Source organism: Lampris incognitus, chromosome 8 (assembly GCF_029633865.1).
Source record: "Lampris incognitus isolate fLamInc1 chromosome 8, fLamInc1.hap2, whole genome shotgun sequence".
NCBI classification, from domain to species: Eukaryota; Metazoa; Chordata; class Actinopteri; order Lampriformes; family Lampridae; genus Lampris; species Lampris incognitus.
This window is the reverse complement of record NC_079218.1, coordinates 18360023-18504201: the sequence shown is the minus strand read 5'-3', so window position 1 is coordinate 18504201 and position 144179 is coordinate 18360023. Positions and strand designations below refer to the sequence as shown.

Here is a 144179-nt window from a genome sequence, read left to right as displayed (position 1 = left end):
ATATTGGTTAACAGATAAAGCGAGGTAGTGGGCGTCTGCAAGTATTCACATCCTAGAATATTGCACTGCAAAAAAAATATTATTTTCCTGAGAGATGGTATGAGCACAGCATATAAACTGTATAATTTCGACTAGGAAATGAGAATATGAATGGGCCTATAAATGAGAAAATAAGTCTACGAGAGGACAGAGCAGGGTAATCATTTTGAGCATTCAAGATCACAATGAGCGAGAGCTTTACAGTCACTATTAAACCTTAGCGCCCTGTGATTTAGTGTCTATGGAACAAAGGCATCGGGAGTATGAAACGGTGCCATTATTGAGATCTTTTCCTTAACTACCAATGAAAAAGGGAGCAACATGGGGACTCTTGCGAATTGCAGACCCATAATGCAGTTTGTTTCATTCATTACACTAGCTGTCTCTGGTACTCCGCTGAGAATTGTTTTAGTCTGAACCTTGACCCTCAGTCTTCAGTCCTAACCTCAACCCACACCTTAATCAAGGTTGATTTAATTGCCTAAACTCATCTCTGACCTCATTTTAAGTTGTTGTGCTTGCCAGGACGCACTGCTACTTGCACACACAGGAATTATGAATCTAAATAAAACATAAACAGAACCTTTCTCCACCCATCAACCCCTGTCCAATCCACCCACCCACAAACCCTCCACCCCCACTGTCAGCACCATCCATGGTCTCGCACCGAACACAGAGTATTATTTCACATAATGAAACACTATCTTGCTAGCACAATAGTCAATAATAGATAGTGCTTATAGACATATGTTATTGTGAGTGAGGTGGTGATAGCCTCTACTGTGAATATTTAACAGCTAGAAAAGGCCAATATAAAACATACCTAACCCTGGGGACAGGGATGTAGTGTAAGTGATGGCAAATGTCCAAACCTGATGGCTCTTTTGTGCTATAGCCCCAAATGGGCACTAGTCTGCATCAATCATATGCTATCAATATTTCAAATGAATCCAAATAGCAAGCAGAGATGCTCGCAAGTGTTTAAATGCCTGTCTGAGTCAAGTCTTGGATGGGGATTTATCTGCATCGTGTCAGGTCTGCCTGACTGATCAGCTTAAACCGCATCTATTTCTGTAAAATTCCCAGCCAGCTAATTGCTCCCTATTTAAAACAGAAAAACAAAGGTATATAGGAACTAAAACTAGATGTCTTAAAGGCATAACACTGAAAAACTAATAAACACAATGAATCTTAATATTACCAATGCCAACATGTTATTTCTGTTTTATGAATAGAACATATCAAGCACAAAGACCTGCTAGTTAGACAGATAATACGGGGGAACAAGTCTAACTTCTTACACTCTGGGTGTTCAAGTGGTTATATAACAAGCATAATGTAAACAATAGACTGCATGCATCGAGGGCCCATAACAACCTATTCAACCAATGACAACTGCAATGTAACGTGTCCAGCAACTGACCCCATTCCCGCTCCCACAAAACCCCATTAAGTGTGACTTTGTAAAATCAACAATCTGATATGTGTCCGTAACCTGAGGTGAAAATGTATCTAAAAAAAGACAGGGTAAAAATAAGGTAAACAAAGATGAGCCTATATTTAAGCCTCGTCTATTTTAAATACAAGTCCACATACTGTATCTATAAAGCAATGACCTAAATAGCACAGAGTATCTCATTTCTGATTGTGCATGTACAGTAACACTCAAGTTACTGCTAACGGACACTTATCACAGTGCTTTAAAATATTTGCCTTTAATTTTCAAATAAAAAGCAAAAACACTGACAACTGGCAAAATACTAGAATGGCTTAAAATCAAACTGGCTCAGCTTTACTTTATCACTTAATGCCCTGGAATTTGAAAATGGAATAATTTAGGCAATGTGACAGTCTCCCAATATGACATGCGGCTTGTAGTTGATTTGGCAGCACATTTCTTGAAGTAGGTCTTATTTTGAGTGTAAGGCATCTCAAAACTAGCCTAATATTACAGCATTAACATTAGACGCCACAAAAAGCTTCTGAAGTGTGCAACCACCTAACAGCTAAACTAACGAAAAACACAAAACCAGCAATCCGTCCACAGTAGCAGAGACTCTGTTAATCTGGCACACTAACACAAGTTTAGCAGCACGAGGTGCGACTAACCCAACTAGCTTGCTCCTACAGCTTAGGTTGAATCTATTTGAGGTCAGGTTGCAAATCAAGTCTCAAGTCTAGTTTTGTGTGACTTATAAGTGTGGTTCGTGTGGGAATCGTGAATTGCAGTCGTCTTCTCTGATGGTAAGTTTCTTTGTTTAGAGGGGAAGGCTATGCAGACTGACCTTCCATCCCCATCTTGATACAAAAGCTACTACCTATGTAGCCATGTATAGATAAACTGGGTTCGAGCCCTGGGGTAGTTCATCCTTGGGGGGTTGTCCCGGGTCATCGTCTGTGTGGAGTTTGCATGTTCTCCCCGTGTCTGCGTGGGTTTCCTCTGAGGGCTTCGGTTTCCTCCCACAGACATGTAGGTCAGGTGAATCGGTCACACTAAATTGTCACTAGATATGAATGTGTATGTGTATGTGTGTGTGTGTGTGTGTCGGCCTTGTGATGGCTTGGCAGCCTGTCCAGGGTGTCTCCCCGCCTGCCGCCCAATGACTGCTGGGATAGGCTCCAGCATCCCCGCGACCCTGAGAGCAGGATAAGCGGTTCGGATAATGGATGGATGGATGGATGGATATCCCTCCTTGGGCGAATAAAAAAGATGAAAATTTCAGTATATCTAACTTGCCTTGAATCTCTCACACCTTCACAATATCAAATTCTGAGCGCCTTCCGTCTCCTTATTATTTGTACCGAATGCATTGTTTTCGTGTGAAAACAAAACACCTTAGGTGCAAGTGGAGCAACATATCTTTGGACCCGACGCAACATGACGCAGCATTTTAGCTTGAGTGGCACTCACTTCTACTTTTTAACTTGCCCTCCCAGATATAGCATTTATACCTGCTGTTGTGTCTCAGGTGGGTAACAGCAGCAATCAAAAGACTCATTAGAACAAAACCTACGCGAGAGATCGAAATAAGTCAGTTGCAAAAGTCAGACAAACAATCGAGCTGGACTTATGGCGTGCGGTGTATGCTTGTGTGTGAGCAGACCTCCTGAGCGCACGTCTGAAAGGCGAGAAGAAAAGAAGCTCTGAACTCAGCGCTGTAAGGAAAGTGCAGCGATGCATCCTTTCTATGGTGAATTAGAAACAGAAGGCAACAGTTCACAAAGGCCTTCCCGGTATCTAATTTATTCATATGGAAAAGTGCGGAAGAGTAAACATCTTTTATGGAGAAACGGACAAATAAATATTAATTGTTTGAGAAATCAGCCAATCGCGCATGGTTAATTAAATATCAATGCGAGGCGTTTGGGTGTCAGATGGCGGTGCATACTAAACTAATACTGGCTGGTAAAAGTGAGCTTTCTGTCGCACCTGGACGTGGATACGAAGAGGGGGGAGGACACAAACGAGGACATAGGTCCATCTTAAATAGGGGGCTTTTAAATGTGTATTATCTGAAACAAATATTTAAGTTGCAGGGATTTATAGCTGCTCGAGGGGAGGTTTTTATGGTAAAATATTACCGTTTAATTGGTATTAGCGTGGAAAATATCCCCCCAAGCCCCAATGAAATTTAAAAAGAAAAAACAAATTATAATTGGGAATTACACTCAACTAAAACGGAGCGCCATTGGGTGAAACACCCCTTATGTAGCTTTAATTAATGACATTTTGCACTGTTGTACACATGAGGCATGCTAGATTAATGCAGCGAGAGTCTCACGGAAAACATTCACGTCTCGTGCACGCATCTTTCCATACTTGTTGGAATGCAAAACGTGATGCATTTACATGAGTGCATTTGTAGGGTCGGCAGTCTGAATACATGTCTGGACACAGTACGGAGATCATGCAATTAACAATAGATATTAAACAATAACTGTTCCACTCACATCAATGTTTACTTTATAATGGAAAGCTCATCATCTGAGATTTAAATGCATTGGCTGTTACACAATTCATCTCCAATAAGAAGAGATCAGCCATGCCCACGTGGCCAAGACATGGTTTCAGTACTTCAGCAACTATAAGCTAGCAAAAATACTGACTTTTTTTCTGTAAAAAAAACAAATTCACACTTTTTCATTACGTAGGTATGGGTGCTTGCTTTAGCAGAATACCAACTTTTCTTTATCAATTTTGTCCACCTGTGAGACTCAAGGAATTTCATGCAGGCACTGCAAGGAGAGATATCTCTGAACTTCAACCCTTTCCATCTCTCTTTTTCACACACACACACACACACACACACACACACACACACACACACACACACACACACACACATTTTGACCTTGCGCTCTGTCAGGGGATTTCTCCTTCCCCACCTGAATATGTCAAATCATTATATATTCATTTCAAAATGAAGTCCTTATACATGGTAAAAAAAAAAAACTGCAATACTGCAGTTTTGACAATATATGTTCATTATTAGTAAGCTTTTGCAAAACCTTGAATCATATGTAGAATCTGAAATGAAGTGCTAAATTTGTGAGTTGTTTCTTTATATTATTATTTTCATATAATTTACACCTGGTGTGGATAGCTGGGAGATTATGGTTTGTTCTTAACCTCAGACAGAATCAGGTCAACACCAGTAATAGCTGTGGTTCAAGGAGAGCCCCCCCTTGCACACGTTTGGCTGTGGGCATCGCGATCTAAACACTTTCCCTGCCCATTGCTACCTCAGTAAGGTAGGAAAAACGTCACAATTGATTATGCATTCTCATAGACATGGATAGAAATGATCTGCATGTCTCTGCTGTTATTTGCTTTAATTTTTTCTGATGCCTGCATAGATGCACAATAGTGAAATCTGAATATTTAATCTTCAAAAAAAAGTTAGATCAGTAACTATGATTGCATTTCTTTTTCTTTGGATTTTATAATTATTTATATTTGATAGAGCAGTACCATATGATTGTTACTTGTCCTTATCGTGAATCTGTTTGTAAATCCCTGAAGGAGTACAAGTTCGGTGGAACAGTAGCGCAGTGGTTAGCGCGGTCACCTCACAGCAAGAAGGTCCTGGGTTCAAGCCCCGAGATGGTCCAACCTTGGGGGTCATCCCGGGTTGTCCTCTGTGTGGAGTTTGCATGTTCTCCCTGTGTATGTGTGGGTTTTCTCCGGGGGCTCTGGTTTCCTCCCACAGTCCAAAGACATGCAGGTCAGGTGAATCGGCCGTACTGTGTGTGTGTGTGTGTGTGTGTGTGTGTGTGTGTGTGTGTGTGTGTGTGTGTGTGTGTAGGCCCTGTGATGGATTGGCGACCTGTCCAGGGTGTCTCCCCGCCTGCTGCCCAGTGACTGCTGGGATAGGCTCCAGCATCCCTGCGACCCCGGTTGGGATAAGCGGTATGGATAATGGATGGCTGGAGAACAAGTTCAACACAAATTTCACGTACTTTACATGCACAGAATAAAGTCAATACAACTAAAAGACAAATGGTAAACAAAATATAGTGTGCAGTAGTAATGTTGAGAAGGCACTCCACAAATATTGCAATAATGAAATAAGGACAACTGAAAGAAACCGCTTGAGACGGCCCCGCCCACTCTGCTTGTGGCTCCTTGTGTGTGTTTTCCCTCTTCCTGTGTAGGAGGCAGTCAGAGTGGCAGAGGTAGGTGTGTCAGGAGGATGAGCCACACCTGAATCAACGCCTCCTGATTATTATATAAGAGGGCTGGATATGTCAGTCCCCCCCCCCCGCCCAGCTAGCACTATACCACTGATACTACTGATCTACATAGCCCACTGTAAATGTGTGAATTGTTTACTATTAGTACTATTAGTTAAATACATGTGTTTTACTTGAATCTACAATTATTTGAGTGGTCTTCCTTGTTTTGTCTGGACTTTGAGCTGGTTCATGACAAAATGGGGGCTCGTCTTTCTTAAATGGACTCATTTAGTGGCTTTTTAGCCAAGTTTGTAGCGGTGGCAATTTCTATTGGACTTTGCTGGTCAGTATCACTTGCGAAGGTTTATTTTGTGCAACATTTGATCCTGAAATTATTCACTGGTGTAAATTGTTGTGGAAGCCGCACACAGGTATTTAGTTTTTGGTCTTGGGGGAAGAGCGAGCTTGGTCAGTCCCTGGTAGCTCATATTTTGGTGCAGTGCTGGTTCTGAATGAGTGGCCTTGATTTTTGGGGCTCTATTTCCCTGCTAGGTTTCAGGTAGTGGGTTCTGCTTAGGGAATCTGGTTTCAGCTATAATGTGGTGGTGAACGTGAGCGTTCCGCTTGGGAACACCTAGGTGGCTTCGGGGGGGGGGGTCGCTGGTTTCACCAGTTGCCAACCCACTGATTTAGAGTGTATAAGTACCCCCCCCCACACACACACACACACACACACATACAATCAACCACTCGAAGGCTAGGGTTGAGTTGCGTACTATTTGGTGAGGTAGGTTGGGGGATTGGACCCCAATTGTTTTGTTTGTTTTGTTTTGCCATTTTTAAGTTTGAACTTGTTGCACTGTTGATTGTCCTCTACTTATAAGTAAGTGGCTTTGAATATGGGCTCCGTTGTGGAGGATTTTATTCAGACTCCTTCAGTGGAGTTATTGGCTCAAGAGTAGGAAGGACCAATTATTAAAAATTGCTGAGCACTTTACTGAGGAGACTGATAAAAGTTTGAAAGAAAATGTAAAAAAGCTTTTGAAAATGTGTCTGTTGAAGATGTGGGTAATCATGTGTTTTCTCCTGCAGTGACCCCTGAGGCTTTAACGTTTGAATAGCAAAAGGAGATGTAAAACACTTAAATTGGTTCATGACAAAATAATACAGCATAAACAATTTGAAGCGATGGAATGAAAAATGAGCAGACAAAATTGGAACTGGAACGTTATAAAGTGAGGCTGATAAACGAGTAAAGGTCAAGTCGAGACAAATTTATTTGTAAAGCACATTTAAAAACAACCCACGTTGACCAAAGTGCTGTACAGACCAGAGCAGGAAGCTAAACTCCCAGGTGACATCCTCCTCTTCCTGAGACAGCCGTTCTCCATTTTGGCTGATGGCCAGTGGACTACAGAGGCCAAAATGCTGGTGCCTTCCATAGATGAGGCAGCTCTTCACATGGAGGTCTTGGGGGATAGGAACATCTGATTTGCTCACAGCACAAGGACGTTGGAGTGAGTGACTTTTGGATCAGTGTGGTTCCCCAAGCTCGATTCAAAAACATGAGAGCTATTGCAATGCTCCTACTCACAATTTTCCATTCCAGGCACATACGTGAGTCATTGTTTTCTTCAATGAACCCTATCAAGAAGCAGAAAAGAAACAGACTCTCCAGTGCAATCTTGGCCAGTGCCTCAGGCTTGCCACAACAGAATACAGGCCTGACATCAGAAGGATTGCCTCATCCCATCGCTTTCATTTATCTCACTGATTGGTGAATGAACATCCATTTATTTTTGTCCGTTTGTCCATAATTAATTATGGTTTTGGACTTATATTGTTTCAAGAGTGCAAATTTTTGTTCTTGTGTGACCCTCAACACAGGCTTTGAGAATCCCAAGCCTAAATTATTACTACTACTATTATTACTACTATTAATAATAATAATTAATAATGATAATAGCAGCAACAACAACATCTGCACATAAAACAACTTTTGCTGGTGCAATGGAAACACACCACCACCACCACCCCAGATGTTTTGGCCCTTGGCTTGACATGCATGGCATAATTTGGCCCTTGGGGAAAACTAACTGGGGAACTCTGGTCTAGGGGCTGCAACTGCAAAGGCGCGGTCACCCCTGAGCTTAAGTTTAGATTGCAGGACAGCCAGGAGTCCCAAGTCAGCTGACCTGAGTGACCTGGAGGTAGAATAGAGGGTTTGAAGGTCTGCCATATAGAAGGGGCCCACCCATTTAGGGCTTTGTAAACGAACAGGAGAACCTTAAAATCAATTCTGAACTGCACAGGCAGCCAGTGAAGAGAGACCCGCATAGGGGTAATATGGTCCCTCTTCCGGGTACCTGTCAGGAGCCTGGCTGCAGCATTCTGGACCAGTTGCAGACGAGACAGGACTGACTAACTAATCCCAATATACATGGAGTTGCAGTAGTCCAAGCAGAAGGATACCCAAGTGTGGATGACTTTGCCGAGATCTTTAAAAGAGGGGAATGGCTTGATTTTGGCAATAGTGCAAAGCTGAAAAAAAAACTGGCTTTCGCTACTGCATTAAGTTGCTTGTCAAACTTGAAGGCAGACTCAAATACAACATCAAGGTTCTTGACATGATGTTTGACAAGGGTGGACAGGTTGCCAAGACTGTTGGTAAACCCTTTAATGGAGTCAGGGGGTCAAATAGGACAACTTCAGATTTGCCTTCATTCAGCGTAAGGAAGTGTTGTGCCATCTAGCACTTCACGTCGTCAAGGCAGTTCAAGAGGCTGACTAGATTGGAATGGTGGTTTGGTTTCAGGGGGAGATAAAGCTGAGTGTCGTCAGCATAACAGTGGAAGGAAATGTTTTATTTTTGAATGATTTGGCTGACGGGAAGCATGTATATAGAGAAAAGAATGGGAATGGATGTTGTAATTATTTCACTTGTTTTGTAGGGCAACTACTTCAGGGTCCAAACTAGTCTCTGTGGCTGCTCCAATGCTAACTGGCAGTTTTTCATTCCTTCCTCAGTGCCTTGATGAGGATGTGTGGTGAATACTGCAAACACTGATGTTACTTCCTTAATTTCAGTTGTCAGACTTTGTATCCCTGACTGTTTGTTTTCCACCTGAAGCTTGTCATGGACTGTGCACACTGATTGGTTTACTTTTGCCCTGGAAGCTTCATATTCCTCTTCTGACTGAATTTCATGCAGTAGGGAGGTTGTCGGAAGGTTGGAGGGTTGCCCCTCCTCTCTCAATCGCAATTGAATTAACATCAGGTCAGCATCTACTGCGCCTTTAAGTAGTTGCACAACACGGGATCTATTTATACTCCTGGCTGGGAGGCCACATCTTTGTACTACTTTTGACAGACAATGCTATTGGCTCCTTGAGAAATCAAACAGTTTTTCCCCAGGTTGTTGCCGCTGTAGTCGGAAGGCAAAATACAAATCATCCCCTAACTCCGCCAGTCCAAAGGCGCTTTCAAGAGCCTCTAAGCACTTTCCTGGGGTAACGTCAGAGTCAGACAAGCGCACCGCTTTTATCACCTCTAATGCTGGTCCCCTTAAGCTTTCCATTATTCCTCTCCTTTTATCTTTGGGGGAGCCGTCATTCTCTTCAAGCATCAGGGAAGCTTGCTCCAACCAATGGTCGAATTGTTCCTCCCCTGCTGGAGTGCGCACAGTACCTGAAAAGATTTGCAGGCGGCAGTGTCCTCCACTCTCCATAGATGGATTTGCTGTTTTATCTAATAGTTCATGGCACGAAGGATGGACTCTGTGGAGGAGGGGGCTGGCTATGGTCCTGTGAATAAAACCTGCACATCATCCATAGACTTCCCTTCAGCTTGTGATAGAGCACTCACAGGAATTAAAGCAATAAAAAACAAAAAAAAATCTGACTGAAATATTTTTCTAAGGCCGTCATTTTTATTTTTTTTGTAATTCAATTTTTGTAATTGATTTTGAAATGGTTGGTGCATGACAAGTCAAATGAGACATTTCACTGGTGACACCACTAATAGAAATAACATGGCTATAAAATAAGAGATCTGCACTACAGCACAGCACTAGTCATGTCATGATCCAAACAAAAGGAAGCCACCCAGGCAAACAAAGAAAGGAATCATATTTCAGGAACATCAAACAATGTAATATAATCCCAGAAATGATCCCAGATTCGTCCCCCATTATGGTTTCTATCAGTCATCCCGATCAGCATGGATTCAGGCCAAGTCATACATTTTTAATTTATCCTAACACCAAACAAATGAGACTCTTGTCACTTATCAAGACAAATAAAAAATTCAGAATACTTTATTATACTTTATAAAAACAAAATTTACAGCACCAGCTTCTGGAGGGCTTATAGGCACTGTGGTGGCTTAAGGGGTTTGTTGTTTGGTCTGGGCATTTGGATTTGGCACTTGCATTTTCACATAATTTTGGACCATTATCATTACAATATTTATAAAAACACAACATGGGTTGTTGGTTTTCACAGTACACTCAGACGTTAGCGAGAAGAAATATGCTACCTGATGAAGTAAGCGCTATGTCCTGAAGTAATCCTTCTATTCAAGTAATACAAATTTTTCCTTATTCTGTATATAACCAAGTATCTATTTGTCCCTCTTTAAATAGAAATAAATCAAGATGAGACCAGATTTAAATTGCACTGTAACAGGAAATTTATTCCAGGGTCTGGTAGTACTATGCTACCTAAGTCCAAATAATTAACTAATGGACTGGAACATATCCTCCCTAAAAAAAAAAAAAAAGTCAACCCTTTATTTTTAGTAAACGCACAAAAAAATTTTTATCTTCTGCTGTAATTTGAAAGTTATGACTTATAAATGAAAAAGAATGACTGACATGAATGAGTGACCACACTGCGCCATACAAAACAACACTGGTAAAATAACTAATTAAAGACATAGTGAATGGATTTTAACTGCAATTTTCTCATTCTCCCATAGCCATTTGGCAATTTATCAGCATTTGGCTGCTTTCAAAGTTTGTGTTCAGTTGGACGTCTGTAGACGGTTCACTTTCCCAGTAGCCACTAGTCAGCTGACAGAGTTACTGTAGCGAGTCGATGCCTCTCTCTCTCTCTCTCTCTCTCTCTCTCTCTCTCTCTCTCTCTCTCTCTCATTCCTCTCGTATAATTATTTTCTCTGACAGTTAACATTTTTGAGACTGTCTTTTTGAGCTCATCATCTGTGACAGTTGGCTGACGGAGTTTCGCCCTGGTTCATTTCTGCAGTTAAGACGTCGGGAGATGCTTAGAACTCGTTTTCAGCCGTCATGAATTTATTTCATCTATGGCAGCAACACACGTCACAGCAGCCTTGAGAAACTCCTGCAGGCTAAAATGGACTAATGACACACAGTGCTGACTGACTGAAACACTCACAACAAACGGACATCAAACACCGACTAGCCTAGCAACATTAAGGCTACAAACAATTAGGGCTGTCAATCTTCCTCTGTAATCTCATTTGAATTTCATTCATTATTTTAATATTCAAATTATACTCAAATGTTTAATGCTTAAATTTAGCCTATTATAAAAGAGATACTAAACATTTAAACGTGTTTTTTTAGCTGTAAACTGAATGATATGACTGTACGGTGATGGAACACATCAATGCTAATGTTAATATTGACATTTATTACCAAATTTATAAAAAATTGGCATTTCATAGGTTAAACATGGCTCAACACGCCATCTACTGTTTCATATCAGCCCAGAACCTTGCAAGGCCAATGCTGATATAGAGCCAACCGGGTGGGACTTATCTACCTTATTACCAGTCTCCAAGCATCCAGCGATGACCAGGAAGCGAGTAGGTGTCAGTCGATGGCGTGGTCTATCCAAGGAGTGTGGAGCGTGGCCTGGCAGCTCTGGTTGGTTGGGAGTTCGGCTATCTAACGAGGCTGGAGGACTGTGAGCATGGGCTTGGTCGCTACCAGTGCTAGCCGGTCAAACTTCTCTGCCTCCACGTTGAAACATCTAATGCTAAAGCCTATAATGTCCACTGAGTTAGTGGAACATCGCCTTAAATCCATTCACTTTGCTAGCAAAAGACACTGCTCGGGCTAATATGCTAACATGAACACAGGATAGCGAATTCTGAGCGGACATCCCCGTTCAGCTGTCCACATCAATCTACTACTACTTTCGGCTGCTGCCGTTAGGGGTCGCCACAGCGGATCATCCATTCCATTTCTTCCTGTCCTCTGCATCTTCCTCTGTCACATCAGCCACCTGCATGTCCTCCCTCACCACATCCATAAACCTCCTCTTTGCCCTTCCTCTTTTCCTCTTCCCTGGCAGCACTATATTCAGCATCCTTCTCCCCAATATACCCAGCATCTCTCCTCCACACATGTCCAAGCCATCTCAATCTTACCTTTCTTGCTTTGTCTCCAAACCGTCCAACCTGAGCTGTCCCTCTAATATAATCATTCCTAGTCCAGTCCTTCCTCGTCACTCCCAATGGAAATCTTAGCATCTTCAACTCTGCCATCTCCAGCTCTGCCTCCTGTCTTTTCATCAGTGCCACTGTCTCCAAACCATATACCATAGCTGTTCTCACAACCATCTTGTACACATTCCCTTTAACTCTTGCTGATACCGTTCTGTCACAAATCACTCCTGATACTCTTCTCCACCCACTCCACCCTGCCTGCACTCTTTTCTTCACCTCCTCTGCACTCCCCGTTACTTTGGACAGTTGACCCCAAGTATTTAAACTCATACGCCTTCACCATCTCTACTCCTTGCATCCTCACCATTTCACTCTCCTCCCTCTCATTCATGCATAGGTATTCTGTCTTGCTCCTACTGACTTTCATTCCTCTTCTCTCCAGTGCATACATCCACCTCTCCAGCCTTTCCTCAACCTGCACCCTACTCTCACTACAAACCACAATGTCATCCGCAAACATCATAGTCCGCAGAGACTCCTGCCTGATCTCGTCCGTCAACCTGTCCGTCACCATTGCAAACAAGAAAGGGCTCAGAGCCGATCCTTGATGTAATCCCACCTCCACCGCCAAAAAGCAAGTTGTTTTCTATCCAAATAACAAACTGTACATTAGAAAACAGATAAAAGACTGCATTAACAGGAAAACAAATAGTATTTAAAACTCAGGACCACCTGGTGCTCAGTTCTGTGTAGAGGGAATTGAACCCTCAACTGAGAGTAGCCAGGAAACGACAGAAGAATTTTAGAAGAATTTTAATGGTTCCAATTTGAAGAGACTGTGGGTCTCTGAAGACTAGCACAAACTTGAAACTAGCTAGAAGTGGCTAATCCCTAGGGCTTAGTCATTTCAGTTGACCTGAAAACGGCCAATGATTTAAATGCAAGTATAAAAACCGGGGCTCCTGCTGTGCGTTGCAATTGATCACAGCCCGTAGCTCTTGTAGCAGTCACACTGGGAGGCACATAGGCTGCACAGAGGATTATATTCCCAAATTCTCTGGGCAGGTAAAAGGGTCTTAAGGATAAGCATAGTAGTTCAATGTCAGGGTTACATACCATTGCTCTTACTGTCAGTACCACTTATCGTTCACAAATACACAGATGCCACCACCTCTGCCTTTTCCCGAAGCTGCTGTTCTGTCTGCCCGGGTAAGGGAAAAACCTTTCACCTCAGCCAGAGAGCTGACAATGTCCAAGTGGAGCCAGGTCTCTGTAAACACTATAATGTCCGCTTCCTGGTACTCATAGCAGACCCTGGTGTTATTACGTAGCTCCACAATTTTATTTTGCAGTGATCTGAATGATCTGAACGAGGCTGATAGGCCGCAGGACAATTAAATACGTTAAAATACTTAAAAGATTAAAATAAAAGCCCTACAAACAACTCTGGGTCACTGCAGGTAGATCCTGGGTCACCAATAGAGCAGTGCCACCACTTTCAGAGGATATCCCCCCTGTTTGACACATTGGTGTGGGGTAACACTGAATTTGGCCAACTGTGAATTTGCCAGAGCTACAGTTACCTAAAGGCAAAGTGATGGGGCAGGGGGAGGTTTACCCTGTTGAGGCTAACATGTTAGCCATCAAGAATTGTACACATCCTGTAGCTAAAAAATAATGAATGCGTTTTCTCGGCATAGTGGAATACTACTACAGAAGTTTTTGTAAGAACTTCTCTTCAGTTGTGGCGCCCCCTTACAGTCCTTTTGAAGTCTAAAGTCAAGTTGACTTGGTCAGAAAAGGCCCAGTGTGCGTTTGAAAATGCTAAAGCTCTCCTATGTTCCTCTCCTGATTTGGCAGCAAGTATTTTACAATGCAGGTTGATGCCAGTCCTGTGGGGGCAGGAGCAGTTTACTGCAAGCTGATTGTGTGGGGGTGGAGAGGCCGGTTGGGTTCTTTTCAGAAAAGTTCAATTCATATTAGTTGAACTATTCTGTTTTTGAGAGAGGCCCTAGCATTAATTTGGGGATTACAGCATTTCAATGTATATTTTTGTTCTGGGACCCCTCTCGGAGTGTACACAGACCATAATCCCCTTACATTTTTGTGCTTTTTACAAAATACTAACCAACGCTTAATGATCTGGACATTATTTTTGCAGCCTTATCAGTTGGATATTCGCCATATAAAGGCACTGAAAATTTAACGGCTGACACCCTTTCGGCGCGTAACAGTTAATGTTGCCTATATTTGGGCCTTCTTTATCTGTCCTTGTTGGTCTGTCCTTCTCTCTCTTAAAATGCTCCTACAGGTACCAAGGTTATGGAGGGGGTGAGGAAGAGTACTTGGACGGATTGGTAAAAGGTATTTAGAATTTTGAATAGGCCAAAAGTAGAAGGTGATTGTTGTGATTTTGTCAGTCTTCCAATGCAGTAAAAATGATAAAGTGGCGTCCTGGTAGTGTAGTGGTCTAATCTTGTTACCTACCAACACGGGGATCGCGAGTTCGAATCCCTGTGTTACCTCCGGCCAGAGCCCTAGACAGAGAGTTACCTCAATGAGGGATCAAAACGCGAGAGGGTCACGTGGTTCATGTAGCCGCCGAATAGTTCCAAACGAAGCTTGGCGGGTCATTTAAATGAACTGCTTAGCCGCGATTTCTGGTAACTACTAACCAATATTTTTACATTTATATAGATATATTCCAACGTGTATTCTATGCGCACTGTTTGGAACTATCCGGGGCTCCCATGATCCGCCATTGCTGTTAAATAATTGGCCCATTGAAGTCTACGGAGCTGACGTAACTCTCTCTTTCTAGGGCTCTGCCTCCGGCTTGGTCGGGCGTCCCTACAGACACAATTGCCCGTGTCTGCGGGTGGGGAGCAGGATGTGGATATGCGTCCTGGTCGCATCGGGTCGCCTGTTCGGGGAGGGGGGACAGGGGGGAATAGCGTGATCCTCCCACACACTACGCCCCCCTGGTGAAACTCCTCACTGTCAGGTGAAAAGTAGTGGCTGGTGACTCCACATGTGTCGGAGGAGGCATGTAGTAGTCTGCAGCCCTCCCTGGTTAGGCAGAGGGGGTGGAGCAACGACTTGGATGGCTTGGAAGAGTGGGGTAATTGGACAGGTACAATTGGAGAGAAAGGGGGGGGTGATAAATGCAAGAGTTAAGCATTTTGGTACTGATTAGCTAATTGAAGAGTTTTGAAAATTTGTAGTATTGAATATTGTAATTTTTGAAATATTTTGAAAGAGTATCTGGCCCTGATGCAAGGGGGGACGACCCCTCCCACTTTGTTTGTGGTCCCGTGTGTGTGTTTTTCCTCTTCCTGTGCAGGAGGCAGTCAGAGTGGCAGAGGTGTGTCAGGCGGATGAGCCACAGCTGAATCAACTCCCCCTGATTATTATATAAGAGGGCTGGACAAGGGAACCGTACTAATCAAGACCACACCTATGTATGCCTTAACCAGCTAAATGATACAAATAGCCAATAATTGAAACTATAAGAATGTCAAAAAGTCTTGATGCATGCTCAATAATCCAGGTAAGCAAATCAAAGAAGGTTGGATCAGTTCAGCTGGATACACTGTACACTCTAACAAGATTCAAGATTTAGTTTATTGTCATTTTCACTATGTACCTGCGCACATACATAAAAACGAGATGCCTTAGCTCTAGCAACAGCGCAAACCCGTGCTGGTAAGATCGAGAGATCAGCCTGGAAAAGGGCTGGATGTACATAACTACATAACCTATGACAATCTGAGGACGAATGTCCTTGCCTGCCTAAATATTTGTGTCCTTAATATGTAGAATTGGCACATGGGAAGGACCATGTGTCGGCCCTGTGATGGCCTGGCGGTCTGTCCAGGGTGTCTCTCCGCCTGCCGCCCAATGACTGCTGGGATAGGCTCCAGCATCCCGTGACCCCGATTGGGATAAGCGGCTTGGATAATGGATGGATGGATGGATGGATGGATAGATGGATAGGTCAGTTCCCTCTCTCTCCTCCCAGCTAGCAATATACCACTACTACTACTGATCTACATATCCCACTGTAAATGTGTGTATAGTTTACTATTAGTTTTTTTTATTATTATTTCATAATTATCTGTGTGGTTTCCCTTGGTTTGTCTGGCCTTTAAGCTGGTTCATAACACCATGAACAACAGTATAGGACAGTAATGATGTATTTAAAATAGCAAGCTATAGTAGTGGTACAAGTGTGATGAAATGACCTAAAATGATGTAAAATGACCCAGGACAATACATGGATATCCTGATTTTGGAATACACCCATATTAGAAAAAATGACACAATGATATACTATTGTATACTACAAATGATAACAATAATAGATGGGTTTAGGCATGGATTTAAAAGCAGCTATGAATTTAACCCCGCCCCCCCCCCATTCCAACAGCAAGGTGCAAGAAAAGAGAGTTTGGTAGGAAAATGTTCTGTTGTGAATTGATCTAATGATGATGAGTTAGCTAGCATCCTGTGAGCTGAGGAGATGAGGCAGCAGATAAGTCACTATTAGGTGTGGTAACTATGACGGTGCTAAAAAAAAGAGTAATATATATATATTGAAAGGATAGCAGAAGCACTTGGCCCAAACTGGTAGCCAGGGTAGGGACCTGGAATGGCATAATATGGTTGAATTTCCAAGTTTTAGGTTAGTATTTGGGCTTCGCTGTCCTGCACAAGGAGTGGTGAAACCATTAAACAATGCCATTAAGGGGGGGGGGGCTTCTGTGCCTCTTAATCGCCTCACATACCTCATCCTCTCCAGAAGTCAGAGGAGAAGTTGGACTCCCTTGAGAGCCTCGCAAATGGGAATCAGCAGGTACATTATTCTCTCTGCATGTGGCAGCCTGAGGACAGCGGGTGAGTCAGCGTGTGGAACGAAGGTGGGGACTGGGGCCTCAGGTAAGGCTCTTCCCTTCCGCAAATTATCACAATAACTTCGCATGAAGCAATTTTGCAGGGTTAAATCATGCCGGCCCACCATGACAGCAGTGATACAGAAAACATGTAGATAAGGGCCTCCTGGCTGCTGAGTTGTTGCATTATAAATCCACCTGCTCTGCATTCTGCAGCATGGTGATGGGTAATTCTAAATGCCTGCAGGAAAGTTATCAGCTCTGATCTATGACGCTTTCTGTCTTGTAGGTTCAGCAGTCAGTCATTTCTCATTCAGTCAACCAATTAAGTCCATGGCCAGAGTATGTTATCAGTAAAGCGACAGAGAGTCTTTGTTCTTGTTTGTAGTGGAGCTTAATTTTCCACGATGGAGTTCTCTAATTCATGGCTTGAATCATTTCTCTTCGAATTGACGGAAAGACCACAAAAGACATGCTGAAGCCTTTGAACGCAAATACAACAATGCATTAAGTCTTTAAATTTATCTTATCCAGATTTTATTATCAGAATCAGAAGAAGAACAAAGTTCAGAAGTTCATTAATTCTCAGCCATGTAATTTCGGAGGTATAAAGGTGATTTCTAGTCTACGGCCCTGTATGGTTTTGGCAACGGTGATAGAGTGTAGGACTTGTGCACCACAGTTTGAGGAACCTTATACAAAATTAAAAAAACTTCAGCCCTTTGAACGCCCTCTCAAACTCAGTCAGTGTCAGTGACGTAATGCAGTCAGTGATTTGACTTTTGCTTGGATAATTTCAGCGTCTGGAACTAGGAAACCTTACACAATTTTTTCATCTCTGATTCACTGCTACTTTCTGTGATCCTAAACCACAGAGGAGGGCTCGGAGTCATGCTGCTGCTCGAGCTAAACGTTTTAATCAGCATGAAGTGGCATCGTAATGTGACTTTGGCTGGTTGAAGTCCCATGAATAATGTGATTTAGACCGCTAATGCTGGTTCACAGCCGACCAGCGCTTGGTCACATGGCTAAGCTAAATGAGCCGTGTTGTTCAACATGTGTAAGTAGAAGTACACGTTTAGGAACAGTGATAATAAACATGAATAACAGGGTCAGAGGATGATAACTTGTCAGACTATGATATCAGTCGTAATTCTAGCAAGATAAAGTTGGTGCCCCAATTTCTACATATTATATGTATGTTGTAAAGGATCAACTCAGGTTGCACAGTTTGGAGACAAAGCAAGCGAGATGAAATGGTTTGGACATGTGTGGAGGAGAGATATTGGGAGAAGGATGCTGAATATGGGGCTGCCAGGGAAGAGGAAAAGAGGAAGGCCAAAGAGGAGGTTTATGGATGTGGTGAGGGAGGACATGCAGGTAGGTGGTTGGTGTGAAAGAGGAAGATGCAGATGACAGGAAGAGATGGAAACAGAGGATCAGCAGGGATGACCCATAATGGGAGCTGCCAAAGGTAATATAGTAGTAGTAGTAGCTGTTGTAAAGGATCAGTAAGACCAAATATGAACTTGAACATGTACAGTAAACTCCACCACCGTACAGCAGAATTGGTCCGTACTTGTATTACTTTGGATTTGACTAGAAACAACTGTCAGGTTTTATTGCGGCCACATTTAATGAGAAGTTTAAGTGCTACAGCATTTTTTTTTATTTGTTTTGTTTTTACACAATGTCAGTATTTTCAGTGGGTAACAAAATGCATTTGCACAGATTAAAATATTGACTGAAGAAGTCAATTTTATCATATTTTCAGACACCCACAATATGCAGTTGCTTCTATAATTGTGCAGCCCACAATCACAGAGAAGAATCTTGATATCTCGGTGTCAGTTATTCATTCCAGTTTTATTACATGTCACTGTTCTTATGGAAGGATCGAGCATCTGACTGCACACTGTAATGGCTGCCTTGATCATCGTAAGTAAACGAAAGGTGGTTATCAAACAAGCGTCCAATCATCCTATATATGAAGGAGGCTAAAGGTATACCTCAGAAAAGTCGTTGTTTTTTTTTATCAGAAGAAAACTTTGAGAAATTTATGAATTAAGTGTGACACCCGAACGAGGGTCTTGTAATAGCTATATGGCACACAAGGCATGATGACATCTTTCATTAGACGTTCAAAAAACGTCCGTAAGGAAATTGCAGTTTGTGACTGTGACGGATGACAAACAATTTCTTTGTCAGAATGCATTACCCAGAAACCTTTTGAGGATAAACGCCTCAGACAAAACATTCTGCTGTTCGTTGGGCTCCTACCATTTAGCAGATAAACAAGAAGTACCTATCCATTAGCCAGATTAACAGATTGAGACACATACGCCGCATGGACAAAGACAACAAAAACTTCATCAATTCAACAGAGGTTACCTCAACATAAATTCAGGACGCGGTGGAGAAATTGCCCTCGAATGCCTTTTGATGCAGTCAGAGAAAACAAAACTGACAGAGAGGAGCCTCTGCAGGAAAAACAGCGGCAACGAGTTCAACGACATATTTCAAAATTATTCAAATCATATGTTCATTTGCACAGACTGGCTTTTGGATACATATCGGAAAGCTAAACAACACAAGGCAAAAAGAAAAACAAAGCATTTACAAAAGTGCAATATGTTGAAAATACAGAAGCAGAGCTTTTCAACATCTTTCAAAATGTAGTAAATTATAATTGCCATGCAATAGATTATATTATGCAATATTGCCATGTCAATAGATTATTCATCCATTCATTTATCTGGTGGTTGCATAACGTCTGCACCTCTTAATTGTCGGACACACCACCCAACTCAACATAGTCACTCGTCTCTTTGTTGGGAGTAGAAATTAATTTTAATCGAACCAATGTGGGACAAACTAACCCCACTTTAAAAACCTTGCCCTGTATCGTGAAATAACTTCAAATATGACATACTTTGATTAAAAACCCAAATCCCAAGTCTGTTTTTGATGACTTTACTTTGTGGCCTACATAATTTTACCCACTGCTCGTCGATTGTCCTCTGTGTATAGCTCAAGCTCCACGATCTTAGCTTTTACATCGAGCCTTTTTCGTTCTCCTGCACAGCCTCATGTATCAGTTATTTGAGCTTTAGGCTGAATCTGATGACACTGTGTACATAAAAAGGCTTACCAATAAAATCCTTCGGACAACATTTTTATGTCCACAAAGATGTGAGCTGACATTACTGGTCTCTAATGTAGAAATTGGTAGTGTTGCGATTTTCTGTGCAGTTCCTTTGATTTCCAAGAATAAATATTCATGAATAAACAATAACAACTATCTAAGTACCGAACTTGGGAAAGTGACATGATGGATGATATTATACTGTGAAATACTCGTTCTTTATGTTTTTGAACAAAAGTGGGACATATCCCCAATTGTCCATGATACAGCAGAATTAAACCTCCATCAAAACCTATTACTTTGACTGGTGTGTGTGTGTGTGTGTGTGTGTGTGTGTGTGTGTGTGTGTGTGTGTGTGTGTGTGTGTGTGTGTGTGTGTGTGTGTGTGTGTGTGTGCGCGTGCGCGCGCGCGCCCACACACACACAGGCCCGGCTCTAGACAACAGGAGGCCCTAGGCAAGATTTTCTTTGGGGGCCCTCCTTAGTTTGCCTGGAGCAAGAACTATGAAATAAAACTAAATTTGCACTAAATTGAACAAATTATACACACACACACACACACGCACACATACACATACATATATATATATATAACTTTGTTAAAAGAAACACTCAACGGTAGGGAAAGTGCTCAACAAATATATATATAGCGCCCCCCCCCCCCGGAAACCATCAGTGGTGTTGATAAAAGTGCTCAACAAATGAGGAGCGGAATATTAAGATAGATGTGGGGAAACAAACTTTAATACATAGCAGTACGTATTAAAGTTTTTTTCTTCTTCCTAATATCTATAAAACTTTGTTAAAAGAAACACTCAACGGTAGGGGAAGTGCTCAACAAATAAGGAGCAAAATAATCCAGTGAGTCAAGTAAATTCTTTATGAGACATTACAAGCCTGCCATAAGCAACCATCAGCTGTCAATCATTCATTGTCAGAGATTAACATCAAAAATCATTGTCAAAGATTGACAGCTGATGATAGCTTATGGCATGAAACAGGCTTGTACTGTCTCATAAAGAATTTACTTGACTCACTGGATTATTTATATATATATAAATATATATATATATAATTAATATGCCCATATATATAAAATCCAGCTGTTGTTTTTTGTTTTTCTTGCCCTTTTGTATGTGTTTAAGTGGGAGAGTACTGCTGGTGTTGTGTGTGGCTGCCGCTTCTCCTTTGCGTAGCCCCCCCCTTCCCATCCACCCCTGTATGTCTGTTATGTTTATCTGTTGTCTTGTTTCACCCCGTTTATTGTAAAGCGACTTTGAGTGTTAGAAAAGCACTATATAAGATTTGTTTATTATTATAATATATATATATATATACATATGTGTGTGCGTGCGTGTGTGTGTGTGTGTGTGTGTGTTTGATTATTTGTTTTATGAGGACAACATGACAACCCTTTACCACAATGTGGCAAGATCATTCCTGCAATCTATAAAACTGGCATACTCCTTGCATGACATTAATACACAAAACACGCATTTGTAGTAAACCTGCCTTCATTCAATAGATGTCCATGAAGAATTATGCCCCCAGACCTTAAATCAGAGGTCTCAGCAACATCCTCAGGGCACAAAATCTTTCTAAACTGTCAACTAAAAAGGAGGGTGATACAACTCTTGACGACAGGCGTGTTGGCAGAAAAACAACACTACAACCCAGCCAACACTCAACAGCAGTCATCCATCCATCCATTACCTGAACCGCTTATCCTGCTCTCAGGGTCGCGGGGATGCTGGAGCCTATCCTAGCAGTCGTTGGGAGGCAGGCGGGGAAACACCCTGGACAGGCCGCCAGGCCATCACAGGGTCGACACCCACACCCACACCTAGGGACAATTTAGTATGGCCAATTTGTAGGGAGGTTGGACTACCCCGGGGCTCGAACCCAGGACCTTCTTGCTGTGAGGCGGCTGTGTTAACCACTGCGCCACTGTGCTGCCGCAACAGAAGTCATACAATTTAAAATCTAAAATGACCAAAAAAGCTCCATCAACACATAGAAAAGTGAATAGTGTTGATGTGAGGCATGAATGAGGATTTACACCAACAACATGAAAGAAACCAAGGCCATGTTCAGACTGCCAGCCCAAATCTGCTTTTTTTTTTCTTTTGGGCATGTCCAGATTGTGTCCAGGTTGGTTTGCAAAAGTCTGGACAGCAAAAAACAAAACAAAACACATGAAATGTGATTTTTGCAAATCAGATCCAAAACATAATCAGTTCAAAAGCCCAGGAAACCCCCCCCTTCCTTGCATGACTGTGTAGTAGTATGATGTTGTTGCGCTGTATTATTAACAGGGCATGGTATATTTCGGAGGATGTTGTATGGGTTGAAACACAGGCTTTTATTCTGAAAGACATAAGTTAGCAGGTTTTTTTTGTTTTCAGTGTTCCTGTGTTCACTCAGCGTTGTTAATATGTGTTAGTATGTCCTTATAAAATGTTGTAAATACAAAACATAATCAGAGGTGGTTTTAAATGCAATTTCAATCGAATTTCTACAGATGCGGCTCATTTCGGACGCCCTGGCTGCCCAAATCGGGTTTCAAACTGTCTCTATCACTGTGCACCTCTCACTGCAAAGCCCGCCATGACTGCAGCACAACATCTCAATGTACACCAGCCTCCGCTGTCGCCGAGTTTGTCTGGTGTGACGGAAGAGTTCTGCACCGCGACTTGACAGTGCGACTGTTTGGAGGGTGAGATGATGGATCTCCCTTTTTTTTCTTTTTTTTTTTTTTTTTTGATGGATCTCCATTTCTCATGCTCCCACGTTGGTGAACTATGTCACTAGCGTCTGTAGCTAGTCACGCATACGTTGTTACCACAGCAACCCATGCAGATAAGTTGGTGATATCCGGACACACAAATCCAATCTGATCATTTGCAAATATTAGCGCGGACAGTCTGTCTTAAAGTTCTGCTTTGAGAAACAAATCTGATTTGCCTGCAGTCTGAACGAGGCCTAACATTTTATTACACTATTACACACAGATGTTGTCTGTAATTCCTCCCATAAGACGATTTATCAATTGTCGTGAGTGCACAAACAGAATATTTCCCAGTGCATGGAAAATAAGTTTCCAATGTCCTTTAAGTGGAACTGCCAGAATGACTGGAGGGATTTGATTATGCTTAATGGGCTCTCAATTACCCATGACAATATCCTGTAAATACCCAAATACAATATATGAGAAACACATAGCCAAATGTGACAAAATGAAAACAGCTTCCAGTTTGATGCTAGATTAGCTACGATGCTGTGGGCTCAGCAAGGGGCAGAACAGCAGCTACACAAAAGGTTGCATCCCTGCGAGTGTCTGATGATAAACGTCATATATCTGTCGTGACAAAATTAAATCCAAAACATAATTTATAACGTCTATGGCCAAAAATAAAACTGGGCGAAAGATAAGATGAAGAAAATAAAACGTTCCAAAACATGTTTGAAAAAAAAAACAAAATGGTGGAAACAGTCATCTTTAAAAACTTGGCAATTTGTGGTTTTCCCTGAAGCTGTAAAGCTTTTTTTGTATTTGACCGCGTGCGTGTGCGTGTGTGTGTGTGTGAGAGAGAGAGAGGGAGGGAGAGAGAGAAAGTACTTGTCATTTCCTCCTAATGATAATAATAGCACCATTACCAAAACAACCCACATCAAAATGCAGTGTGAACAAGTATTACATCCTGCTGTAAGTCATCTGATGTGGATTTCATTGTTCCTTGATGACTACACACACACACACACACACACACTGGACTTCAAAAAGCAAACATCTCTCACACAAAGAAACGCTAGCTGAGGTTCACCGCCTGTCAGCAGCAGCTTGATTGCTTCTCAACAGAACTGGCGAGTATTCACCGGTGAATTGCTAAAGTATGTATTTATCAGTTCCTTCAATTGCAATGAATCCATGACACATACCCGAATCCAACTTCTGCACTCTGTTTTCGTATTCTTGACTTTTCTTTTGGCAGCACCAACATGTCATACTTTTTTCTTTTTACCATCACATCATACTTTAGCAGCATAATGATTGATATGACAGTTGCTGCAGCACCTGCGCCAATCAAATCCATCCGCTGACAGGAGCTAGCCATTGACATGGTTGCCCCCTGGGTCAGACAGATGCTGATTGGCTTGACATGATTGAGGAGGGGCCGCTTGTACAGGGTCAGAGCCACTGATTGGCTTTATGTCTCCCAGCAACTTTCTTTATTAAAAAAAAAAAAAAAAGATTCACAGTGCGTATTCAGCATATAAAGCGGGAACATACATATATACACGCACACACACACACACACATATATTTATATATATATATGTATGAGTAGCTTTATTGACAGCTGATGATTGCTTATGGCATGAAACAGACTTGTACTGTCTCATAAAGGAATTTACTTGACTCACTGATTATATAAATGTGTTTGTGTATATTTATGTATGTATGTATGTATGTATGTATGTATGTATATGTATGTATGTATATATATATATATATATGAGTAGCTTTATTGACAGCTGATGATAGCTTATGGCATGGAACAGGCTTGTACCGTCTCATAAAGAATTTACTTGACTCACTGATTTTTATTTATATATATATATATATATATATATATAGAAATGCTTTCTGAATCCTGCAGCCACCATAAATGACATGAAAGAAACTGTGCACATAGATAGACTTAGAGATATAATCCTTTTCATGAAGTCATTTCAGTTTTTAAAGATGTTCATTGACATTTTTTGCCATTGATGTAAAAAATGTCATTCAAACAAACAGCTGTCATCTGCGAAACCATGACAATGAATGTGAAAGTATAATGTACACGTAAGAGTGTTTTAAATGATATGGACGTAAAAGAAAACAGGAATTTGAAATCAGCTGGTGAGATAAAGAATTTGTTTTTTTGCAGACAAGGTGATGAGAACAGTTCACATGATGCCTACCTGGGGGAAATCTAGGAAATAAACAGGTTGAGCCATATATCTTGGGGAAACTTGACTTATAGCCTTATTTTGTTGCCTTATTGTGGCAAAACCAAGTTCTTGGTTTTGGAAATTGTCTGCTAAATCATCAATGTTGAAGTGTTTTAGATGAGTCAGTCCATCACATTTCAGGAAATATGAGTGAAGATTTCAACCCACTAAGCTGTGAAAAAATATTCAAAATAAAACCAGTTGTCAACTGTGGTTTCCTTATTGACATCATTACTATGATTGAATTCTTAATAGCATCTCGTGAAAACTGTATTCTTTTTCTGCGGTTCTCCCACCTTGCTTTAAAAACCACTTAATAATACATATAGGAAATGAATCACTTGAAAATCTACAAGTGTGCATGATATCTGAAGAGGTATTCACTGATAACGGGGGCTTTATCTCAACATTTTATTCTCTGGTTGTAATGCCTGGCTGTTTTCTTCACTGCCTGGAAAGGAGAATTGGGATTCATCTCCGTTATTGGTTATAGGTTATCTATCTGTAGGAGTCCTAATTCAGCTTACCAGATGACTTTGTCCTCCGACTGTCTTCGAAGCTGATTTAGAATGCTTATTTTCTCTCAGGCAGATTTGTGCCTTGTAGTATGTACAGCAGTGAGTATTCAGGATCAGAAAACTCATTTAGATCACAGTCAATAAATCTGCCTCACAGACAACTTTATATTGCAACTGCCTGATTTAGAGTCCCGCTGTTTGATTGGATGCTTTGAAATCATTATACGGTGTAGAGCCGCTCACGCAGCTGTCTGTATGCAAGATTTATTACCGCTCAAAACACCTTTCAGTTTTAGCACACTGGCTAATGAGTTAGCTTGCCAGTTATACTTGTGCATTTGATATTTATCAACTTTGGCTCTCTTTGCAGTTGGATTAATCTAGACTAGTTTTTGTAATCAGAGCATGTCCTGATGCAAACTTTTCCCAACTTTTTCCCAACTTTGGCTCTCTTTGCAGTGGTTAGTTGGATTAATCTAGATTAGTTTTTGTAATCAGAGCATGTCCTGATGCTTTCCGTGCTACATTTTGTGGCTTCTTCCTGCCACATCAATGGGATTTAAGGTATTCGGTACAGAAGCATGAAGTCGAGTTTGCTAGTCAGTTTTATTGTACATAAGAGTGGATTATGACTCAGGCGGTGTAGTGACTGACAACCGGTAAATTGTGTGCACACTGGTTATAAATCATTAGATTTGCTAACTCAGACGGAAGTGTGACTGTTCCCTCATGTTCCCTCAACCCGATTTAATTGAACTTACCTCTCAACTTAGCCTAACCTACCTTAACCTGATTTAACCTCAACCTCTACCTAACCCTAACCTTAACCCAACACTTATGTTAAATTGATAGCTAACCTATTCGACAGATAACCTATAGGGCTGAGGCAACATAGGGCTGACCCAAAATGCCCAAACCAAGGCCATTACTATCCATCCATCCATTATTCATGCTGCTTATCCCGATCAGGGTCGTGGGATGCTGGAGCCTATCCCAGCAGTCATTGGGCGGCAGGCGGGGAAACACTCTGGACCAGCCGCCAGTCCATCAAAGAGCCAATACATTAACATGTAGAGACAATTTAGTATGGCTCATTCACCTGACCTACATGTCTTTGGACTGTGGGAGGAAACCGGAGCACCCGGAGGAAACCCACACAGACGAGGGGAAGAACATTCAAACTCCGTACAGAGGACGACCTGGGATGACCCCCAAGGTTGGACAGCCCCGGAGTTCAAACCCAGGACCTTCTTGCTGGGAGGTGACCGCGCTAACCACTGCGCCACCTTGCCGCCATTACTAGTCTGTTTTTTAAAATTACAACAGAGAGGATTAGCTGACTCATTTGCTCAACAGCTTGCATTAGATTTGCATAAATACGTGCTGGCTCCAGATATAACGCGTAACATTCTGTCACTCCCTATACGACATGTCCCTAAAGACGTTGATTTATTGCTCCCCTATATCCTAAGATGAAGAGAGCTATGTGGGAAGGTGTGTAGTCGGACACAAATGTAGCCCGGCGTTTGAAAGGCAAGCTCACACAAACTGTCTTGGCAAACTCTGAGGCAATTCTTATGATTAAAAATGCTGATAAGACTTTTATTTTCCAATTTACACTCAATAAATTGGCACAGAGTTCTGTTATGTCACAAAATAGCACAAGTGTTACACCCAATACTCATAATTATTTGGTACGTTTTTCTTGGGAAAAAAAAGTCTGGCAACTGAAGCATACTACTTGTACGTGGTCGCTCACTCTTATGTTGAATATACAATTCACGATTTTCTCATCAAAGCTTTGGATTTATTCAAATAGATCCTTGAAGAGATTGCATTGTAGATGGAATATATGCTTTTTCCAACTTTCTTAACTTACAATAGCTCAAAAATACTGGTCATGTTTCACTCCACTGTTTACAAACTTTGTACATGTAAATAAACATTTTGGAGCCCCAAAAAAATAAATGTAAAACATGTGTTGATTGTTAAGGCCAGAGTGCTCCGCGTACAATTATTTACACATCAGAATTAAATCTTTCATGGTACATTGCAGGTGGTGGATTTGTAACATGACCCTCCTTAATTCCTGTCCTACGATTACCGTGAGTGGTATTGTATTTTCTCTAACTAGACCTGTTGGACTCTGCCTCATTCATCTGGAGACCAGCTGAAATGCTTTGTGTTCATGTTCTGTCCATATTGTACTAGTTATTTATTTTTTGCTTTTTAAAATTTCTCCCCAATTATACCTGGCCAATTACCCCACTCTTCCAAGCTGCTCCACCCCCTCTGCCGATCTGGGGAGGTCTGCAGACTACCACATGCCTCCTCCAATACATGTGGAGTCGCTAGCCACTTCTTTTTCACCTGACAGTGAGGAGTTTCACCAGGGGGACATAGTGCGTGGGAGGATCACGCTATTCCCCCCAGTTCCCCCTCCCTCCCAAATAGGCGCCCTGGTTGACCAGAGGAGGCGCTAGTGCAGCGACCAGGACACATACCGACATCCAGCTTCCCTCCCGCAGACACAGCCAAATGTGTCTGTAGGGACGCCCAACCAAGCCGGAGGTAACACAGGGATTCGAACCGGGATCCCTGTGTTGCTAGGCAACGGAATAGACTGCTATGCTACCTGGATACCCCCTTTTTACTTATATAAGTTCAACCTTGCTTTAGGCTTTTCCTTATTAACAACCTTAACAAAAACATACATAATGCTTCCGTCATTGGTTTTGGTTAGTGGTCAGAGCAATTTCAAAATCCTCATAAAAAACAGACATGCTGATCTGTTCTTGATGCCGCAGTACTGAATCGCGTTTGGCGGGAATGCATCAGAATTGTTTGACGTGACTTAACATTTCTAATGTGGGGCTTGGGCCATTGGAAATGGCTCTGATACTTGCAGAGAGCCTCTTCTTCTATACAGCCTGTCCTTGTCTGCAGCTCAGTCTCAAAAGATTTCGATGTGGGAAAAAGTCAATGCAACAACCTCGCTAAACATAGGCAGTAGCGGGGGTACAACAGTGTTTCAACAAGGGGTGCTATGCTGCCTCCTCCAACAATACTCAAATCACTAAACCCTACTTAAACTCTACCAATAACAATCTCAGTCAAAACGGGGTTCCGACATGCTCGTGAAACCACAATGGATAGTAACTCATCAAATCTAGCAACTCATTCGAATAGCTATATTTCAGACTGTGGCTGTGATCGACTATGAAAATTATTGTTGATCTCTTTTTAGTCTGTATGATCAGAGTTTACGCGAGGCAAGGGCGGAAAAGCGTCCTTTGAAGAACTTTCAGATTATGTCATGTACACAATCCTTAAAGTGGATGAGTTTATTCCTCTAAACCAATTTCGCTATACTTGCACCTTCACCCCTTGCAGCTGAGCAATTTCACAAGAAAATGAGCCATAAGAGGAAAAATCATTAAGATCAGCAAAAGATTTATCAGGCAGAGAGAATGGCTCAGTGTACTGCTCAGTGATCAGAACAGCCAGCAGGCTCCACAGCAGCTCCTGTCCCTCACTATGTTTGCATAATTTTCTCTCTCTCTCTCTCTCTCTCTCTCTCTCCCCCCCCCCCTCTGTATCCACATGCTAGTGATGAAAGGGAGGGAGCAGTAAAATGATGTCTCCTAAGGTTAAATAGTGAAAAGGTAGGAAAGCAGTGAAATTGCTATTATTTCCCATGAGCCCGACGCTAAACCTTTCTCACACATTGAAGAAAGTGATTTCTGCTTTTACTGGTTATGTTGCATTTCTTTACTCGCCAATACTACAAGAGAATTTGATCTCATTTCTTTTCCCACTGTTTGAGCGTCCAGCCGTTCACCAAGGTGAGAGATGGGGGGGGGGGGGACTGGCGGTGGAGACTAAAGAGGAGACGGGAGGAACTTAGCAGCCGTGGTGTACATGGTTCTGGGTGATGTAAAGCCAGAAGAACCAGAAGCTCACAAAAGAAGCATGACAGACCTCAAACGGAGTTTAAAAACAGGCTTTTCATCTTGTTTTACATTTCTATGATGCTGTCTGATAGGAAATTGCTGTTTTTTTTTTTCTGTGAAAATTGCATACTCTAACAGAATTAAGTGCAGTGCAATTTCTCCATCACTGGTAGTAAAGAGGATTATCTTCGTCAATGGTGGTATAAAGCAAGGATAGAAATTGCCAAGGGGGGGTAACAGAGGCAAGAGAAAAGGATGCCAATTCCTGCACAGTTGCAGTAGAGATAACTGACAAGTTTTTCAGGAATATGTATGGCAAATGTGACCTTGGGCAGTGTGCATCCTCTTAGAAGGTTTAGTGTGAGCCAAGCCCTAGATAGGCTATTCACTCACAGCAATCTCTCTATTCATCTATACACGCCTGCATTTGCTCATCTTTCCATCTCAATGGATGTGTGAGAGAACTCCAGCTATATGACTGTCTAGGATAACAAATATACTGTACCACTTGAGGAGGCAGTAAGTAAAGTGAGATCCAAACCATAAAGACAGAGTAAAGGGTACTTTGGTGACATAATAACAGAAAGAAAAAAGGATTAAGCCATAGTCCAGCAAGAGAATTTCCATTTTCATTCTTGCAGTCTATCCTGTGTGGTTCATTTTGTTTGAGTGCTGCGATGGAGGTGGATGTGATAGCTGAGTGTAAAATGAGTGTGTACAATGGGATGAAGGTCTCAGCCCCAACGCTCCCAGGCCAGGGATATAGTTGGCAATAGCAGGAGTGGTGACGCAGGCACTGCTTGGCTTGCAGCTCCCTGCTGGCTCCCTCGAGGTCCTGATTCCACATTTGAGTCCTTTTCAGAATATGGCGGAATAACATTGAACTCGTGACTTTCTTTTTCCTCCTTCTCCTCTTCTTTACTCTCTTCCATCTGAAAAAAAAAGAAAGAAGGAAGGAAGAGAGGTTTATAGCTCCTGTAGGTGTTCACATAAATGTGGAGGTAAGGCCAAAATGTATATTCATTATGAAAATGTATCTTTGAATAGATTTCAGATGTATTTTATTATTTTATGTTTATTTTATTGTTTTATTTTATAATAATACAATATTTATCATATTATCTTAATAGTGTTTTGTAATATGTAGGCTCCAGCATCCCGCGACCCTGAGCGCAGGATAAAGCGGTTTGGACGATGGATGGATGGATATGTATGGTTTTGATTGTTTAGTTTAGATTTGAGAGCATGAACAAACACCTCCCGGAGTGAGGTTGAAGAAGGTCTCTAGTCTGTAATATCGTCAGGAGGACTCTGAGCTGCTTTGGGGATGAGGAAACCCATCTGACCTTCTAGACTCAGTGACAGCCACAGATGTATTTCCTAAACTACATTTGGACACATTTTTGATTACAGAATTATTAACGGTATCTGAAATGAATTAACCAGGACAGCCAGTTTTGGTGTGAAAGCTTAAAAAGTGTCCTCAAAGTAAGACTCTTATTTGTCGCCAATTTGAACCGCTACAGGAAATACTTCCTGATGTCATCAAATTTGGGTTTTTCTTATTTTTCTTATCTTGAGGCTAGTGTTGGACGAGAAGTTTACATTTCTTAAATTTGCAAGGTCACAGAAATAAAATCAGACAATGCTGTTTCGGGGTGGATTTTCCCTTTTAATATAAATAATCTAAACGACAAATACTTAAAGGGAAACCTTTATCACATATTCTTTAAACGTCTTTGCATTTTAATGGGCATCCGGGCAGCGTAGCGGTCTATTCTGTTGCCTACCAACACAGGGATCTTCGGTTCAAATCCCAGTGTTACCTCCGGCTTGGTTGGGCATCTCTACAGACACAATTGGCCGTGTCTGCCGGAGGGAAGCTGGATGTGGGTATGTGTCCTGGTCGCTGCAGTAGCGCCTCCTCTGGTCGGTCGGGGCGCCTGTTCGGGGGGGGAGGGGGAACTGGGGGGAATAGCGTGATCCTCCCACGTGCTACGTCCCCCCTGGTGCAACTCCCCACTGTCAGGTGAAAAGAAGCGGCTGGCAACTCTACATGTATCGGAGGAGACATGTGGTAGTCTGCAGCCCTCCCCGGATCGGCAGACGGGGTGGAGCAGTGACCGGGATGGCTCGAAAGAGTGGGGTAATTGGCCAGGTGCAATTGGGGAGAAATGGGGGTGGGGGTGTCTTTGCGTTTGTAAAGTGTGATGTTGTAATAACTTAAGGTACCACATGTGCTAGAACTCTGCTCTCAGTGTATTTTCTATACTGTTTTCTGAGAGGTTGAATTCTCCACATAGGAGCCCAAAACAAGGAGCTTCACAGTGCATACATTAAAGACCGTTTGATGGCCTAACCCAAACCATTGGATAGGACCTCAGAGTTGTATTTTTCTTCAAGTATATGTCTAAATAATGTAGCAACCTGTCTGCCATGTATTGACATCTTCCACCTTTTCACCTACCTGCTACTTTTGTGATGCCCAACGATCTGCTGGAAGCATTTTCCCAAGCTTTCATGATCAAAAATGACTTTGAGATTGCTTAAATCAAATCAAAAGCTTTACAATTCGTAGCATGGGAGCTAATTATCGTAATGGTGACTGTCACTTTTTATTTTTTGCTGGCATAACAATGTATTATCACAACTAATTTAACAGCGCTTTATAATAATGAAGAAATATTACCTGTAGAAGCTTTAATTAACAGTTGAAGCAATGTCTCAGTAATGAATATAAGATGCAGAAAGCAGCTTACCCATGTGAGAGTTTGTGTGCTGTGAAGGATCGGTGGATTGGAGAGGAGGAGAGGAGATAGGAATGGAGAGGATTAGGGTGGCGAGAGGGGATAGGGGACAGATGGGCGTGAATAAATGAATATTAACACAAGAGGGTTGATTCTAACACTGCAAAAACACCTACGGCTAATCCTCACCCACAATAACAGAAAAGGGGCAGAGGGGGAGGGAGGGAGGGAGAGAGAGTGAGCAAGGGAGAATGACTCGGGTTATGGGGAGATGCTGGGTCTCATTCAAAAGCCACAGTATTATGTAGGCTCTGACTCAGTTGGCTGTGTGCGCATTGAGGAGCATGTTTGCAGGGCCGGGCACTACTTTCAGTGAGATTTGGGGTGGCATCTATGACAACACAGTAATGAGTGTTAAGGAGGGCACAACACTCGGCGTTGACAATGCTGCCTTTGCCGATCCATTTTTTCTCCCCAATTGTATCCGGCCAATTACCCCACTCTTCCGAGCCATCTCGGTCACTGTGCCACCCACTCTGCCGATCCAGGGAGGGCTGCAGACTACCACATGCCTCCTCTGATACATGTGGAGTCACCAGCTGCTTCTTTTCACCTGACATGGAGGAGTTTCTCCAGGGGGACGTAGCGCGTTGGAGGATCACGCTTTTTACCCCCAGTTTCCCTGAACAGGCACCCCGACTGACCAAAGGAGGTGCTAGTGCAGCGACCTGGACACATACCCACATCCGGCTTCCCATCCGCAGACACCGCCAATTGTGTCTGTAGGGACGCCCGACCAAGCCAGAGGTAACATGGGGATTCGAGTCGGCGATCCCCGTGTTGGTAGGTAACGGAATAGACCGCCACGCCACCCGGACGCCCCCATCTGATGTGTGTTTAATAAAAGCGTACAGCAAGACAACGAAGAGTTCAAGAGTTCTTACACTGGTAAAGTCTTGGAGCGTGTCAACGCTGAAGTGAACCTTCTCCTGGTAGACCCGTGGGGAAGGCTGAGAGGCTGCCATAGGTGTGCTTTCCACAGGTGGAGGTGTAGAGCTTCCCATGGAGCTGATGGCATTGCCTGGCACGAAACAGCAGGAAACATCAACATTCAGTTCCCAGTCCCCATATTCATACTTAAAGACCCGTCAAAAAAAGCATCCCTTTTTTTGTAACCCCGTCTGGATTTAGCAACACGCCAAAGCTACACATTATTATGTAAAAACCTTACATGGCTGACATGAGTACGCTGACATCGAGCATGCTGCCCCTTCTACATCCACCCTGGTTAGGCAGCCGTTCAACAGCACGGTGCATTTGTCAGTTTTTCTTTTAAGATTATCTTTAGGAAATGTTAGTCTTCATAGCCAGACTAGTGAAGGTAGACGGGGAACACGGGGTTGAAGAATTCACGGGGGAGAGAAGTAAAATCTCTGAGCCGAATGTGAACCCAGAATGCTGTGGAGACCTAAACCTGCAAAAGTGGTATGTTTGGAAAAAGTCTGAGAGTCTGAACATCTGATGGTCTTATTCATCATTCAACTAGAGGAGACCGTCTTACTCCAAGGAAAAGTAGTTTTGGCCAAACTGCTTTTTCTGTCAGAGCCTTTCAGGATGAACAGCTTACCGCAACACATAAACTATCATCTACCTTTCCTTTTCCATAACGCCAAGGGCTGGGTTTATTAGAAATCAAACTTGTGAACACTAGAACAATGAGGTGTTTCGATGTTGTTTGCTGTCTCATTGTCATTATTATGCCTAGTGTATGAGCTGCTCCTGCTTATCATGCGCTATGTACATAATATCCGCACTTCACCAGGCCTACCATTGTGTTGTCATGCTATTTGTTTTTTGTGTGTCATAACAGCTCTTTCTTGTCTCTACGTAGTGCAGGCTCTGTTCGTATCTGCATATTTTCACCATTTTTTTTATCATTAATTGTACTTTCAGTGCTTTTATACTTAACACACAAACAGAGTAATATAGTGTACGCTGTTAAGTGCTGGGAGGATTGCCGTGACTTGTACATCAGGGAAACTAAACAGACGCTGGCCAATATGATGGCACAACACAGAAGAGCTAACACGTCAGGCCAGGACTCCACAGTCTACACCCATCTACAGGCCAGTGACCGCTCTTTCAAGGATGAGGATGTGCACATCCTTGATAGGGAGGAACGCCCGTTTGAATGGGGAGTCAAAGAGGCCATCTATGTTAAGAGGGAACGACCATCCCTGAACCGAGGGGGAGGACTAAGAGTACATCTGTCACCATCTTACAATGCTGTGATTGCAAACATTCTCCAATCTTCTGTGAATAGTACACATTTCCATTGTAACTCTAGTTAATGGTCATGGCAATTTGCATAGGAAACCCATCATTGTTTTCGGTTGTTATGCCACTGTATTGTTTGAGGGTGGGGACACCTGCAGTCAGTTGAGACGGAAGAGGTCACTCAGATGAATGACAAAACGTTTCTCAGTAAACGTATCCAGGTGAACTGATTTGACTTTCTGTGATGCAAGGTGGTTGCACGCTTGCTGCTCATTTGCAGCATGCTGTTCTGTCCTCCACACGGGATTGACTATTTACATTGCACACGTGCCTTCCTGAGCCCTCTTCTTCCCCTTTGCCCACATCAATGACTGCCGCACCCTTCCTCACACCTGTCCCCCCTTGTGTTATGATTGCACTGCTGTTCGACCTCTTCCCATTCCTGATCTTATCACCGACAGACATCATTACCCCCACCGTCACCACAACAAACACGTGAATCAGTCCAATCTCTGTCCCCTTTCTCAGTCCTCACAGCCTATCACAAACCAACATCACCTGAAACTGATTTTGCTCAACACTCATTCACTCAATAACAAAAGCCTTATTCTGAGTGAATTTATAGCTGATAGTAACCTTGATTTCCTCTGCTTCACTGAAATCTGCATAAACCCCTGGACTATTTCTCACTAAACCAGCCCACACCCACAGGATTCACATACAATGATAAACCTCATATTGAAGGGCAGGGAGGTGGTGTTGCTGCTGTTTACATGAAGGACATTAAAACAACCACCATTTCCATTCCTGCCGCTCATTGTTTTGAACATCTTGCTTTCAAACTCTCTAGTCCAACTCCGTTGGTCACTGTCGTTATCTGCCCCCCCCCCCCCCACAAGCCAAACTCCTTCTTTCTTTCTGAATTCTCTGATTTTCTGACCCAGCTACGTATGTTCCATCTCACCTTCCGTTCTCTTCCTGGGTGATTTTAATGTCCCCATTGATGACGCTGACTTTAAATCGGCCATAGAATTCCTGGAACTGCTACAATGCTTCAACTTCACACAACATAACTTCCCTACTCACAGCTGTTGTCACATCCTGGATTTGGAACGTCATCAAGATGGCACCATAGATGGTAGTTCGGTTCCGCGCTCTCTTGTACTTTTTCTGTTTTTGTTTATTTGCTTAGTTTCCGGTGCCCACTCACTAATCACATACAGCAGAAGAACTTTTAAGCCCCCAACTGTCCACTGAACAAACTGAACACACTTTTTACCAACTTTTTTTTTTTTGTCCCTGATATCCTCCACTTCAAACTCACCCAGCTCACAGTACCAGCCCCCATCTGCCAGTAGGTTTAAAAACTTCCTGACGACAGGAGGCAGCTAGTGAGACTGGGGAAAATCACATCCAGCACCCAGACAATCAGCACTGGCAACCCCCCCGGGGTTGTTTGCTCTCCCCTTCACTCTTCTCCCTCTACACAAATGACTGCACCTCAGGACACCCGTCTGTTAAACTCCTGAAGTTTGCGGACGACACGGCCATCATTGGCCTTATCCAGGGTGGTGATGAGTCTGCATATAGACGGGAGGCTGAACAGCTGGCCCTCTGGTGTAGCCATTAAAACCTGGAGCTAAACCCGCTCAAAACTGTGGAGATGACGTTGGGCTTCAGAAGGAGCCCCCCAGCACTGCTCCCTCACCATACTCAACAGCACAGTGTCTGCAGTGAAAACCTGCAGATTTCTAGGTTCCACAATCTCCTGGGACCTAAAGTGGGCATCCAACATAGACACAATCATCAAAAAGGCCCAGCAGAGGATGTACTTTGTCCGCCAGCTCAGGAAGTTAAACATGCCTCTGAACTGCTGATTCAGTTCTACACTGCAACAATCCAGTCTCTCCTCTGCACATCCATCCCTGTCTGGTTTGGATCAGCCACCAAACAGAACAAGGACAGACTACAACAGACAGTTAAGTCCGCAGAGACAATCATTGGTGCCAACCTGCCCTCCGTTCAGGACTTATACATCTCCAGAGTCAGGAAATGGGCAGGCAAGATTCAAGATTCAAGACTCAAGATTCTTTATGTCTCATTATACAAATACAAGAATGTAAAATTCTTGTGTTTCGGCTCATCAACACTGCAGCAACAATAGTAATAAAATAACAACAAAACAGAACAAAAAGCAGTAATAATAATACATAGTGTGCGGTGTATGTAAATTGCTGTGTGTGTGTGTGTAAACTGATTATCTGCTGAAGACCATAGGTCAGTACCAGTCAGTCCAGCACCAGGCTTAGTGTCTTCAATGTTCTTTGTTCAAAAGTCTGGTTGCTTGGTGGAAAAAGCTGTCCCGGAGCCTACTGAGCTGAGTTTTGAGGCTGCAGTACCATTTGCCTGATGGTAGCAGCTGGAACAGTCCATAGTTGGGGTGGCTGGGGTCTTTGATAATCGGATGGGCTGTGCTGACGCAACGTTCGTTGTATATGTCCTGGATGGGGGGAAACACGCATCCACTGATGTCCTGGGCCATCTGCACAACCCTACTACCACTACTACTTTTGGCTGCTCCTGTTGGGGGTCGCCACAACGAACATCCGTTTCCAATTCTCCCTGTCTTCTGCATTTTCCTCTGTCCCACCAGCCACCTGCATGTCCTCCCTCACCACATCCATAAACCTCCTCTTTGGCCTTCCTCTTTTCCTCTTCCCTGGCAGCTCCATATTCAGCATCCTTCTCCCAATATACCCAGCATCTCTCCTCCACACATGCCCAAGCCATCTCAATCTTGCCTCTCTTGCCTTGTCTCCAAACCGTCCAGCCTGAGCAGTCCCTCTAATATAATCGTTTGTAATCCTGTCCTTCTTCGTCACTCCCAATGAAAATCTTAGCATCTTCAACTCTGGCATCTCCAGCTCCGCCTCCTGTCTTTTCGTCAGTGCCACTGTCTCCAAACCATATAACATAGCTGGTCTCACAACCATCTTGTAAACCTTCCCTTTAACTCTTGCTGGTACCCTTCCATCACAAATCACTCCTGACACTCTTCTCCACCCAGTCCACCCTGCCTGCACGCTCTTCTTTACCTCTCTTCTGCATTCCCCATTACTTTGGACAGTTGACCCCAAGTATTTAAACTCATACGCCTTCGTCACCTCTACTCCATCCTCACCATTCCACTGTCCTCCCTCATATTCACGCATAGGTATTCCGTCTTGCTCCTACTGACTTTCATTCTTCTTCTCTCCAGGCTCTCCTCAACCTCCACCCTACTCTCATTACAGATCACAATGTCATCTGCAAACATCATAGTCCATGGAGACTCCTGCCTGATCTCATCCATCAACCTGCCCCTCACCACTGCAAACAAGAAAGGGCTCAGAACCGTTCCTTGATGTAATCCCACCTCCACCCTGAACCATCTGTCATTCCAACCACACACCCCACCATTGTCACACTTTCCTCATACATATCCAGCACCACTCCTACATAGTTCTCTGCAACTCCTGACTTCCTCATACAATACCACACCTCCTCTCTCGGCACCCTGTCATATGCTTTCTTTAAATCTACAAAGACACAATGCAACTCTTTCTGGCCTTCTCTATACTTCTCAATCAACATTCTCAAAGCAAACATCACATCTGTGGTGCTCTTTCGTGGCATGAAACCATACTGCTGTTCGCTGATAGTCACCTCTCCTCTTACCCTAGCTTCTATTACTCTTTCCCATATCTTCATGCTGTGGCTAATCAACTTTATACTTCTGTAGTTGCTACAGTTCTGCACATCGCCCTTGTTCTTGAAAATCGGTACCAGTATGCTTCTTCTCCACTCCTCAGGCATCATCTCACTTTCCAAGATTGTGTTAAACAATCTTGTTTTTTCCGCACAACCCTCTGCAGTGTTTTGCGGTTGTGGGCAGTACAGTTCCCTTGCCAGGCGGTGATGCATCCAGTCAGGATGGTCTCGGTTGTACCTCTGTAGAAGGCCCATAGAATATTGGGCCCCATGGCAAACCTCTTCAGTTGCCTGAGGTGAAAGAGGTGTTGCTGTGCCTTTTTCACCACATGGCTGGTGTGTTCATCCCAGGTGTGGTCCTCGGTAATGTGGACACTGAGGAACTTGAAGCTCTTGACCCTCTCTACAGCAGTGCCATGATGGTGATGGGGTCTAGCCCCCCCCCCTCTCTTACTGTAGTCCACAATCAGCTCCTTGGTTTTGTCGACGTTGACATAGAGGTTATTCTCCTGGCACCACTTTGTTAGATTGTTGACCTCTCTCCTATATGCTGTCTCGTCATCGTCGGTGATCAGGCCCATAACCGTCGTGTTGTCAGCAAACTTTATCACCAAGTTGGAGCTATGTGTGGCCACACAGTCATGGGTGTACAGGGATCAGAGGAGGGGACTCAGGATGCAGCCCTGAGGGGCTCCTCTGTTGTGGGGCAGAAGAGCAGAGGTATTGGAGCCCACCACCTGGTGTCGGCTCAACAGGAAGTTTAGGATCCAGCTGCACGGGCTGGGGTTGAGTCCTAAGTCACTGAGCTTGGTGTAGAGTCTAGAGGGGCTATGGCGTTGAATGCTGAGCTGTAGTCTACAAACAGCATTCTCACATAGGAGTTCCTTTTCTCCAGGTGGGTGAGGGCGGTATGGAGTGTAGTGGCTATTGCGTCATCAGTGGATTGATTTTGTCGGTATGCAAATTGGTGGGGGTCAAGGATGGGCAGTAACATGCTACAGATTAGTGCCTTAATAAGCTTCTCAAAACATTTACTCACTATGCGAGTGAGGCAACATCACTGTATACCCATCACACCCTGGTCACAACCTGCTCCAACTCCTCCCCTCTCATAGGTGCTACAAAGCACTGTACCCCAAAACAACCAGATATAAAAACAGTTTCTTTCCGCAGGCTGTCATTCAAATGAATGCTTAACATTGTCAAATAAATCCAACCATTTTGTATATACTGTACTGTACATTTATGTATACTGGTATGCTCTGTCATGTCCATCTACCTCAGGCATGTGTGTATGTAAATAACCTGTTAACATTGAACCTACATGGCCAATAAACTTGATTCTGATTCTGATTTGGTCTGCTCCACTGGTCTCACAATACATCAACTCTCCAGCCTCAACCTCAATATCTCTGACCACCTGGTAATCACTATGGACATTGACATACATCCCTATCCACATCCCAAAAGTCAAATGTATAATGTCCTTCAGAAATCTCAAATCTATCTCCCCCTCAGCTCTCTCTGCCTCTCTTGCCAATAAAATGTCTGCCTCCCCTCCCCCGCTGTCTGATAATCCCTCCAATCTAGTCAATTATTATAATGACACACTCTCCTCTTGTCGTGATCAGCTGGTTCCCATTAAAATCAAAATAGTCTCATTCACACACTCCGCCCCCTGCTATACTCCTGAACTCCATCAAATGAAATTCTGTAAGTGCCAGCTTGAAAGACTTTGCAAGAAAACTAGACTATCTTCAACGATACAAAGATGCTCTCATGACAGCCTGGTTCACCTACTTACTGCTCACATCTCATACACTCTGACTCCACCAACCACAAGGCTCTCTTTTCCACGATAAACATTCTCCACAAACCCAGTGACAATACCTCCAATTCCTTCAGAGTTAATAAGTGAAACTCTTTCCTTTCATTTTTCCAAACTAAAATTGACACCATCTACAGCAACCTGACCACCTCCCTTGCCCCCCCCCCCCCCCATTTACCACTCAACCCCTGTAAAAGTTCTCCCCTGTGTCCCAAATGGAGCTGTTCAACCTTACGGTGGGAATGAAAAGCTCCACTTGTCTTCTGGATGCCATCCTATCCAATGTTGTTAAGCACTGTCTCCCAGATATGTCCTCTCCCATCAAAGAAATCATTAAGTCCTCCTTCAGCTCTAGTTCAGTCCCCCATACACTTAAAGTGGCCGCTGTAGACTCCATTCCCAAAAAAAAACCTGGGCTCAACCCTGATATCATGAGCAATTCCCAGCCCATCTCCAATCTCCCCTTTCTGTCAAAAGTAGGAAAGAAAGAAAGCCACTTTATTCTGTCATTGTATTCTTACAACGAATTTGTTCTCGGCATTTAACCCATCCTATTGTATAGGAGCAGTGTGCAGCTGCAGCGCCCGGGGATCAACTCCAGTTCTTCTTTCCATTGCCTTGGTCAGGGGCAGAGGCAGGAGTATTAACCCTAACATGCATGTCTTTTTGATGGTGGGAGGAAACTTGAGCACCCAAAGGAAACCCATGCAGACACGGGGACAACATGCAAACTCTACATAGAAAGGACCTACACAGAAATGACCTGGGATGGCCCGGGGTTTGAACCCAGGACCATCTTGCTGTGAGGCAACAGTGCTAACCACTGGGCCACCGTGCCACCATGTATTGAAACGTGTTGTCGCCTCCCAACTCAAAGCTCACCTCATCTCCAAAGACCTGTTTGAACCATTTCAATCTGGTTTCTGCTCACAGCACAAAAACAGCCCTCCTTAAAGTCACCAATGACCTCCTCCTTGCCTCAGACTCTGGCCACCTCAGCGTTCTCATCCTCTTTGACCTCACTGCAGCTTTCGACACCATCAACCACACCATTCTTCGCTCCCGCTTTGAAACCTCCCTCAACATCATCGGTACTTGCCTTCTCCTGGCTAAAGTCATACATCACAAACAGACAACAGTTCATTAGCATCAACAACTGCACCTCTTTCACTGCTCCTCTGTCGCAAGGTGTCCCCCAGGGTTTGGTGCTTGGCCCTCTCCTGTTTATCTTTTACAAGCCCCCCCCCCCTTGGTAACATCATATGTTGTCATGGTCTCCCCTTCTACTGCTACACCGATGATGTCCAGTTCTACATCCCCACTAAATCCATCACCACTACTACTTACTCTTACTCCAGTCTGACCAACTGCCTCACTGAAATTAAATCATGGAGGCAAGCCAACTTCCTCAAACTAAATTGTGATAAATCTTACATGATCATCGGTCCCAAATCCCTTATCAAAACCACTCACAACTTCTGCCTCACCATTGGTAACTTCACCTTTTCTCCTTCTCCACACATCTGCAATCTTGGAATAATTTTTGACAGCAATCTCTCCTTTGAACACCACATCAATCATCACCAGAACTGCCTTTTTCCACCTAAAAACATAGCTCATCTCCACCCATCACTCTCCTTTTCTGCTGCTGAAACTTTGATTCATGCCTTCATCACAGTCCGAATTGACTACGGCAACAGCATTCTTTACAGCTCATCGTCCATAGTCCTGAACAAACTCCAGTACATCCAGAACTCTGCTCCTCACCTGCTCACCCACCCCTGCTCCCGTGACCACATCACCCCTGTCCTCCAGAACCTCCTTTGGCTCCCTGTACCACAACAGATCCAATTCAAAATCATTCTCCTCACTCACAAAGACCGCCATAACCAGGCCCCCACCAACCTCACCGACCTGCTCTACTACCATACTCCTTCCTTCCTGCAGCCTTCGCTCCTTCAATGCCAACCTCCTGTCTCCACCACACAGGACCAAGTACCGGACCTGGGGCCACACGGCATTCTCCATAGCTGCCCCCTCACTCTTGAACTCTCTCCCCAAACACTTCAGAGACTGCACCCATGTGTCCACGTTCAAATCATTTATCAAAACTCCCCTTTTCGTAATTTCTTTTAATGTGCGATTAATATTGTGTGTTCCATGTTTTTGGTGTGTTGCTTTTAGGTTTATTTTAACTTATGTAAAGCGTCTGAGTACCTAGTCTCATGATACCAGACAATTGGAGATCTCTGCCTACCAATGTCTAGGGACTTCTAAATGCAAGATAGTTACTACAACGGCAGCAAGAATGACCGCTAACAAACCTATGCCTACTGCTATGGAGATCTAGGACATACCTTACCATAAATGATGCTCTCCTCCCATCCCCCTCTGTAGCGAACCACTTTGTAACGCAGAGAGAGCTTCTTAAAACATTGAAAATGGATTACTGAGCAGCATTAGATTATTTGATTGTGTTTTAACCGATGAATATATTTCCCCTCCAACACAACAAACTTTGAAGGAGTTTTCTTTGGTGACTAAGAAATTATTTTTTTCTCCGTAATTGTACTTGGCCAGGCAGCATGGTGGTTTAGTGGTTAGCGTGGTCGTCTCACAGCAAGAAGGTCCTGGGTTCGAGCCCCAGGGTAATCTAACCTTGGGGGTCCTGGGTCGTCCTCTGTGTGGCGTTTGCATGTTCTCCCCCTGTCTGCGTGTGTTTCCTCCAGGTGCTCTGGTTTCCTCCCACAGTCTAAAGACATGTAAGGTCAGGTGAATCGGCCATACTAAATTGTCCCTAAGTGTGAATGTGTTGGCCCTGTCTGTGATGGTCTGGCAGCCTGTCCAGGGTGTCTCCCCACCTACTGCCCAATGACTGCTGGGATAGGCTCCAGCATCCCCACGACCCTGTGTGGGATAAGCGGTTTGGATAATGGATGGATGGATAGACTATGGCTGAGCCATCCTATAATGCACGTGTGGTCTGATATGTATGACAGTGTTCACAAGCACGTGACTTCTGCATGTCACTGCCCAAATATGAAGGGCCACCCTAAAGATTTTGGATTTGTTCTGCAATGCAGATTTTTTTAAACTCTCTAATTGTTTCCACCCAGTTTTAGTAAGGAAACCTGGGAGATTGTCCTCAGTCTCTAGTTGAGCGAAGCGCTTAGAGACTGACTTGTGAGTCTATTGAGTACCTTGAAAAATACTATATAAATAAAATGTATTATTAGAATGAATTATTATCCATCCATCCATTATCCAAGCCGCTTATCCCAATTGGGGTCGCGGGATGCTGGAGCCTATCCCAGCAGTCACTGGGTGGCGGGCAGGGAGACACCCTGGACAGGCCGCCAGTTCATCACAAGGCTGACACATTCACACCTAGGGACAATTTAGTATGACCAGTTCACCTGACCTACATGTCTTTGTCTACATGTCTACAGGTCTTGTACATGTCAGGCACAATTTATTGTTATTATTATTATTATTATTATTATCATTCTTATTATTATCATTATATGTATTATTATTATTATTATTATTAGTTGAAATGTCTTATTGCAGTGGCAGATTAAACTTTTTTCTTTGTTTAGAGGTTCCTCTTACTTGAATGTGCTACATTTTGTCTCAGTATTCACATTGCATTTTTGCAATACATGATAACTCATGTTATCTGGTTCATGTTTCCTACCAGATATGACCTATCTAATTTGACTATTGTATCAACTCAGAATCCAGAATGTGCTCAGTAAGATCATACAATTTAGAAGTGTCATTAAAATATTTCCTGATGAGTTTGTTGGCAAAAAGAAAAAAAACAACTATCCGCTCTTTCTTTATGATACATGAAAAATTGGCAACCAGCTCGATAAGTTGCTCAACATCAAAAAAAGCAATCTGCGGTTAAATGTGATGTATAATCACTTACAAAATGTTAATTGGCTTTGCAAAATTGATAAGGCACTTTGGATTTACGTAGTCAAACTCTCAGGTGAATTGTTTCAGTGCTGATAATTGTGAGCAATTGCCAATTTGTTGAATAATAGCAATAATATGACTGAATACACGATATATGCAGATAGGCAATATACGTAAGTATAAAGAAAAGAGCTAAGGGAATTAAAATATTTCACAGGTGTTACAGTTCTGAGAATATTAACCCTTTTTGATTGTCAAAACAAGCCTGCAAACCTGTGCTCTCATAGAATGTGAAAAATGAAGTGAGTTCACTCACGCAAACAGATATTGGTGCTGAACATGTGCAGGATGCGCTGACAGCCCTGCCACTCGTTCCCACTGCCTTCACAAGTGCACCACTGAGAAACCTCCATGCTGCTGTTGCTGACATAGTTGGGAGTCATTATGGTGCCTGGTTGAGAAAGAGGCATGAAGAATCCTTAGTGAGGCTACGACTGCACCCCTTTATATCATTGCTGAAACCTTTTAAAGCAATGCTTCCCTGTGAAAGAACACTTTCACTTTGCAGTACACAACTCTTTAGTTCATGAGGAATCAACCAACAATATTAGTCACCTTAAGGATCTACTCTCACCAACCCCCCCCCCCGAACCTTTAATACTTATTATTGCAAAGATGCAAAATCACCTCTCTCACCTGTCTCAGAGACAGAATAAAATAACATCACCTGGCTCCATTTAAAGATATGTAAGAGAATCATTTTAAACCGGCTGCCCAATCATGAATTCCCTTAGATTTATACAATCTAAAAAAAGAGAATATTCAAGAAAGGTGGGATATTTCAATAAGCAGCTTACTGATGACTAACAGTAAACTGTGCAAAGCAAATAACTGAAATGAAATGTAACAGCAGATCAGAATTCTCACTTTAGTTATTGTTAAACTTGAACCCTTTCTACAACTTCCACCACTTAAATCTTTCTTCCTCCAACTTACCTATGAGTCCAGTGTAGGCCTTGAGACACATAGCTTTGCTCTCCCGCATGCAGCCAGAGGAGGATACAGGGGAGGGTTGGCAGTTGTGCTGGAAATCAGCAAACCGAGATCTGACACGCACACACACACACACACACACACACACACACACACACACACACACACACACACACACACACACACACACACACACGTTGATTCAAACAGAAACATAAAGATGGAGGAAACAGTTTTTGATCTAGGTGTACACGGAGAAGGTTGGTTTAAAGCTGGGGTAGGTAGTTTTTTCATGGCGCCATTGGGCGAAAATGTCATCATAACCCTGCAGAATATTGTAATTCAAGTGGTTTGAGAGAAAAGTAGTCATTCATTCATTATCCAAGCCGCTTATCCTTATCAGGGTCGCGGGATGCTGGAGCCTATCCCATGTTCCCGTGTATTCAATTCAATTCAAAACTTTATCGCAGACTCAGAGTCCATAATGGTCAAAGACAAAATGGTTAAAAGACAAACCCTAGACAATACACAGAGTAAACACAAAATTTTTTTTAAAAAGTATGTATGTTCTTTATTCAGGCTTTAAAAAAAGAATGCCCGGTACAGAAGATTTTAGCCAATCATGGGTCAGTTCAGAGAGCGGGTGTTCCTATTGGCTGTTCTACAAGCGCAGACGCGCATGTATGCGTCATTTCGCGTCTGCCCTGTTGGTCTTGTGGTCGTAACCCTAACCCTAAAAATCAACAAGACCAACTCGAAATGGCTGCTACACATGAACAATATTAGTGTAACTAAGAGATTCGCTGAAAAAAATAAACTTTTTTTTACATGGATAGATCATCAATTACGATACAAGTTTCACGAGTCTTGCTGTGACATTTCCCGGTTGTACACAAGTGTACGGGGCTGACGCGGAGGTGATTTGGTGGGCGGGGCTTAGCGGAGTGATACGAGGCAGCGGAGAGCGAGGTGGAAGGACTTGCATTTGGAAAATTCAATGTTGCCTCCTGCAGCGTTAGGAACGAGACTTTTTAATGTCATTTTAACAATCATATTTTCCGTAATTAGGGTGCGGGAAAATGAAAACCACAGGGATCATTGGCACATGAAGAGGAATGATGACGAACGAGAGGGCGGTAGCTTTGTGAAAAGTTGATATTTCACTTTCCTGAAACACGTTTTCGTTTCGATTTCATACGCCTCCGAAGAGTTTCACAGATGTTAAGTGACAAATTACAGCCTACTTCCTTTTTGCAGTGGAATTTAAATTTAAAAATAATTCTTCTGTCACATATACAATACTAAAAAAGTAGAATTAACATCCAGGCTCTTTATTTATTTAATTTTTTTTTCAGTTTGCAATAATTTGTTTTCTGATCTGAAAATAATAGCCCGCATAGTGCTGGTGGCAGCGGAGCCCCTGCAGTTAACCTCAGAGCTAATCTTGAAGGTTGACTGCTTCTGAACTCCTGTGGAGAGAGGTATATGTGCTGAAATTGTTATATGTTCTAACAAAATTAATTATTGCTGGGGTGATTGAAATGAATATTTTACAAACCTAGTAGATGCACACTGTGACCAGGCATGCCACAGTATAATTACAATCACATCAAATCACAAATGTTCTATTTATTTTCTGAGTCCGAATAACACTGGGGGAGCTACAATGAGTCTGCTGGCCAAATGCAGAGGCACATTCACAAATTAGAATCGGCAGACTGTGGGATAAAAAACAGAGCCATTACAAGGCCTAGAATAACAGGAACAACCTACGGCCAATCATTAGCTCTTTATCATCAGTGTGGAATATTAAAAAACACATTTGCACATTAAGTATTCCTACTGCAGGCAACGTTTAATGATAATTTTGATATGGGTTTCTTACCAAGAACCACTCGAGGTAGTTTTCCCTCCCTAAGAACAATGTCACATAGTTTTAAATATTCTGAAAACTTTCTAAAGTCTTCCAACTTCCTTATTTACCATGGAAGCATTGTTGGGAATATCATTTTGCAATTCCAAAATGCAAACTCCATTAACGGTTCCTTCAAGATGAGAAAGACATAACTGAGAGAAACGGGACATTTATCCAAGATCAAATTTATCTACAAAATAACAAATCAAATTTAAAGGGTAATTTTTAATTTTAAACCTGGGCCCTATTTTTCCATCATTTGGGGTCTAAATCAGTTCTTCTTCATTCAGCTTTTTCCCTGTTTTTCAGGGGTCACCGGTTTCCATCAGGACCCTGTGAGGGCATAGCACCAATGCTGGCTGTTGTTAATGCGGGCCTCGACCAGCCCGGTATGGTCTTGTCAATCCGCATATTGATATGGCAAAATTTTACATCAGATGCCCTTCCTGACCCAACCACTAACCCTATAGATGGGGGCACAGGTAAAGCACTGGATGCCATCCCAGTGTTCAAGGACTTGCGCCCATGTCTGTCACCATCCGGACGCCCAACAGTAACAATGTTTATTAACAGCATTCTATCAACTTGGGAATCGTGTGTGAAAAACAATAAACAATTTACTTCCTTAGGGCCAAAACATTTTTGAGATTGGTCCAGCATTGAGTGAGAATGCTTCAGCCGGCAGCTGCAAAGTGGGCTGCAATGTAATCATTGTGGGCAATTGCGCCCGTCAAAATTCATCCACTACACATGCTTGTTTTTGCCATTGACATGCCCAGGCAGATTGTTATTCTATGTGTCTGACAACTTTGTGGAAAAGATCACTACAGAGATAGACGTCCAGGGGTGGGGAATCTTATGCAGAAAGGGCCGGTGTGGGTGCAGGTTTTTGTTCCAACCAAGCAGTTGCACACCTGATCCCACTAATGAACCAGTAGAGTCTTTGCTGAGGAACTTGATTCGGAGACACAGGCGTGTAACTGCTTGGTTGGAACAAAGACCTGCACCCACACCGGCCCTTTCTGGATAAGATGGCCCACCCCTGGAACCCGTAACAGAAGTCTAGCTCAAGGAGAAGTCTCGCTCTGAAATCTCGTGAGAGGTGAGTTGTTGTGTGAAGACAATGGTGGAAACATGAGTGAGAGTTGGAGCGAGGAGTGCCGGGAAGAGTTTGTTGGTTTGGAGTACAGAAAGTGGAGCTTAGTGTTATCTAAAAGATAATAAAAAAACAACAACAACAATGGTTCGTGTTTGTGCATTTCTGAATTGTGCCAACAGAATGTCGCGCCACATTTTACACAGCTTTCATAGACTGCCTTTGATGGATAGGGACATGCTGAAGTAGTGGCTAGTTGTGCTACAGATTTAAAAATTGATCCAACATTCCTGTCCATACACTGCACCCCGCAGACTATCAGTTCTGCAGTGCCCATTTTGACCGGGATGACTGCTGCCAGCCAAAGAAGAGAAGAAATCCTATACCAAAGCACTTTCTCCTAAAGAACAATGCTATTCCAAGAGCGGAGAGACCTGCTGCAGAGTGGAGTTAATGTTATTAAGTAAAGTTATGTGTTGGCCATCAGTACACATGAAAGCATGGCAGGATAATGGCAAAAACAATCACCCAATAAGCTAGTAGTAGTATGTACAAAATATCAGCTGAGTCATGACTGATTATAAAATGTCTATATAGATTCATTTCCCCTTTTTAGCAGTTGACATTCATAATTATAGAATAAGTGATAAACAAGCTGAGCTTATCTGGGCAATATTGTGTGTGCGTGTGCTGCGCATGGTGTAAAAATGTCCTATTTATGCTTACCCATTATAAGACCATTTTATGGCTACATTTGCATATCCTGTACATTAGGAGATATCATAGAGATACGTACTGGCAATGAATGATCATGGTAGTTATTCAATGAGCCCCAGTACATGGCCTGTTCTAACAATGTCCACATTGAAAATCAAGTCAAAGCATTTATTGTCATATGCACAGTTAAAAACAAGTTTCCCTCTACAATTAAAGTCCTCCTTTGCCTTCCACTTGTTATCAAAAAACATGAGGAATAGAAAGAGAAAATATAAAATAAAAAGAATAATAATGATATGCTTCTTGGCCTTGCAGCAACTGGTTCACCCTCCCCTGCCTTTGCCTTGAGCTGTCTCCTCATCCTCTCTTCAATTTCTAGAACCTCTTCATCCGTGTACTCTGACTCAAATAAATGCGGGCGGCCATCGAATTCAAATGCCTCATCCACATTGTCGAAATCAGCTAAATATTCAACCGTGACTTTGGAAATAAATTATTGCTAGCAGTTCCTCTATGTCTCAGGCTATGCTACCGCAAATGAATGGTCAGCTCTGATAAGATTCAGCGTGGCTTCTTCTTTTGTAGACAAACCCTGCCCCTGCATGCAAATAGTAGCAGCAGTAAAAGGGACGTTACAACAGAGACTCGAAGAAGCCAAACATAAAGAAAAAGGTCCGTCTCTGTAGGCATCCTTTCCATAATTTTGTTGGAGACTTACATTAACAATCTCAGCCTGTCAGTGGCAAAAACAAGCACTTTTAGTGGACGTACTTTGACAGGCGCAATTGCCCCAGAGGATTACATTGCAGCCCATTTCGTGGCTGCCGGCTGAAACATTCTTGCTCAATACTGGACCAATCCCAAAAATTGCTGTCCCTATTAGTCATTTAGACCCCAAATGATGGAAAAATAGGGCCCAGGTTTAAAAATATTGGAATTACTCTAAGACAAAATAAGGAAGCTATGCCTTAATAAGGAGTAATATGGTTTTCACACCCTGTCAATGAAAACTTGTAATAGCGTGCATACAGAACAGAGGGGCATCTAGACATATCGGCCACTCTCAGTGCTTTTATTCATCCTTCCATTATTGACACAGCAGTTGGTATTCTCCATAGCATTTTCACCATAAAACAACAGCCTTACACACTAAATTGAGCAATTACTACCCATATTCAAGGAACGTCAAACCTTTTACATGAGTAGCTGCATTTGAATTAAATTAGGTCCCACGAATACCTGAGCAATAAACAGGCAGACACACTGGCTAATGAAGCACACAAAGTTTAGCATCGGAGAAGTCAGCATAATGGTATCTAAGAGGAGAAAGTAAAGTGGCACTACAAAAAAAAATACTGCACTTCTTCACCTATCTCTGCTGTGCACAGTTGGTCTATTTTTTATGCTCTTGAACAAACTTTACATTCTCAAATGCTTTTTATCTTCACGTCTTTATAATCCTTTTATTTTCTCTTATCACCTAGGTAAGTGTTCTTGTTTTGGCCATTCATCATTGTCAGAAAGACTCTGGCAGGTGTCAGATTTTCTTGAGGTAATGGTTTATAGATTTTATAGACTGTTTTGTAAGGAGCATAATGGGTATTTTGAGGATCCTTTTTTGTAAATTTGATGGTATTTGTGTTTTATGGTATTACATTATCATGTTTGTTGTTCTATATAGTAGTGCACTTTTTGAAACTTTGAGACTCTATGCTGTAACTGACGGTATTTAGTAATACTCTGTTTGGAGTAATCCTGCCAGATTACTGTGCTGCATCCATTCTCGGCAACATTCTCACCTGCACAGCTCATCCCTGGAGCAATAGATCTGCAAGCTGAGGCAATTGGGTTTGCCCACTCGTTCATCTCCTCTAGTGTTTTCCTCAAATGAGCACGAAGGAACGATGGTCTTCCGCCGACGCTCCCCACACAGAGTATCGGTACAGGGACAGAAGAGAAGAGCAAAGCTGTACTCCTCGGGCACACGCTCCAGGAAACGTCGCAAAGCTCTGTGGCATTTCTGACGGTTGCAGCTGCTGTCAGAGCCGGTTGCTCGCTTGGTGCAGGCCACAACATACTCTGATCGCAGAGAGCCACACTTCTCATACAGTCCACAGTCCTGTGCTGCCTTTAGACATTGGTTTTGACCATCCACAGAATGAGAGGAAGCTGGGGGTTGCCAGGAAGAGAATGGAGTGAGGTGACTAGGCGATGAATCAATGCAGTCTTTAATCTGGCCAGCAAATTTGCAAATATTGATTCTGTAATGATTAACGGATGTGTTGTGATTGAAGCATTACCTGCCATGATGGAGGCCATGTGTGACATCTCAATGTTTCTCACTAAATTTAATTCCAGTTCTTCATATGGAGACACTTCATACTCCTCGTACGCTGCAAAACGATGTAGTCAGCATTATTATCGGTTACAATATGCAGATAAGAATGCAAAACGCAAACTTCAGTACATAGAAAAATACATGCACACTTAAACCTACCAGCAAATCTGACTGTCCAGTACACCCTGAGGCAATGCTCCTCTCTACGAGAACCACGCTGGCACTTGCAAACCTGAAGGGGGCGGTAGTGTTGAAGGGAATTCTGGGCCTCCAAGCACTCCCAACGGGCTTCAGGGCCAAGCGGTGACACTGCCTCTTCAGCTGCACAGTACTCCAACAGCCTGTAGAGCACCATGCAAGACTGCTCCTGGACACAGCCCTGCTCTGCCACCAGACAGTCTAAGGATGCAGATGCTAGCACGCTACCTGGATTAAAGGTGGATAGTGGAGACAAAAGGTGATGTCATTGGATAAAACCCGCTGGTAACTAACATTAATGGAGAACAATCACAATTTATTATTACTGAGCGGTCTTCCGAAACTGAAGTCTTCTGATGTCCCCTGAAGTCTTCCAAAAATTGTGACCGCTGGTGACATCATTGGCGAGCAATCGGAGTGTGAAAACGTACTTTCTGATTTGCTGATACGCTGCGTTGTATAAGAAAATGCAACTATAAGCACTACAGCTGAATAAGAAAATGCAGACTGGCGTTTTTCACACTATCTCATACAATGAAGCCTATTGGCAAACGAGTTCAGTTTGTTGACATTCACAGATTCCAAATATGAAGCCGCCAGCGGCCTCACTGGCAGACACTTTTCTGCACAATGTTGGAAACACAGTTCCAGACATATACATTTAGCATCCCGCCTGTCCTCATAAAAAAAAAAAACTTAACCACAACTTAACTACTATGTGAAAATACACTCAAACATATTGTTACTGATTGAATTACCACAAACCTGTCCAGTGGGCTCATTAAAAGTGATCAATACAGTATTGGAAGTTAGGTAACTTAGGGCTTTCTGAATTCACTATGCAATACTCCTGGAGAAGTGAATTCACCACGGTTGCCTGATATTAACATGCAAAGCTATGGAAGACATTGCTTTCCCGCTTTCAGTGTATCTGAAGGACACACTCACAGCTGGACGTAGAATCCATGGAGACTTTCCCCATACAGGGCCCTTTTCAACTGGGACAAGATTCCTTTCAATATGGGGGTTTCACACAGTCTGTATTTAATTCCAGACTCGGGATCCATTTATCTAGTACAGTTTAATGTCCACCTTAACTCCCACCAAGCTGCCCGATCCTTTTGCTTCGTGTCCTTCCTCTGCAGGCCGTCATTTACTCTGCTCCTGTGGACTGCGCTGGTGTAACCCCAGAACTCTTAGATCCACACACACAGCGGTCCCACAATGTTAACATTTGTAACATTTGTAATGTATTTGTTTGCTTATTTTTTATCTATAATAAAGAGGCGCAGAAGTGCAGCCCACCTTCAACAATAACACCATTTACAAAGCGAAATCAATTACTAACAACACAACAGCAATAGCTCACAACCCAACAGTAGGAAGCCGCAACACAAAATCATTAACCCACAACACAAGTCGCTCCATGACAGAAATGAGAGGCGGACTTAAACGTCCCCCCCCCCCCGCCCGAACAACTTCTGCCAAAAAACCACAGGCCACCTCGTGCCCCCAATCTCACCGAACAATATCTTTGCTGAGGCGATGAAAGACAAGACGCAGGCTGTAGTTCTCTCACAGCGAGCATCAAAGTACGGCGTCTCACTGTGCGAATGCTGTTGTCACCATGTTCCTAAAAAGTGAAGCTATCGTTTTAAAATCACAGCAGAGTATTAGGTCGAAAAGTAATACGTTTCACTACTGTTTGAATAAAAATGTTGATTTGAGGCGTCCGGGTAGCGTAGCGGTCTATTCCGTTGCCTACCAATACGGGGATCGCCAGTTCGAATCCAGGTGTTACCTCCGGCTTGGCCAGGCGTCCCTAGGGAGACAACTGGCCATGTCTGCGGGTGGAAAGCCGGATGTGGATATGTGTCCTGGTCGCTGCACTAGCGCCTCCTCTGGTCGTTCGGGGCGCCTGTTCATGGGGGAGGGGGTACTGGGGGGAATAGCGTGTTCCTCCCACGCGCTACGTCTCCCTGGTGAAACTCCTCACTCCCAGGTGAAAAGAAGTGGCTGGTGACTCCACATGTATCGGAGGAGGCATGTGGTAGTCTGCAACCCTCCCTGGATCGGCAGAGGGGGTGGAGCAGCGACTGGGATGGCTTGGAAGAGTGGGGCAATTGACCGGATACAATTGGGGAGAAAAAGGGGGGAAATTTAAAAAAAAAAGAAACATGGTGATTCAAAATGTACAACCTGTTTACAACTTGCACTGATTGCTAATAATGGCCTCCCGGTATCACAGCCTGCCACCGGTTTCATCTTTTGGAAAGCAGCCACCGTTTTGCTCCTCGACAGCTGCATGGTTAATGCTCCTTAAATTCAACACTAAGAACCACTTGTAATATTTCTGAAATTAAAGCAAAACGGCATGGTTTTCTGCTCATCCTGCTCATAAAAGAGTGTTAGCTCATTCTTAATGGGACAAAAACAGACCACTTCTCCAGCCATATGCTTCCAGTGACCTCGAGCCAATTGTCCAATATGTGTTTTTCAGTAAAGGCAAGGGATCAGATCTGTACGTGATATCAACAAATACTAAATTTACATGAAATCAGTTTCCGTAGGCGATGGGGAAAATGGTATCGTTGCATCCTCGCTGTCCAATCAGTGTATTCGCCTGTGTGAATGCTCATCACCCCATCTGCTGACTATTGAAATGGAGCAATGGGGGTCAGAATGAGAGACTAGTGGGGTCGTGGTTATGGTAGAAGTTAGATGGGATAAAGAAAGAAAAAAAAACCTGAGTCATCCTAGTCCGCCTCTCACTTCAGCTGTAAAATGACTTCCATTGTGCTTAATGATTTTTGGCATAATGCCATATTGTGTCATGGCTTAATGATTGTGTGTTGTGAGTTATGGCTGTTATGTTGTCAATATTTTATCCTACTTTGTAAATGTTGTTGTTGTTGTGGTGGTGGTGCACTCTCCTGGACCACAATAGGCTACTACAGCTCATTATCATAAAACCTGTTTATTAAAAGCAAATGAATTGAAAACTAATTAATATGAACGTCGTATCTACTTATTCAATAGAGGCATTGCTCTGATTGGCGGCACAGTGGTTAGTGCTGTCGCCTCACAGCAAAAAAGGACCTGGGTTCGAGCCCTGGGGTAGTCCAACCTTGGAGGTCGCCCCGGGTCGTCCTCTGTGTGGAGTTTGCATGTTCTCCCCGTGTCTGCATGGGTTTCCTCCAGGTTCTCTGGTTTCCTCCCACAGTCCAAAGACACGTAGGTCAGCTGAATCGGCCATACTAAATTGTCCCTAGGTGTGCGTGTGTGTGTGCGTGTGTGCGTGTGTGTGTGTCGGCCGTGTGATGGACTGGCAGCCTGCCCAGGGTGTCTCCCCGCCTGCCACCCACTGACTGCTGGGATAGGATCCAGTATCCCGCGACCCTGAGAGCAGGATAAGCGGTTTGGATAATGGATGGATGGATGAATATTGCTCTAATTGGCAGTGCTCCAACAATGTTTGAAAGTAGCACTCAACAAAACTTCAGAAAACCGATTGTTGCCCCACGAAAAAAAGGTGCGCAAGACGCTGGTAAGGCCAGAGACAGCCTGAGTGAGACAGACAGAAAATGAAAGGAATACTGCCTCACCGTATTCATAAAAATGCATTTCCATGAAGCTTTTAGAGGAATCCGTCTTCCTGAATGTGACACTTAATAGTCCCTATAAAGTACAGCTTTTACGCTGTGATTTCAAGTTGAGAAAAAAAAAACTGCCGAGGTAGGCAATATGCACACCCATTGCTCAAAATATCTCATTAACTTTTACATTCTGTCTGTTTTCAACCACAGGCAAGGCATGGGCTGACAAACCGCTTTAGAGAGGTGTCTAGCGTAGCAGGAATTTTATGCAGTGTTTATGTTTGAACTCAACGCATGCCTAAAAAAAATATATGTGCCCTTTTGTCCTCTTATTGATGTATTTTCCTAAACATGAATACATAATATATGTATTATCATTATATCATATATACTTTGTTAAAAGAAACAATCAACGGTAGGGAAAGTGTTCAACAAATAAGGAGCAAAATAATCCAGTGATTGCTTATGGCATGAAACAGGCTTGTACTGTCTGATAAAGAATTTATTTGACTCACTGGATATATATATATATATATATATATGTGTGTGTGTGTGTGTGTGTGTGTGTGTATGTATATATATATGTGTGTGTGTATGTATATATATATATATATATATATGTGTGTGTGTGTGCGTGTGTGTGTGTGTGTGGGTGTGTGTATATATGTATATGTGTGTGTATATATATATATGTATAGCTTTTTTTCAGAAACCGTCAATGGTGTTCATAAAAGTGCTCAACAAATGAGGAACGGAATATTAAGATAGATGTAGGGAAAAAAATTTAATTCATAGCAGATTCATAAATTAAAAGTTTTTTTTCCTATATATATATATATATAGTCACCTTCTTAAAATAATGGCCTAAGTCATATTTTCAAGCTTTTCAAAAAACAGAATAAACGGCCAAATTTTGTTTCAGTTTATTCTGTTTTTTGAGAAACTTGAAAATATGACTTAGGCCATTATTTTAAGAAGGTGACGATATATATATATATATATATATATATATATATATATATATATATATATATATATGGCCCTGTGATGGCCTGTCCAGGGTGTCTCCCTGCCTGCCACCCAATGACTGCTGGGATAGGCTCCAACATCCCCGTGACCCTTATAGCAGGATAAGCGGTTTGGATAATGGATGGATGAAGATATTTATGTATATACACACACACACACGCATATATATATATATATATATATATATATATATATATATATATATATATATATATATACAGACACAGACATATAACATTGTGATCGGGTGTTTAGTTAGGCCCATGCTGACTGGGAGCACAAAGAAAAGTGGAAATCAAATTCTGGTGCCGTGTGCCCTCAATCCCAGACACCACATGTGGTCCACACCTCAGTTTGACATGAAACATATAAACAACACAGGGATATGCTTCATCATCACCGCAGGAAATTTGCCTAGGCTACTGGAAAGACGCCATACAGAGAGGGGGAAAAAGCAAAGCCAAGACGCATGGCAGTGAGTCATATATGTGGTGAGGAACCCTGGAGCGTGGATGATTGCTCACTTGAATGAAACACCAAGAAATTGGATGAGGTCCCACTGAGTGGTATATACAACCAGGAACTAAGTAATCTATGTGAATCTATGCATCTCTCTATCTATCTATCTATCTATCTATCTATCTATCTATCTATCTATCTATCTATCTATGTCGGTCTGTCTGTCTGTCCGTCCGTCTGTCTCTCACCATCTAATAAGCTATTATTATAGAAGAGTGAAACTCTCGGCTTTGGCCATGCAGTTAAAGAGATAATCACAGCCAATCACAGTCAGACCATAACTTTTAAATCTCCAACAGACAGGTCGTAATTATGATGATAACTTGAAGATTTGTTATTGTCATGATGATTAAGGTACCATGTCTACATTTGATTTCTACACAGACAGTAAATTGTTCATGTAAGGGTCTTGGTTAAGGGAAAGGGAGAAGTTGGCACAAGTGTGAGAATGTGCATTTAGATGAAACCAAGAAAGTAAACAAATGTTACACATAGGAAAGAAAAATGAATGAATGTGACGTGTGGGCCTTACTTCACTCCATTGATTTCTCACAGGGGTGATTAATAGATGTCGTGAGGCACAGCTGACAAAGGTTAATGCTATAAAGGGCAACCACTTGCCACACATCAACATCCACAGTGACTGAATTTGGTGAGGCACAGCTCCCTTCTCGCCAGAAGCTTGTCAATTAGGGAGACTAGCAGCCCTTCCGGCTTGCCAGGCAGTAATTTAACCTGAAAGAAGCTTTTGGCTGGATGCTTCATGGACATTGAAAATGGGGCTTGTGGCAGCAGTTCTTCGTAGGAACTGACAGGCTTGAGAAAAAGAGGATAGCCAGGAGTAAGCAAAAGCAACACTGGAGAAAAATGCCGATGACTGCCGCTATCATCGAATCAACCTGATATGCTCCCCCTGCAATTAAACCTCTGGGTTTTGGACTGTGACACACTTAAAGGAGCCAAAATCTTGTCAAGAAACAAGACTGAAAGATAGCATTAGATGTGGTTGTTATGAACAAGCCAACCAGTATGTTTGCTGCACAGTGGAAAACATGTATCCAAATTAGGATGCTCTCTGTGATGCAACATAGATGATCGCCAGAGAGTATTGCCCTGCCTGCATTTTTTTTTCCTTCTTACTTTGCGGTTTAAAAATAAATTTCATCTCTTCATTAGATTATAGATGAAGTTGGTTGTTCATTGCGGAGCAAGGCTTTTGTGAGGCCCTAGATATCGCTGACCACTACATCTTCCACCAATCAACTCCTCCTCTGCCTTTTGTTCTCTACACTCATGTGTATATCATATATACAGGGCATATACAGTCAGATAATGGACAGGAACAGTATGCAGACAGTTTTCTGAGGTTTGCATGATGTTCAGTATACATTTTCACATGCATAGGAACTACGGATAGGAGTCATCACTAGATGACTTTACTAGAGAGGAAGTCCCTCTCAGATTCTTACCTTAGCAACACTCATCCCATGCATAAACCTAGACATCTAACCTAATTCGTTAATGGGTATGACTTCTCTGCTTTCTAGCACAGCTAAATAGTGACCGAGGATTAACTGATCGATTTCCTTGTTCAACATGACGAGAACTAAACTCAAGGCACTACATGGATTTAACCATTGTTATACTTGCCATCGCTACACATCTACACCTGCCATGACAGTTTATGCACCACCAAACCACCTATGCAATGAATATTGTGGTCTTTTTTTGTGTTGTTTCTTTGCGGATGTAAAAATTGGTCGTTTTCAGACGTAAAAGGTTCCCCAGCTAGCAAAGTAAACCTAAACTTCAAACTCCAAGAAAGAGGAAAAAAAGGCTATAAAACATTTAATTGGGAGACTACATGATGAATAACATTCAGGGGTATTGACTCCAAATCAACAAAAGAATGAAAGCATTTGTGTTGCACACAAAAAAATTGTACATTTTTCTGGCCATCCCTTTTGCCCGCTAAGCTTCTCTGCTCTCAATTATCATGCTGGGTACGTTGTACATTATGGTGCTTTTAACCCCTTATTCATACACTAAACAAACCCATCAAACATAAATATGTATGCTATTTCCAGTGCTGCTAAGTGACTTGCTCTGTCACCATTCTCTGTAAATATTTCCAGTTTCATCTTTAATACCCAGAAAGTTATGACAGTGATCTTCTCTTTAGCACAAAAACGGATTCTGTCCATCATTTTCACCATTTAATGTGTATTTGTTGTCAAAATCATATAACTTTCTTTGTATTAAAGGAACCAACCCTTTTTGCTTTTTTGCTTTCATCCTATTCGTTAATCCTTCTTTGATGTTGTATCAGCAATGTTTCATTACTCCCTGCATGATGTGAATTGAGAATTTTATTTTATTTTTTTAAGACAGTCGACAACTCTCTGCACCCCGCTCTTCTAGTCGCAATCAAAATATCCCCATAATTCAGATAGCAGCCACATTTCCAGGGAGGAATTAACAGTCAATACATTCTGAGTTTGCATCAAAGCACTACCAACTCACTGTCTTATTGCTCCGCCTAACTTCACCAGAAAAAAAAGAGCATCGATTCTCTGAACTCCTCAACATTTCTCAAGGTAGGTTCCTACACTAATAATTGCTTTCCTCAAGAATGTTTCTCCATCCCTGCTCCACTCAGATTGTGCTGCATGGGCAAATTACTCGTTTGTTTCGGCCCCAGTTTAGACATGCTGATAGCAATCGCTTTCTGTCTTGCACAATGTAAAATTTATGCCGACCAGGTTGGGGCACAATCATATCCCCCCCCCCCCAAAAAAAGCACCAAATTACCCCCATTCAGTCCCTGTTTGAAAAGCTTATTCCTCAAGCTGTGTGTTGTCCACGCTGAGCCACCAAGGTCAGGCAGCACAGGTTCAACCGTGTCACCTGAATCTAACCAGTCTCATTAGTACTCGTCTGGAAAAGGTAATTCAGCATTTTAAAAGATTGCACACGTTATTTGCGTGCCATCTGCGCCCCAAGTTGTCGTTCCATTTTTATGGTAAGTAAAAGCTGATGGATTAAATGACGCATACGGTGGGTGTTAATGTTACACATAATTCAAGTGTCATGTGGAACAGTGTGAATCAGATCGCTTCCAGCAGCCTGCAGAGAAGGCGAAGAGATCAGTTAAAGACTAGTTTTAAAACTTACTTTTCAGTTTTGGCCTAAAAAGGTGGTTGCATATTCTGGTCCCCAAACCCACTCAGTAGGGTTTTTTTCTTTCTTTTTTTTTTCTCTCGTCTTTCCAACAAAATATTTGTCTGTATAGATCTAGGGCTATGATTGTGTTTGCAGGAAGCTAAACATCTGTAATGAAGGAAGATGGAACAAAAACATTTAACACTTAACAAGATTTACCCAGCGACAATAATAATGTCAACGGACAATCGGATGGAAGCAAACAATAAATTTATGAGAAACATTAAAAATGAAGTGAAACAACAGACATAGCCACTCGGAGGGCCAGGGTGCACGTCTGAAATTCCTACTGCCAAGGTTTACTTCATGAAATGTAGACAGGTCAGCCAAACACTGCAGCATGTGGACATACTTGGTGTACAATTACGCTGCGGCTCCAGGAAAGATTCTCGATTCTGATCCAGATCCACACGTTATTGTATAGGGTTTTTATGCTAGGTACATTATATCTGTATGGAACTATCTTTTCCACCTATACTGGGGGGGAAAAAATTGTCATTTATTTATTTTTCAACACTCGATTCTTGGAAAACAATAGAAAAGCTCATTGAATTTTGGGGTTCTATTTCCCTCAAAATCAAATCTCATAACAGACTTTAAGGCGTTGGCTGACTTTCGTTCTCTCGAATTTGTTTGATCGAAGTCACCCTCTGCGACGATGCAGCAATGGATTAAACAGTAATTACCAATGCTGTGCTTGATTTGGCCCTAATAAGTGCCAGATGAAGTGGATTAGCACATCAGATAACGCAACGCATGGCCGAGAGAGCTAAACCAGTCAAAGAAATGTTTTTATTTACTATAAAGAACAACTTGGCGTTCCTTATCTAAATTTATGAAAATGCAGTAAACTGGTACTCCGAGCACAAAGAAAGAAACACAATTAGTGTGCAAATATCACTTGCCTTTGGTTTTGCAATAAAAAGTCAGAGAGACCTTTTTCAAGTTGTTTTTGCATGCGATTCACAACATTTGTGTGCACAGTGGACCACAGCCTTCTTCACAAAGGAGGTCCCCGTTGAACCGTAAACTCAGCCGATAGAGCTGACCATGAAGGTGCACATGCAATCACACGGAAATAATGAAAGATAACATGTTTGGCCTCCTGTGATTACAAGAGCACCAAATGGCTTGACATCAACATTGCCCTGATTGTTTTTAGCTACGCCTTATGCTCTGCCTCTGCATTTCAGTCACGGTCAACAAGGCTTTTATAAATGACTGCCACTCATTTTTACTTCAGAAACATGAGATAAAGCTACATGATAAGCAATGGACCAGGTTTCACACCCTACCAACAATAAGATGGACGGACTATATGCAGATCACTGTAGACTATACTTACATGTGCTGACACAAGATTTATTTGTCCGTATCAAAAATAATTGGGCCTCATTCATCAATTGTTCATATGTATGCGCGAATTGTTCTTATACACCCATGGGATTTCTTTTTAGCTGTCAAGATTGTCTGACAGGTAGAAGCAAAGCCTGATGGTTATTTGTAATTCCTTCCCCCTAACATCTATTGTCTACCTCTTGCAATGCGCAATCACCCAGGCTTGCAAAGACATCAGTGTTAGCCAACTGGTGTCTAAATTCAGGGGTAACCCAGGTTCTACACTGACCTCTGAGACAAACTCCAGGGCTAAGAAATCCTATGGGTGTGTAAGAACACATTTGTCCATACGAAAGACTGATGAATGAGGCACAATGCATTTACAGAAAAAGGTATTAATTGCATGTATTCTTATGTTCCTGTCACTAAAACACCATGTCATCTCCAGGCAGCACCGACCCCATGAATTATGAAGCACCGGGCTTTAGATACAGGAGAAAGATGCCACAAATCTGCATTATTTCCTGATCAACGTGTAACAGTCATCTTTCACATTATCAACACCGCTTTGATTCACATACACATCACATGAGAATTTGTAGAGTAATGCACAGCTACGCACAAAAAAGGGAACTAAATTGCCTTACATTATCATTCAGCGTATTTCATTATATGTCATTCCGCTCATGTAAGAGTTTATAGGTGAGCTTGATAGGTAAACTTATAACCTCGGTGTCACTAGTACATAAAATCTTCCGGCTTCTCCTCATATAACAAACGAGAGACTGAATTTGAGGACCCAAAGGTTATCTATAGGGGGTTTACGGCCCAAAAATGTTTTCCCCCCTCTGGGATTGTAATATCAGCTGTGAACCAGAAAATGTACCCAAATGCAAAGCAAATCTCATTGCATGTTTTCCCAGTCCCCCATTGTTTCTGTCACTAATTCATTAACCTTTTTTTCAATATAGCTTGACTTCTTGGATCCAAATTATGGATAACAGATTCGTATTCTATGTTGTTGTTGTTGTTGTTATATTCCACTTTCCACTGGATGTCCAATTGAGGTATGTTTAAACTTTATATAAACTTCACGTACAACAAAGACAACATAGCTATTCATCAATTAAGTGTGAGAGTGTGAGGACCCCCCCCCACACCTCCGCCCCCGGGGCCAGTCCCAGTGGATAAGTCCAGACTCCAGGCTCCAGGGCTGAATTTCTCTACACCCCTGATTATAATTCAAGCATTTTTGAATATCCAACTATTTCCCCTCGAGAACAGCTGACATGGTAGATAAACGTCTTTCTTGTGAGAAATACAAACTCTGAGCAGCATGCCTCGTCCAAAACCTAAGTAGGAAACGAGAGTAGGGGAAAGTCACTATGTAGAAAGATTAACTATAGGCTAATTGCGCAAAAACAGAACTGTTGACCGTCAGAAATACAACCCCCCTCCCCCCCCGCCGTCGCTTACTTACCATGAGAGAAGACATTCAGAAGAAGTCCAAAGATAATCATCATGTCCACTGACATCGAAAAGAGTTGGGGATTTGGGGGACTTGGCAGCGCCCGTATCGCGAATGCTCAATGACCCGCTGCCTGCGACATCCAGCCGCCGCTGTGGCGTGACGGTGTCGGCGGAGGATGGACGCGGCTGTGCAAAAGTTGGCAAAACTGAACCGCGTACACGGCGAGGGCGATTCAATTACTCGCGATTGTTTTGAAGAAGAAGAAGAAGAAGAAGAAGAAGGGGGAGAAGAAGAAAAAAACCTGTGGTCTATAATGAAGTCATCCCATTTATAATTTCTTACCACTGTACGAAATGGCAAAAAAAAAAGTAATGATAAATCGATTTTTTTTAAAGCGTTTTATCCCAGCAGAGTCTCCGGGTGAATGAGGACGTGAACAAAGTGTCGCTCTGTCACGCATCTGAGCGCGTCTTCCCCGCGTTGCAGCTCCTCAGTTCGCCGGCGGACCGCGCGCAGACTGGCGAGCCCGCGCGGCGCGTCTCCATTATAAAGACGCGACGCGATTGGTCCGCGAATAGACAGAAAGTACCGATCAGAGGGCGATGCGGCGGCAGCAGCTATCGGCGGCGTCTCCCCCGCCGCGGGAGATTGGCGAGCTGTACAAAACCGGCCGACTGTGAAACGTGCTGATGGGACGGAACATGTCCTGCCGGCAGAAAGTGGAGTGTAATGACAAATTTTACGGTCCGGTATTGCTTCTCTCCTCGATTCAGATCGATATATTTTGGGCTAGACAAGTGAACTCGGCCGCTGTGAAATAAACAAGCGAACACACAAAAAAATAAAGACAAACGTTTATATCATGGCGGCTGATAAAGCTGGATTTGCCTGTTGAGTTGAAAGCTGCAGAGTAAAAGCCTTTTTGTGTTCTGATGGTGTTTAATTTCCCACTAAATGCATGCTGTTGTTGTTGTTGTTGTTTTTTACTCTTGTTTTCTTTTCCTTAGATGCTGTTATGTAAAATAACTGATGTGCCTCTGGAAGCCTCAGATGATCTGGGTCCCCTGTCCTTTGTTTAAGCACTGGTCTGCAGTCCATGCCACTGCAATCCCAATTCATATCAATTTACATGGCCGGGATTCTGGATTGGCTTTTGGGGGAGGGAGGGAAGGGGGGGGCGTTGGCAAAAATCTCCTCACCTGTTAACAACCTTGGACAGGAAAGTAATTCATTCACTTGAAACATTTTATGAGACAGTTTCTGATAAGATAATATTCTACAATCAGGTTCGCCATCCAAATTAATTGCAGGTACTAATCATATATTGTATATGCGTCTTTCCGAAGAACAAAGAGTCATATCTGCCGGGAGTGTCCCACGTTTGCAGATCTGATCTGATCTAACTGGAATTATAGTCTAGCATTTCGAGAAATACCCGGTCAAAGTTCCAGCTTCCCAAGTTCATTGTGTATGAGTTCAACAGCAGTAGTACTCTAAGCACCCGATTCAAAACGGCTCATGAAATCCCATTATCAATAAAGAAGATAATGCATCCGTGAGTAAAGAGACTATAAACTACCCTCTCAAAACTGAATGAATACAGTTAAAAGGGAAAAATATAAACCTGCTGTGTAGCTGCAGTAATTAACAGAAGGACAAGTCAAGTACACATCCTGTTCAACTGTGTCAGTATTTCCTCCTGCTGCCTGAACAAGTGCACAGTGATTGCCATTGCATTGTTTTGTATTGCATTGTCATTGCAAATCCATGCACATAGCTACCCCCCCCAAAAAAGGCATCACATAATGGTGCAGATGGGGCAGGGTAGTGAACGGGGGTGAGGGGTGGTTACCTTCAAGGGTCTGATCTGTATTTCCTGTGGTCTAGTGTCACCGCTGAAGTTTGCAGCACTCTTTAGGGAGACGCTTGAGGCTGACCGTGGCATTGCAGTAGCACTTCCCTGCGGTCAACACGGTGAATAGCTTGGGACCAGAAAGAGAGGTGGGTGGGTAGCCATTGGAAAAGAATTGCAAAAAAAGGCAACGCTGAGAATACTGATAATGTTATCTGGCTCTCACATCTGACATGATATCATTGTAATAAATTTAACTTGTAGTCAGTCAGCTTCCCATCCATTTTCAATTAGACAGTTTTAGGTTGACATCAGCGGTATTATAATTTCTAGTTAGTCATAGCTGGCAGGTTTGCGGCATCCCTCTTTAAGGTATAGAGAAATCCAAATTACCCTCAAATAATATGACCAAATCTGCGTGACCTTTGCAGCAATTAGGTGCCCTAGTTATAAAATAGCCATTCCAAGTACGACGTTGATAACAATGCTTACAACAAGGTGTTTAACATATAATTTTGTTTTAAGGACAGTATTGCCAGTAACATTGAGATTGAATGTAAAATACGTGCTGTTACATCAAGGATGGTTTGTCAAAACAAATTATCATTTGCAGCCCTGGACTAAGCTATTCAGCACATGTTATTTGTTCTCAAACTTTGAAAGTCCTTTTCTTTACCACTTTTATCCTCATATGAATGAAAGCTGAGAAAACATCATCCACTCTCTCATGAGGCTTGAATACATAACTGATAAGAAATCGAATGCAATGGCTAAAATAGCCATCCACCCATCCATCCATCCATCCGTCCATGCATCCATCCAAACCGCTTATCCTGTCCAGGGTCGCGGGGATGCCGAAGTCTATCCCAGCAGTCACTGGGCGGCAGGCGGGGAGACACCCTGAACAGGCCGCCAGTCCATCACAGGGATCACACACACACACACACACACACACACACACACACACACACACACACACACACACACACACACACACATATATTCATAACCAAAGGACAATTTAGTATGGCCGATTCACCTGACCTATGTGTCTTTGGACTGTGGGAGGAAACCAGAACACCCGGAGGAAACCCACATGAGGACATGGGAGACATGGGGAGGACATGCAAACTCCACACAGAGGATGACCCAGGACGACCCCTAGGGTTGGACCCTGGGGCTCGAACCCAGGACCTTCTTGCTGTGAGGTGACCGATGGCTGAAATATACATGACAAAATTACCATCTAGTATATCCAAGAAACTGACTATAATCCCTTAAGTTTACTGGCCAGAGTGCCTTATTGATTGCAGTCTTACAATATACTTCTACACTATGCCCCTTCACCCTCAGCATGTTTGTTCACAACCCACATGGCTCAGAAATAATCAGTGAATTTCCTTTCTACTTTGCACTAACATCTTGGGATGATGCTCCACTGCACGACTTGCCTTTCTACTGCAGCTGCAACTTGGTGCAAATTATTCTTTATAGTTGGGCATAGTGATGGATGCTGATGATTAAATTCTATCACTAGTTCTGAAAAATGATAGATTTGGCTTATTTTCTGTATGTACACTATAAGATGGATAATTATGTACTGTGTACTACTGCATTGTATGTCAGTTTTTATGGTGCTTCCCTATACAGCAAAATGCACAGAAATTTGACACTAAAAAATATTTGAATGGGTGTAGGATGTTTTGCCCTACCACCTATTTCCACCCACCTCTGACTCTGACATTAACTATCAGCTGACATATCTATTGTATTAGGTTTTTGGGACACTTTGTAATACTTTGACCTGACAAAGATACAACTTGGACTCAAACTTTGTCATTAAACGTATTTACATGGAGTCTTAAGAGTTCAGGCTCCACTTTTTACCCACTATTAACACTGTCCCTTGAGAGTTGTTCTTGTCTGTTTGTCATATGTGCCAGTATGAACTTTTCCATCGTGTGACTTACAATGTTAATTATAAATTACATGATGTAAATTTGGTTTGTGCTTTAGTGTTTGTTTTTGCCTGTTTATTTACATAGGTCAACTGCAAAATAGAACACAATATTGGCATAACCTTTATCATACTGCCATCTAGTGGTTAATATTGACCAGGCATACTAATAGACTAACGGGATCCTCCTTAGTCCATTAGTGTGACTTCTATCATAGACTTTAATTGTGTAATTTTGACAAAACCGATCTCCATATAAAAAACTTTAGCATGATTAGGAGTAACCTTTTCCATCCATTCCATCCATTATCCAAACTGCTTACTTATCCTGCTCAGGGTCGCAGGGATGCTGGAGCCTATCCCAGCAGCCATAACCTTTTTCTTTTTTTTGCACCTTATTCTTTTCTTCCCTAATATCTGTCATGTTTCCCTGCAGAAGTGCAAGTGCATAAGTTAACATTTTGTCATTCAATCCACCAGATATTTGTGATCCATATAGCCTACTGATAGGTCCAACTTATGAAAATTATTATTAAATATGCCTATATTCTAATGACTAATGATAGGTTCCACTACATTCCCTGACTTCACATTTTTTGGATCTTATAGACTCTTTGAACCTCGTTCAATCTGTTAAAGGGGCCACACATTCCAAAGGCCATATCTTAGACCTTGTACTCTCATTTGGTTTCTCTCTCAAATGTCTTAATCAATATGCCTGTATCTGACTATAAAGCTGTCCTTTTCAAAGTCCCACTACAGCTTGCTATTCCTAGTCACTGGCTCTGCAGTTAAATTCTGTGATACTTTTAATTTATCATCCTTTAATCCCTCTGTATCCCCCCTCAATCCAGATGCACTGTTAAATGCATTCAATGATCAGTGCCTATCCTTCGTCGGCCAAATGGCACCGTTTAAAACTAGGAAACAAAACTCAAATAACCTCCCCTGGCTAAAAAATCACACTCGTGCCCTTAGAAGACTGTAGAAAATCAGGACGACAATGGGAGGTCAGAAAATCCGAATTAGTACATATCACCCTTAAAAACAAAGTGTTAATTTACGAGAAGGCAGTTAAGAATGCAAGATCAGTGTACATCTATGAATTAATATCAAGAAATAACCACAATCCTAAAGTTCTATTTAGGGTTACCCAATCTCCCCTCGGGGATGAATAAAGTATTCTGATTCTGAGGGTAATTGATTCAGTTTTTAATGGTCCCTCCACTTCTCTTTTCGAACCTGATGCTGAGTTGTCTGAAAACTCTCTCTCCCATTTTGTAAGTAAGGTGGAGAATATTAGGTCCCAAATCCAGCCAGGCTCTTGCATTCGTTCCATTCCCCATGTTAATTCTGCCTCTTTTACCCGGTTTCAACCAATTACAATTTCAGTGTTAAGAGAGTACAGTCTCCAATATGAACGCCTCCTCCTGCACCTTAGACATCATTCCAGCTAAGCTGCTCAAGGAGGTATTTTCAACTATCAGCCCATTATTCTGCAAATTCTTAATAATTCTCTGGCCTCTGGTTCTTTTACAGACAGTTTTTAAGCATGCTATTGTTCACCCACTGCTGAAGAAACCTACTTTAGATCCATTGTCCCTGCCCATCTCCAAACTGTATTTTCTATCTAAGGTTCTCTAGAGAATCAGAATCAGAAACACTTTATTTCTCGTTTCATTTCATGCACTTGTGCACATGAAATGAAAAGAAACATCCGTTTCCCCCAGCCCACAGTAGTGCAACACAAAGACAAAAACACATCCAAAAACTACAAGAACTACGAGAACACACATATCCAAACTAACACATATATCTAAACTAGAAATAAAAAAATTTTTAAAATCACTGTCCAGGAGAGCGAACGCCAGCCAGGATGACTGTGGGAACTGCCAGTCCGCATGGGCTAGCAGTTAGCTTACCCTGCCCCGCTTCCGCCCTCGGCGTTATCTCCTCTGTCGCAGCCCACAGGATGCAGCAGATCAAGCTCTCCCAGCCGATCCAGCGCCAGCTCTCCCAGCCATCAAACGAAGACAAAATTAGGCGCAGATGTGGACAAAGACACTGCATGGATGGTACTGGGTGAGACCGCCGCAAACGTGAATTCGCGCCGCCATCTTCCCACACTGGTACTGGATGAGGCCACTACAAACGTGAATTTGCGAAGGTTGACATGTTCAAGATGGCGGCCAGAGCAGACCGTCTTTGCAACGCTGTGCACCAGACTTTTGAAAGACTGCAGCCTACTATTTGTCAAGTTTAACTGCCTGTTTGTTGTTCAAGTGAGACTCTTCACTCAATTTTATCCTGAAATGGGGGGGGGGGGGCGTGTGATCTCGTCTGTTTCAAGTGACAACAAGAAAGCTAGCTTAGTGTGTGCGCTGGCTAGCGGTGGCCATGATTATGCACAAGACGGAGGTGATTTTGAGGTCCGTTGCATAACGGAGGAGGAGTTCCCGTCTCTGCCAGCTACACCAAGTAAATCCCCGGCGGTGAAGAAAAAAGCATACGAGCTTGTCAACTCGTCCCTGGTCAGTGATATCCACTCTCAACTTGCCAACTTAACAAAGCTTATTAACAACAGATCCGACATAACTGAGGGCAAAATCTCCGACCTGAACAAGTTAGATTGTGTGGTTGCTAACCTTAAGGCTGTCACCACGAAGATATCTAAACTTGAGCAACATGTTGATATGGTGGAACAGCATGTCAGGTTTATGTAAAAGAGAATGGATGACAGAGAATCCTATTCGAGAAGGAGGAACTTAAGGCTAATGAGAGTCCCTGAATCTGCCCAAGAAAATGTTCGCCTTCAAGTAATAAAGATTTGCCATGTTGTCCTGCCCTACATGAAAGATAAGCTTGTGGATGCCATTGACACTGTTCATCGCCTTGGGAAGAAACGACAGTCCACTGATGATACCAGACCCAGAGGTATCATTCTCCAGTTTGTCTCGCGTGTCTGCAGTGATGCAGTGTGAAAGGTGCCGAAGAACTCGTCCTTGATTGTGGTTTGCAGTTCAAGGGGGACCGAGAGAGGAGGCAGAGGCTGCGGCCTGAAGTGCAGAGGGCTCGTGCAGCGGGGAAAACTGCATTCTTCGTTGGGGCCAGAGCTTTCATTGACGGAGAAGGCGAGATCATCCTAACTTGTTGACTACGTGTGAGATTCAGTTTCTTCCTCCTGTGAATATTCCTCTTAATAAGGTGATTGACTCTCTCACTTTACAAATATAGAGGGAAAATTGCTCCAGTCAGATTCATTTTAGTTAATGTTGACAGTTTACGACTTTGATATATGGATCTACTTGTATGTTGTTGCAGTAAGGAGCATTTTATTGTGGAAGATCTAATTACCTTACCCACATTAAGAGTATAACTTGGCTTATACATTATTTTCAAAGAGGTGTTTTTCACTTAATTTGAAAAACTGAGGTGCTGCATTAGCTACTTACCTATTTTCCAAGGTTTAAGCCTTTTCTGCATCTACACAAAAGAGGTTATAATCAACTTTTGTTCCCTTTTCATATATTTTTTGTGGTTTTTTTTCTAATGTCCATTTCTATTCTCTCTTTAAATGCCAGGGGGTTAAGAAATTATGTAATCAAAATCAGAATCAGAATACTTTATTTATTCCCAAGGGGAAATTGAGTTCTATTACAGACATTCATGCTCTAATAACTAAAAGCTAACAAGATACAAGATAAGAAAATAGAAACAAAAACAAGCAGAAATAAGAAATAGAAATAAGAACAAATTATATCAACAAGCATGGTGCACATAACACCCTATCTACACTGCACTACCGCAGCACACAACAAGCAGCACAAACAAAACTCAACAGGGCCAATCCAATGGCCATTAACCCAGAGTGTCTGACAATCTGAGTCTGAGGGAGGAGTTGTAAAGTTTGATGGCCACAGGCAGGAATGACCTCCTGTGGCGCTCTGTGGTGCTTTTTGGCAGAATGAGTCTATTGCTAAAAGTACTCCTGTGCTCAACCAGCATGTCATGGAGTGGGTGGGAGACATTGTCCATGATGGCATGTAATTTCAACAACAGCATCCTCCTCTTAGAAACCACCACCAGATAATACAGTTCCACCCCCACAATGTCACTGGCCTTGCAGATCAGTTTATTGAGCCTGTTTGCATCCGCTACCCTCAACCTGCTGCCCCAACACACAACAGCAAACAGGAGAGCACTGGCCACCACAGACTCATACCACATCCTGAGCATTGTCTGGCAGATGTTGAAGGACCTCAGCTACCTCAAAAAGTAGAGACGGCTCTGTCCCTTCTTGTAGAGGGCATCAGTGTTCTCAACCCAGTCCAGTTTATTGTCCATATACACCCCCAGGTACTTATAGTATTCTACAGTGTCCACACTGACCCCCTGGATGGAGACAGGGGTCACTGGTGTCATGTACCTCCTCAGGTCAACAACCAGCTCCTCTCTCTGAGTCACGTTGAGCTGCAGATTGGCAAATAGAGACAAGGCCTTGTTTTATTTGCCAAACAGCTAAAAACTGATTTTGTATTTTTTCAAGAAGTGCACTCACTTGCCAAAGATTGTAATTTTTGGAGGTCACAATGGGGAAATGACGACCGTAGCTAGGCAGCATCGGATGGTGGTCTGTAGGATGACTTTGGAGACCAAGAAGAGGAAGTGAGTGAAGGCAGAGCCAAAGATCAAATGGTGGAAATTGAGGAAGGAAGACTGTTGTGTGGAGTTCAGGCAGGAGTTAAGACAGGCACTGGATGGTAGTGAAGAGTTGCTGGATGGCTGGGCAACCACTGCAGAAATAGTGAGGGAGACAGCTAGGGAGGTACTTGGTGTGTCATCAGGACAGAGGAAGGAAGACAAGGAGACATGGTGGGGGAATTAGGAAGTACAGCAAATTAAACAGAGGAAGAGGTTGGCAAAGAGGAAGTGGGATAGTCAGAGAGATGAAGAAAGTAGACAGGAGTACAAGGAGATGCAGCGTAAAGTGAAGAGAGAGGAGGCAAAGGCAAAGCAAAAGGCGTATGGTGAGTTGTATGACAGATTAGACACTGACAATGGAGAAAAGGACTTGTACCGATTGGCTAGACGGAGGGACCGAGCTGCGAAGGATGTGCAGCAAGTTAGAGCAATCAAGGATAGAGATGGAAATGTGCTGACAAACGAGGAGAGTGTGCTGAGAAGGTGGAAGGAGTACTTTGAGGGGCTGATGAATGAAGAAAATGAGAGAGAGAGAAGGTTGGATGATGTAGGGATAGTGAATCAGGAAGTGCAGTGGATTAGCAAGGAGGAAGTGAGGGCAGCTAAGAAGAGGATGAAGAGTGGAAAGGCAGTTAGTTGGTCCAGATGACATACCTGTGGAGGCATGCAGATGTTTAGGAGAGATGGCAGTGGGGTTTTTAACTAGATTGCTTAACACAGTCTTGGGAAGGGAGAGGATGCCTGAAGAGTGGAGAAGAAGCATATTGGTACCGATTTTCAAGAATAAGGGCAGTGTGCAGAACTGTAGCAACTACAGAGGTATAAAGTTGGTCAGCCACAACATGAAGATATGGGAAAGAGTAATAGAAGCCAGATTAAGAGGAGAGGTGATGATTAGTGAGTAGCAGTATGGTTTCATGCCACGAAAGAGCACCACAGATGCGATGTTTGCTTTGAGAATGTTGATCGAGAAGTATAGAGAAGGCCAGAAGGAGTTACATTGCGTCTTTGTAGATTTAGAGAAAGCATATGATAGGGTGCCGAGAGAGGAAGTGTGGTATTGTATGAGGAAGTTGGGAGTTGCAGAGAAGTATGTATGAGTGGTGCAGGATATGTATGAGGAAAGTGTGACAATGGTGAGGTGTTCAGTTGGAATGACAGATGGGTTCAAGGTGAAGGTGGGATTACATCAAGGATCGGCTCTGAGCCCTTTCTTGTTTGCCATGGTGATGGACAGGTTGATGGACAAGATCAGGCAGGAGTCTCCGTGGACTATGATGTTTGAGAGTAGTGTGCAGGTTAAAGAGAGCCTGGAGAGGTGGAGGTATGCACTGGAGAGAAGAGAAATGAAAGTCAGTAGGAGCAAGACGGAATACCTGTTTCTGAATGAGAGGGAGGACAGTGGAATGGTCAGGATGCAAGGAGTGGAGGTGACGAAGGCGTAGGAGTTTAAATACTTGGAGTCAACCGTCCAAAGTAAGGGGGAGTGCAGGAGAGAGATGAAGAAGAGAATGCAGGCAAGGTGGAGTGGGTGTAGAAGAGTGTCAGGAGTGATTTGCGACAGAAGGGTACCAGCAAGAGTTAAAGGGAAGGTTTACAAGATGATTGTGAGACCAGCTATGTTATATAGTTTGGAGACAGTAGCACTAACAAAAAGACAGGAGGCAGAGCTGGAGGTGGCAGAGTTGAAGATGCTAAGATTTTCACTGTGAGTGACAAAGAAGGACAGGATTAGGAATGATTATATTAGAGGGACCACTCACGTTGGACAGTTTGGAGACAAAGCAAGAGAGGCAAGATTGAGATGGTTTGGACATGAGTGGAGGAGAGATGCTGGGTATATTGGGAGAAGGATGCTGAATATGGAGCTGCCAGGGAAGAGGAAAAGAGGAAGGCCAAAGAGAAGGTTTATGGATGTGGCGAGGGAAGACATGCAGGTGGCTGGTGTGACAGAGGAAGATGCAGAAGACAGGAAGAGATGGAGACGAATGATTCACTGTGGCGACCCCTAACGGGAGCAGCCAAAAGTAGTAGTAGTATTAGTAGTAGACAATGGGAAAATGACATTTGGCTGTCCCATGGATCAGAGCATTATGCGGGGGTATCTTGTTTAAAAAACAATTTTGGAGGAGACCCCTTATTGCATGACGTAAAAGCTGCATTGTAAACAAAATGCGTGCGCAGAATGTGTGGAAAAACATGGTCGAGAAACAGCATGCGTACCTATGAAACTCACAGATGAAAGTGTATAAAACGTTAAATCAAACGGAGAAAAGTTTAAAAAAATTGAGAAAATTGGAATCTCAGAATATGTTGAAGGTCTAAGCAAGGAAGACAGAAAGCATTACGAGTCGAAACTTACACTAAGTACTGGAGAAAAACTTTCCGATCCGTTTATGCTTGCTGAACCTCAGTGGACAAGTGATATCACAAAGTTGCCAAACATTGGCTGGAGGGATGTGACTGAATACATCATAGACACACCACGTCAATGAAGGCATACATACATAGAAGCATACAATTGCTTTGGTGGTGGACATGTCCAAGACTGCTTTTACCAAGTGCTGCCTTTGACACAGTCCACAACATCCTCCTACATCGCTTAGAGACTTGAGTTGGCATCAAGGGCTCGGCTCTTAGCTTATTATGCTCTTACCTCACCAGCAGAGTTTTTTTTATACCTACTCGGTGGCTCAGTTGAGTTGTGGTGTCCCTTAATGCTCAGTTTTGGCCCCCTTCTGTTTTCATGCTGCTCCTTGGCCAGGTCATTCAAAATCAGGATGTGCTCTACCACTTTCATGCTGATGACACTCAGTTATACATGCCACTAAAACCCACAGATCCTAGCGCCCTAACAAATCTCACAATTTGCCTCTCTGACATTAAATCCTGGATGTCTGAAAAAATTGTCAAATGTAATGATGATAAGTCTGAGGTCATTCTGTTCGGTCACGAAAATTCCATCTGCCCTTTTGTTACTAATCTTGCTGGTCTGTCAGGTATTCTTAAGTAGGCTGCTGGGAATCTTGGGGTAATATTCGACGCTAACCTTGGTTTTGATAATCAAATTAAACATGTTGTTCAGTCATGCTCTCTCCAGCTCAAGCCAATCTCCAAAATTAGGTCAATTTTATCAATTGCCGAGCTGCAAAAAGTTGTACATGCTTTTCTCTATTCTTGACTATTGTAATGCACTTTATTCTGGTGTCAGCAAGGACTCCCGCCACCATCTGCAGTTGGAACAAAACGCCACTGCTCAGCTCATTACCGGGACAAAGAGGCATGACCATACCACTTTTGTGCTTGCTTCACTACACTGGCTCCCTGTTATATTTCGAATTGACTTTAAAATTTTATTGCTCAATTTTAAGGCTGTAAATGGTCTTGCTCCATAAGAAATGGAAACGGATGATCCGCTGTGGCGACCCCTAACGGGAGCAGCCGAAAGTAGTATAAATGGTCTTGCTCCTACATACATTTGTGATTTATTAACCTGGCATATGCTCCCTTGACCATTAAGACCTGCAGATGGAGCCCTGCTGGTTATTCCCAGGTCTCCGTTTGTTACAAAGGGTGATTTCGCTGTTAGAGCCCCCACACTATGGAACTCTCTTCCTGTTGAACTAAGACAAACCAAGTCTCTAGTTTTTATTAAATTTCATCTTAAAACTTTTCTTTTTATGAAAGCTTTTGCAAATTTTTGATATTTATTTGTTTTTATTTATACTGTTTTTATTTTCAGTTTTACTTATTTGGTATTTCTCTTATTTTTGCCATGCCTGGTTTTATTTCTTTGTAAAGCATTTTGTAACATTGTTTTAGAAATGTGCTATATAAATAAGATTATTATTATTATTATTATTATGAGGGTTATTCTGATTAAAAGCAATCAAGCATGCATCAGAGATGTCTGATCCAGAGTATAGTTGTTTTTGTTAATTATTGCCGTGCCGACTTAAGGACGTGAGTTTCAGTGGAGAGGAGAAATAGAATGTCTAAATTTTTGTAGCAGACAATAAAACCCCGTTCATGCTATAAAAATTCTACACAAGAGGTCCATATTATTTACCAAAAATCACGATGGTAGTTTTCATCCTGCAGGTTCCAGTGTTAAAAGGTACCACTCTGAGGTTGAAGTGACAAAACTAATAATTTATTCAAGAGCATTAATCTTGGGAATAGAGGTGGCACTGGGGGGGGGGGCTTACCCAAGAAAGGCCATAGAACCTCTGTAGCACCCCCAAGAAATGTTTTTAACTTCTTCACACATTTCATTTTTTCACTGAATAAAATTAATCGTTCGACTGTGACGTTATCTGGTTGTTCACAGTCGAACAATTAATTTTATTCAGTGAAAAAATATGAAGAAGTTACAAAATACATTAATAAATTCATTCATTCATCCATTTTTCAAGCCGCTTATCCTGATGAGGGTCGTGGGGTGCTGGAGCCTATCCCAGTGCTCACTGGGCGAAAGGCGGGGAACCACCTGGACAGGTCGACAGTCCATAGCAGACAATATTTCCAAGGTTGCTGTTCTTGAACACTGAGTTTGCAAACTGGGTGTTGTTTCGTATCAATATGGGTTGTGTTGAGAACTAATACCTACTTTTCAGGAATCAAGTACTTTCCTCAAATTTGCACCTGTGTTATGCAGTGCCCTGTTAAACTTTTACTGTAGCTAATCTCGAAAGGCATATTGTTTTATTGTGGTAGGAAGAGAAGAGACATGAAGAAAAGTGTCACAGCTTCTCGCCCTTGACATCAAAGCAATCGCCCTTGACACCTGCTACACCAGCTGACACCTGCTACGCCAGCTGACACCTGCCACACCTGCTGACCCCCCCCCCCTTCACCCCGGCAATCGCCCTCACCCATAAAAGGCCTCCACTATGGACCAGTCTTCGCTGGAACGTCGCCATTCATGGACTTCTGCCTGCCTGCCTACCTGCCACAGAGCCACCTCCTGCTCTACCCCCAAGATCGGTCACTTCAATAAAGACTGGATTCTTCCCTTACCTGGTTGTCCCGTCTGCTTTTGGGTTCTTTCCCGATACGTGACAGTACGTTCCAGCCACTATGGACCCAGCAGACCATTCCACCACAGACCTGGCCACGGTCTGCCAGGCTGTAGCCAACCAGGAATCGGTCCTTGGCCAGCACAGCCAGGTGCTACAGGGGATGGCTGACGCCCTCCGTGGGCTCAGCTCAAAGATCTCCGGAATCCAGACCCAACTTAGTGCCTTCGCTAGCCTGGGATCCGCCCCTCCAGCTCCGCCACCCCCAGCGCCATCAACTTCGGCTAAAGAACCATGGGTTGCCCCGCCCGATAAGTATGATGGAGATTTTGGACTTTGTCGCCCTTTTTTGATGCAGTGTGAGATTGTGTTTAACCAGCAGCCCCAGTCATATTCCACGGATGGAGCCAAAGTCGCTTACATCATGGGTCTTCTCCGGGGAAGCGCCCTGGATTGGGCTACAGCGGTGTGGGAGATGCGGGCCTCCACTTCCTCATCCTACGCTGAGTTCACCACTGCTTTTCGCCAGGTTTTTGATCATCCCGTGCGGGGAAAGGATGCGTCAAAAAGACTGATCTCTCTCCGCCAGGGTTCCCGCAGCATCACTGACTACTCAGTTGAGTTCTGTACGCTATCAGCGGAGAGCGGATGGAACAACGAGTCCCTCCAGGCCGGCTTTTCCAACGGGCTAAGCGAATCCATAAAGGACGAATTGGTTTCCTACCCCGAGCCTGGAGGGTTGGAGGAATTGGTTACCCTGGCCATTCGTGTGGACAACCGTCTCCAGGAGCGGAGGCGAGAGAGGACGCGCCGCTTTCCTGGTCACAACAACTTACCACGGGCCACACCTCCAAACTCTGGGGGCCAAGCTCGCTCGACTGAGGTTGCCATCCTCCGAGAAAGCCCGAGGCGTGACTCCTCCCCAGCTTCGGAGCCGATGCAACTCGGCCACTTCCAGCTCAACTCGGAGGAGCGTCAACGCCGCATCACCGAGAACAGCTGCTTGTATTGTGGTCAGCCTGGTCACTTTCTCGCCTCCTGCCCTCACCGTTCCGTCAAACTAGCAGGCTCACGAGGGAGGGGGAGGATCCTCGTGAGCCCAACTGTCTGCCCTCTGTCTCCTCGTCCACGTACCCAGTTGCAAGCTACCATCAGTTTTAAAGGTCAGTCCACTAAACTTTTGGCTTTAATTGACTCTGGAGCTGATGAAAGCTTTTTGGATGCAAGTGTTGTGAAGCAGCTAGGTCTGGCCAGTGTGAGTCTGGACCAGCCTCTTGAAGCTAATGCCCTGGATGGACGTCTCCTGGCCTGGATAACCTCTAAGACCGAGCCTGTGCGCCTCCTGTTGTCGGGAAACCATCAAGAGGAGTTACGTTTTTTCGTTATCAATTCTCCCTTTGTTCCCATTATACTTGGTCATCCCTGGCTGGTTAAGCATAGTCCCCATATTGATTGGTCATCGGCCAGAATTTCAAGTTCTAGTCCCGTCTGTCATGCCATATGCCTCCAGTCTGCTCTGCCTCAGTCTGTCCCCAGTCAGGTGTCAAGCTCTGAGACCTCTGACCTGTCACTGGTGCCTCCAGAGTACCATGACCTCCAAGCCGTGTTCAACAAGCAGTAAGCTCTCTCCCTGCCTCCTCATCGCCCCTATGATTGCGCTATTGACCTGCTGCCGGGCGCTCCCCTCCCCAGCAGCCGCCTATATAGCCTCTCCAAGCCTGAGCGGGAGTCCATGGAGAGGTACATCAAGGACTCCTTGGCTGCTGGTCTTATTCGCCCGTCATCATCACCCCTTGGTGCGGGGTTCTTTTTTGTGGCCAAGAAGGACAAGACCCTCCAGCCGTGTATTGACTATAGAGGCCTCAATAACATCACAGTCAAGAATAAGTACCCTCTGCCCCTCATGACTTCCGCTTTTGATTCTCTCCAGGGAGCCACAGTGTTCACTAAACTAGACCTCCACAATGCTTACCACCTGGTCCGGGTTCGAGACGGAGATGAATGGAAGACTGCCTTCAACACCCCCCTGGGGCATTTTGAATATCTGGTGATGCCGTTTGGTCTCACTAATGCCCCAGCTGTCTTCCAGAGTCTGGTCAATGATGTCCTACGTGACTTGTTGGATCGTTTCGTTTTTGTTTACCTGGATGATATCCTGATTTTTTCCAGAGACCTGTCAGAGCATGTCATGCACGTCCGCCAAGTCCTTCAACGGCTTCTGGAGAACCGCCTTTTCGTAAAAGCAGAGAAGTGCGAATTCCATGCCCCTTCAGTCACCTTCCTGGGCTACATCGTGGCCGATGGGCAGGTGAGAATGGACCCCGCCAAGGTCAGAGTGATTCTCGAGTGGCCAAGCCCGACCAGCCGTAAGCAGCTTCAGAGGTTCCTCGGGTTTGCCAACTTCTACAGACGGTTCATCCGCAACTACAGCCGCGTTGCGGCCCCACTAACCGCTCTTACCTCCACCTCCAGACCGTTCCTGTGGACCCCCATAGCAGAGGCAGCTTTCCAAGCCCTCAAGCACCGCTTCACCACAGCTCCTATCCTCATCCAGCCAGACCCAACCAAGCAGTTCATTGTAGAAGTGGACGCCTCTGAGATTGGGGTGGGGGCCGTCCTTTCTCAGCGCTCCAGTGAGGATGGCAGGACACACCCCTGTGCCTTCCTGTCTCGCCGTCTCTCCCCAGCTGAAAGGAACTATGATGTGGGGAATCGTGAGCTCCTGGCGGTGAAATTGGCACTGGAGGAATGGCGACATTTTCTGGAGGGGTCTGAGCTTCCTTTTATAGTGTGGCCTGACCATAAGAACCTGGAATACATCCAGTCAGCAAAGCGACTCACCGCGCGCCAAGCCAGGTGGGCACTCTTTTTTGGTCGTTTTAATTTTTCTTTGACATACAGACCTGGCTCCAGGATTGCCAAGCCCGATGCTCTGTCTCGTGTGCATGGGGAGGAGTCTGAGCCCACGCTCCAACCTGACACCATCGTTCCCTCTACCTGTGTGGTTGCGGCTGCGGCTGTCACCTGGAACATTGAAAGGGAGGTCATGGCAGCACAACAGACTCAGCCTGACCCAGGTAACGGTCCCCCCGGGCGCTTGTTTGTTCCAGACGCTGTTAGATCTAGCGTGTTGCAGTGGGCTCACTCTTCCAAACTTACCTGCCATCCTGGAGTAACCCGTACCCTAGCCTTCCTCCGCAGGCGGTTCTGGTGGCCTTCCATGACGGAGGATACTGGGTCTTTTGTTTCTGCCTGTCCTGTTTATGCCCAGAATAAGCCCTCCACTCGGGCCAGTGCCGGTCTGCTGCACCCCCTGCCTGTTCCATACTGTCCCTGGTCGCATCTGTCCTTGGATTTCGTCTCTGGTCTGCCCGCCTCCGACGGTAACACCGTTGTACTAACTGTTGTTGATCGCTTCAGTAAATTTGCTCACTTTTTGCCCTTGTCTAAACTGCCTTCGGCCCGAGAGACTGCGGATCTGCTGGTCAGGGAGGTTTTCCGGGTCCACGGTCTTCCCCATGATATAGTGTCTGACCGTGGCCCCCAGTTCACTTCTGCTGTCTGGAAGGCTTTCTGCTCTGCCATCGGTGCCACCGTCAGCCTGTCATCGGGGTTCCATCCTCAGACCAACGGCCAGGCCGAGAGGGCCAACCAGGCATTGGAGACTGTCCTCCGCTGTCTGGTGTCTGCCAACCCATCCTCTTGGTCCTCACAACTTCCCTGGGTAGAATATGCCCATAACACCTTGCCATCGTCTGCTACTGGGTTGTCCCCTTTTCAATGCCTTTACGGCTATCAGCCCCCCCTTTTTCCTTCTCAAGAGGTAGACATTCCGGTTCCGTCTGTCCAGGCCCATGTCGGACCTGGCGACGAGCCCGTGCTGCACTGCTCAGGGCCTCCCGGCCGTTACCAGCGCTTGGCGGATCGTCATCGCACCCCTGCTCCGGACTACTCCCCCGGTGACCAAGTATGGCTCTCTACCAAGGATCTACCCTTGAGATCGGACGCTAAAAAACTGTCCCCCAGGTATGTTGGTCCCTTTCCCATTGTCAAAGTCATTAACCCCTCTGTGGTCCATCTGAAGCTGCCCCGCACTCTGGGTTCACCCTTCCTTCCATGTGTCCTGCCTCAAACCTGTCTCTACCAGCCCTCTAGTTCCTCCGGCCCCCCCGCCCCCACCTCCTCGTATGAGCAACGATCATCCGGCTTACACCGTTCGTCGTCTCCTGGAATCTCGTCATCGCAGTCGCGGCCTGCAGTATCTCGTGGACTGGGAGGGATATGGCCCGGAGGAGAGGTGTTGGATCCCTCGTCGCCTTGTCCTGGACACGAACCTCATCCGGGACTTCCACAGGACTCACCCTGACGGGCCTGGTAGGTCGCCCGGTGGCGCCCCTCGGAGGGGGGGTATTGTCACAGCCTCTCGCCCTTGACATCAAAGCGATCACCCTTGACACCTGCTACACCAGCTGACCCCCCCTTCACCCCGGCAATCGCCCTCACCCTTAAAAGGCCTCCACTATGGACCAGTCTTCGCTGGAACGTCGCCATTCATGAACTTCTGCCTGCCTGCCTACCTGCCACAGAGCCACCTCCTGCTCTACCCCCAAGATCGGTCACTTCAATAAAGACTGGATTCTTCCCTTACCTGGTTGTCCCGTCTGCTTTTGGGTTCTTTCCCGATACGTGACAAAAAGAGACATTTTAATAAAATATCGTGGCGAATTCAGGGAGCAGTCGGGAATCCTCCACAGCCGCGAATCGAACCTGGATAACCCAGACCATGGGCGACTGCGCTAACCAGTCAACTAAAGGGTCCCACCCGTTAGCCAAGGCCTGCTAGTGAGTCTAGTCATCCATGGTCATTACACTACCCCTCTCCTTCAAGAAGTGCGTCCCCGCGATTCAGCATATCAGCTCCCTCACGCCTCTGGGCACACATGCTTCCGCTGGCCTCACGGTCTCACCATCCCACTTCTGACACCAATGTAGCAAATTCAGGGGGCAGCCGGCAATTGAATATGGGTAGCCCGGACCACGGGCAACTGTGCTAACCAGTCAACTAAAGCGTCCGACCCGTTAGCCAAGCGCTAGCGAGTCTAGGCATCCGTGGTTGTTACCCCCTCCTTCGGGAAGCACGTCCCCGCGGTTCAGTATATCAGCTCCCTCACGCCTCTGGGCGCACACACTTCCGATGGCCTCACCATTCCACGTCTGACATCAATGTAGTTCTGACATCAATGTAGTGAATTCAGGGGGCAGCTAGCCAGCCGCAGCCGGGAATCGAACTCAGGTAGTCCGGAACACAGGCGACTGCACTAACCAGTCAACTAAAAGGTCCGACCCATTAGCCAAGCGCTAGCGAGTCTAGGCGTCTGTGGTCATTACACTAATAATAATCATTACATTTATATGGCGCTTTTCTAGACACCCAAAGCGCATCACATTGAAGGGGGTAACTCACCTGGGTGATGAATGACAGCCATTTTGCACCAGAATGCTCACCACACATCAGCTTGAGGTGGACAGGGAGGAATCATTGAGCCAACTACATGGGGAGATGATAAGGTGGCCAGATGGAGACGGCCAGGTTAGGAATTTGCCAGGACACCGGGGAACCCCCTACTCTTTGCGATAAGTGCCATGGGATCTTTAATGACCGCATTGAGTCAGGACCTCAGTTTAACGTCTCATCTGAAGGACAGTATCTCCTACAGCAGTGTCCCCGTCACTGCACTGGGATTTGATATTTGTTGTTGTGTTTTTTTTTAATTAGGACCAGAGGGAAGACTGCCCCCTACTAGCCCACCAACACCACTTCCGACAGCAACTCAGTTTTACCGGATGGTCTCCCATCCAAGTACTAGCCAAGCCCATACCTGCTTAGCTGCCATCATTTGGCAGAGCCATTGTACATGTTGGTATAATTATATTATAATTTTAATAATTAATTTCACGCACTTTAATCACTTGCTTGAACTAAACACTGACCTATGCTACATGCATACATAGCACCAAGGTCATACATAGACTTCCCTATTGGTGGTGTAATCAAGTCAAGTTAATTTTATTTGTATAGCCCAATATCACAAATTACAAATTTGCCTCAGTGGGCTTTACAGCAACACAACATCCTGCCCTTAGACCCTTGCATCCAAAATTAATAGACGAGTAAAAATAACGACAAACAGTACAATGCACTGATCAACTAAAAAGTTACAGTACAATGCACTGATCAACTAAAAAGTTGCTGTAGCCCATAGGGCATAGGCATGTCATGAGATTTATTTAATTACCGTTGGGACATAAAACGGAATTTTTTAAAAATGTTCCATAAAAGTGTGCTTTGTTCTCCGAAAGTGCAACATCTCACTTGCCCAATCGACTGTATTTGTACAGGAATGATTTGGAAACAAACGACGTAACACCGCACTGAGCCTCAAATTGGGCACTCCCGTCTGTTACATAATAAGAGGCCTCTTTTTATGCAAGGTCCTCCTTCTTCTTCTGTGAAGTTAAAGCTGAACATTGCCTCCGGTCGCTCTTCTTCGTGTGAGTCCTTAGCCATACATGGGATTTGCCGCCATGCGTTCTATGAACAGATGATTATTGCCTAGTCCGAGCTCTGCCTTTATGCTCTTTGGGCGGAACGCTGCGTTGCCGGAAGATGACGTAATGATATGTCAGCCACTCATTTTCTTGATTGGCGGGAATGTGTGACGTCAGTCATGGTTGGCCAATAACAGTAAATCACAATTCCCGTCTGGTATCGCGAGTTATGTCTGAGATAAAGCTTCAACACGAATGTTCAATCGGCCATTTCGTTGGTGTAGGCCATCCACAGTAGAGGGCAGTGGGGGTATCATTTGTACTGAATTATCTCTTAAGGCATATTAGAACATCCAACGATGAGTGAACAGGCAGTTTCATTCGCCAAGGACTTCTTGGCCGGTGGTATCTCAGCTGCCATCTCCAAGACAGCTGTTGCCCCCATCGAGAGGGTGAAGCTTCTCCTTCAGGTAAAGCGATTTCTTCCTGTTCCCCGCTGACTTTCTCCGAGAACATCAGGGAGCCGAGGCGGCTAAAGCTAACCTAGCACGGTCCTGCCAACTTCCAGTAAAGATGGTCGGACTTTTGCCGGCCAGTTCCTACTGCTGTTGCCAGTACGCACAGTTCGGCTTTTGATGTTTACTTTTGCTTTGTATCTTGCATGGTTTATAAATGACTTGCTTTATAACTGGCGGGTCTAGAAATTTGAGGTCACCATGGAGAGAAATGACCTACACGAGCCTGACTGCTAACATACGCTTAGCTTCCCTTTACTAAGCTTAGCCTGCATAGCTAACAAAGGACAAATTATTGCCGTGACATTGTAGGGTTTTTTACCAACTCGAAAGATATTTAATCTAATATATACACAATAGCTTCACTTTGTAACCAATTTGTGAAACAATTCTAATGATTTTGATCTTATGAAAAAAATCAAGGTAATGCACTGGCTAGATGAGGTTATTCTGCCAAGGCCCGGAGTCAATTACCGGCCGGGTCAACCGGTTTTACATCCTTGGTTCAGTCTGCTCGTCGATGCGATTTGAACACTTAACGTCGAATCTGGTCTGCAGCTATCCTCATATTGCCCGGTCGACATTTATTTATTACAGGTCAGTGATTAACTTTCCAAAAGCACACGTATCAATGCTCTGTTGTGCTTTTAGCATTTGCGATGCACAGGGCTGGTTAACATTAGCAGAACGAAGCCTGCTATGCTCCAGAGTTTTGATCTTGAAGTGACCCTAGAGCAGTTGACTTGATAGGTGCCAAGGTCACAACCAGGGATCTCTAAATTGTTGTATGCCCCCTTTTTCTTGTGTATTTGTTGAATTCTAACAATCCCTATCTGACATTGCAGGTTCAGCATGCCAGCAAGCAGATCACAGCTGATATGCAGTACAAGGGTATCATTGATTGTGTCACCCGTATTCCCAAGGAGCAGGGTTTCCTTTCCTTCTGGAGAGGTAACCTTGCCAATGTCATCAGATACTTCCCCACCCAGGCCCTCAACTTTGCCTTCAAGGACAAATACAAGAAGGTCTTCCTTGATGGCGTTGACAAGCGCACCCAATTCTGGAGGTATTTTGCTGGTAACCTGGCCTCTGGTGGTGCTGCCGGAGCCACCTCTCTCTGCTTTGTTTATCCCCTTGACTTCGCCAGAACCCGTCTTGCTGCAGATGTCGGAAAAGCAGGCCAAGAAAGAGAGTTCAAGGGTCTTGGAGACTGCCTGGTGAAGATCTCCAGGTCTGATGGTGTGAGGGGCTTGTACCAAGGCTTCAATGTGTCTGTCCAAGGAATCATCATCTACAGGGCTGCTTACTTTGGCATCTACGACACAGCTAAGGGTATGTTAAAATGCAACTAGTTTCGAAGGGAAACCTCAACATTTAATAGATCTGTAACCACTCTGCCTCTGTTTACAGGTATGCTTCCAGATCCCAAGAACACTCACATATTGGTAAGCTGGATGATTGCCCAGTCCGTGACTGCTGTGGCTGGCCTGACCTCGTACCCCTTCGACACTGTCCGTAGGCGCATGATGATGCAGTCTGGACGTAAAGGAGGTGGGTATTTCAAGCACTGTTTGGAAGAAATAAATATGTCTGCATTAAAATTCCATAGTATGACCGGCCTAACTTTAGTGCAATATAATATTGTTCAGAGAACTGATGTTGCTTAGATAGGCAAAAGATGGCTAGATGATAGATGTTTATGTTGAGAATTTGAAGAGGTGTCACATGCCTGTCAGCTGAAGGACAAAAAATGTGGTATTGGCTTTTTTGTTTTAATGTGGAAATCATATTCCCACCAGTTTCACTTCACTTACTTTGTCTTATCTGTTCTCAAAATTCTCAGCTGACATCATGTACAGTGGCACCATCGACTGTTGGCGTAAGATTGCACGAGATGAGGGTGGCAAAGCTTTCTTCAAGGGAGCCTGGTCCAACGTGCTCAGAGGCATGGGCGGTGCCTTTGTGTTGGTGCTGTACGATGAGCTGAAGAAAGTCATCTAAGTCCTTTTAATGTTTTTTTTCTTAACATCATTGTCAGAATTGGCTAAATGTAACACAACTATCCATTTCTATGGACACTGCATTCTGCCTTATTTATGGGAACAAATTATAGTGTCTCACTATTGTGAGCAACGGCTGTACTTTGTGCATCTTATCATTTAAACGTTCCACGCCCTCTTTACCAATGTCATTCCTGTTAAAGAAATCTGGTACCTCCTCCTGTCATTGAGTAGGTTTGTATGGTCCTAACTTGAATAAATTTATTCTGGGGAACAAACTAAACCATTCACGTTGTCAGCTGTTTTATCCTATTGCAGCAAGAGATAAGGAAGTTGACTAATTGGATAATGATGTCCATGAAGAGGATTACTTCACTGCTATATTTACTCTCCCTTATCTCTTGCTCAGCCCGCTTAACTGTGGTCATGTATAAAGTTGTGGAGTAGACCTATGTGACCAAATTGCTTCAATCTGCTATTGTTACTGTGCCACTTTTTTCAGCTGTGAATTCATTTAATAATTGAGTAGTCTGTCTCTTAACTTTGATTTTTGGTCAATTGGAGGAGATTACAACCTCTTATTGCTGCAAAAAAAAAAGTCCTGGCAGATGTTAAGTGGATGTAAGCAGGTAGCTGCTGTTAGTATATATCAGTGAAGAAAGGCCCGTCTCTAAATGCAGACATGAGTTTAAAGGATGCTGCAGTGGCCATTGATTTCTGCACTGTCATGTCAAATGTGGACAGCGCTAGTAGTACCACACATGCATATCAACATGTCGAGGTATTCTTCAGTTATGGACTACATAGAAGGGTAAAAAGAACAGTGGGCCTCATTCACCAATCGTTTGTACGTACAAATTGTTCCTTTAAAACCGTGGAATTTTTAGCTCAAGATTGTCTCACTGAGGCTAAGCTGATGGTTATTTGTAATTCTTTTCCCCCTAACAGCTATTGTCTACCTCTTGGAATGAGCAATCACCCAGGCTTGCAAAGACAGTAGTGTTGGCTTCAGGGGTTGCCCGGGTTCTACACTGGTCTCAGGCTAACTTCAGGACTAAAAAATCCACGATTCTGTAAGAACACGTTTGTTCGTATGAACAATCGATGAATGAGGCCCAATATCTTAATGCAGAAAGTACGATGATTTTTTTTTCTTGGGAAAAATCTAGTTTGCAATAATGCTTTTCATGAGTAATATTTCAATTTCAAAGCAAATGATGGAATGGCTTACAAAAACTTGAAATGACCTAGTTGTAGGCCCGAGTTCAATCCAATACGAAAATTCTGACCGGAAGAGCAGTTAGCCAGGGCCATTGCTTTTTTGAGGTGTTCTTGAATTCTCAAAAGACATTCTCAAAGCTACAGAGGTGTTGCTGGCAGATGCCACCACAATGAATTTATAAGGGTGTGCAAACTTGAACTGACAATATTTTCATACCTAATAGGAAAAAATACACATTCCTTTGTGTTGAAAGTGATGATTAGAATAAATTATTTTATTGCCGTGTGCATTACATGAACTGGGAATTTAGCTTGGTGTTGGTACAATTGCAAGAAAAATACTGTTACATAGAGTAAAAACGTGAAGGATTATAAACGAATACACACCTATATGGGAATATAAACGGCAAAAAGTGTGAACGTGCAGTTTTATATACAGATTACAGTGGTTACGTACGTGTGTGGGAGTCTGGAGGGCAGAGGGCCTGTTGATTAGTCCGGGGGGTGGGGGGCATCATACGTCATCATATGCCATGTGTCATCATCCACAACAGCTTGATCCAGTTTAGTGGCGCAGGGGCTGGAGTTTATTCTAGTAGGTATCAGGCTGAAGGCACGGAAGCGACCCAGAGAGATCGCAACTTCACGGTCCACACGCAAACATTCACACACCATTCACGTGTATTTGCAATTTAGAGTTTCCAATTCACCCAATTTGTCTTTGCACAGTTAGAGAAAACTCAAGGAAATTGGGGGAAACCCACGCAAACATGTAGAGGACGTGAGTTCCACACTAGAACGCGCGCGCGGGGGGGGGGGACGCTACAGTGCCGCGCCTCTTCACCGTAACCGCCCCCCCACACACAGACACATTGCACACAGTAATGTCCGGTTATGTAATAAATCAAGCTGAATAGTAAATCTTGTCTCAGTGTATTTAATCACTTCTCTGCTGCTCCATGGCTGTCACATGTTCTGATCCTTGAACGTTCTGCGCATGAACCTTAAGCCGCTACAATAAACAAGATATACCAATACTGTCACCTACTGGCCCGGTGGGCACATACCGTTACATCCTCCTTCCTTTGAAGTTAATACAAAAAAAATAAGAATAAGAATACAAGGTAAGTATAAAGTCTAGAGACTGTTAAGCTATAACCAAATTTAGTCATCTAAACATTACACCACATTTTAACACTTTTCAGATAAAATAACAAACGGGTAAGTCACATTAAGCTATTGCCACACCTAGTCATTTAAACATTAATCAATATATTTCATACTTCTTTTCTGTACAGGCATACTATGTAACAACAAACAGGTAAGTCACATTAATTCCTTTTCATGTATCCCAACTCAATGTAACTTTCTGGGAAGTTTTCAAATAACTCCGCACCGATGTCTTGTAGGATATCTCTAACAAAACTCAAATTCTCTTGTTTTTTATCATTATTTTTTATCCTACAAGTCCATCACAACTTTCTGTTTTCTAGGCCTGCTAGACCTGCGCATGACTGGTGTTTCAATCGTTGGGGTAGGCGGAGGAAACTCAGTCGGGTGCACGTCTGGAGGATGCACAACAGGAGGTGTCACTTCAGCACCTGCCTGTTCCTGAAATGTCTCCTGAGTCTTAAGCAGACTTCTGCGGTTTCTCCACAGTACCTGTCCATCTTCAGTCCTAATGGTATATGACCTTGGACTTACTTCTTTCAGGACCATTGCCTTTCTGTTCCATGCGGAGGGCTCTTCGATTCTGACCATATCATGTCTGTAAGAGGTTTCAGACTCATGGCAGCCTTGTCATGGTTCTTTTTCTGTTTCCACTTGAGCTGCATGTGTTTCTGTGTCAGTCCCGTTTTCCTTTTTCACAGGCATGCATGGCAGTGTGTTGCGCAGTTTGCGGTTCATGAGGAGCTCCGCAAGCATGTGCCACATGACAGAGGTGAGGATCGATAGGTCAGCAATGCCAGGTAAGGGTCTGAGTTGGTTTCAGTGGCCTTTTTCAGGAGTATTTTGACAATTTCCACTCCTCTCTCTGCCTTTCCATTTGCCTGTGGATGGAGAGGGCTTGATGTGGTGTGTTGGAACCCATACTGTTCTGCAAACATCTGAAACTCCCGGAATCTATACTGGGGGTCACTGTCACTGCACTGTTTGAGGAATTCCGTGTCTGGCAAAGATGCCCTTCAGGTGAGTAATAAACCAAGCTGAAAAGTAAATCTTGCCTCTGTGTATTTAATCACTTCTTTTCTGCTCCATGGCTGTCACATGTTCTGATCCTAGAACTTTCTGCGCACGAACCTTAACCCTCTGTAATAAACAAAGCTATACCAATACTGCCACCTTCTGGCCCGGTGGGTACATATCATTACACACACTATGATCCATTTATGCATGTACAGTTCCTAATCTGATCATTTTCTCCAGTGATATCTTTCAAGGGTGGGCTATGTCTGCACACTCTGCACACATTGTATTACATTCTTTTCCCTTTTAAACTGAAATTTTGTTGCTACGACGCATAATTACACACCTATCATACTGTACATATTTGCACTTTGTATCTACTCTGACGTTTGAATAGCCACATCCATATTTACATAGCTTTATATTTACTCTTAACAAGGTGAGAGGTAGCCTTGATATGAGGCAGGGCTGCAGTTTAGTTTTTGTTTGTTTCGTGTATGAACCCTTTAGAACAAATCAAACCTGAACCAGGGGGTTTAGCAAACTAAAATAGGACTCGGTGCTCTCAGTGTGTTTACTTAAAAGAGGACTCGGTTCTCCTTATATTCCGCTTCAGTTTGAATGGGCCTCGGTGCATTTGCTGGTTTTGTTGATTGGACCTCTTCGAATTAGGATTAGTTCTCCCCTAAAAGATAATGGTGGAGCGTCTATAGTAAAGATAATGGGCACAGAGCATAGCGTGGAGAGGAAGTAATGGGGTAAGAAAAAGAAGAAAGCGAGATAAAGATTCAAGGGGTCATCAGTCCGTAGGTTATCATTTGCCAAGCGTCTCCTCCTTCAACCATTTTGGCTAATAAAAAAAAAGTCCCATCTTTCCTACCGAGGGAAGTATCTTCCCAATATCAACAGCATGTTAATTATCCATCCGCGTTCCCTTTTCCAGTAAGTGTACCAAAAATAATATTTTTTTCCGAAAAAAACCCCCACTTTAATTCAGCAAAACCGGCCACGACTTGGTTTTGTTTGTGTTTCCTCTCAGTGTGGTATAAGTAGTATCATGTGATTTTTTTTTCTTTCTTTTCTTTTTTATACGGCAAACCACAAGGACAGTGGAGCGAAAGGCGAAACGAACCGTGTCGTTATAAATGGTGGGCGGTTCTTCTCCGGTTCCTTTGGGTCCAGTGGAGCGGCGTCAGGCGACGTCTAAATGAATGGGACGTCTTGATGCACGCTCGATAATCTAGGTAAGGAAATCCAAGAAAGCTGAATCGGTTCATTTATGTCCAGATGAACTGATTCAACTCTCTGAGATAAATGAATTGGGACTTTGGAAAATTTATACGTCATACGAGTTTCCGGTACACCCTGTACCCGGGACCGTCTTTATCCCTCAATTCGTGCAGTGAACCCAGTCATCCAGTAGAGGGCGCACACGGACAGTCAGTGACGGCTGTGCAATACTCAGCAGCTGTTAAAATCGAAACATTACAAGGTTTATAGTTTTATAAGACATTATTTACTCTATGATAGTTTTCTAAGTTAGCTAAACCTAAGTGTTGGTAGCACTAGCTTGTTTTTGTTTGGTTGTTTGCTTATTTGTTTGTTTGTTTTCTTTTTCAAAAAAGTTTGTCAAAATTTTCCACCTTGTCACAGAGAGCAATGGTAACAATTAAGATATTTTTAGTAGATCAAATTCAAGGTATGTATGAGTGCTGAATGTGATCATTTAAAGTATCATTTTAAAAAAAGGGTAGTAGCATTATTTGAAATTCGCCAAAAACTATACTGTCTTGCATTGAAGCCGACGGACTTCATTATGTTATCCTGATATCCAGAATATGCATGATTCGATTCGAGTAACCTTTTTAGTTCACCTGTGTCTAGGATCACTGTATGCAGCAGTAGAACAATGCTAGTCAGCTCATTCAGTATATAGCATACACCGATCAGCCAAAACAATAAAACGATCTGAAGCCACTGCCATCAGGAAATACCATTGCCATGAAGGGGTATACTTGGTCTGCAACAATGTTTAGGTAGGTGGTATTGTCAAAGTAACATCCACATGAATGCCAGGACCCAAGGATTCCCAGCAGAACATTGCCCAGAGCATCACACTGCCTCTGCTGGTTTGCCTTCTTCCCATAGTGCATCCGGGTGCCATCTCTTCCCCAGGTAAATGACGCACACACACTCGGCCGTCCATATGATGCAAAAGAAAATGTGATTCATCAGATCAGGCCACCTTCTTCCACTGCCCCATGGTCCAGCCCATTGTAGGTGCTTTCAGCAGGGGACAGGGGGTCATCATGACTCTGACTGGTCTGCGGCTACGCAGCCCCATACACAGCAAGCTGCGATGCACTGTGTGTTCTGACACCTGTCTATTTTAGCCAGAGTTAACTTTTTTCAGCATTTTGATCTACAATAGCTCTTCTGTGGGATCAGACCAGACGAGCTTGCCATCGTACCCCACACGCATCAGTGAGCCTTGGGTGCCCATGACCCTGTGGCTTGGACTACTTTTAGTAGGTACTGACCACTGCATACCTGGAAAACCCCACAAGAGCCTGCCGATTTGGAGACGCCCTGACCCAGTCGTCTAGCCATCACAATTTGGCCCTTGTCAAAGTCACTTATGCTTAGTCCTTATGCTTGCCCATTTATCCTGCTTCCAACACATCAACTTCAAGAACTGACTGGTCATTTGCTGCCTAATATATCCCACCCCTTGACAGGTGCCATTGTAACGAGACAATCAATGCTATTCTCTTACCTGTCAGTGGTTTTAATGTTTTGGCTGATCGGTGTATACTATGCAATACACACTGTACAGCACATACACACATTCAAGCTTTGCAGCACTTTGCAGCTTTATAACATTTGAACCCAGCCACTGAGGATATGCAAGCCAGTGCATTCTTAGTGCCGATCCAAACCCTGATAAATGAGGAGGGCTGGATCAGGAAGGGCATCCTACATAAAACCTTTACCAAATCAAATATGCGGCTCATGAATAAGATTTCCATACCGATTGGTTGAGGCCTGAGTTACTAACGACTGCCATCGGTACTGTTGGGCAGCAGGGTGCTGGTGGAAACTATGCTACTGTTGGGTGAAGGAGAAGGAGAGGGGGAAGGCATGTCCAGAGACAGTGGGAGAGGAGGGAGGGTAAGGGTTTGGAGGTGAGAGTCAGAACTTTGAATGTTGGCACTATGACTGGAAAAGGGAGAGAGCTGGCTGATATGATGGAGAGAAGGACGGTAGATATACTGTGTGTGCAAGAGACCAGGTGCAAGGGGAGTAAGGCCAGGAGCACTTAAGGTGGCTTCAAACTTTTCTACCATGGTGCAAATGGGAGGAGACATGGGGTAGAGGTCATTCTTATCAAGAGTGTGCTGGAGGTGAAGAGAGTGTCAGACAGAGTGATGAGTATGAAGCTGGAAATCGAAGGTGTGTTGATGAATGTTATCAGCGCATATGCCCCGCAAGTTGGATGTGAGATGGGGAAAAAAAAGAATAATTCTGAAGTGGTGAAGAGTGTACCCAAGGAGGAGAGAGTGGTGATTGGAGCAGGCGTCAGTGGACATGTTGGTGAAGGGAACAGAGGTGATGATGAGGTGATGGGTAGGTATGGCGTCAAGGAGAAGAATGTGGTAGGACAGATGGTGGTTGAATTTGCAAAAAGGATGGAAAAGGCTGTGGTGAATACATATTTCAAGAAGAGGGAGGAACACAGGGTGACGTATAAGAGTGGAGAAAAGTGCACACAGGTGGACTAAAGCTTATGTAAGAGGCACGATCAGAAAGAGATTGGAGACTGCTAGGAGGTGACAGGGGAGAACGTAGCTAGGCAGCATCGGATGGTGGTCTGTAGAATGACTTTGAAGATCAAGAGGAGGAAGAGAGTGAAGGCAGAGCCAAGGATCAAATGGTGGAAGCTGAAGAAGGAAGACTGTTGTGTGGAGTTCAGGGAGGAGTTAAGACAGGCACTGGGTGGAAGTGAAGAGTTGCTGGATGGCTGGGCAACCACTGCAGAAATAGTGAGGGAGACAGCTAGGAAGGTACTTGGTGTGTCATCTGGGCAGAAGAAGGAAGACAAGGAGACTTGGTGGTGGAATGACAAAGTACAGCGAAGTATACAGAGGAAGAGGTTGGCAAAGAAGAAGTGGAATAGTCAGAGAGATGAAGAAAGTAGACGGGAGTACAAGGAAATGCAGTGTAAAGCGAAGAGAGAGGTGGCGCAGGTAAAAGAAAAGGCATATGGTGAGTTGTATGAGAGGTTAGACACTAAGGATGAAGAAAAGAACTTGTACCGATTGGCTAGACAGAGGGACCGAGCAGGGAAGGATAAGCAGCAGGTTAGGGCAATGAAGGATAGAGATGGAAATGTGCTGACAAGTGAGGAGAGTGTGTTGAGAATGTGGAAGGAATACTTTGAGGGACTGATGAATGAAGAAAATGAGAGCGAGAGAAGGTTGGATGATGTGGGGATAGTGAATCAGGAAGTGCGATGGATCAGCAAGGAGGAAGTGAGGGCAACTATGAAGAGTGGAAAGGCAGTTGGTCCAGATGACATACCTGTGGAGGCATGGAGATGTTTAGGAGAGATGTCGGTGGAGTTTTTAACTAGATTGTTTGACACAATCTTGGAAAGGGAGAGGATGCCCGGGGAGTTGGAAAGAAGCATACTGCTACCGATTTTCAAGTGTAAGGGCGATGTGCAGAACTGTAGCAACTGCAGAGGTATAAAGTTGATCAGACACAGTATGAAGATATGGGAAAGAGTAATAGAAGCTAGGTGAAGAGGAGAGGTGACGATTAGCGAGCAGCAGTATGGTTTCATGCCACGAAAGAGCACCACATGTGCAATGTTTGCTTTGAGAATGTTGATGGAGAAGTATAGAGAAGGCCAGAAGGAGTTACATTGTATCTTTAGAGAAAGCATACGACAGGGTGCCGAGAGAGTAGATGTGGTATTGTAGGAGAAAGTCGGGAGTGTCAGAGAAGTATGTAGGCATGATGCAGGATATGTATGAGGACAGTGTGACAGTGGTGAGATGTGTGCTAGGAGTGACAGATGGGTTCAAAGTGGAGGTGGGATTACATCAAGGATCGGCTCTGAGCCCTTTATTGTTTGCAATGGTGATGGACAGGTTGATGGACGAAATCAGGCAGGAGTCTCCGTGGACTATGATGTTTGCAGATGATATTGTGATCTGTAGCGAGAGTAGGGTGCAGGCTGAAGAGAGCCTGAAGAGGTGGAGGTATGACACTGGAGAGAAGAGGAATGAAAGTCAGTCGGAGCAAGATGGAATACATATGCACGAACAAGAGGGAGGACAGCGAAATGGTGAGGATGCAAGGAGTAGAGTTGGCGAAGGTGTATGAGTTTAAATACTTGGGGCCAACTGTTCAAAGTAACGGGGAGTGCAGAAGAGAGATGAAGAAGAGCATGAAGGCAGGGTGGAGTGGGTGTAGAAGAGTGTCAGGAGTGATTTGCGACAGAAGGGTACCAGCAAGAGTTAAAGGGAAGGTTTACAAGATGGTTGTGAGACCAGCTATGTTATATGGTTTGGAGACGGTGGCACTGACAAAAAGACAGGAGGCAGAGCTGGAGGTGGCAGAGTTGAAGATGATAAGATTTTCGTTGGAGTGATGAGACAGGATTAGGAACGACTTTATTAGAGGGACAGCTCAGGTTGGATGGTTTGGAGACAAAGCAAGAGAGGCCAGATTGAGATGGTTTGGACATGTGCAGAGAGATGCTGGGTATATTGGGAGAAGGATACTGAATATGGAGCTATGGAGGAAAAGAGGAAGGCGAAAGAGGAGGTTTATGGATGTGGTGAGGGAAGACATGCAGGTGGCTGTGTTGACAGGGGACAGGAAGAGATGGAAATGAATGATCTGTTGTGGCGACCCCTAACGGGAGTAGCCAAAAGTAGTAGGTAGGTCTTTATTTCAGACATAGAAAGCAAATGTTATTATTTCAAACACAGCAAACTAACAAACGTTACAGCAGGAGGAAGTTTCTACTTATAATATCCTCGAGACTCGATTCGTGTCAAACTCGAAAACGATTTGTTCAAATGTGACTCACTCATTCATTGTGCCTGCCACTACTGTTCTCAATGCGCAAACCCCTTGACCATGAAACAGACTCAAAACGAACTGTTCTCAGACCAGCTCGGTTTGAGGTCTGAGTCAGGTTTGTTTCAGTGAGTGGTCTGAGTTATGAGTTTTTAGACCAAAACAAAAACAAAAACCCTCACCTAAACAGTATATGACTGCCTTGTCGTCCTCTCTTGCCCTCTCTAGCTGACATTTTTTTTATGTTCATTGATCAACAAGGGGCCCCTGTGGTTGCTTAATCTCTCATACAGTGGATATAAAAAACTCCACACACCCTGTTGTTAACAGGGGTGTGTGGACTTTTTATATCCACCGTATGGATATAAAATCATCATGGCAGGTTTTTATGATATTAAAAAAAAATTAACCCAAGATAAATCATATCAGGACTTGCGCTGCCTTTAATGTGAAATTGCAACTGATAAAATTCAAGTGAAAAATAAGCTGAAACCTTTTAGGGGAAAAAAGAAAACAAAAGACTTGCAATAACCTGGTTGCATAGGTGTGCACACCCCTAAACTAATACTTTGTTGGAGCACCCTCTGATTTTATTACGGCTCTCAGTATTTTTGGGTAAGGGTCTATCAGCTTGGCACATGTTGACTTGGCAGTATTTTCCCACTCTTCCTTGCAAAAACGTTCTAGATCCATCAAATTGCGGCATCTCCTGTGCACAACCCTCTTCAGATCACCCCACAGATTTTCTATTGGATTCAGGTCTGGGCTCTGGCCAGGCCATTCCAAGACGTTGCTCTTCTTCGGGTGAAGCCATTCCTTTGTTAATTTGGATGTATGCTTTGGGTCGTTGTGCTGAAAGGTAAAATTCCTCTTCATCTTCAGCTTTCTGGCAGACACCTGAAGGTTTTGAACCAAATTCAACTGGTATTTGAAGCTATTCATGATTCCCTCCAACTTGACTGAAGCCCCAATTCTGGCTGAGGAAAAGCAGTCCCAAAGCAGGATGCCGCCACCACCATGCTTCACCGTGGGTATGGTGTTCTTTTGGTGATGTGTTGTGTTGTTTTTGTGCCAAAAATACCTTTTGAAATTATGGCCAAAAAAATTCAACCTTGTTCTCATCAGCACATAACACATTTTTCCACATGGTTTCGGAAGACTGGATGTATCTTTTTGCAAAATTTAGCCGGGCTTGGATATTTTTTTTCCGTGTGAAAAGTCTTCTGTCTTGCCACCCTACCCCATAGCCAAGACACATGAAGAATACGGGAGATTGTTGCCACATGTAGGCAGCAACCAGGACTTGTCAGAAATTCCTGCAGCTCCTTTAATGTTGCCGTAGGCCTCTTGGCAGTGTTCCTGACCAGTTTTCTCCTCATCTTCTCATCAATTTTGGAGGGACGTCCTGTTCTTGGTTGTACCATATTTTCTCCACTTGTTGATGATTGTCTTCACTGTGTTGCATGGTATATCTAATGCCTTGGAAATTCTTATGAACCCCTCTCCTGATCGACACCTTTCAACAACGAGAACCCGTTCATGCTTTGTAAACTCTTTGTGGACCATGGCTTTTGCAGTTGGATGCAACCAAGATGTCAGGAAAATCCTACAGGAACAGCTGAACTTTATTTGGTGCTGTGTACATGCTAGGGGACTCCACTGGTCCCCAGTGCTTACTGCTGCTTTAGTGTTTTTATTGCACTGGCACATCCATCCATTTTTCATACTAAAGTCCATTTCTGAGTTCTTGTTTTACACTGTCTGTGATATCTATGGTGAAGCCACAGCTTCCTATTTCTTGCCTTATCTGTGTGTGTGTGTGTGTGTGTGTGTGTGTATTATATATACGTATATATATATATATACACACGGATACAGGAAAAATAGTTTTAATGCATTGCAGTACAGGCCTGTTTCATGCGTCTCGCACTCATCAGCTGCTAATGATGTCAGGAGCAGCTGATGAGTGCGAGACGCACGAAACAGGCCTGTACTGCAATGCATTAAAACTATTTTTCCTGTATCCATGTTGATATTCTGCTCCTCATTAGTTGAGCACTTATAACATGGTGACAGTTTCGGAAAAAACGCTGTATATATATATATATATATATATACACACACACACACACACACACACACACACACACACACACTCATATATACTATATATATATATATATATATACACTCCTCATTAGTCGAGCACTCAACAACATTGACAGTTTTGGAATTAAAACGCTACATATATAAATATATATATAGGCTCCAGCATCCCACAACCCTAATTTAGATAAGCGGCTTGGATAATGGATGGATGGATGGAGATATATATAAATATACACTCACTGGCCACTTTATTAGGTACACCTTGCTAGTACCGGGTTGGACCCCCTTTTGCCTTCAGAACTGCCTTAATCCTTCGTGGCATAGATTCAACAAGGTACTGGAAACATTCCTCAGAGAGTTTGGTCCATATTGACATGATAGCATCACGCAGTTGCTGCAGATTTGTCGGCTGCACATCCACGATGCGAATCTCCCGGTCCACCACATCCCAAAGGTGCTCTATTGGATTGAGATCTGGTGACTGTGGAGGCCATTTGAGTACAGTGAACTCATTGTCATGTTCAAGAAACCAGTCTGAGATGATTCGAGCTTTATGACATGGTGCGTTATCCTGCTGGAAGTAGCCATCAGAAGATGGGAACACTGTGGTCATAAAGGGATGGACATGGTCAGCAACAATACTCAGGTAGGCTGTGGCGTTGACACGATACTCAATTGGTACTAAGGGGCCCAAAGTGTGCCAAGAAAATATCCCCCACACCATTACACCACCACCACCAGCCTGAACCGTTGATACAAGGCAGGATGGATCCATGCTTTCATGTTGTTGACGCCAAATTCTGACCCTGCCATCCGAATGTCGCAGCAGAAATCGAGACTCATCAGACCAGGCAACGTTTTTCCAATCTTCTATTGTCCAATTTTGGTGAGCCTGTGCGAATTGTAGCCTCAGTTTCCTGTTCTTAGCTGACAGGAGTGGCACCCGGTGTGGTCTTCTGCTGCTGTAGCCCATCTGCCTCAAGGTTGGACGTGTTGTGCGTTCAGAGATGCTCTTCTGCATACCTCGGTTGTAATGAGTGGTTATTTGAGTTACTGTTGCCTTTCTATCAGCTCGAACCAGTCTGGTCATTCTCCTCTGACCTCTGGCATCAACAAGGCATTTTCGCCCACAGAACTGCCGCTCACTGGATATTTTATCTTTTTCGGACCATTCTCTGTAAACCCTAGAGATGGTTGTGCGTGAAAATCCCAGTAGATCAGCAGTTTCTGAAATACTCAGACCAGCCCGTCTGGCACCAACAACCATGCCACGTTCAAAGTCACTTAAATCACCTTTCTTCCCCATTCTGATGCTCGGTTTGAACTGCAGCAGATCGTCTTGACCATGTCTACATGCCTAAATGCATTGAGTTGCTGCCATGTGATTGGCTGATTAGAAATTTTCGTTAACGAGCAGTTGGACAGGTGTGCCTAATAAAGTGGCCGGTGAGTGTATATATACACTACCGTTCAAAAGTTTGGGATCACCCAAACAATTTTGTGTTTTCCATGAAAAGTCACACTTATTCACCACCATATGTTGTGAAATGAATAGAAAATAGAGTCAAGACATTGACAAGGTTAGAAATAATGATTTGTATTTGAAATAAGATTTTTTTTACATCAAACTTTGCTTTCGTCAAAGAATCCTCCATTTGCAGCAATTACAGCATTGCAGACCTTTGGCATTCTAGCTGTTAATTTGTTGAGGTAATCTGGAGAAATTGCACCCCACGCTTCCAGAAGCAGCTCCCACAAGTTGGATTGGTTGGATGGGCACTTCTTTGAGCAGATTGAGTTTCTGGAGCATCACATTTGTGGGGTCAATTAAACGCTCAAAATGGCCAGAAAAAGAGAACTTTCATCTGAAACTCGACAGTCTATTCTTGTTCTTAGAAATGAAGGCTATTCCATGCGAGAAATTGCTAAGAAATTGAAGATTTCCTACACCGGTGTGTACTACTCCCTTCAGAGGACAGCACAAACAGGCTCTAACCAGAGTAGAAAAAGAAGTGGGAGGCCGCGTTGCACAACTGAGCAAGAAGATAAGTACATTAGAGTCTCTAGTTTGAGAAACAGACGCCTCACAGGTCCCCAACTGGCATCTTCATTAAATAGTACCTGTTAGAGCCTGTTTGTGCTGTCCTCTGAAGGGAGTAGTACACACCGGTGTAGGAAATCTTCAATTTCTTAGCAATTTCTCGCATGGAATAGCCTTCATTTCTAAGAACAAGAATAGACTGTCGAGTTTCAGATGAAAGTTCTCTTTTTCTGGCCATTTTGAGCGTTTAATTGACCCCACAAATGTGATGCTCCAGAAACTCAATCTGCTCAAAGAAGTGCCCATCCAACCAATCCAACTTGTGGGAGCTGCTTCTGGAAGCGTGGGGTGCAATTTCTCCAGATTACCTCAACAAATTAACAGCTAGAATGCCAAAGGTCTGCAATGCTGTAATTGCTGCAAATGGAGGATTCTTTGACGAAAGCAAAGTTTGATGTAAAAAAAATCTTATTTCAAATACAAATCATTATTTCTAACCTTGTCAATGTCTTGACTCTATTTTCTATTCATTTCACAACATATGGTGGTGAATAAGTGTGACTTTTCATGGAAAACACGAAATTGTTTGGGTGATCCCAAACTTTTGAACGGTAGTGTATATATATATATATATATATATATATATATATATATATATATATATATATATATTCACATGGTGATTTTTCATGCTCCTGCTCTACACATTTATATCACTCAAAGCATGCATACCCACTTCACTCTCTCTGTTTTATTACTTCCTTAAATTCTCCAGCTTTCCCAATGCATCCGCAACACGCAATAGCTGCGTTCTCATCCTCCAGTGCCTTCTGCTCATCACTTTTGAGCTGCATTTTCTCCAACACTAGGTAGTCCATTTCTTGCTGTCGTCTTGTCCTCTTTGCTTCGGAGCCAGCCATATTTCCTTTGTAGACTCACAACCTTTCTACCTTGTCGTGATAAATAACATCCCCAGTTCATTCAGTCTCTTCTCAGCTGGTTCTCTTTAGCAAGACCGGTGCTTCTTTCAAATGCCACTAATAATAGTTAACGAGTAGCAATGTTTCTTTTTCAAATGAGTTAGATTCACATTTCCGCCTAGTGATCTTTACCTTAACTTCTCTGCCAGCTCCATACTTGTTGGAGTGCAGCAAATGAGACCGTTTTACAGCCTGATTTGCTGCCTGTTGTTGGAGCCTATTGGACCTGAATGACTTCTCAAGCAGCACTGATACAGTGAGGGGTCCCTTTGCACTCCCCCTCCCCCTAAAGCGACTCTTGTTTCCTCAGTTTATTTTCTGACCCCCGACATCCTCACCTGCACCCGGAACCTGTTGGTGTCAACAATAATAGGCTAATAAGAAGACTTGTCATCAATTCAGAAACTTGATTATTCCCACAATTTAAAAAGAAAAAAGAGAAATAATGTAATTTTAGACATAAGACGATACAGGGCAGCACGGTGGCGCAGTGGTTAGCGTGGTTGCCTCACAGCAAGAAGGTCCTGGGTTCGAACCTCGGGGTTGTCCAAGCTTGGGGGTCGTCCCAGGTCGTCCTCTGTGTGGAGTTTGCATGTTCTCCCCGTGTCTGTGTGGGTTTCCTCCAGGTGCTCCGGTTTCCTCCCACAGTCCAAAGACATGTAGGTCAGCTGACTCGGCCATACTAAATTGTCACTAGGTGTGAATGTGTGTGTGGATGGGTGTGGATGGATGAATGGATGGATGGATGGATGGGTAGGTGGGTGGGTCCTGTGATGGACTGGCGGCTGGTCCAGGGTGTCTCCCCGCCTGCCACCCAGTGACTGCTGGGATAGACTCCAGCATCCTGCAACCCTGATTCAGAGAAGCAGCTTGGATAATGGGTGGATGAGAGATGATGCGCTTTGTCAATTGACATCTCACCCAAGTGGAAGAGCTGATGTTGGGAATGAAGAATATAGTTAAAATTGAGAAAACAGAAGTCCGTTTTGGATGCATTGTCAACTCAATTGTTGGTGCCCTTTAATCTTAAGGACATCCTGAATCAGTTGCACTATTATTATTATTATTGCTGCTCTGGAAAACTATGCAGAAGTCACATGTTTTAACTATAATATTGCTTCATTCTCTATATACTTGCTTGTTGCATTTCAGGGTGGTAGCGCTGCTGGAGATGGTTTAAGCAAACATGCACATGTGCGCACACACACACACATCAGTCATGACTGTGAGCAATTTGAGTCCTGAGCTCTTAAATCTGGCAGGATCCGTTTATACATTTCAATGCATTTCCAGGGTCATGGCTCCAGTTCATTTGCAGCTAATTATGAGGACAAGTATTCATATGAGACAGACATACAAAAAATGTAATGTCCTGGATTATGTTCTTATAAAAGTACATGCCATTTTACTTTATGATGATCATATTATTTTATGTGAAGGCTAGTTCATGCAATATTAAACAATGATAACAACAATAAAAGCATTTTATTACTGCATGCTCATGCTGACTGCTGTTAACAGGGGATATTGGATGTTTTGATTTAGTCCGCTTGCAGCGACTTTGAAAATGGGGGAAACGGCAACCCTCACTTCAGTGGTTAAGAAAATCTCAGACTAATTCTGCAAACTTACAACACATTAAGACACACGGAAAAGGATTTAACTTTCGGTGTTGGTCAGGGGTGTTTCGTAACTATTAGGACATACAGAAAAATGTGCCTCGCAAACAACTGAACTCATCGGACAGACTGTGGATTTTCATTTTAACCATCAATTTGGGCTCTTAAGCTGCTAATAAGTGTCTTAATTGCCAGCAAAATGTCTTTATACTGACAATAGTCCAATGTTTATACAAAACAGCTTAACTGCCAGTGGCAGTACGACTTAATGTGGATATAAGGGGCGTTAAGGGTAATTACTGGGCATCGCCCTGTTTTCTAGTATGCATACTTTTGCTGGTAGGCTGCAAGCTTCTCCTTACAGAGCTATTCGGCGGTAGACGTGACATGGCATGAAGTGAGGATACGCCGCATATTACAGCGTCACAGCAGCGATATTAAAACGCCAGTCTTTTCCACATGAGCTGACATGAATAAGGCGCATTTGTAAGACTCAAAGCACGTGAGAGCTCACAGAACAAAAGAGTGGTAGCTGATGACTCGATGCCCAAGACTCGCTCATACTTCGCTGAACCAGTGGAACCGCATGCGTGTGTGTGTGTTTGATAGCAGCAGGCCTCTGCTTGCCTGCAGCTCAGTGGTTGCTAAGCTACTCCTCTTACACTTATGAATGTGTGTGAATGGGGGGGGGGCAACAAAATTGGCCGAGCTGTTGAATCTTGCAGCCGATCAGTGTACTTTCATAATGGTCGATGATGATTTTATTGGTTTCTTTGGCAGCATAAATATGGTTATCACGAAATCAGTGGCGTGAAGCCGTTGTCATTAAACCTTGCACCAGGATATAGGTTTGCTTCAGGTTTATTACTGTCAGTTCTCCCATACTGTCCTACAGCTGTACACACGATAAACATCACCCAGCAAGCGGGTGCAAACACACCATCAGTCAGAGACGTTAGACTCACCTCGGACGCACCAGCTGATTCAACATCTGTGCTTTTTTTTTCTTCTCCCCATTTATCTCCCCAGTTTGTACCCGGCCAATTACCATCGGCACTGCCAGGTTATTAAACCCTCAACGTTTTGAGTGTAGCCCCGAATATAAGTTCAAATTTAAGCCTATGTGAAGCCCGGGAAAAAACGTAAAGTGTGTGAGTGTGCTATAGTCTTGGTAACATAACAGCCTGTCAAAATAAATTCAGGTCTCTCAACTAACTCCGTGGGGTGTGTGTGTGTGTGTGTGCATGTTTAACTATCCTAATGTGGACCAAATGTCCTCGTTAGGATATAAAAACCAGAAACCACCTACCTTGTGTGGCCCTTTTAGAGGTCCTCACGAGTAAAAGGGTCTATTTTAGGGTTAGGACTTGGTTTTAGGGTTAAGGTTAGAATTAGGGTTAGGTTAAGGGTTAGGGTTAGGCATGTAGTTTGCGTGGTTAAGGTTAGGGTAAGGGCTAGGAAATGAATGTAGTCAATGAGGGGTCCTCATAAGGATAGTGAAACGACTGTGTGTGCGCCGCGCATGTGGGAGGGTCTGATGGTCAGCGCTGAGTGACGTGAAACAAGTTAAAGCGGGAAGAGACGAGTAGAGGAGAAATGGCAGAGCGTGCAGGAAAACAACAGCTCAATCCTTCTGGATTTTTCCAAAAGAGAAGGGAGGGTAAGAATTTAGCTTTTTCAATAATGGTTGAAATTGCCTGTTGATTTACGATATGAATTGGATTCGGCACCTACAGTCATGATGAAGAGGAATTCTCTTCATCGTGATCAGGGGTGTAGCACAAAATTCTGGGCCCTATACATAAGTAGTCTCTGTGGGCCCCTCTCCTCTTATCTCCTGCGCATCACTTTTTTGAGTTCTAACATACTGTATATCATTTACAATCACAGTACATTAATCTATTTTAACCTAACGTGGATATCCTGCAGTGATTGAAAAAAATGTATAATGGCACTTGAAACTCTGATGCATCTTAGGGTACTGGTGCTGACAGCCGTGATGTTTATTCCACAGTAAATGCCCGCTGACAGGGCTTCTTGTTTGCAAGGTCAAGTCAAGTCAGCATTATTTGTATAGCCCAAGTCATTGATTACATCTTTAAAGTGCTATTTTTTGCTACTCGGCTTTCAGTTGGGAGTAGTGCCAGGCGGTTCAGCCTCTCCTGGGACGTCGCTGATCTGATCTGTGCTTGTGCTTTTATCAGCAGTCCCTCGCGACAGGGCTAGATGTGCTGCATTGAGAGACGCTCGTGAGGGGCGGACTAAACCATTTTGCACCTTTTGTAAGGGGTGCGAGGGGCCTCAGAGAGCCTCCGCTATTTTCCTTAAGTCCCTCAACCGATGTACTGAGCCAATTCTAACTGAAATTACGACACTAGTTAATTAGAAATAAAACATTTGCAAACCAAAACAAACTTTTAATTCCAGGCTTCCCGAGCCCCCCCCTCTCCCTTGTGGGCCCTGGTAGGTCCTTCCCCCCCAACTACGGCGCCCCTGATCATGACTGTAGGTGCCGTTTAGCTAGCGGGCCGTACTCGTCTGATCCCTTAGCAGTGTTTCTCAACCGGGGGTCCGCGGACCCCTAGTGGTCCGTGGTGTAATTGCAAGGGGTCCGTGAAAATAAAATATCTTTAAAAAAAAGATCCTATGACATTTATAGAAATAGGATTATTTTACTCAAATGTGACTGAGACCTTTATCTACCTAAACTATAAAGGGTAACAGGACTTTTTTTCTCTAATTACATCTGTTTCACAAGTGTAATTTATTGTATTTTAATAAGAGATCTCGCTCCCGTTTGCATTGTTAAAAGTTACTGCATAGAAATTCTGTTGTTACATACATCTGAAAGTTACTGAATACATATTCTGTTTTGTTACATATATCTGAAAGTTACTGCATAAGAATTCTGTTTTGTTAACTATATCTAAGTTACAACTGAAAGCTCTTATTTTTGCCCCAAAGAGTGAATAAATGCTATAATGCAATTTAAAATGCAGTTTCTACTGTTTCTATCAAATTGCAACCCCCCTCCCCCAAGATCAGGTGGAGGGGTCCTCAGGGTAGATCAAAAATACGCAGGGGGTCCAGGACCCCAAAAAGGTTGAGAACCACTGCCTTAGCATACTGTTATTGTCCTTTAGCACGGGTTTTCGCGTAAATAAATCAAATTTCCATAAAACGAGCTAAAACGGTAACGACTCGGTTCGTTTTACTATAGGCACAAACAAAAGTTAACTATTATATTGATTTAAATCTAAACGAACTTCAAGTACATAGGCAATTAACTTTACGCCATTATGTTCGGGGGTATTGTTTAGCTACTGCTACAGATGATCATGCAATGTAATTAGAATACAATCCAATCCCAGTATGAATCCAGTTATGAGTTTCATTTAAGTCGATTTCATGGTTTTGCAGAGGGCAGCGAAGACCAGCGCCAGACTGAAGAGCAGCAGCAGCAGCGGAGTCAGGCGTGGAAACTGGTAACAACAATTTTGTGTTACTTTTGTGTGTTTGTGTGTGTCTGTGAAGCAGTTTTGATGAGCTAAAATGCTAATACTACCCATGCCTGTACACTGGAATGAATTTTGTCAATCGCAAATGTCGGTATATACAGGTCAATGTCATGGTGTACCTTTTAAAGCTACACCGAAATAACAAACGTTTTCATTTTAGCTTATTTTACCACGCCATACACCATTTTGACAATTTATGTCAAACAAGTTAGAATATATATATATATATATATATATATATATATATATATATATATATATATTGAAATCGCATTATTTTGACTTCCTGAAAAATATATACAAAATATAACTTTGGCAGTGACTTCACTGTAATGTGTATCACAAGGTAGATGAAAATTCCTACCAGAGTAACAACAGTTTTTCAGGTACACATTTCAATTGTTCAATGATTAAGACTTGTACTTTGAATGTAAATAAGGTGCTAGAGTGCATAAAAAAGCATCAGAACAGAGCTTGTTTATCAAAAAAACAAGCCCCTACAGAAGTCCAGGCTAAGCCCCGTATGTCCTCAAATCCTGGAAACACCCCTGCCAATTACCCCACTCTTCCGAGCCGTCCCGGTTGCTGCTCCGCCCCTCCTGCCGATGCGGGGAAGGTAGAGACATATCTCCTCCAATACACGTGAGTCGCCAGCCGCTTCTTTTCACCTGACAGTGAGGAGTTTCGCCAGGGGGACGTAGCACATGGGAGGATCACGCTATTCCCCCCAGTTCCCCCTCCTCCCCGAACAGGCGCCCTGACCAACCAGAGGTAGCGCTAGTGCAGCGACCAGAACACATACCCACATCTGGCTTCAGACACGGCCAACTGTGTCTGTAGGGACTCCCAACCAAGCCGGAGGTAACACGGGAATTTGAACCGCCAATCCCGTTGGTAGGCAATGGAATAGACTGCTATGCTACTCAGACGCCCGACATGTGTGCATTTACAGGTGTTCGTGTATGTTACCTGGTGTACCATTGGCCCACCATGCAGTTTTATATAAGGGCCATGAGACTGGAGGAGGACAGTTGTGCCGGTGTCTATGCTCGTTAAAGAATTCATTACAAGCTGAGCAGTTACCTTCATAATCGTATATGTTTGTGGCGTGCTGAGGGAACTGGCGTGTAATGAACACAGCACCCCCCCCCCCCCATAGCTTCCAATGAACCTCTGCGGGTGCGTCCGACAATATCACTGCGTGTTTTCATTCATAAAGAGAAAAAAAAATAATTTCATGTATATCGGGGTAGTTTATTCAATAAGAAAACACACAAAAAACAGTCTTATGAAAAGCAAACAACAGCAAGAGGAATTTCTGTGAAGTACAGGAAAGTACTAGTTTTTATTCCTTCATAATCAAACTTCACAAACAGCTTGAACTTGTACAATACCTCAGAGAGTGAAAATTACAAAAAAAGTGCTGGTAACATTTACAAAACTCATCCTTACTTAGCAACAATCAGTTTATTCTTCCACACTTTTTTTAGTCTTTTGTGTTAAGGCTTAATACTTCTGTATAAAGTATATGCAAGATAAGTCTTCACAGTTTTTCGAAAAAAGTCACAATATTATGTAACATAATGAAGCTTTACGGCTATTTTTCTTTATAATAACAAATACACATCACTGGTAAATATATGTGAAATACAGGGCTTATTGTAAAATGGCAAGTAATGATACTGTTTGCTGAAATAACTTGCATCCACACACTGTTATAGGAAAGTCTTGACATACCATCGCTCTAACTAAAGGAGGAGGAAAAGAAAATGATAAGCATATACACTCGGGAGATCGCCTCCAAACTTTGGCACATCCCTTTGAACAAATTCACAAAATATAAGATTTATTTTGGAAATCATACGCGTGGAAGAGTAGCTAAACTGGCATAAAGTGAAAACATGCTGTGTAGTAAGGTGCTAAATCAGAGATATTACATCGTCAGCCTTTTTCCACGTGGACCGACATGAATAAGGTGCATTGGTAAGACTCAAAGCATGTAGGCCTTTTTTTTTTCTTCTCTCAGATGTCAACAAAAATAAGTTAACAGGTACACATTTTCAAAAAAGAGACAAATCAAAAATCAATTTCGACCAATAGTCTTGAGGCGACCTCATATACTCATGCATTCCCAATGGATCCAGAGAAATGAATATCTCTACTACAGTTGTGTAGCTGTTCAGCTGCGGCGTCTGAAATTAAAAGCTGTATTGTCTTTGTGGTATGTGCTGTTTTCTCTTTTTTTAATTCTCTTTCTTTCTTTCTTTTCTTTTTTTTTCCACCATGGAAATGGTAAATGACAAACTCGAAGAGCAAAGAGGTGGGAATCGAAGACTGAATGCAAAAACTAAGCCAAGGTATATTCACAAGGTCCTCTAAGCTGCACTGGTCTACGGGTCGACAAGACGAGAGCTGCAGGCCCGAGACTTATACCAGGTTCACCCTCATGCATACTGTACGGTTAAAGTGACGCAACAAGCCCGCTTAAATAGTCTACATCACAAAAGCAATTTGGTTTTAGTGCAAACACAATTGGCTGGCTTCAGCTTCTCAATAATAACAAGCTCACCGAGGAGATGACAAGAAGGCACGTACTTATGCTTCCTCTGAACACGCAACACATTTAGACAAACCGTGACATCTTTCAACAACACCACAAAGCGGTGGGAACAGGAAAGCCACAACGTCCGGATAAAGTGGGCGACGTTCGCTGCCGTGACTGCTCGAGGATTTACACTTTTTGTCGACTGACGGAGTAAGGACGACGGGCCGATGATAACCAACCCCCCCCCCCCCCCGCTGCTGGGCCTGCTGGTAATGACCTCGATGGTTTATGGCGCACTGTCGTGGACACAAATTTCCTACAAAACCAGTGATGTGTATATCTAAAAGTTGTATCTGGAATCGGGTACATGTCTTATTGTTTTCCAAGGCGACCCAGTATGTCTGAGAACCACGACACAGCTGTTTGAAAATGAAGATGGACGATTGTGCGCGGGGTTACGTTTTGGCATCGTTGTGGTTTTAAAAGTGTGTTGTCGTTCACCGCTGGGGTCACGGGATGTGGAAAACTCAACAGCGGAGTCTACGGGGAAGTGACTCCTCGCTCTCACACGTCCTTCGTCTCCCGCTTGCGAGGCTCGCGAGGGCGGTTTGATTTGTCCAAAACAATCACAGGAGGAAACAACAGTGTTAATGCCCCTCAAATCTGGACAGCGATGCTAGATAGATAGGGGTGCTGCTGGGAAAGGAACAGCCGTCAACCACAATACAAATAATCCTAAATTCATGTGCATGTAAAAAGGCAACACACTCCAATTCTGTACGTTTAACGAACAGAAAAAAAAAATCCAAACGTTTCAATATCAGCATTTGCTCATCATGAAATCTGCCAAGATACTGTGTCTCCAAACGTGTTGAGTGATCTGAATTATATTGCTTTTTGAAAAAAGACCAAAATAAGTCTAGTGCAAATCTCTTTTCTGGTTTGAGAAGTGGTGGTTGGCATAATGAGACTCAACAGCCGTGGCTACTTGACAGAGTGAGAAGATACCAGTCGATTTAGACCTGTTGGGCGGCTGTCGAGCTGTGTCCCTTTTATCGATTAACAACGTAGAGGGGAGCGGGGCTCCCGCTCGCGAGAAACGTGCGACATGACTCTACGCATTCAATGACCAACGCATGCAAATAGGAAGTAAAAGGTAATACATGTTACTTGTGCAGCCCCCCCCCCCCCATTGAGTGTTGATTATTCAACGGCAAGAATGAGATGCACGATTGACCCTTATTTTCAATCTGAGAAGGGCGGCCGTGTCAGTCGGCCTAACCCTATGCAGCCGGGAGGATGTGCTTCACCTGTCAGGTAATGTCTGTGCTAAGGATGTAGACTGTGCAGTTATATATCTGTCAAATACAACTAGCTCTCCGCTTTGAAATGTTGGAACACCCACTCCAGTCCAGTGTTTGACATGTCAAATTATAAAACTTCCTTGCACATACATTAAAACACCTTACCCCCTATTTCAAAACAGCAGTCAATACATTTCAAAGAAGCTTGTTTCATAACAATAATAATAATAATAAATGATAATAATAATAAAATACAAATCGACTTGGAGCATAAATTAAAAAAAAAAAAAAAGACAAACTGAAAGTACATTACTGCAGCATATATTTCAGGGTTGCTTGGTTGTGATGTTAACTACCTTAACTACAACAGCTCCACTTCTGCCAAGTTCATATCTGTATAGGACAAGTATGTCAGGGTGATAATAAAATAGCAAGCTAAGGGAGGCAACAAGCCTAACAAAATATACACATATTCATAAGCACATCTCATAGTTCAACCCAAGTGCATCTTTACAAAAGCATCTACATACAAGATATGGCAGCAAAAAGCTCAAAAAGTCAGATGACAAAAACCTACGCCTCGGTACACCAAAGGCCCCTCATTTCAGTTACGCTTCAGCGTCAACAAATCCTGGGGTTGTGTTTAAGAAACGCTATCTTTACTCCAGGTTATGCAACATGGCCCAAATCAATCAGATTTCATATTTTGAAAGAAACCAGATGAAAATTATACAACAAATTGTTCGACATTTCCCCCTTTTACGTCTGCAAAATGTCCAGATGAGTTGCCAGTTTGCTTACATTCTGCTTGCAGAGGATGTACTGATGTTAGAAAAATATATCGTCTTGTCATCACTTTTCACAAATTATACTGTATGGTCACATTTTTTTTTGGACCACATAATGGCAATAATGAAATTCAACTTGCAGTTTGGTTTTAATTTCCTTTTCCTTCCAAATCCTATTACTGTGATCGATCGTCAAACAGTGGCTGGCTCTGATTTGTTTGTTTTTGTTTTTCTCGCTGAATAGCGGCTCTAAAGACGAGCGCCTCAGCTAAGTTCCCACCGTCAAATGGTTGAGACTTAAAAGTTGTGTGTTATTATTGTTATTATTATTATTATTATTATTCTCTTTTTTTGGCTTGATAAACAAACTACAGGTATGTGCAAACTTCACATCTTGGTCCATCTCAAGTATGAATTGATCAATTTATTCTAGGTGGTGATGCACTACTCTGGTGGATTTACATTTGCAGGGATCAGTGAGATAGATGAGAACGGTTAAAGATGAAAAGTTTGATAACAAACAATTAGAGTCAAACAAAGACAAACTAATTGAAGAGAGCCTATTGTGTCATGCACAACATATCACTCCATTTGCTAAGAGTACGCATAGCAAACATAACCAATGCTTTGTCAGAGGACCGATGCAACATTTACAATCGTGTACATGATTTCCCATGCGATAGTTCATATCACAGCTACCGTGTCAAATCAACCTTGTTTTTTTGTTTTTTTTGTTTTTTTGTTGTTGCATATCTTATAAAAAAAAAAGCTATTTTGGTCTAACAAATATGCATTAACAAAACCACAAAACTACAAACAACCAATAGTGAGCAAGTGATAAAACATAGATGCATTTTTTTTTTTAAAAAAAGCACCCAGTTATAAGAACAAGCAAAACAAACAAGACAAAAAAGAAAAAAAAAAGAAAAAAAAATTAAGAATCTTGCCAGATTATAGGAATCCACACCTTGGTAACCATATACACTTAGAAAAGAAATGTTTCCAGGTAAAAGTCAAACACCTAAACCTAACGTATCTTACCATTCTTTGGTACGTATGAAAAACAAACGTGATCTAATACAGGTATTTCCATTTGTCCTGATTAGCATGGCCCCATGTTACAAACTCAATCATCACCGCCGCCGCCGCCACCGCCGCCCTTTTGGAAACACTACAGTGCTAAATGTTGTGATGGGAGTCTGCACGCCTACCGTGGCTGACTACACGATGGCTGAGACAGCAGCCGAGCATCACGGATGGGACAGAGAGATCTATAGTGCTACGCCCCAGGGGAGACACGGAGAGAGAGATAGACAGAGATAGACAGAGAGAGAGAGAGAGAGAGAGCAACATCCATCTGAGAAGAGGGAACGACAACAGCAACTGGGGATGCTGTCTCAAACTGATCAGCGTAAGCGCGAACTGTTCCTTTCAGCGTGTGAATTTCATGACTTTGTGACAAAAGTTTGGGTTTACCGAGTGTATCGAGGTGAAAGCGTGGCGAAAACCTCGGGGATCCGATTCAGAGATACAGGTTTTAGGGTGTTGTTGGCGGAGCCTACATGTGTACGGTGGCTGGGGCAGTGTTTCAGACTATGGGTTCAAAATACCCAACCGATCTCTGCAAAAGCGTTCCGAGTGTTGAAACTCGTACTCAATTTTAAGCTAGTTAAGTGTGGAAAATGAATACCAGACTAGGTATTGGAATGTTCTGGACGTTACAGGAATGCATATTTTAGGTATGCTGCACATTTTAGAAGGAAGCATAAAGCTGGAGTAGTCCAAAGACTATCACAACTGAACACAAGTCAGGCTCAATGTTTAGTCTTTGGTGGCTAAATCATATCCATCCTCCTCATCTTTATGATAAAAAAATAATGTACTGAGTATGTGTACGCCTCTTACTGAATGGGCACTGAAAATATAGTTTGTGCACCATCAAAAGCAAAAAAAAAAAATCCTGTTAGCAAAGCTGTTTAAAAATGACTGCATACGTAATTCAAACTGATGCGCTAATCTAGCCTGTCAATAAAATAAAGCTCCACTATTACTCGCTATGTTCAAATACTCTGGTTTCTTAGTGGCTCTGATGTCTGTTTCCGTATTAAAGTCAACTAAAAAGGCAAATGCACATATGGAGAAAGTACCATAGTGAATATAAAGTAGATGTTATAGATAGCTTAGCGGTGCACTACTCTGGACTAGTGCTTTTTGGGTGTGTTATGGCAGAAATGATAAAATATTATAGATGGCTTTAACTGTATGTCACTTTAAAATATGAATAAATGTCTTTTTTGTAGTAGGATGACAGGGACTAGCGATATCACATTGCCTATTTTAATGCTTTATCCTAACATTAAAATGTATATGAAACTAAATCTGCTTTAAAATGTTATTTTACCATCAGCTGTTAGTCATAGCTATTTTCTCCTATCTATTTATTGAAATACTCTATATTACAGAGGATTTAAAGAGTCAAAATAAAAGGCAATCACTATGTTTTCAGACTTTTTTTCTTTCATTTAATCCTGCTATTCACCTCTCAAGTGAGGCGGGGCTGTTTAATATTTGGTGCACCAAAACTAGGGGTTAACTTGCTAAATTTGCAGTTTTTGGCCCACATTGCTTCACTGCACCGAATGACCTTGACAGTTTTTTTTACCCCCTATCCGCTCAGCCAAAGTCCTGGCTCATGACACTTGGGTATCGTTCCATTTTCATATTTATTTGACACACTAGTCCAAGTTGTACTAACGTCTGTGCCTATAACAAGACTCGAATGCCAAATAATGAGGCTCGCGCTATGTTTTAGCGTATCAGTCATTAAAATTTTCTTTTTTTCTTTTTTTTTTTTGGCTCGTAATGATGAATTTTACAACATCAATTACAGGTCATTGTAATACCCCCCGAGCTCAAGGAATGCCCCCCCATGGGAAAATGTTGGCACTTTTCCCATTAACGTACCTCACCAACAGGCATTCCTAATTCCTACAAGGTTTTATTTTCACATTGATAGGAAGCCAAAATATAAGAAATATTAGAAAGATCATCTGTGGTGCATTGGCACTGTTCTTAGAGATTAGAGTTATGTGATCTAAGTGGCGTTGCCTATGACAGACCATGAGTTATACATTGCACAGAAACATCCGGAAAACAGCGTTTGTCATCTTACTTCATGGCAAACACTGATCTTAATTCATAACACCAAGGCAAATACTTTCATAAACGTACACTTGTGTCATTTCAAACTTTTCAGGTCAGAGCCAGAGATAAAGGATTCAGTTTTATCCTGGGCTGGACATTGCTTGGGTGTAGTTAGTAAGGGGAGATTGGAGGAGCAGCTTAAGCCTGTTGAAGTGTGGCTCCCTCTAGTGTTCATTGTGTTAATTACACGGCCTCGCTCATTCCTCCTGATTCCCATAGAACTTGAACTGAAAATACAAATTGCAATTGTAATACTGCCAGAGGGGCAATGACAAGGAGCTTTGTGACACAGAAAATTCACTATTTCACTTTAAAAGATTAATTCTAGTTCACTTTTACCATTTCCCATTGTGAGTGGATTTTTTTTCCAGTTAAACCTCAATAGTCTTTTGGGGCCAAATCATGCCTAGTATACGTAAAAGAATAACAGCACCAGACAGCTGATAGTGATTGCATTTTGATGTTTTTGAATCCTCCATAATCTATGGAATGCAGCAAAAATAAAAACTGCAGATGTAACTTTTATATGAATAGAAAGTTTCAGGCTTTTTAAAGGGCTCTGTTACAATGCTGTCACGGCTTAACTTTGTATTTAGTAATAGTTGCATAAATAGCATATTTTTGATAGACCATTGTGTATATACTGTATATGTGCACTGTAGGAGAGAAAAACTATGAATATACTGTATACTTATGATATTTACTAATAGGCACTTGATAGGCATATTCCCTATATCCCAAAAGGTATATTTTAGCTGCATTTATTTCTTCATCAAACTATTTGAAAATGTATTTCAATTTGTGTGGAGATGGTGACTCTTACATACATATTTCTATATATATATATATATATATATATAGCATATTTATAAGAAGTTAGTAGTTATTTCACTCTGACGTGTACTGTAGTAGGACAGAAGAAATGCAGTTAACTGTTTATCTGAACGGTTTTGTGTTGTCTGCAGTTACTCTTCTTTGTGACTTAGTTCATGCTTAAATAAAAATCTGACTTTGATGCATCGTGAAAAAGAGAAACGGTAGCTGGCATACGGAAAGACAGAGACATAAAGACGGACATATCCTCAACAGAAAAATGAGCATGTTCCTCATTAAACATGACCTTTACCCTTACTATCTCCGAGAATGTTTTCCAAACATTTTTATCTCAATGCAAAAAAATATATGCCTTTATAGCACACTATAAAATCTTACTCAATGGTTGACTATCCTTTATCCAATCACATAATGCTACATACAAACAACATCACTATGATCACCAGAACAAAACAAAAAAAGAAGCGAGAAATAATTCCTGAAAGAAAGTATAAAGATGAACTCAACACACTGCAAGGAGGACAACAACGTTGACTCTGGCTGTACACCAAAATAAACAAAACACAAACAATAATATAACTGAAATACAAGACAAATAGCTGCAGGCTCAAGGCTATCTACCTTTCCATATGTTTTGTTCTGAGAAAATATGTAGCATACACTTTGCAAACGTAAAAAGTCTAGATTTTTTTTTTCTTTTCAAAACCTAACAACTCTAAGAAGCAACGGGCAAAAACGGGGCTTAATTCAGGGCTGTGTCGCAAATCTCGTTTGCAACACTGAGAAAAGTGAACCGACCACCAGAACGACGACTATCTGAAGCAATATAAGGAATACATAATGGACATTGAAGAACACCTGCTATTGCAATGTGGGAGGGGAAAAGAGCCCGGACAGGCCATAATAATACAATGTGATCCACTCCAGAAGGTTCATCCCCTTTAAGTCTGGCTCGCCATCAAACGCCTTACAATAAGGGAAGTCGGCTGACCGTAAAAAAACGAGCCCTCCTCCGGATAATATTGAGTGTGGCTTCTTTTGATATACCAAAAATTAGAAAAGAACAATGTTTGGTAGTGTAATTCTGAAATCAAATATTTCAAAAAACCAACATCAAACTACTTAAGCTACTATTCAGACCAATGATGCCCACAAGCTGATTTAAAGAATACTAACCTAGCTACAGTCAATAGTGCATTTGATATATGTATTACACAAAAATATGCAAATTTAGGTCAACTGCGGGATGCAGCCGAGTGCCAAGAAGGAATGCTAGATTACTGAATACATACATTACACTGAAACAATTCGATAAATGCCTCTGCCTTTGCGTTCAAATAAGTGATGATGTCAGTTTGGCAGTGTTTAGGTTTGTACTGAGCAGACAAGAATGCCAACATCGTGAGCCGTGTGCCATAGCGATGCTGTTGGAAAGAGATCTCGGCAGTTGCTTACATATTCTATTTAGTGCATTGTCTGTTAAGGCAAAAGAGATTAACCTCCACGTGCTGTGTAAAGACATCGATAACACTAGCATACAGAAACATTGCCATCTGGCAACAACAGCTATTGATAGGAACCATACAATTCAGGCTCATATGTACATCACAGCAGACATCCTCCATCGTAGGCCAAACAATTTGCTACTTTTACTGAGGACTGGCCTCACGCTTTCTCGGTGACAAGTGGATATTCTTCTATTTTGCCCTTTTTTTGTCTTTTTTCTTTTTTGAGGGAAAATTAAGATTGCAGGATCTCTCTACGTCTATCCGTGTTGCCAAATAGCGTTCGTCACCTCCCTGTTGTGTTATTTTAAACAATGAACATCACTCTAATGTCTTTTTTTTTCACGATGCCTGAATCTGTAAGGGTCCGCGATCCAGCGGCAATCGGACGACAGGTCAGCACGGACACCGAACGCTCAACATAACCTGCAGGTGGGTTCAGTGAAGTAAAATCAGTTGTTGGATCTAGCGTTTAGTCGAATCTCAGAACGCATACCACAGGTGCTTTATTAGCCCAAAAAAGTCTACAAAAGCTGCATGTCATAGTACCTGCGCTGCGTATTGCAAAGGAAGCCCTACAGTTCAGATATTCCACTTTTCAACATTTTGATTAGGCTATATATCACACACAGACATTCACGGACATACAAACACGAAGGAAGGGACACAATTGTGTACAATTGACAGATATCAAAATGAGCTGCATACCATCACCTCCCCACACCATTATTCTGAAAGAAACTTGTTCTAGGACACACATATCATTTATGTTACACACACACACTAAGTTGTTATTATTGTTATCATCATCGTCATTCTCATCCTCCTCCTCCTCCACATCATTATCATCATCATTATTATTGTTATTACTATTATTACTATTACTATAATTATTATTATCATTATCATTATTATTTTTGTTGTTGCTGTTGTTGTTTGGCTTGGATGGTTTTACTGGAGTTCTGCGTCTGTTCTAATGTATGCATTCCAATAGCTATTATCAATAACTATAGGGGACTGACTCCATAAAAATAATGTCTTAAAAAGATCAAAACAAAGACAAACACACTCAATGGTACAGATTAAAAAAAAAAAGAACGCTTGCATTAACATAGCACAAGTATATATGTATCTGCAAGCAATAACAAAAGCAAAGAAATGTTGAATTACTTATTTAAATGAATTGGAACAAAGCTATTGTAATACATGTGAACTCTACAACCAAATATTAGATTAAAAAAATGATTCTTCTTCTCTAAAACTATAATATCTCTGGTAACAGTAGTGCACTTATTGGTTTAAGCAGTGCAACATATATGCAAAAAAAAAAAATGCAGTCCACTTATCAAGATTTAAAAGAAAGTTTTTTTTCCTTTGAAATTGAATTAATGAAAATCATAGAAGTTCATTTAAGGAAAACAATTAAATATTAAGCACAGGCAATTGAAGAAAATGTGCAAAGTAGCACTTTGTTGTTGTTGTTGTTGTTTGTTTTGTTTTTTTTTAACCTCCAGACAGTCTTTATAAGACCGCTGCATGTGGTTAGTTTTTCTTTCCACAATACAACTACCAAAGTGTGTTCACTCACATACATGAGGAAATCCTTCAGATTGCAGTTGCAGGCAGTTGTAAGTGTGTGTGTCCTATTTTGGATAAAAAGCAGTTAGAAAACAAATCAAATTTCAGAGATGAGCATTTAAGTAATGTGATGCATGAATGACAACTTTATCCTGCTAAGCTTCCAGATCTATTTTTGTACATGCTGTGTGTAGGTTTTAGAGTAATCAGGAATGTATGCTATTGTCTAAGAGAATCCATCTGCAACTGGTGGTATATTACAAAAAAAAAAAAGTTACTGGTAACATCAATGGTACGATTTGCTTTCCTCTTGCACTGTTTTTACTTTCAAGACGTTGCATGTTGGTCGTGCTTCCGGGGTACAGCTAATGATTCAGGGCTAATGCACTTGAGCTCCGTCCTGCTAAAATAGCTCAACAATAGTGACAAAGCGTTCATACAGATTCCAGGGAGTAGGATGGTACTACTGCAGTTATTTCCAATTGGGAGTTCAATTTGAACTCCTCGCTCTCGAGCGCTAATTCCAGTCAACAGTAAAACTTTTAACCCCTTCCAGATAAATAGAGCCTCAAATTATAATCGGGTCAGCCACTCCATAACAATTAATAGGTACTATAGGGACAAATCTGTTTTGAAATTTACATCTTATAACAGTCAGGTGCAAGTTGAGGAGCAGCAATTTTCAAGGAGAGTGAGCTTTGTCGCATACTCAAGCCTGCCATAACCGTGAATGTAAAAAGGCTAAAGAAAGTTAGTAAAAGAATCTTGTTTTTTATTTTATATTTTGAAATGGAGGTCTACCAGCCCTAACAGTCTTTTAAGATATTAGTGGCAGTGTATGCAAATGAGTTAAATCTCCAAACCCCCAAAAACACATTAATAAAAAAAAAAGTATTTCTCAAATACTGTTTCATCAACAAACCCTAATTTAGTAAACTTAACGTTAACCTTTAAAATGCATGGCAAATATAAAACATATGCAGAGTAACTGCTCCTGTGAGCGCTGACAGGAAGTTACGTTTCAGTAAAATGATTGAAACTGGTACCTTGACAACAGCTGCATTATAATCCCTTAATACCATAGGAATAAATAAAACCCAGTGTCAAATTAACTACTCTCCTTTTTTTTTATTTTACATAGGAAGGCAATCTTGTGACCATCGGTATTTTTAGAGGGAATATTTAGCCCAACCCAGATGATTTTTTTTTTGTTGTTATTGTTGTTGTAAATTATACCACAGTAAGCTTGGACATCTATAGTTTCCAAACTGGTCAGTATGGGTTCACAATTGCCACGTAAAATGTTTCATGGCAATGTACACACACACACACACACACACACACACACACGCACACGCACGCACATTCACACGCACAAACACACAAACTGATAATTACGAACAATCACATAGACACACATGCAAATACATATATACACTCGTACATATGCACAGGTATACTCATACAAACATATCTACATTATAGGTGTGTTTGTGTGTATGTGTATCTTTCGTAGGCCTTTCGGTAGTGTTCAACACATAAATCAGTATTTTAGGAAAGCATACATTTAGAGGCCTGTAGTTAGGATCCATCCAGTAGATCAATATCAAACTACTAAGCCTTAAGGCCACCATCTTTTTTTTCTTTTAGAATAACAAAAAAAGAAAAGAAAAAGAAAACATTTTTGGGAAACTTAATGTGCCAGTGTCTATACTCATTACTCTTCATACCCCAAAATAAGAAAAGGAAAATCTAGTGCCATTTTATTTTCATTCTTTTGTTTTTTTAAAAGAAGTTTATCTATTTGTACTTATCCATCGGAGACATGCATTCGCATGTGGTCATTGAAGTGCTCAATTTGGTCGAACTTGGCAGGGCAGACGGAGCACACGTAGGTGGTCCCTTCTTGGCAGCTCGCTTCTGCGGCCACACCCACTCCTGTTCCAACCCCAGCCCCTACTCCAGCACCGCCACTCACTGGCATGGCGAGGGCCACCACTCCAGCTCCCGGTTCGGGCACAGCCATAGGCATGGGAATGGAGACGGGACCGCCGGTGCCCGCAGTCCCCGACAGCCCCGTGACGGCGCCACCGGTGCTGTGCAGGGCCATGTGCCTCTCCAGCAGGGTCTTGTGGGAGAACTTCTTCTTGCAGATGTAGCACTCATAGGACTTCTCTCCACGGTGCAGCCGCATGTGGACGTTGAGCGAGCTCTTTTGGGTGAAGCGTTTGTTGCAGATACTGCACTGGTAAGCGCGCACCCCTGTGTGTGTCACCATGTGTTTGATTAAGTAATCCTTCAGGGAGAACGAGCGCCAGCAGATACTGCATTGATGAGGCTTCTCACCTGGACTCACAAGACACACCGGGAGTGTTTAAAGGAGAAAGGAAAAAAGTGGAGACATAAAACATGGGCATTAGGTTGGAATAGCTTGCAAAATTTGAAGCAGTGACTGTTATTTCTACATTATCATTATTTTCTATCTCCCACAGTGGCCTTGAATGGCTAATTTTTTTTTTTTTAATCAAAATCTCCTTGGCAAGGCCTATTCACACATATAGTGAGTGAACTCTGTTGACTAGTATTTTCATATTGTTGCTGTAAAATCAATAGTCCTCAACAGACACCAATGCCGCCGCTTTCTCTAGTGGCGCAATGGTCAATTAGTTTTCTTGGTTTCAGACTATATGTTTGACATTTGCAACATCCACGACTATTTCTCTGTGCTTTTCTGAACCCATGGCAAACATTTCCATTTAAATCTTTAAAAATCTCAAGGATCATCTTTACATTCTCCCAGTCATGAACCATCCCGACTTGAAGTACGCATAAGAATGAAAGACTCAGGACACATTACGGGGATAGTCATACTATGCAGAGAATAAAGACCACACAACGTAAGCCAACAGTCAAATTACACACTAACCACAACATTCCTTTGGAACACAATAATGGTACTTGTGCTACATTTCTGCAGGCAAACTACACAGATAATGCCTCTTTGGGTTCACAGCAAGCATGTTGCTTGACCTGCTGCACAAAAGAAAACCATTATGAACGCAGATGGTCAATTTCTGGCTTTTTATTAACATCTGGAAAAATATGAGATGTGTGCCAGCCATCGAGAAATGCATGTAGGAAAATTCTGGTGCTTAACACAGGACATGATATTGCTCAGCAGAGCAAGTTCAACTGACTTCAACTGGGGCTGCACAGCATGTTAAAAGACCAGATATGTAACTTGGTCATTAGAGAAATTTACCCTAAACGAGAGTCAAAACTGTATTGGTATGGATAAGATACAAATTGCAGATGCAGAGAGGGGCCTTATGCGAGGACTTGACATTAATAGAATCTAGTGTTTGTTTTAAAGCTGTTTTAGCAACCTCATAGCAACATCAAAACAACACAACAAACTGTTAAATATCAACTAGAGTAATAAAAATTATTTTAACTACAACACCTTCCCGGGTAAGGAAGAAAAATTTCACCGTAGACCAGACCCACAAAGAGGTGGAACAAAGCAGAATAAAACAAGGTGCCCTGTTTGTAGATTGCCCTTGAAATATCATTTCTGAACCACATTTATACTTTTATTTCGTATTTTTGGCAGCCTGTCATGATATAAACCACTTTTACCCATCTGTCACTAGGTATAAAGAGGGACTTATGGCACGGCAAGTTATTTAACTGTACCATGCAAGTCCCTGAATGGCTTGTGTGTTAATATAAAGTTGGACACTGGTTTCAGTGAATGAATGAGGGGATCTGCCCCGGCCTCATGTGGTCATAGTGAGAGCAGTAACTGTAAGGTACATTCAAAAGTAACAGTAAGCTGCAGAACACTATCTGTGCAGCCAATAGGGACTGTCTGTTTAGCTCAAGGGAACTTAAACTGTCAGAGTAAAATGTATGAGCGTTGTACATAATCACACCTATGCAAGAAGGGATTTTTTTTCTTCTGCAGCCTACTTATGCAGACATCAGACTCCTCATCGTCATCTAATTCATTCCTTCAGCTACGGCATGTTCTAGCAGTTAATTGCCGTACTGGCGCTCAGTGTCAGGTATGTATAGTGCACAGTGTAATGGCACAACACAGCACAAGCTGTGTAAAGATCACATGTTACCCTGGAAACAGGTGACAGCAAAAAGGTTAGTTATCCGTGAGGTGGCTGAATTTCGTCTTTCAGATTTTTTTTTTCTTTAAATAAATAGAGGGTGAGATGGCAACCACTGGTAACTTTCTTTTTTTTTTCCGAGAAAACAACAATTGCACTGGTGCATTGTGGTTGCACTGTTGTCAAATTATATCGCTTGGCCTGAATTTTTTGTCAGGGAGAACACACGTTACCATTTGACTGTCACCATGTTACTATCAAATAATAATTAACGGAACGTGTATACTTTCCTACAACATTATTTGTGTTATGATGTATTCAAATTGTGACTTGAAATATCTTATGAATATTCACAACACCTGATTTTCAAGATTTCAAATGCTATAAAAAAATTTTACCTCCCTGACCCTAAATGACATGTTTGTGATTTATTATTGCTGCTATTACAACTACTAGATTTAGCTCTATGACTAAAAATCACCTATCGTGATTCTTCATTATTATAAATCATTTGAAATAGAAAAATTATACTCACCAGTATGGACAAACATGTGTTTGACGTAGTTCTGTTTAGCAGTAAACGTTTTACTGCAGAGAGTGCATTCATACGGCTTCTTTTCTCCCTGTCCCATTCCTCCTGCAGCCTGTTGCTGTTGCGCTGACGCTTGCGGTACTGGCAATGGGTTTGGGAATGACGGCATCGCAGGTGGTGGCACGGCCACAAACTGGGGCTGCTGGCCTCCAATATTCTGCGTGAGGTTGAACAGGAAGGGCTTGCTGTTGTTAGCCGACTGTGTGGCAAAGAGCGTGGGCAGGTAGGTGTTTCCAGCAGTGCCCATCACCTGGGAATTGCTGGTCATGGTGAGTGGCATCCTCAGGTTGCTGGTGTGCGATTCTGCCGGGCGCATGTAGTGCGGGGCACTTGACAGGGACTGGGATATGATTGGACTGGGCAGAGGCTGCATCATGCTACTATCACTAGTGCTGTGGGATGTGCCCCCATCATCTGTCTCGTGGACTTGCTCTGGGGAGGAGTCATTGACCTCTATCTGTACTGGAGCTCCCTCACCCTGCTGCCCCTCTGTGCTCCCGTCTCGCCCTAAGCTCATAAAGTACTGCTGCTGCTCCAGGGAATCTGGCTCAGTACCGATGGAGGAGCTGACTCCTGAGTCAAAGCTCTCCCCCTTGGGTTCACTCTCCACACCCTCAGTATGGTCGGTGTCCTCCGGGCAGTCCCCCAAATTATCGTAGCAGTTGTATTCGTCTTCCGCCTCCTGTTTTATGTGCATGCCTCCCGTTTGAAGGCGTACCGGTCGGGGTTGTTTGCGGCAGTGGGTTGACTCCGTGGAGAGGAAGCGCTCCATCTGCTGCGATCTCTCATGGATGCGGGTGATCCAGGGTGGATCTTGAGCTTGCTGGTCCTTCTGTGCGCTGAGAGCCGGCTCGTAATTGGATGACACGGTGCTAATGTAAAGGGAGCGCTCGCGTGTTCCATTCTGCAGAGAGAGGCCGGGGTAGGAGTACAATGATGTGTATGCACGTTCCACGCTTTGCTGCGATGTCGCTTGCATATACCCCGACTCTGCATCACTGCTGGGCCCCGAGGTGCCAGACTCGGGCGTGCCGCGGGGCGTATCCTGACCAGAGTCTCCTGGGATGACAGGGAACCCCCCCGGCCCGGCTAAGCCTACGTTCTGGGACACGATGCGGGTGCACTCATCGATGACAGTCTTGATCTGCAGGATGCTGGCGGCGGTAAGGATCTGCAGGGCTTCCGATTGGGACACCCGCAAGATCCCGCTATACATAAAGTCAATCAGCTTCTGGATGGATTGCACCGAGACCACCGAGGGGATCTCGATGTCACTGTAGCCCAAGAGCAGCTTGTCCTGAAAGAAGGGGCTCCCAGCGGCCAGCACGCACCGGTGAGCTCGCAGCATGCTTCCATGGATCCGAACAGTCACGTCACAGAAGTGCCCGCGGTTACGCTGCTCATTGAGGGTCTCAAGTACAGAATTGCTGAAGTTGTGGAGGTTGATGTTATGAATGCGCTCGGTCATCCCCTTGCAACTGATGTCACCTGCAAGTATGGAATAACACACATGATCTTAAATCTCCCTATTCATGTACATTTATTTGTTAAATGAGCCAATATCCCCAAAAGTGCAGTCTTGAATTGAACTGCCTTGTCCTGAGAGCTCTGCCATTAGGTCGCCCCTTTTGCTGCATATAATTGTAAACCTAAAGAGCATTAACACAGATAACATAACCATCAACAGAATGATTTTAAACTATAACTAATATGTGTACTATAACTACTAAGTGTGCAACACCATCGTCTTATTATTAAATTCATAATAAAAAAATAACAACCAAAACCAAAAGCTATTGGTCTTCAAAAATAGCTTTTTTTGTAACACACTTGTTCAGTAGGTGCTACTGCACTCCTCGTAGGTAGTTTGCTTATATAACATAAATTTTGACAGAGGAGTAGAATCAATCAGAAACTGTCAATTATTACCAATCATTAAAAATACAACGGTTGAATAACTAAAGAAATGCAATACCAAAGAAAAGACAATAAAAATTATACAGATGTGATATGTACAAAGTTTCTCTCCATCCAATATAGTCTCATAATAATGGCATTAGAGTAAAAAAAATAATAATTCATTAAACCTTGCTATTTTAATGCCCGTTAGAAATAACTTTGCATGACCTATGGAAAAAGACAATTAAAATGGTTCCCACCTAATTACGACCAGTCTGACAGACAGTGTCTGGAATACCAACAACCGCCAGGAGGGGGCGCACTAAACATAGAGGATGGGAGGTCTCTTTTGTTCGCCATGTGTTCACTGTGATGGCGCTGCCTAACTATCCTGAAAATATGCTTAAATGTGACAAAGCTAAACAACGTTTAAGTAAATTTCCCCCGTTGTGCCTCCAAGTTAAATGACAGGAAAAGCAGACAATGTAAATTTGAATCAGTTATGTGGCAAGTACTGTTACGCAAAAATCCCCCTTTTTTTCTCCTCCATATTTCTTGTTTGATTCAATTCTTTTGCATATTAACATAATTGAGAATAATTCATTGAAAAAAGTAATCCCCAGCCACAACCAGCCATGGATGATGTTTGAGCACGGTGCGTTTCTCTAACATGGCTAAAGTAAAACAGTCTCCGTTCTGTTCTCGGATTCAACACTAATCTGTCGTCTAAAGGTATTGCTGTAAAGTATCGCCATAAAATATTAATGCATTGTTAATTTATACTATATCTGTTACTAGCTCAAATGAACAATCCTCTAGTGACGGGTTACTTAAAAATAATAATAATACAGAATCAAATATGGCGTGCATGTCCCAACTCTACACAGAAGGAGAGCTCCACGTGGAGACAAACACCTTATAATATGTATTTATCCTCTTACATCACGAAGCAATAAAATAGCAATAGAGAGACTAACAGAATAGAAATAGAATTGAGTCATACCACTATTATTCTCGGGAACTAAATAGCTGATAAAATACCCAGTAGAGAAAAAGAAATGCAGAAATAATGAGAAATGTTTTGGTATATAATGCCACTGCTTAAGGACATAACCGTCATGATAAAAATACATTCCGAGAGCTTTTCTTTTCTTTTTTTTCGTTGCACTTACAGTCAGATGATGGGTTGTTGGGAAGATGTTTGTGAGGCTGGTGATGAAGTACGGGTCAAGCTTCAGTGTGCTGGTGGAGATGGCTGATCAGAGGCCAGTGCTAGGCAAGGCTGTCAGTCCTCTCTGTCCAAATCATGTGTTGTTCTGCCGGTTTTCAGAAGAAAGAACAAAGACAGACCTGAATACAACACACGGCCTCGTACTGACAAAAGTGAACTTAAATGTGAGGCAATACAGCTGATGTGTTGAGAATTTCAGAGGCGGCCAGACACGTGGACATCGCTGTGAAGCACTAAGCACTTTACCAATTTCGAATCATGGCTGAAAATCATACGGTATTTGCCAAATCTCCTCTCGGCAGTTTTTCTAAGATGTTGGGCATTGAACCACACCCTTCGAAAGATAAGATCCCCTCATTCTTTCCGAATTTGGCCAGATATAATATTTTTCGGAGAATGAATAAAGTGTGTGTGTGTGTGTGTGTGTGTGTGTGTGTGTGTGTGTGTGTGTGTGTGTGTGTGTGTGTGTGTGTGTGTGTGTGTGTGAGAGCGAGAGAGAGACAGAGAGAGAGAGCGAGAGAGAGAGAGAGAGAGAGAGCATGCGCCCCTTTGTATGTTTTCTTTTTCTGATTTTAAAAAGTAACACAGATAAAAATTGATGTTTTCCTCATGGTTGATGAGATTAAAATATTAATACGAGAAAAAGTCAATTGTATATAGGCTAACACATACCACATTTACAAAGAATACAAGAAAGGCATTCAGCGATATTAAACATGTGATTAGGTTTGGACTCTATGAAAGCCTCATAAAAAAGAATGATATCTTTTTAAACAATGCGCACATTAGTCTAGCAAGGCTGGAAGGCAAAATCTCATCACTCATTCATGATATAAAAAACTGATCTGATTGGTAAAGGTCAGATGGACCCAAATAATTCCCCCCTGAACCAGTAACTAATGCGCATGTAGGCGTTCAAAATAATTCACACTTATTTTATGTGCTCGCCCTCTTAGACCTTTAGTCCAAAAAAGATGTACAACTACAAAATTAGAGCAGAGGGCAATATCGGGACGTCTGTCTCACTCATATACAGTATGTTTTGTACTGTACGATGCCAATAAGTTGCAATCCAAAACACACACACACACACACACACACACACACACACACACACACACAGGAAATGGTCACAGGTGGGCATTGTATTTACACAGTTAATTCCACATATTTCTCCCCGAGTGTAAAGCAAAATCTGTTTACACTGAACAGGAAGTAGGATTACCCATAACAGCTATGTGATTATAGGCAAAACGACCAATGCAAAAGTGCTTTTCTTTCCACGGGCAACCATCTAAACGCTGGCAAAAGTTGGTCTAAGATCCTCTGCTCTCTACAACTGCCTCCACAAACTTTTCTGTGCCAAGGTCCCCTAAATAGATTTAGATTAGGCCATGGATATGCTCCAGGGACTTCCAAATAAGATTAGTTTTTTTTCCTTCCCTTTTGCATACATTACTAACGTGTGGAATGTCTGTGCTTTAAGTGATGTGGTAAAAACCAAAGCCGAGAAAGCTATAATCACAATCGCCACCCTAAACAGTACAGGTGATCAACAACTAACAGACGCGGATAAAAATAAGCAATTGTTCTTTGTAAAAGCTTCTTAAGAACTCCTGAATGACAATTGACTTTAGATAGAAAACCAGTTTTACTTGTGCATCCATCCAAACACATCCTCACCCTGACATGGCAGGTTAAGCAGCGGGCATGTAATGGTAACTGGTGATAGGTGTTTAGGTAGGACGTGAGTACTGACTGTGAAACAAACAGCCTATGGAAGCACGGAAACACATGCATGTGCACACGCACGCGCGCGCGCGCACACACACACACACACACACACACACACACAGAGGCAGGCACACACACGTAATGGGTGTGCTGAATCCATCCCTCTAACAAATGTGATTCTCCACAGAGTTGGCTCATGATGCAGCTGTGACCAGATTCCACAGGCCTTTTTCATGGCTGGCGTTAAACAATGCAAGCATATATATATCCTCCCTGGCTTCAAGACAAAATCCAGACATGTAAATCCACCTGCCCAAGGGGTAAAGTGAGGTGAATACTGGCGACAAAAGGAGCGGGCCGGGGCTAAGCGGGCTTCAGTTGCCCAGACTGCCACTCACAACAGTGATTCCATTTTAGCTGTGACACAGTGGGTGAGCAGCAGCAGCCAGCTCCTACCTGCAGTGAATTCTAATCAGCCCAGGGGTCTGTCTCTCTCCCTCCCTCCCTGCCCCCTCCCTCTGTACCCAGCCTTGGACTAAAGGGGCTGATGATCCTTCAAAATTAATTAGATCCTTGTTGGAGGCGGCCATTTTCTTTCACTTCTTATTGCTCCAAGAAAAGCAAATTTTGAAGTCAAACTATTTTTGGGGGATGCATTTTCTCTGATATTGATCTCTCACCTCTCGCTGACTCTCCTGTTTCATCACGTTACTCCCCCTCACTCTAAACGTCTGTCTGTGCGTCTTGCTATCTGTCTTGTCTGTCTACCGCCTACCCCCCCCCCCCACTCACACTCACACACACACACACACACACACACACACACACCCAGCCCTCTACCCGCTCCACCCTTCCTTCTACCCTTCTCTCTCTCCATCTCTCTCTTTCTCTGCCTCCTGCTCCCACACTCCCAGCTCCGTGACTGTCTCTGTGGAGTTTGCTGTCAATAAATCCCCAGAGGTCAGTTTGTCTGCAGGAAATCAGACACAATGCTACAGACCCGCCACTGCCATGTTTCTGCCGCTGCCGCTACAACAAAGGCCGAGGGGGTGGGGGTGGGGGGGTGAGAGATAAATAAATAATTTGAAAACGTGGAAAAATTAAGACAGTAACAAAAGGATGCCAATGCCACCAGTTAGGCTTCACAGTGTGTCTGATTTTTTTTTTTTTACCTTGTGGAAAAAATGCTAAATTGAATTGGACATTATTTAATGAAGGGGGGGTGATGAAATGGTGAGGATGGGGGATGGGGTTGAGGACAGACATAAAAGGCATGCTTGTGAAAGGAGACAGTATCAGCCATGTGAATAATATACATAATATACATTTTGAATATGTAAATAAGGGAATACAGGCATATATTCTGGGCACTTGGCATGTTTAAATCAGCAGACAGACGGGGGGCAAGGGGGCATAGTGAAAATCAGGTTCCATGCATGCGCATCTTGATGAATCTGATGCAGATATTGCTTCTATAACCCCCCACCACCACCAAGACACCTCACCTCATCCACAGCATGTATATTCTGACATTTTTGATATACCTAATTCATGATCATTTATGAATTTGCATGAAATGTCCTCCATCTCTTGATGACCATGTCGCTACCCAACGTGATCGCTATTAATTTCAATGTGACCACTATTAATTTCAATCATCAATTTCGCCTAATTATATTAGGATGTAACTAACATCTCCCAGAAATCAGGCTTTGATATTATCAGGTTTTGACCTTCACAAGGATTTTTTTGACGTTAACGTAAAGACTTCATCATTTCCGCCTTCAGTGGTTCTGCGCGTTATATTTCGACATTTTAGCATTTCTCAAGTCTCCCCTTGCTACTGACTCCAGTAAATAAAACCGTAAAAGTTCAACTATGACTTGGTTAAAATTTACTGGTACCTGCTGAACAGGTACCGGCAAAAACAGAAAATAACTGACATGGTTGAATACCTTTTACAAACAATACTTTGTTGGGTTATTAAATCTCAGGCATTCAGACTATCCAGAGAATTCCCTCAACACATGTGAGTGTTAAAACCTACTGTCAGACACAAGTGTCGTACTGAAGTAGTGCACCAAACCTGCGTACTTCAGGGGGGTCAGGGCAAAACACCTATCACGCTCCACCTTTTGGCCTGCGTTGGATGCGATGGCGGGTGAACCGTCACATTTGACCAACATCAACAAGCACATACCGGGCACAGAATGGTGCAAAATTACATGATTAAAGTTGCAAAGTTACTTTGTTTTTTTTTTCCATGTCTGATCATTACTAAAACTGCTTGTTTGTAAGAACGAGACCAATTGTGTAATGTAATAGGGCAGTAATTATGTAACTAATACAGTTACATATGAACCTGGTTTAATGGCCAGCACCATAGTATGCAAAGCCCTCTGAGAGCAGCAAACCTGCCAGCTGTACGACATTATGACCGGGTTTTCACAGCCACTTTTTACATTTCAAGCTCACCGAAAACGTTACAGACACTGTTGTACACATTTAAAAGCTTTGCCGAATGTGAAAATGGCTGTAATCGTGTGAAAGCTTCATGAAGTAACACAGGCTTCTGCTGCTTAAGGAATGTAACTGGAATGTTATGTTACCCAATATAGATTGATTCACTGTATTAACCTCCACATGCTTCAGCATATTACGCTCTCTCTCTCCAAAGTTGTTAATTCTTCATCTTTTATAAAACGGTCACCTGAATTCTCCACCGTACATCTCAACTCATAGTGCGTATTCACTACTACAAAACTAAGGGGGGAAAAAAATAGTGCAGCAGATGTGTTACCAACAGACAGCCTGATGGAAAAAAACAAACGAATATGTCGGTAGCATAAAACTCATTGCTGTAGTCAATAAATGACGATCAACACGACAAAACTGTGACACACGTGTAGGAGAGTCCAACTATTTACTAACCAAACAGCTCGATTAACCTCGTCGTGATTTGCCAAATACAGACCCGATGATCACCGACGGTTGTGCACGGCATACAACAGAAAGACATCGGTTTTTTTTCTTTTCATGCAGAATAAGATATTGATTTTTTTTTCATTACATTTTACACACCACACATTCTGACATGTACTAATCAGGATCACGGAGCAAAGAAACTAACCGGGCCTGTGTTTGGTTTGTAACCGCTGATGGTTAAGCGTACGGTAACTTAATTTGGTGAAGTCAAAAAACGGATTGAAGAATGTCTGACTTGGTAACCCACTCTACTCTTATTAATGAGCCCTTCACATAAAAAAACATTTGACTACTCATGTGATGCGATGGTCTCAAAAATGGCTCCGACCCTGAAGCAGATATTGCACAATTAGAGACTTATCATTTTGGCACAGGTGTCCATAGCAACTGCAAAATTTGAGAAAAGAGGGGGAAAAGAATAGCAGAGCTCAAAACAATATTACAAAAAGCAAAGGGCTTCAGGAGGAACAATTCATTCCATCCAAAGTGCTTTGTCATTGCTGTGAAACCACTCTCTCTCTCTCACTCTCTCTCTAAAGCTTTTCTATATTTTAGCTTTTTATACATTTTTAGCGTGGCCTCTTTGACCTTTATAACACTTCATAAACCTCACATAGAAGCTGTTTATTTGACCAAAGTATGTAATAATAGTATGTCGTTGTGAATCCTGGCGTGACTATGAATTACGTTACATTTGGCATAGTTATGAGATTTATGAATCATAGAGGAACTGTTGATTTCTGTTTGTTTGTTAGAGACCTGTAAGCCCGTCTCCCCTTGAAAAACATGTCTGAACATAGAAACTAGACAATGAATGAGCGCAAGATTAAGAGTCACGCAGCCAATAAAGAAAAAAAACAACAACCTCATTTTACGTGGATATACCACATTACATGTTAACCATTAGTTTCTCCCTTTAAACTCACACATACCAAAGCCATCGTTTGGCACATGTGAGATAAAGGGAATGATATAACATTAACAGCGTTGTACCTCGTGTTTTAGCAGCATTTCCACAAAGATGCACAAGAATGCCAAAATTACTGAGGTGAAGTAGAGCTCAACTTTTGCAAATACACCAGGGTCCTGAGGGCAGTTAAGCATGAGGTTTTACCACTTGTTGGCTGGTCTACATGTGGTTGGCAAGTTAAAAAGATTTTTTTTTAAATCTCCCGGAATCTAGTAACATTATTACTTGCCATTTCAAGGAGTGGTCTGTTACAGCGTCACCAATCTACAGAAATAAAGATTAGTAGATAGGGTTTGTCTAAGACTCACCAGGGGGGATGGGATCTGTGTAGCAGCAAAGACAATATTAAAAACTGACTTAGCAAAGATTTTATGATGGAACATATTCCTTCAGCTGCTACCCAAGACAACATGTAGGCTACAGCTTACATATTTCATCAGTTTGGATGAAAATGTGAAATAGAAAGAGTTAGTATTCAGGTCAAATAACATCTTCTTCAAATCTAAATGGCGCCCCAGGTCCTAAATAATATATCTTACAGGACATATCTTCATTTTGAATACTATATATGGCCATTTAAGTGTATTTATATGTGGGTAGGTTGTTGTGTAGGCATGCTGTTTATGCCTATGCCTCATTAGGTCATTCAGCATCTATAATCGACATGCTGACATTCTCAAACACAGCCAACTATGGGTGCAGAATAAAACTGTATGTTGAAAGACATACTTGCAGAGCAAACCAGCAACACGTTTCATAAGAGACGAGGGTAGTAAAACAGTCATGATCCTTGTCTTTCAATAAACTGATAAAAGAAGCTAGAAACTGAGTCCTGGCATTTTTTGCCACTACAGCCAACAAGTCCATTAAACCATAATTAACATTGTCTTCTCAGTCAAGCAAAGTTGCCAACTCTCAAGTAGAATATAACAAACCCAACATATCAAAAATGCATTAGTCCAACCACAATGTGTTTCTATACAATAATGGCTAAAGAAAATCTAATAAGCTTTGTAGATTATGCATCGGTAAGACTAGATCAAAAGAAATAGAAAGACTCCAAAGGGCCTAGTTGCCTATGACTTCATAAATAAACTCATTAGTAAGCTATTACAAGTGCATGTAAACAATGAGTGTGGATTGTTAGTGAGCAACGGATCCTTACACACGACTGTATAGTAAATTAACAATGAATCATCGCAGCTACTTTGAACTGAATGCTGAATGGCGCTTACTTCTGGATGCCCACGTCACACTTATGATCATTTTCATTTAACGGTGAAAATTTTTTAATATCTTTTTAGGTCATATTTTCATGATATAAGTCTTCATGGTCAGTTACGATTTTTAACTCAAACCCATGGCTTAAGTTTAGTATTGGAAAATGGTATTGTAAGGCTGTTCTTCAAATAGATGCTATTTTCTAACATGCACCTCAACATGGTATTACGCGTGTAATACTTGAACTCCTTGGTATTTTAGTCCACGTTTGGCCTACGTCTTGTTCACTAGCTTGCAATTGGATGGTAAAAGCTGTCAATTACTGGTCACTGCTAACAAGCTAACACCAAAATAATGGGAGCGTGGCTCTGTTCCCTCAACCTTATGTCATTGAACTTACCTAAACTTCATCCAACCTACCTTAACCTGACTTAACCTCAACCTCTACCTAACCCAAACCTTAACCTAACCTTAACCGATAGCTAACCTATTCGACAGCTAACCCACCGGGCTGAGGAACCATAGGGCTGACCCCAAAATAACTACACTGCAGTCACAGTTTACTAATATTAGCAATAAGATAGATTACTATAGCCTCTCCTAATGTGGCTAAATGTAGCCGTTAGCATGAGTTAAAATGGGTAAGGGGCTAGTGTTGGAAATATACGGGGACAAAGGGATAATATAACCCCCAAATAACAAAAATCTACCCCTGAAAACTCATGGGCAGGGGCAAAAATGTCCCCAAAATTACCTCTAATAATAATTTGATATCACTTAATGTTACTATCTTATGTTAACATCCTTTAACGCACACCTTATCATGGATTATCCTGCTTATACCATGATCACCAAAGAATTAAAATAAAAGCATTCACTCATTCGTTGCTGAACGTTTTGGACTTGATAATTCAAAGGCTGTTAAGCAAAAGTTTGCTTCTAAGCTAACTTCGAATGCTCACTGCTATAAGCAAATTCTCTTGTCTACCCATAACCTGCTCCCAATCCACTGCGGTCCACTGTGCCCCGCGCTTCTTCCCATCAACGCCCCATCTGCTTCCATTTACACTTTTACTGCTTTCCCCTCACCCTGGCTGAGCAATGTCATTCATAAAATGGACCACTTTGTTATTTGTGAGTGGTGCTAAACCTACACATGTGAATGAAGACTCTACACAACTCAGCATAGGTGATCAAATCAAATAAATGGGGATGACAAAATACCTCGCATACACTACAGGGCTTGCAACTGTCATTGACAACACCCGTCGCTAGAACATGTAAAAAATATGTTGCTTTCTGGCACGAGCCAACCAAGCATCACTTGACTTAGTATGGTGAGTGTCAAGTCTCTTCTCTGGTGATGGTTTAGGAATGAGCTAATTTTAGCAAACAGACTGGCTCGCTGGCTACTTATGTAGTGCTACAGCACGCTAGTGTAGCTAACGTTGTATTGGTAAACTAGATTTGATGCTGTCGATCACCGCACACTAGCAACTTTTTTTTTTTGCCCATATGACCATCTCGTGGTGGATTTTGACAACCAGTCCACCTTTTTTATATGAAATAGGTCAACCGAGATGTAATTTTGAATGTAATTTTTGCTGCAGCTGCACGCCGCTCATATTACACATACATGCAGTTATATTTTGATATCGTTTACCGGCTATAGAATAAGATTGACATAATTTGACTCTGGGCATTATATTTCATTATTCATTACATCAGCATGGAGTACTGAGTTAAATCACAGAGTACATTGTGGAGGCTATTAGCAACATGCAAAAGTGGTTCCACAGGCAACCAAGACAGAAGTCAAGCCATACATACAACGATGATGATGATGACAATGAACTTGTCCTTAAGAAGCACACCACACACTTTGTAATATTTCTGTCATTCCCATACAGGATTACGCCAAATTTGACTTGACATTACAATGTGGTCTTATTTCATCCAAACTTGTATGGAGAATTCTAGCCTTTTCTGTATTTGATTGAATCAATATATTTCTTATGTAAATTTTCAGCGATGGTGGCATCTGTTTCGACAGAATGTTTTTTCCCAATAAAAAAAGAAAGTGAACGGAATCTGTACACTGCTTAATTCATAACGTTTACTGCTACTGGTGACAGTTGCACATATATTTACACTAAATAAGTCACTCTTAAATATTCTGGCAAGGTAAAATGTTATTTTGTATATTTCACAAAGTGCACTCATTTATTTAGAAAATGCCTCTGGATTTCAGTCGGTGAGAGCAAAAATTGCCTCTTAAATTGCCCTTTTTTTTACTACACTGAAATGGGCTGAGCACATAGAAAGGAAGAAGAATGAAATGGGGATGTTTATGAAAAACAATCTTTATAACACACATGTTCAGCATTATCATAGTGCATGTTTTTCAGTTAAGAATGGAAACCACAACAAGGAGCTTTGTTTTAAATTTGTATTAAATTTGCACTGTTCCACTCCTACAGTTACTGAAATTACTACATAGGCTAACCACTTTGTTCATCTGCTCCTCATGAAAACTGGCATGAGGATTGAGTCAGCATTCGCAAATGTGTCATGTACAAGTATGAAGCTCATGATCAGGCATTATTGTGTCAACAAACAAAGTTGATCAACACAGAGGTCACCCTAGCTTTCCTCCAAATCACAATTGCTGCAGCAGAACCTCAAACAAGCCCAGTAAGTTTTATTATAAAGTGTGTTTTATCATTCAAAATCTGTTACCAAGCAGGTCATGCATGATCTCCCTTTTCCTCATAGACCCGCTGATCGAGAACTGTAACAATCATCACCGCTAAACTATATCTGCCTTGTTGTTTACATTGTTTACACTTTAAGCACCAGTCAGGACAAATGCTTAAAATCAATACTGAGTGGAAGGTGTCGGCTTCTTTAAAGAGTATATCTGAAATGTTTTTAAACACGATTTATTTCCGGGCGATGAACAATTAAGAGAGCACTAAAGATAACTAAAGTTTCATTTCCACGATTAAAAAAAAGGAAAATAGAAAAAAATAAACCCTCAAGAATTTCTTTGAAAAAAAAAAGCATAGATTTCCTTGGAAAAGTATGTTAAAACAAGTCTTCCAGCAATTTCCTGTGGTCATGTTTCAGAACACTAACAGATTACTTAAGAAGTACAAAAAAAGAAGAAGAAAACAACAAGTTTAGGATTCCGTGGAAATACTTTTAGGTCCTAATAGTCTTTATTTTTCGTGGCTCAACCACAACACAACTACTATTGTGTAGATAATTCCCTTTAAGTTTACCCACGGTACAGTGTGCACCATTGTCGCTGTGCCTTCATGAGGGAGGCTGCTCACACTCCTAAAATCCTGGCTCCTGTTACTGTTGTTTACTGACATGAAGTTTTAAAAAGTCTTCCTGAAGCCACGACGCAAGTAAAAATGACACAGCATACACTTCTTCTTGATATAATCTGTTGAAAGGTTACTGAAGAGTCTATTCTTTTCTCTTTCGCTAAAATTCTCTCCAGATACTTTTCCTACCAACTAGGCAGTGATCTCACCATGACTTGTAGAAAACCATATGGGTAGCAGGGTGAGCTGAGGACGCACATGCACCTTGGCAAACTTACAACTTGGCTATTAGAATCCAGGATACATTTTTCACATCAGTTGAATGCCTGGGCCTGCGTATATGTGTTTAAAGAGAGGCAGTAGAGATTAACTTTATGTACATGCCCATTGCTTTTCTGCAAACACAATGCTTTTCTAAGATCCAGAAAGACTTTTTCGCAGCAGGTTTGAATTGGATTAATGAGATTTTGGAGAAGTAGAATTCACTTGCAAAACACGAATCTTGAAACTCATAGGAAAAAAAAAAAGTTTGAAGAAACGTGTGTGCTTGCCAAATCTGTACATTAACATCCATTTCCTTTATTCGATGATACACGATATAACCGAACAACAGTTTGAAAAAGATGGGTTGTAATTTGGTCAAAAGACTGATCACTGCCTGTCTGATATGACTTTCTTAAAAACAATTTCATGGCACACAGCTGCACATTATTTGGCCACAACATTAGAAAATTGTTCTGATTAAGTTAACACTTGAAGAGGCCACTAGACGTGACACTGGTAATAAAACTATGGTACGTTTGATCCAAGGTCAATTGTGTTGATCCATTTGAAGAGTAAAGCATAGTCATACAACCTGAACAACAGCCCAGAACAATTATATGTCACATTCACAAACACTAGTGAAATCTTACAGCCTGTTTTCATGCTCCTGTTGAGATGGGGGTGTTACTCCAGTGAATGAAAGGCAAGAAATAAAAGTCATCTGAAAAGGTTAAAACAAAAAATGCCACAAGGTTAGCTGTTATGCTACGAAGTTACTTTTTCAGACTCATCGAGCTGTTTGATAATACAGGGCCTTTATAATAGCCACATTTCTGTGTGCGTCCTCTCCGGACTTAAGAAAGCCATAGGATGAGTTCTGGGTAAAGAGACTGTAAACATTTTCATGGCAAGTCTCAATGCATATTGATCAGTTTTGAGTGGTGATTGCCTGGGAGACTGTTTCGAGCATACTATGCAAACCATTTCTACCTTTTTCCAATGCAAGGTTATGGATAATATCTCACAGGAGCAAATAATGAAAAGCTGACATGAAGATTGAATCAGTAGTTATGAATGCAAATTATAGCCATTTTGAAGCCCTTGATGGATCATTATGCAGAAAAAAAAGCAAACTTATTATAACCTATCTGTTCACGTACACATGGGATAGCATCAGGAGCACTTCTAGTATTCTCAAACAGAACACAGTTGCACTTGGCATAGAAAATACCTTACTAGACCTGGATTTTCTAATTCGCATAGTCACCCTTTTGTGGTCTTCATTTTTCCTTATCTTTTCTACCATGATTTTTTTGGTTGTATAATGCACCTTGAGGGTACATTGTGCATTATTTTCTTTCCTTAGCTACCAAGGTTCCTTTATCTGTTCAGATGCATTTTGTCGTTGAATACTCGTTGATCAGTGACATTTCCAAAAATATGAATATAGTTTTTCAAAAGATAGACGCACTCTATGGAAAAATGTATGTTGTGTTGTGAAGGTCTGAAGCTGGATAGACAGGTAACAGCTAGTCACTTTTCCAGTTTACATCAGTCTTAACTATCCACAAAGCTAAATGTCTGGAAGCCATTTGCGGGTGATTAGCCATTAGCCACAGGTTTGTTTCTGCAAGTCGAGGGCATAAAAGGTTTAAAGATGGATATAAAATAATTCAATACCTCTAATCTTGGAAAGGGGTGGAGAGTCAAATGCAGCGCTACGACTGAAACTGTCATAAAACAGTAAATGTTAAACCTTGGCTACAGGCATGAAATTGAAATTAAAAAAAAATATATCTTTGCAAACCCAGAGTTAATTTGTAAGCAAATTCAAATCTGATTACTTTGTTAGGTGGACAACAAATAATGTTTATTTAGGTAGACAGACCCTCCATTAAAGTGTTTTTCTGCATTACTGTAGCTGAAAATGTAACCTACTTTTGATTTTAAGATGAAGTATTCCAAATATTCTGTTGGCAATCACATCAGGGATAACATCTGATCTGTGAGAAACCACCTTTGTAATGACCATTATGTGGAAACATTTGGCAAAAGCATACCACAGAACCATTGTCAAAGACAAAGGAAAATTTGGCAGGAAAAATAGCAAACAGTGACACTCGTGACTAAACGCCAATGTGGCCATTTACTGTATATTGATGCATTTCTACTGTATTGTGGAAATGCTGCTAAACATGCTCCAACCTGGGCACATGGAGTGCCACATCATCTCAAAAGAGCAGGGCATTTTGTGCACTTTCAAGTTTAGTCTTGTACTCTGGTAAAATAGTCGACCAAGAATACCAAATTGAAATCCTCTAATCAATCAAGTAAAGTTTTTCTGACATGAAGAATACCTGGTTCACTAGAGGTGCTACCAAACATTCAGCTTTCGTGTGAGTAGACCACGGGGCATGGCACACGTTTTCATTTCAACTACACTTGAAAAGTATACCTTAATTGAATGGAAAATTTGCATCAAACTGGGGGGGGGGATCCCAAGAGAACAATAAGCAGCCCTGAGTACATCAGGTGACTGAGATGAAGACTGCAAAGTTGTAAATTGAAGTCCCACTCATACCAGATGTTTCATGCTCTCTCTAATCCATGTTTCCTGTTGCCCAGACTTAATGCTGTCCACTTAAGCACAAAAGGATAACAATCTTCAAAAGTTGGTATGGACCAAAGCCATGAATGTCTTTTTATAAAAGATTAGATTGTGTAAGTTTTATGGGCCTCCACCAACATCCCCATCACCACAATAAATAAGACAGATGACCGAAATGTGCAGGAACAGAAGCAAATACAAGATGTGTGACATTTCAGAGGCTAAAAGATCTTTCTTTTTCATATCTCTTTGAGGAGCCATGACTTTAAGAATTATTTTTGAATAGTCACCTGCCGCAAGTAAATGCAAACGATAGTTGCTTCTGTGAGCTATTGTTTCAAAGGAAGCACTGATTGCATTAATATGGCATTGTATCTTTTAAGTATTTTGATCTACGTGACACCACATAAGCAAGTGAAAGCATGTAACAGCTCAAAGGGAACATCTATCAGCTTTTTTGGTGATTCAAATACGAATGCCACGGACATATGCCATGCTTATGATACCAAAACCTGAATGCCAGAGAAACCAGGTGTGGCAGCAATTCTCAAATATAAAGGCACTTGTCATTAAAAAGAAAAGAACGTGAAATCCAACTTGCTAAATGTGGAGTGAGGGAGAAGGTAACAAAGCCCTCTCGATGAGAGAACAGCCGTTGATCTTTGATAAAGGAAAAGTAGGACAGACTTCTGGGTGGATATTATTTGAATATCCGTTTCACAAGCCTCCATGCCTGCTTAACGAGGTAGATGCAACATCGAGCAGGTCTCAATCTGCTAGGTCTCATTCATATATTAATGAGTGTCACTGGTCTGCAGACATATTCATAAATACTTGTGAAATGTGGGCGGGTCTTAATGTTGACATGGAAGTGGGCAAATGGCTACGGCTCAAACACAATGAATATTAATGAAAGTGTGAATACATACATATAAATGATCATTAGTGGCTTCGTGCAGATGCAACTGGAAACCTGATACGGTGCAAACATTCTTGAGGCTCATGGGTGTCTTTCTTATTCCACATACTCTTTGTGTTTTCACAAGAATTTACCCTTCACAAGTCTCCTTACAAAGTAAAGGTCTTCTTTTAAACAGCTATTTTTATTCTCCTGAACGGTGATGGAACCTATGAGTTGATATGTTGTTATTACCGTTGTTATAACTTGCCCCGAGTTGCGATGAGGACAACTTTTAATGTCATCCTATTGCTGTCCCCCACGCTGCCTACAACGAATCAATGTGTGTGATGGAATCTGCAGGACAGAATTTGACTATTCCCAATGCTCGTCTCACACCCAGATATGTGCCAAACGTTGCACCACGTTGCACTGGGCTGCATGTGTTGGATTCTCAAAACACACCCATTGAGAAAAGAGAGGATACACATCAAACAGGGACTCGAACTGTATTCGCGTTGGCCTAAAGAAGGCACGTCAGGTGAACTACAAACAGAAAAAAAGGCACACCTGAATGTAAAACGATGTTTGTAGTAAGTAGATATGGGCGGTCAAACACGGTCGACAACGCAGTAACAATAGGTTATATGCGGAAAAATTAAAGTCCCCCCCCCCTCAAAATCCCGCCAATAAGCTCACGTTGCAATATAAATCACTCCTGCGCCTCGGCGCACTCCAAGGTTCACCTGGACGACGACCCGAGTCCGCTGCAGCCCACTTGAGGTGTGCGCGCACCTCAAGGGTGAATGGGCGGAATGACCCCGCCGCCACGATTTCTGAAACGACTTGTGCCCACACATCACTTCTGGATTTGGCGGGCCAGCGGCCTGCTTATTGATCAAATACATCCACTTGTCTGGAAGGGTGGCTGCGTTGCGCAAACTATAATTGATCAACTAAAAACGCCTAGCGCCACAATTTGACTATAATAACACACACACACACACACACACACACACACACACACACACACACACACACACACACACGGAACCGAAGAACATTTTGCTCTATCGGCCCTATCAGTGAATTTGGGGTCGTAGCCTGTTCGCCAATACTTTATTTGTCGGGCGAAAATAGCATCAATTTAAAAAAAAACTCCGAACTTTAATTTACGGGGTCCCTCTAAATGTTGCAGCCGACTCGACTGAAAGCCAAGGACTCTCAAGTCCACCAAGAATTTATTGCAACAAAAGGTCTCAAAAGGCACGGAGGGAGCCTGTCTCGTACAACTTTACTCACACCAGAGAAGCGACCCATTTCGCGGCCAGCCTTAAACATTTTGACGTATATGGCCACAAGCACATTACGACCACAAGAAGGGCCATTCATTTGGTCAAACATGGTACCAAAAATCCACACGCCGGACAGTTTGGATTCATCGTGAATCTGAAACAGTGGAGTACATATGGGTTAACACGTAGTCTGTCGCGCAGATATAAGTATAACTTAATTTGACGATGCCACACCGTATATATATATTTTTACATTTTATAAATAGCCCAGACGCCTGTCTGACTAAAAGTGTGCGCTATACCCAGTGATGTAGCCTATTTTATTTTTCAGAAACAGCGCTGCTGTCTTGGCAAGTTAAAAGAAATCGAAACGCATTAAAATAGCGGGGGGGGGGGGTCTGAATTTTCTAATTCAAATAGCTGACCCAAAAGCCATTTGCGCACGTCGGCTGCCACAGATGTTCTGGGCTTATCATTTCGAAAAATGTGAGCTTTCCACTTATGTGTGCACCTTCTGCATTTGACTGACTGAAACAGACCTCTGACACAGTTTGAGGAGAGTAGTACACGCTTAAGTGGTTAATGTCCGCCTCTTAAGTAAATCTGAAAGTGTAAGCTAAGGGCACATGGGCATGTTGAGAATAATGACAGATGGGCAACTTGCGTCATGCCTGGGCAGCGCGTTTTGTAGTCGAATATAAATGGACAACAAGCCCCCCAGCAGTCTACGCTGGGTCCCAAACGCGTTTCAAGTCGCATATGCGTTATAATTCAGCGAACCGCTGAGGTCATTGAAAGAATGAAGTTTTCGATCATGTTGTCGCTTAAAGCTTCATATTTGGCTGGCAGATACAGCGCGAACTACGTGTAAAGCATCGGCGCCTTTAGCGATATCACACCGCGATATGAACACGCAAATTTCGGCTCTGAATCGGGAAATTGCTGTCTTTCTTACATTATTAATAGTCTCACAGATATTATAAAGACACGTCCGTCCCCCCCCCCACCCAGCCCCCCAGTACTTTTCTTTAATTTCTTACCTGCACTCCGAAGCTAGTTCAACAGTGAAGACAGCGTTGCGCAGCTCCCCCCCGTTTTTGCCGGACAAAGCGTCTAGTTTTTAATATGTTCCTTCACTTTGTTTCATTTCTCACTTCCATCTTCTTTCATCTCATCAATAAACACACGCTGCAGCCTACCTTCATAGAGGACCTCAGTTCAAGTGTGCCCTCCCATTTTTTAACTATACATCGAATATTTTGGGCAGGCACGCCTTTTCACTTAAGCTACAATTGGAACAGTGCACTGTCTTGAGCGGTGTAGGTTGGATCATAAATCGGTCAACATTATTATGCCCCAATCGTAGACCGCACACCCTCCCCGCCGAGCACAGTGGGACGTTGAAACTGCCTCCATTATGGCTCTGGGAGAAGCGTGTTCCTCCTACCCAAATATTTAAGTTTGACCCAGCGCTGTAACAACTGTCAGCAATTTCTTAAAATGAAAATTAAACGTTGGTCTTCAAAACGTCTCACCGAGACGTTTATAGTTGCATATATTTAAATCTATATAGTTGGTTCGCTGATAGGTCCCTCTGCAAACGCTAAATGGTGCGTCCCCAGTCACTTGCAGATCTAATATTATACTTTCACTCGGACGTATTCGACCAAAGACCATCGATTAGAGAAAAAAAACTGTCAAGTCCAGTGTTGTAAACTGAATGAACTCGAAACTGTCCCAGTGTGGATCAAAATGACAGCCAAATACGAGTTACGCGTCCATCATTCGTCCCAACTTTGCATTGGACCGCGCCGCTGCCAGTAGAGGCCACCAGCCGGATTACGGTTTCCTATTGGACAATGGCGCTGCCAGTCATTTTTAAGCACCAACAAACTAGATTGTCTGTGGTGCCTTTTACTTTCTACGCATTTCTATTTTCTCATTTATTTATTTTTTAACGTCCCGAGCTGACCTCAAGTTGGGAGGAAAAAAAAAAACGGTATCGTTTTAACTGACCAATCAGATTGAGTTGAGAGGTTGTTGTGTTTTTGTTTTGTTTTTTGTTTTTTGTTTTTAGCTCTTCTTGTTTTTGATTATTATCGTTATCCAGTGCCTTCAAACATATTCTGGCTGGCATGGAATAAAACGGTAATGGGTCATGTGGGATACCCCCGCACCCACCGCCTAAATGCCCCCCCCTCCCTGTCTAGACAGTGACAGGTGTGCGTGTGTGCGTGCGCGCTTGTCTGTAGTTCGCATTAGAATAATGAGCCGAGAGCGGTAATATTTATATATTACATTTGCAAAAACGGGTTTTGTGCCGCGTCGTTGTTATCCGGCGACGCACGGTTTGGGTAGTTCACATTTGTGCAGTTTTTTTTTTTTTTTGGCAACCCGACCGGGGAGCGTTTCAAGACAAAATAGGTTATGGAAGAAAAAGGGGGTTATACGCTTTAGACGCCGTCCTTACGGGACACGCCGCTGTAATTCAAATGCAACGCGCGGGCTGCGAACCGTGTGCGGGGTACGACGGAAGGTTCCCTTTTTCTTTTTTTTCTTTCTTTCTTTTTTTTCTTTTTTTTTTAACATAAACTCCGTGCGTTCATTTCGCCGAGAGATTCCATCGCTTGTAAGAGATACATGGGTTTAAGATTTGGACGACTCGCCATCTCTCGCTGTTAAGAAAGAGAAGGACACGGGGTGTTCAGCACCGCAGGCGTGGAGCCGAGTTGCGTGCGCCACCTGCAGGCCGGTGACATGGACGTACACCGCGGGTTCAAGGGAGGACACTCTTCCGTCACCCACTTTGACCTACATTAAACAGTGGCACCATATAAAGCTACTACCGGCCTGTACATTTTTTTTTTATTTGAATGCAGCACTAATTTAAGCATCGCAAATTCATTTGAAAAAGAAAAAAAGGACCACGCTTGCGTCCTTTTATGATTTTCCCACACTGCTCAGCTTTCACAGCGTCTTTGTCTTCCAAATCTTCCAAGGCAGCGTCGGACAGTGTGCTTCCTCACCAACATGAAACGCTCTTATCCATCTTGTTTTGTCACCGAAATCAAATAACACTCAAAACCCGCCCTCCGTGACTTGACACACAAAAGCAACGATTAAATAAATGAATTTTATCATCAGTCTATTGAGTGGAGAGGGCATTTTTACAAATTTAGCTGGGGGTATAGATTTTTTTTTTAAAAGGAAAGGAAATGAACCCTAACCATGCCAATTTATGTAGAAATGTTGTAGGAATGCATCAGTGGCCATTTCATTATTGAGAAATAATAGTTAAAACCACTCTATAACATAATCTCTCTCTCTCTCTCTCTCTCTCTCTCTCTCTCTCTCTCTCTCTCTCTCTATATATATATATACTGGTCAGCCAAAACATTAAAACCACTGACAAGTAAGTGAATAACTATCTCGTTACAATGGCACCATTCAAGGGGTGTGATGTATTAGGCAGCAAGTGAACAGTCAGTTCTTGAAGTTGATGTGTTGGAAGCAGGACAAATGGGCAAGCGTGGATCTGAGTGACTTTGACAAGGGCCAAATTGTGATGGCTAGACGACTGGGTCAGACCATCTCCAAAATGGCAGGTCTTGTGGGGTGTTCCCGTATGCAGTGGTCAGTACCTAAAAGTCCAAGGAAGGAAAACCGGTGAACTGCCGACAGGTTCATGGGCACCCAAGGCTCACTGATGCACATGGGGAGCGAAGGCTAGTCCACCTGGTCCCATCCCACAGAAGAGCTACGTAGCTCAAACTGCTGAAAGAATTAATGCTGGCTGTGATAGACAGGTGTCAGGACACAGTGCATCACAGCTTGCTGTGTATGGGGCCGTGTAGCCGCAGACCGGTCAGAGTGCCCGTGATGACCCCTGTCCACTGCCAAAAGTGCCTACAATGGGCACGTGAGCATCAGAACTGAACCACGGAGCAATGGAAGAAGGTGGTCTGGTCTGATGAGTCACATTTTCTTTTACATGATATGGACATTCAGATGTGTGTGCACCATTTACCTGGGGAAGAGATGGCAACAGGATGCACTATGGGAAGAAGGCAAGACAGCGGTGGCAGTGTGATGCCCTGCACAATGTTCTACTGTGAAACATTGGGCCCTGGCCTCCATATGGATGTGACTTTGACACGTGCCACCTACCTAAACATTGTTGCAGACCAGGTGCACCCATTCATGGCAACAGTATTCCCTGATGGCAGTGGCCTCTTTCAGCAGGATAATGCTCCCTGTCACACTGCACACATTGATCAGGGATGGTTTGAGGGACATG

General features: G+C 42.7%; 3 protein-coding genes and 1 long non-coding RNA gene across 4 annotated transcripts; 2 read left to right on the top strand and 2 right to left on the bottom strand.

Annotated features, from left to right (window-relative positions):
* Positions 1-30337: 30337 nt before the first annotated feature.
* LOC130116921 (GDNF family receptor alpha-4-like) lies at positions 30338-52218 on the bottom strand. The gene is made up of 8 exons (XM_056285025.1): positions 52152-52218; positions 51398-51664; positions 51201-51293; positions 50700-51069; positions 45176-45285; positions 44496-44630; positions 33345-33481; positions 30338-30585 (listed from the first exon to the last, which is right to left on the bottom strand). Exons 1-8 carry the CDS (start codon positions 52216-52218, stop codon positions 30388-30390), a joined length of 1377 nt encoding a protein of 458 aa, XP_056141000.1. The 3' UTR covers positions 30338-30387.
* A 30743-nt stretch (positions 52219-82961) lies between these two features.
* Positions 82962-85486, top strand: si:dkey-251i10.1 (uncharacterized protein LOC100038774 homolog). The gene is made up of 4 exons (XM_056285031.1): positions 82962-83158; positions 84049-84535; positions 84614-84754; positions 85047-85486. Exons 1-4 carry the CDS (start codon positions 83048-83050, stop codon positions 85202-85204), a joined length of 897 nt encoding a protein of 298 aa, XP_056141006.1. The 5' UTR covers positions 82962-83047; the 3' UTR covers positions 85205-85486.
* A 17606-nt stretch (positions 85487-103092) lies between these two features.
* On the top strand, positions 103093-113856 carry LOC130116931 (uncharacterized). Its single transcript, XR_008810610.1, has 3 exons — positions 103093-103113; positions 104874-104938; positions 107283-113856. It is a non-coding gene; the product is annotated as an uncharacterized LOC130116931 (long non-coding RNA).
* A 1595-nt stretch (positions 113857-115451) lies between these two features.
* On the bottom strand, positions 115452-141059 carry zbtb20 (zinc finger and BTB domain containing 20). The gene is made up of 4 exons (XM_056285016.1): positions 140923-141059; positions 124514-124657; positions 121386-122930; positions 115452-119075 (listed from the first exon to the last, which is right to left on the bottom strand). The coding sequence occupies exons 3-4, from the start codon at positions 122908-122910 to the stop codon at positions 118540-118542; spliced, it is 2061 nt and encodes a 686-aa protein (XP_056140991.1). The 5' UTR covers positions 122911-122930; positions 124514-124657; positions 140923-141059; the 3' UTR covers positions 115452-118539.
* Between the last annotated feature and the right edge of the window lie 3120 nt (positions 141060-144179).

Excerpts from the sequence above, each read along its gene's own strand:
- zbtb20 (XM_056285016.1), bottom strand. The coding sequence starts at position 122,910 with ATGACCGAGCGCATTCATAACATCAACCTCCACAACTTCAGCAATTCT. Across the intron at positions 119,076-121,385 it reads ACACATGTTTGTCCATACTG|GTGAGAAGCCTCATCAATGC; the intron begins GTGAGTATAATT and ends TTGTGAGTCCAG.
- LOC130116921 (XM_056285025.1), bottom strand. The coding sequence starts at position 52,218 with ATGAGCCCACTGGACAGGTTTGTGGTAATTCAATCAGTAACAATATGT. Across the intron at positions 51,665-52,151 it reads TTTGAGTGTATTTTCACATA|GTAGCGTGCTAGCATCTGCA; the intron begins GTAGTTAAGTTG and ends CCTTTAATCCAG. Across the intron at positions 44,631-45,175 it reads GGCCTACACTGGACTCATAG|GCACCATAATGACTCCCAAC; the intron begins GTAAGTTGGAGG and ends TTTCTCAACCAG.
- si:dkey-251i10.1 (XM_056285031.1), top strand. The coding sequence starts at position 83,048 with ATGAGTGAACAGGCAGTTTCATTCGCCAAGGACTTCTTGGCCGGTGGT. Across the intron at positions 84,536-84,613 it reads CATCTACGACACAGCTAAGG|GTATGCTTCCAGATCCCAAG; the intron begins GTATGTTAAAAT and ends CTCTGTTTACAG. Across the intron at positions 84,755-85,046 it reads GCAGTCTGGACGTAAAGGAG|CTGACATCATGTACAGTGGC; the intron begins GTGGGTATTTCA and ends CAAAATTCTCAG.